Raw genomic sequence first — 144,179 nt, 5'->3', positions numbered from 1 at the left:
GATGGGTACTGGGTGATTCTCACCTATGCAGGGTGTCACGGATTCTGGACCAGGCCCTCATTGTAAAGCCACGGGGTGGTCTTCTGCCAATGTGGTAAATACCCTGGCCTCATACTGGAGGCAGAGCTCTACCAGGGACTCCGTCTCCCCTAGGGAGTAATTCGGTTCCCTTCTTTCCACCATCACACCCACTCACTCACACAGGCTCTCACTCACACACTCTCTCTCACACACTCAACTTGGTGGCCACACACTCATCCTAGCACACCCTTCCTCACTGCATGATTTTTCACTCCCACAATCACTCACACTATCTCTCCTGTCTGTCACCCTTACACTGTCTCTCACTTTCTCTCACATTGCCACTCACAGAATCGCTCTCCAATCACTCAATCCCACTCAATAATCAATATATCTAACCTATCCACCACCAAACTCCTACCAATCTCCTAACTCTTCTCACAATGCCTACTGCACCCACAAGGGTCGCACTTCCACATGGAGGTTTATATATGGGCATGCAGGACGTTGTTGGGGACTGTGACATCACTAGGACATGTGCCAGGAGAACTAATGGATAGGCAGAAATATACAACTAGCGGGTCGTACAACAGATGGTTGCGAAAATACTTGGACGTCCTGTGGGGACGAACATAAATTTGGTCGGCAACTTAGTCACTTTTGTATGCCGCTTGTGGACGTGTTTGTGTCGGACATCTTTCCTGCCAATAATCGAATGACTTGGACATCTTTCGATTATCGGCACGTTCAGTAGGACGTCTTACGCCGTCAACGCACAGATCTTCTATACGGCCTATTGATTATGCCCCTCCAAAGATATAAAAATATGAATATATTTTCACAATAATGCATCCAAAGTCTGCGGACGTTTTAATCGCGTTGTGAATTATGTGAGCTCCAGATCCGATTCCTATCAATGTTCTTCCGAGAGATAAATTTAGTTTTGCATAAACATTGTTGACGCCTCATCTTTTCAATCTGCCAAAATTGCAGTTAGTATTATCTCCAGAAAATGCCATGGTTTTTGAAGTCAAATTATTTTCTGTCAATACTTTCATTAGATAATTGACAATAACGTCTGATGTTTCGCCTGGTTGGTCTTGAAATTCTAAAAGTTTGACTTGTGTGCCTTCGTATGATAAAAAGAAGCGAACTAAAACAGGGAATATTTTCGTGGACCCGTGGTTTGAAGCATCAGTTAATATAGTAACACAGTTGCATTCACTGAGGCATGATGGACCACTGGTCTGACCCATCAGTGGCAATTCTTATGTTCTTATTGGCGCTAACACATTTACAACAATAGCTTCTGTTTTCATACGAGCACATCTAAATTTCTGTTCAAAACATGTTTGAATTAACTTAGAAGCACAATCGTTTGAGCGAAAACTGTGGTTCTCTTGCACCGTATGATAAGCCCAGGCACCTTCTATCGCAGCAACTTCCAGATCTTTCAAAGTTAGTGAATCCCTTTTCTTAAAAAAATTAAACATCGAAGAACTCGAAGCGACAGCAATATCGGAATTTTTATGGTTTTCTGATCTTAAATGTTGCTCAATATTGCTGAAACTCAAAAAAAAAAAAAATCAGCAAAAATATGGGGAGAGAGGAGGACACAAATACATGGGAAGAGGTGTCCTCCTCTCTCCCCATATTTTTGCTGATTTTTTTTTAGTTTCATTTTTATCTGCGGCAAGCGTTTTGGTTTTCTGCTCAATATCGCTGCCACCTCCATGGGCTACACTAAATTCTGTACGACACTTTTCACATCCGACGTCCGATGGAGTACTTCCTTGCTGCTTTATAAACAGGTACTTAGTTTGTAAGTTAACATTAAAAGTGCACTTGCGTTTAGGCATTCTTAAAAAGAAGGGTGATCCAAACTGTATATGAAAGAACAGTTTGTTCAGCTCTTATACTGACAACTGACTCGGAACAAACTGATGCAAAGTTCTAAACACTTTTTTAACAAGACCTCAAACACCCAAGACACTACTAGAATAGAACTTCTTGCCCTTACTGGGGTGAAGTGTTTATCATTGGGCTTGTTTCTAAATTAATTTTTCTCTACAGCCTGCTATTTATCTGTCTGGTGAGTTTAAAAAAAATCTAATAAAAAGAGAGCACTTATCTTTTAGCCCGACGGCTACCCAACCGTGTCACGGCTAAGTTTCTTCAAAAACAACTCAGCCCTAAACCAAACATGAACTGCATTAATAATTAGAGAATGACACGGTGACAAAATTCATCACCGTTCCCGTCCCCGCGGATAACTGTGGGAAATAGTCCCATGTCATTTTCTAGTGTCTATTTCAACCGCAGTCCTTCTACACCAGCATTCTTCAAAGCAAAGCTTGCGGGTCAATGTTGTGGCCATTCATACTCTGATTCTTATGTGAGCCAAGGATAATGAAGCCATTGTGACATCACTGATGTGATTGGCTCTTAGGCACTGGTGGAATGAGGCATTATGACATCACAATATCTGCTCTGGATACCAGAGACTGTCATTCTGTAGTGTCTGTTTCAACCTCAGTCCTTCTACACCAGCATTCTTCAAAGCAAAGCTTGTGGGTCAGTGGTTGTGGCCATTCATACTCTGATTCTTATGTGAGCCAAGGATAATGAAGCCATTGTGACATCACTGATGTGATTGGCACTTAGGCACTGGTGGAATGAGGCATTATGACATCACAATATCTGCTCTGGATACCAGAGACTGTTATTCTGTAGTGTCTATTTCAACCTCAGTCCTTCTACACCAGCATTCTTCAAAGCAAAGCTTGCGGGTCAGTGGTTATGGCCATTCATACTCTGATTTTTCCCTCTCTCCTTAAAGAATGACATGAAGATGGTTTCCCGCAGTTATCCGCGGGGACGGGAACGGTGATGAATTTTGTCACCGTGTCATTCTCTATTAATAATTACATTAGTGAAATCCCAACAAAACACACTGCATTGTATAAATCTTGGCCAGAAGTAATTTCTCAAGACTTCCCTCGCCTGAAGCCTCAGATCCTCCTGCCCCCCTCCCCCAAACAAGAACTTACAGTGATCCCCAGCAGAAACCCCTCTGCGCAAGTCCTCCACCGTAACACCACCACCTGTTCCTTTTACCTTCCCCCATTACTTAATGCCAAAAGCTTCCCCAACCTTCCTGTTCTCCTAACCAGCCTGTCCCTATGCTCTCACCGCTGGTGTGTTGTGACTTTCAGCTGTTGACGAGTGCTGCGGAGCAGAAGAGCATGGCTGCATTGCCCTGAAGCAGGTTCATGATCCCGCGGGATACAGCTGCACCTTGGGCCCCGCCGGCTCTTCCTTCGCACACCTGGAGTTCTGTCTAACTCTGAGCCCAGCGAGAAGCAGGCACCACCATCGCCAGTTCCATCAGGGGAGCGGAGGTACCTCTGTGTGGCCTGGTTTCCCTCGCCTCGGTAAAGTCTGGGACCACGGCTGCCGCTCTACCGACCGTCAAACAGCACCCTTTGTCCCTTTCTATTCCCTCCCTCCCTCCTTCCTATGTCCCGAGTTCGTGCTCCCTCCCCCTCACTGCCTTCCAGCATTTGTCCCCCTTTGTCCCCAGCAGCACTCCCTGCATCACTATGTCCAATATCCCTCACCCTGCATCCCCTCTGTTCCCTCTCCACCACCATATGAAAACTCATCTCAGCCTTCTCCCCCTCCCTGCCTCCAGCATTTGTCTCCAACAGCACTCCCCTGCATCACTATGTCCAGTCCCCCATCTTGCATCCCCTCTCTTCTTACTTGTGGAACTGCTCCTCTTTCCAACTCTTTCAACTGCTCCTTGCGCCTCCTGGATGGCACAGCACTCCTGGATGGCACGGCACGGCCCAAGCAGCTTCAAAACGCTACACGTGGCTGACCCACAAGCCTCTCTCTGATGTGAACTCTGACGTTGGAGAGAAAGCTTCTGGGCCAGCCACTTACAAAGGAGAGTGCAGCTCCAAGGTGCAGGGCGAGGTGGGGCAGCAAATCCAAGAGCCAGTGCAGGTACAGGAATGGAGGTGAGAGAGATTGGGGCAGGGTTGCGAATGGTGGTAATGGCAGCGAATAAAGAAAGCCGTGTCCCCAGCTTTTCCAGGGTTCTGCTGAAAACTTCTCTTCCAGGGTTCCACTGAAAACAGGACATTTTGGTGTCCCGAAGCATTACGTGGGGACAACGGGACAGGCGATGTAATAACGGATGGTCCCATTCAAAACGGGACGTATAGTCACCTTATGTATATACCCAATTCAATCTACTCTTTCCATATGATATGTTTCCCATCAATACAGATATTCCCATTACTCCCTAGAGGACAAAGAATTGATTTCCCAAAAGGAGTATCCATCTGAGAATCAATTTAAGCAAATGCCCTCTGAGTGGACTTTATAATAGGGTTTAATTTCAAACATTGTGGGAGCACATTACTGATTAGATCTTGCAACCTAAGTGGGCTAAGTAAATTTTGCTCTAATATACACCACTTTGGTAAATTATGCTGATCAGGCATTAGCCAGTACATAGCTTTCCTTAGTATGTAGGCACTATGGTATTTGTAAAGATGAGGTAAATTCAGTCCACCATATTCCTTAGTACGTTGTAAGGTTTTAAAAGCAATTCTTGGTTGGCTGTTTTTCCAGATAAATCTAATAATAATAATAACTTTATTTATATCCCATCATACCTTTCAATTCGAGACGGTGTACAATAAGAGGTGCTGATAACAGCGAGTTAACATCAGTTGGAATTGGGAAGGGTTAAGTGGGCAGTCATGTGGTTGAGCAGCATAGGGGGCGGGAGGGGGAACATGTAAGAAGAGGTAGGTGTTGAACCATTTTGGAGGTTCAGACAAATTTGTCAAATAAATGTGTTTTTAGTGATTTTCTGAATTTGTGGTATGTTAGTGAATTCAGGATTAGGTCGCTTAGGGTGTTGTTCCATATCCCTGCTTGGAAGGCAAGAGTCCTGTTGAGGAATCTTTTGAATCGGCATCCTTTAGGGGAGGGGAATGTAAACAGGAGTGTTCTGCGTGGGAAGCGGAGTTTGTCCTGTAGGATGAAGTGTTTCAGGAGGTAGGTGGGAGCGGTGCCGAGCAGATTCTTGTAGCAGAGGCAGCCGAATTTGAAGAATATTCTGGCCTCGATGGGCAGCCAGTGAAGTTTCTTGTAATATGGGGTGATGTGTTCAGATTTTTTCAGGCCAAAGATTAGTCGAACAGCCGTGATCTGTTTGTCCAAATCTTTATATATTGTTGGTGAGAAATAAATAGGGATCATATTTGGATAATACAGAATTGTTGGCACTATGGTCATTCGCACAGTATCAATACGTCTCCACCAGGATAACTGTTTAGGCGAGAGTTTTCTTATCAGTTTTTTTACTGTAGTTCGCATTTTATGTTCATTAGCTTTAATTGTTTCATCCAAGATGGAGAGTACTTGTATTCCCAAATATCTGAAGCCATTTGGCTTCCACTTAAAAGGAAATTCATTAAATAGGTCTTGATTACTTAACACATTAACTGGCATTAGTTCTAATTTTGACCCATTTATTTTGTAGCCAGAGAATTTACCAAAATCATCAATAACCTCTAGCAATGTGGGAATAGTCTGTGAGATAGAGAAGCACATCATCAGCGTACGCATTTGTAGTTTATATATTTCAGAACCATAAGGGATTCCTTTAATTTTTTGGTTCTTGTCTTATTGCCAATAATAGTGGTTCATGAGCCAGGTCAAAAAGCAACGGTGATAAGGGACAACCTTGCCTGGTACCCCAATGTAGTGTAAAGCAGGGGTGTCCAATGTCGGTCCTCGAGGGCCGCAATCCAGTCGGGTTTTCAGGATTTCCCCAATGAATATGCATGAGATCTATTAGCATTCAATGAAAGCAGTGCATGCAAATAGACCTCATGTATATTCATTGGGGAAATCCTGAAAACCCGACTGGACTGCGGCCCTCGAGGACCGACATTGGACACCCCTGGTGTAAAGCATGATGACAAACAGTTGTTAACATATAATCTAGCACCAGGCAACATATATAGCACCTTTACCATTTTGCAAAAATGATCGCCCAATCTAAACCATGCTAACACTTCCATTGTATATGACCATTCAACTCTGTCAAACGCCTTCTTGGCATCGATAGCAAGAAAGCGGGTGACTTTTAAGGACTTAGCAATTTGAAGCATCTGAAAACACAGCCTGGCAATGTTTGCAGAGTGTCATTTTGCAATGAAACCTGTCTGCTCTGATGCAATCAATTTCAGCAATACATTTGATAATCTACGTGCCAAAATTTTAGCAATGTTGTTTAACGAAATTGGCCTATAATTGCTTACATCAATCGGGTCCATGTCTGGCTTTGGAATCACAATCCATTAGAGTTTCTCTCGTGGTACTCTGGAATAAGCCCTGATCTAATCCATGACTATATACACACTGCAAATGTGTTAGTATAAGGCTTTGAAACTTTTATTACAGTAATTCTTTATTAATAAATATCACGCAAAAAAAAAAAAAGAAGCGCGTTCAAATAATCCAGAATACTGCCGTCAAACTCATTCATAACGGTAAAAAATATGATCATGTCACTCCCTTTCTGATTAAATCTCACTGGCTCCTAATTAACCATCGTATTATTTTTAAAATTTTACTCTTAGTATTTAAAACCCTTTCCACTAATGAACCTCAATTCATTAATAAATTACTTATCCCTTATAGTACGTCGCGTTCTCTCCGGTCCACTAATCAAAAGCTCATAGTAGTCCCCTCTCTGAAAGTTATTGGAACTCGACGACATGATATGTTTTCAGTGATGGCTCCGCAACTTTGGAACACTTTGGGCTCCTTTTATCAAGGCACGCTACGGGGGTTAGCGCATCGGACATTTCATCACGCGCTAACCCCCGTGGCAGCCTAAAATCCTAACGCCTCATCACTGGAGGCGTTAGGTACTAGCACGGCAGGCGGTTTAACGTACAGTATTCCACGTGTTAATCTGCTACCACGCCTTTGTAAAAGGACCCCTTTGCCTCAGCATGTAAGAGAGGCAAATGATTTGAGTCGTTTTAAAAGTAACTTAAAGAGTTTCCTTTTTAAAGATACTTTTAATGTTTAAATTTATGTTCAAATTTTGCATTAGTTTCCTTCCAGGTTTTCACTTTTCCCTTCCTAATGTTCTTTCCATTTATGATTCTCCTCTGTACTTTAAAGCATTGAATTGTAGTTCTGTCCCTTTTTACCTTGTGTATTGATTAGTCTGTAAATCTGTTGGTTTAACCCAGGGATAGGGAACTCCGGTCCTCGAGAGCCGTATTCCAGTCGGGTTTTCAGGATTTCCCCAATGAATATGCATTGAAAGCAGTGCATGCAAATAGATCTCATGCATATTCATTGGGGAAATCCTGAAAACCCGACTGGAATATGGCTCTCAAGGACCGGAGGTTCCCTACCCCTGGTTTAACCCATTATTTTAAATGGTATGTCTAAATGTATGCTTATATTTTATATCTCGCTTAGTAAAACTAAAAAAGCGATTCATCAAACTAAAATAAACTTGAAACTATAAAATTCAACCGCATATCCATCAAACCCAAGCATTTTGCCTGATTTTAATGAACTAATAGCCTTACTTATATCCTACTCTGATATAGGAGAGTTTAATATTTCCAAATTGTTCTCCATAAGTTTAGGGCCTTACATGCTTCATTTTCATTTACACTCTCAGAAGAGTACAACTTTTCATAAAATTCCATAAATTGTTTTGAAATATCAACATTTTCTGTAACTATCGGACCTTTCCCATTCCTGATAGCAGTAATATGTTTCCTGTTTCTTTTATCTTTTAAAAATGCTGTCAATAATTTACCAGCTTTGTTTGAATGCTAATAATAACTTGCCTGACTTACAAAAAGATCGCTTCTGGCTCAGGAACTTAACAACTTCTGATATTGGTATTTAACCTTCAATAGTTGCTGCAAAATTTCTGTGTCCCATTTATTAATAAGGATTGCTCAAGGGTGTTCATTTTAGTCTCTAATTGTTCTAGTTCTAGTTTTCTGATTTTTATTCGAAATAGCAACAAATCTCATTATCTCTCTTCTTTAAAAGCAGCTTTAAAAGCATCCCAGAGAATTGTTGGAGAAACCTGAGATATATTATTAAATTTGAAATATTCAGCAATAGCTTTAACCATATCCTCTAAAAATTTGGGATCTTGTAACAATGTATTATTAAACCTCCATAGAGGTCTCTATTTCCATTTTAAATCTCCTAGAATGGTTAGGGAAATACCTGCATGATCTGAGATTTCTATAGTTTCTATATTCAATTTTATCACATTAGGAACCATATCTTTAGAGACCAAGAAATAGTCAATATGCGAAAAGGATTTATGTACAAGCGAGTAAAAAGTATATTCTTTCCCTTGAGTATTAAGTATTCTCTAAATATCTACCAGATCTCTATTATTAATTAGATCTTGAATATATTTATGGGACCCAGAAATTCTAGTTTATGGTTGTCTGTCCAAAACTGGATCAATCTCCTGGTTAAAATCTCCTACCATAATCGTAGGAAGAGATCCATATGTAATTATACAAGTTTGTAAATTCTGGAAAAAAAAGTCTTATTTGGGTTAACTGGAGCATAAACATTCACCAAGGATAGTGAATTTTCTTCAGTCTTAATATCCAGGTGAAGCCATCTGTTCTCCAGGTCTCTTATCTGTTTTTCTATAGTGATATTTAGCCCTTTTTTGACTAAAATTGCCAAACCACCTTTCTTTTTTTGAGCAGGTACATAATAACATTCTTTAATCCAACCACCTATCAGTTTTTATGATTCTTTCCAATTCAAATGAGTTTCTTGTAAAAATAAGATACTATATTAGCTTTAGTTCTGGCAAGATATTATTAAAAAATTGTTTTTTCTTTTAACATGATGATTCAATCCATTCACATTTAGTGAATAACAAATTATCTCATCCATAAGATTTGAACAGTAAAAGACGTCTGCCATAAAACCTTTCATACCACACTCCCATTCATTCCTTTTCAACCTATAGTCATTCACAATCCAATGCACATCTAATTTTTCACTCTCTGCAAAACCCATCCCTCCCTTCCCATGTCTCCTTCTATAAATATACCCGCACACACAACTCTCACTCAAACCTTTAGTATTAGAATTAGAACTATGTGTACCGAAGTATTTAAAAATATTAGCCACCATACATTATATAACATATAGCAACTGAGTTAGCACACCACCAGATTATCAAAGTCCTCCAGTTCTTTTTTTTTTTTTTAAATAAATCTTCAAACATTAATCAGAACTGAACTAGAAACATTTCTCACTAGACAGATAGGAAAGGTGATTTGAAATTTGCAGTAACCATGCACATTTCAATGAAAAACATAAATCCATTATCCAAGTTAGTAACAGAGAATATCAGAAGCCTCAGGTCAACTCTCCTCTTCACAATCCAGCACTTTATACCAAGGATCCTTCTGTTATTGGAGTCTTTAATTATTAATATTAATATTGATCCGTAGTAAACATCAGTTTTGTTTACTTACAACCTAGAATATTAACTTCTGTCTTTCGAGCATGCATTCCTCCATCAATATTCATGGGGGTTAGGGACAGAGCTGGCCTGCGAATATTGAAAATTCAAGAATAACCTTTGGACCAGCTCTGACCCACCCCCACCTTCCCCCCGGCATCCCAGACCTTACCTGGTGGCCTAGCAGTCTTTTGGGGCAGGAGCAATCTTCCTATGCTCCTACCCTGTGCAGATCACTCATACAAAATGGCTGCCATGAGTTCCCGTAGTCTCTCGAAACTACGACGGGAATTCACAGTAGCCATTTTGTATAAGTTATCTGCACGGGGCAAGAGCTTAGGAAGATCGCTCCTGCCCCCCGAGACCACCAGGTAATATCCAGGGAGGTCCGGGAGGTGGGGGTGATTCTGGTTTTAGGAAATCGGGAATAATCAAAATCACGAGTCCTAAAACCGCGAATTGGGAGGGGGAAGTGTATAACCTTGAAGAAAAAGAATGTGACGTATTATTGTCACGTGAGTCTTTCCTTCCTCGCTGTCACAAAGCTTTCCACGCATGCTATGGTTCTAAGTATGTTTTAATTCTAAAGCAAAGCAGTTAAACTGAACTACCATCCTTGTAATAGCTGCTTTCATTCAACACAGTCTCAGCAATCACTTTCAATTAACACAGTCTCAGCAGCTGCTAACAATTGACCCAGTCACAGCAGTTGCTATTAATAAACACAGTCTTAGTAGTCACATAAAGGTGTATTCTCTCACCATTTTGGTTATTAATGAACTCACTCAATTTGATCTGTTCTATGTATTACTTCTTTCCCTGCCATGCTGGAATTTTCTGCATTATATTGTAAATGCTTTCTGTCTTTATCTGTTTTTAAGTCCATTATTATAATTTGTATTTGATCTTTATCCCATTTATTACTTCACCTAGTTGTGAACCACCTAGAACTTTTTCGGTATGGCGGTATATAAAAATAAAATTATTATTATAATTTTATCAAATTTATGTGTGCGCTTATTATACATTACTTTCATAACCACTGGAAAGAAAAGCCCGTCTTGAGCTCCAAGAGATTTCAGCTGGGGCCTTAGCTCAAGGAATTGCTTACAGCACTGATTTTGCTGGAATTCTGTGCGCCTTTTCTATTTCAAACAGAAGTTTGAATTTAATTTGCAATACTTTTGGCACAAGATTTTCGATGAACTGTATAACATCCACACCTTCAGCCCCTTCTGGTACTCCTAACAGGCGAAGATTGTTTTGACAACGATTTCCAAGGTCCTCTAATTCTTTCTGAAAAGCTTTAATTTGTGTTTTTTTTTGTTTGTTTTTTTTGCTGGTTCCAACTGACAGCAGAATCTTCTAATAAGGAGGTACATCTCACAACTTCAGTTGTTCTAACAGCACAGCTATTTAGTTATACAGATATATTTGATACTTCTTGCTGCGTTGTTACAATAGTTGTCTTATCATATCCTTTATAGCAGTGAGCTCTTTCATTACCGGCTCCATCACATCTTGTAGTTCTCTAGGTGGTATTTTCAACTCCCTCTCCCTCCAATATTTGCTCTCTTTCTCTCTCCATCAATATTTGTCTCTTGACTAAGACCCTGGATCTGCTACTTCTGCAACAAAGGAAGTTTTGGGCCTGTGAGGCCCTGCCATGCTCTCTTCCTTGGTACCAGGAGGTCCGTAACAAAGAACATGTTAGCAAGGGTAGAGCACTGAGGGCATGTATTGGCTCATAAGCTTCACACTCACTTCCTCCATCATTACTTGTTCAGCTGCTCTTTCAGCTCATCTCAGAATCAGGGAAGTTCTAGGTAGAGAAGCACATTAGCCTTTCTGAGGTGGTGCAATAGGTAAGAATTGCTGCTCTGACTCCTCCTGCTGACTGAAGGACTGTGCACAGAGATTAACAGATGGACCTCTGCAGACAGTGCATACTCTGGTTCCCTGTACTTTCTGCCAGCAGTTAACATCACAGCATATCCGAAAGGGCCCCTTCTAGATATATATGGACCCTAGAACATGCCTAGTTTGCCTGTGCCTTGATCCAGCCCTGCAAAAGGCTCCTATCCATAAGTTCCCCTTCTCCTCAGGCTAGCTCTGTCACTATACCACTGATTCTAATGAAACTAGGATCCTAAATTTTAAAAAAATGTGGTCCCTAATAAATTTTCCAAAGAGGTCAATTTAGGATCAAAGCTCCAAAGTCCTTGTCTTCTATTGTATGATTTATTATGCATGGTGTTTTTTTTGTGTGTGTGTGTGAACCACTCCAAATTTTATGGCGTGTAAAATAAAATTGTTTTAAACAAATAGTTGTAGCTCAACATGTGTTACATTCTGGTACAGTACATACTTTCTTGTCCCCCAAGAGGGTTGACGATCTAACCCCCTCTTCTACTAAACCGCACTAGCGGTTTTAGCATGGGGAGCTGCGCTAAATGGCTCGCGCTGCTTCCAACGCTCATAGAATTCTTATGAGCATCGGATCAGCGCGGGTCATTCAGCGTGGCTCCCGGTGCTAAAAAAAATGCTAGCACGGTTTAGTAGAAGAGGCCCTAAGTTTCTACTTAAAGCAGTAGAGAGTTAAGTAACTTGCCTAAGATCATAAAAAGCTACAGTAGTATTTGAACCAAGATTCCCCGGTTCTCTCCCCACTGCTCTGATCATTAAACTACTCCTCCACTCCTACATTGAAACAGCTAAACCTTTTTGAAAATCCATCTAAATGAGTTCTACTTCCTTGGTGCCAAGATGAGGTTGGGCTATTTTCTAGTTCCTCATATCTTAATTTACTTATAATCATACTGGCTCCCCCTGCTGTTCTTTTCTGATATTGCCAGCACAGCTTCTCTAACTTCTCCCTTTTTCCTGTGATATGGAACTCATATTACATTACATTACATTAGGGCAGGGGTAGGCAATTCCGGTCCTCGAGAGCCGGAGCCAGGTCAGGTTTTCAGGATATCCACAATGAATATGTATGAGATGGATTTGGATGCAATGCCTCCTTGAGATGCAAATCTATCTCATGCGTCCAGCACTGGTCTCCGTACATGAAGGAGGACACGGTACTACTCGAAAGGGTCCAGAGAAGAGCAACTAAGATGGTTAAGGGGCTGGAGGAGTTGCTGTACAGCGAAAGATTAGAGAAACTGAGCCTCTTTTCCCTCGAACAGAGAAGATTGAGAGGGGACATGATCGAAACATTCAAGGTACTGAAAGGAATAGATTTGGTAGATAAGGACAGGTTATTCACCCTCTCCAAGATAGGGAGAACGAGAGGGCACTCTTTAAAATTAAAAAGGGATAGATTCCATACGAACATAAGGAAGTTCTTCTTCACCCAGAGAGTGGTAGAGAACTGGAACACTCTTCCGGAGTCTGTCATAGGGGAGAACACCTTCCAGGGATTCAAGACAAGTTCCTGCTGAACCAGAACGTATGCAGGTAGGGCTAGTCTCAGTTAGGGCGCTAGTCTTTGACCAGAGGGCCACCGCGGGAGCGGACTGCTGGGCACGATGGACTATCAGTCTGACCCAGCAGCGGCAATTCTTATGAAAACTTGACCTGGCTCCAGCTCTCGAGGACTGGAATTGCCTATCCCTGCATTAGGGATTTCTATTCCTCCATTACCTTGCAGCATATTAATATCAAAAGCACTCAGTTTTATTTAAAGACACCTCCTACCAAAAATGTCATATGAAAAAAAATGTACGACAACCTACTAGCCACCAGAGCAGGAAAGCTGGACAGACAACTCACAAATCTGCTATCCTTGACCACAGACTATAAAACCTTCAAAAAAGAAACAAAAACTCTACTCTTCAAAAAATACATTAAACCTCTATGACAGAGCCAGACCCGACACTATCTACGTAGCAAATTAAAAAAATATTCAAATCACTCATTAGGCATTTATTAGTATCTTGACAATTCTCATGTAGTCCACCGAATGTATTTCATAGCATCATAACAATTCTTATGTAATCCGCCTTGAACCGTAAGGTAACGGCAGAATATAAATCACTAATGTAATGTATATTATAGCCAGCTACATTTAAGCAAAATTTTCACCAGGCAGGTGAAACCTTTATTCAGTTGCATATATTCCCTTGTATGGCAATATGAGCCCATTGGTACGTCCCAGGATGAATCAAGTGGAGCAGAGTGCAGCCATTTTGCAAATGACTGTGCTGGAGGCAGGAGTGAATGGGTATTGCTACTGTAAACTACAGAGCTGGAGGGTCTAGGAGGGGTAAAGTGGTGGTGGGGTTCTTTCAGTGGACTAGATCCTTAAGGTTTTTATGTGGATTATTTTACTTTCATGTGGATTGTATACATTGACTTGAAACTTTCAATAAAGTCCATTTCAGGAACATTGTCGCTCCACAGAGTTTTTTTGGGTTCTTACTAAACTACCAGGGATTTTTTTTTTGAAATGGGTAGGTGGAGGGAAGTGGAGCCGTTAGATTACTAGAGATTTTTTTTTTAAGTAGGGAGGAAGGGGGTGGGCCACTAGCTTACCAGGGAAGTTTGCAATATCAGGGTCAGGGAGGTCAGGTCCGGAGGGGAGGCACTGCAGAAAGCTGGAGGATCTACCATTAGTCAAAAGAAGATGTTGGCATCCATTTTGAAAGGGATGCCATTTTGGGATTGGAGCCAACACTTCAGCTTACAGCTGGATGAAAGGGATGAGAAAAAAAAGATTTTTAGCTAAGTCACATTTTTTTCTGAACTTTTTTTTTTTAAAATTTAAACAAATCAAAGGACAACTTAAGTTTGCTAAAAAAAAATATACAAAAATGCAAATGAAAAGAAAACAAACTTGTAGAATATAACTAATTACTTTCACAAGGCCTCACACCCCCAAGGCACTACTCTTACTGGGGTGGTGCACCCCCTGTGGAAACTGCACAGTGAAATAGTTGGGTAACCGTCGGGCAGAAGTGCTCTTCCTGTACACTTTATTACACACAGTCATTTATAGCACGGCCTGAAACTGAAAATTAATATTAGTCATGTACATGCCTTAAAGACCAATGAAGAATGCACCACCCCAGCAACGGCACGAAAAGTAATGAGATATATGCTACAAGTTTGTTTTCTTTTCTTTTGCATTTTTATTGCCAGAAGTTACAATATAATAGCATCACGGAGGATGATTTGTCATGGTGGCATTTGGTCTTCACTGCATGATTTTTAGTATGTGCAGAGGAGTGCGATATTCACAGCTGCTCCAGATGAAACAGAACCAAAAGTCAAACTGAGGAAGAACGCCTAACTCACCAACAGTGCTGCGATCTTGTCGATTAATTTAGGATGCTTAAGTTGCTGGAGACATGACTCAATGATACACTAGATAGACTGTAATTCCTGTCAGACAATTCAGATATAATTCGTAGATAGAAGAACCATAATTAGGAGAAGTGGCAGAGGATGTGATGAACCCTGTAGCAAACAGGGACCTTGTGGGCCAAATGGTTAATGATAGGGTTACCAGATTTTGTAGTGCTAAAATTTGGACAAGTGGCTCCACCCCCACCCCCACTCCATTCTGGCCAAGTTGCACCCCGGCCCTGCACCCACCCCTCTTCTCCTCAAGCTCGGAGGCCACGAACTTGAAAACTCAAGACGAGCTGCTGCATTTTAAAAATCCATCCAGACAGTCCTCTAAAAAGATGACATGTCTGGGTACATTTTTTTTCCCCTTCCCTTATTTTCCGTGCAATTCCTAGTGTAATTTATTTAAAAAATGTATATACCATATGCAACTATTGTTTTCCTTTTAAATGTAATAGTTTGTCTTGTATTGTTTTATTCCCTTATTTTATACTTATTGTAAACCACTTAGATTTTAACATTTTTGTTTTATATTTGCGATATCCGCTATAATACCCTTAGCGTGCATGCGCACTTCAATCTTGTGGCACCGTGTCCCCGCATGCGCAGTAGAACACTGCCTGTGGCAGTTCCCATCGTAATCCCTCAAGACAGTTTCCAAGCTCCACCCCGCGCAGATGACGCGTAGTAGGCCACTGTTGTGCTCTGTGCTAGAGAGGATGGAGGAAGCGGGGCTCAACAACAAAGCACTGCCCGTGGAGCCAAGCAGAAAGCGAGTGCCCACCACACAGAGTCACATACTTGGCTCATTCTCCCCCCCTCATCCTCTTCACACTGGTGTCCTGGGCTCCCTCTTCTCCGTCACCCGCCCACAGCAGCTGTGTTGTGTGAGGTGGTTTCCCAATCTGAAAAAAATAGCCGGCGCCGAGATCTTCCAGAGCTGTTTCCGATTACAAGCTAAACTTCCCTTCCCCAAACTTTCATTTGTTTGGGGAAGGGAAATATTTTGCTTTAATTTAGGTGAAGTGTGTGTGCTGGGGGGGGGGAGGGATCAGTGAACGATCTTACATTACTTTAGGTAAAGGGGGGGTTGGGAAGGGAACAATCTTGCTTCCATTTGGGGAGAGAGATGTGATTTGTTGGGGGCAGGAAACGATCTTGGTTTTCTTTGGGGGGAGGGGTATGATTGTTTGCGATCAGGGAGCAATCTTGCTTTACTTTGGCAGGGAAGGATGTGAATATTTTGCTTAAATTTGGGTGAAGTGTGTGCTGGGAGAGCAGTACTCCTGAAGGAACTGACAGGGGGGAGGTAAAAGGGAGAAGAGACAGAAAGAAAGACTGACAGACAGCCAGGGAGAGAGACAGAAAGACAGGGGGGCAGGGAGAGAGACAGATAGACAGTAAGACAGGGGGCCAGGGAAGAGACAGACAGAAAGAAAGAAAGAAAGACACACAGACAAGGGGACAGAGACAAAGAAAAAGGGAGCCAGGGAGAGAGAAAGACAGACAGATTAAAAAGAAAGAAAGAAACGCCTCAGTGACACATTGTGCTAAAAGTCTACACATCGATTCTAGCACCTGTTAATGTAACGGGCTTGAACTTGAACATCCGGTAACCCATAGGTAACGACATTGCTGAAGTCCTCCCTTATCAATATAAAAAGTGAATAGTGACTTGTGATTGAATTCCATTTCTGAATGCGATATTTTAGTGTAGTCGACAGCCCTAAGTAGCTAGACAAACGTAGCCCTTGCTGCCGCCCATGCCTCATGGCAGGCCCAGGCCAACTCTTTGGGTTGGTGGGGGGGGAGGGGAGGGGGGTCACCCATCTAATACCACGGCTCACAAAAAGATGAAATGGGGTCAAAACACAGGTGGTTACAGTCCCTCAACGACTCATAATCACACTCGAGCTTAGGCAGATGTTGAGGCCGGAGAATTCTGGTAGGTCGGAGGATGGGCAACATCGAGGTTTCACTATCCCTACCCAAATTCTGGAACTTTATCGCAGTAATCACAAAACAGTCTCCAACCTATTTACCGGGCACGCGGCCTGAAAGGCATCAACATATATTTTTTTAAATGAAGGAAAACTCTAGGAGAGGGCATACGATGAAGTGATAGGCTCAGGAGTAATCTAAGGAAATACTTCTTTACAGAAAGGGGAGTAGATGCGTGGAATAGGCTCCTGGTGGAGAGAAACACACTATCTGAATTCAAAATAGCATGGGACAGGTGTGTGGGATCTGTTAGGGAGAGGAGACGGTGGATGTCGTTAGTAAGCAGACTGGAGGGCCATTTGGCCTTTATCTGCCGTTATGTTTTGTTTCTAAATTCCACTGCTGCACAAGCTCATGAGACATTTGGGGATTTACCCGAGAACTAATCCAAAGATAATGTACAAATACAATATCATAGAACCCATGGAGAGCGTACAGAAGTTATGCAATATGAAGAAAGATCTGTCATTTATCTTTAGTGGGAAGTAGAGAATGACACGGGGACAAATTTTTCCCTGTTGCCGCAGGACCTCAATTTCCCCGTCTCTGCGAGTTTTGTGGCTGTCCCTACTCCATGCCTGTAAGGTCTGCTTTACCCGAACAAGCCTCAAACACTTAAGTGTTTGAGGCTTGTGCAGATGACAGAGCTTGCAGAAATGGGGCAGGGACAAGAAAAGAACTTGCCGGGTCGGGCAAATGAGTTCCTGCGGGGACGGGGAAAAATTTGTCCCCGTGTCATTCTCTAATGGGAAGAATTGTCCATCTTGCCTTGACCTATATTATGAATATACTCTTGTAACCCGTTCTAGGCTCCTTTGGGAGGACGCGCTACATCTATATATATAAAATCGGATGTATGTATGTATGTGCCGCGATCACGCAAAAACGGCTTGACCAATTTGAACGAAACTTGGTATGCAGATCCCTCACTACCTGGGGTGATATGTTCTGGGTCTCGCGGCCCAGCTGCACACGTGGGCGGAGCTACAAACAGATAATCGGATTTCACCCATTCATGTCAATGGAAAAAATGTAAAAACTGCCTCCGCAAAACCGGCTTGCCCGATTTGAACGAAACTTGGTATGCAGATCCCTCACGACCTGGGGTGATATGTTCTGGGGGTATCGCGGCCAACCTGCACACCTGGGCGGAGCTACAAACATAACTTCAGATTTCACCCATTCAAGTCAATGGGAAAAATGTAAAAAGCTGTGGGACCGATTTGAACTAAACTTGGTATGCAGATCCCTCACTACCTGGGGTGATATGTTCTGGGGGTCTCTTCACCCAAGAATTTATATGTTCTTGCTCCTGGAGGTGAAACTAAAAATGTTGTTTATAATCACGTTTTGCGTTAGTTGTATTGTATTCATTTTGTCAAATATTTCACATTATAATTTGAATATTGTACTTTTTATAAAGCTGTAAAAAAATAATTTCATTCACCATTATAGAGTATCTTTATTTGAATCCATTTACAGTGTTATTGCTATAATTAAATACCCGTGCAACGCCGGGGCATCAGCTAGTAAATGAATAAATTGACTGTTAAAGTTGATTCTGGTGCCTGATATGGATAACACATTATCTTTTTTGAAGTACCATTTGGTGTTTTATATGGAGGAACAAAAGTGCACACATATCCCTTTTTAAATTAACATTGGATGGGGGGTGGGAAGGGGGGAGAGAGACTGAAGGTACCAGATGTATATCTTTACAATGTAGCTGCCCTGGTGCACCTTATGATTGGATGGTACAGTGGAGTTCCCCGTGCCTTCTTATTAATCTCATACATATGAAACCTTATTGTGGCTCACCCATCCATGTTACAGTTTGGCTTGGAGGTGGCGGCATAAAGGTCAGGGGAGGGTAGCAGAGGTGTCCCCTTTCTTAAGGCTGGTGGTTGCAACTTCCCCTTGGGTAGAGGTGTGTCTTTGTTCAGAGTGGGTGCGAGGGGCTGCAGAAGATTGGGCCAACTGTTTAACTGGGTGGGGTGAGGTGTCTCAGTTTCCCTCTTTAGGAGAGGCCCAAGCAAAATGGAAGATAGCTAATAACTATAGGTTACCTTATTCACAGGTTAGACAGTATTGGCACACACTACAGCATCAGCACAGGGTTGATCAGCCATTGGGGTGGTTAATTATTTGCAAAAGGTTCCACCATAAGAATTGCTGCTGCTGGGTCAGACCTGTGATCCATCGTGCCCAGCAGTCCACTCACGTGGCGGTCCTCTGGTCAAAGACCAGCACCCTGAGACTAGCCCTACCTGCGTACGTTCTAGTTCAGCAGGAACTTGTCTAACTTAGTCTTGAATACCTGGAGGGTGTTTTCCCCTACGACAGACTCTGGAAGAGCGTTCCAATTCTCCATCACTCTCTTGGTGAAGAACTTCCTTACGCTTGTAAAGGAATCTATCCCCTTTCAACTTTAGAGAGTGCCTCTCGTTCTCCCTACCTTGGAGAGGGTGAACAACCTGTCTTTATCTATTAAGTCTATTCCCTTCAGTACCTTGAATGTTTCGATCATGTCCCCTCTCAATCTCCTCTATTCGAGGGAGAAGGGGCCCAGATTCTCTAATCTTTCGCTGTATGGCAACTCCTCCAGCCCCTTAACCATCTTAGTTGCTCTTCTCTGGACCCTTCTGAATAGTACCGTGTCCTTCTTCATGTATGGCGACCAGTGCTGGACGCAGTATTCCAGGTGAGGGCGCACCATGGCCCGGTACAGTGGCATGATAACCCTCTCCGATCTGTTCGTGATTCCCTTCTTTATCATTCCTAGCATTTTGTTTGCCCTTTTCACCGCCGCACATTACGTGGACAGCTTCATCAACTTGTCAATCAGAACTCCCAAGTCTCTTTCCTGGGAGGTCTCTCCAAGTACTGCCCCGGACATCCTGTATTCGTGCATGTGAATTTTGTTACCTACATGCATCACTTTACACTTATCCACGTTGAACCTCATCTGCCATGTTGATGGCCATTCCTCAAGCCTCATTATGTCACGTTGCAGATCTTCGCAATCCCCCTGCATCTTCACTACTCTGAATAACTTCATATCATCCGCAAATTTAATCACCTCATTCATCGTACCAATGTCCAGATCGTTTATAAAGATGTTGAAGAGCACGGGTCCAATTACCGAGCCCTGCAGCACCCCACTGGCGACGCTCTTCCAGTCCGAGTATTGTCCATTTACCCCCACTTGCTATTTCCTATGCTCCAGCCAGTTTTTAATCCACATGAGTATTTCACCCTTGATTCCATGGCTCGCAATTTTCCGAAGTAGTCGTTCATGTGGAACCTTGTCAAACGCCTTCTGAAAATCCAGATATACAATGTCGACCGGATCGCCCTTGTCTATCTGTCTGTTTACTCCCTCAAAGAAGTGCTGCAAGTTCGTCAAACATGATCTGCCTTTGCTAAAACCGTGCTGACTGGTCCTCATCAGCCCGTGTCCGTCAAGGTGATCAATGATGCGGTCCTTTATCAGCGACTAACATCTTTCCCGGTACCAAGGTCAGACTCGCCAAACTTGGAAGAAAATGATCCATATAGAAGAGCAAATCCATTCTCATGCAGGTAATAGAGGAGAACAAGCTATGTGTGGGAGAGGAGCACCAGGGCATGCTAAGAGTTCTTCTGGCCTCTGGGAGGGCAGATTCGAACTGGTGTAGTCAGGGACAGTGATACCCCATCTATGTGACCGATTATAGCAAAGACAGACTTTCCTCTTCACCTACTACAGTGGTTCTAAACCCTGTCCTGGAGGACCACCAGCAGGTGAGGTTGTTGGAATAGCCCTAATGAATATGTACGAGATAGATTTGCATCGAATGGGAGTTTCAGGCATGCAGTCTGCCCCCTGCATATTCATTAGGGCTATCCTGAAACCCTGACTGGCTGGTGGTCCTTCAGGACAGGCTTGGGAACCACTGACTTACAACACTCACAATTCTAGTGTCAAAAACTGGTACCAGCAAGGCCTTACACTTTCCACATCTGGTGCCTGGCCAGCCGCTCCAGTTCCCCCACTCTTCCCTATTACTTATATGGAAAACACGTTCCACTTTCTTCAGTATTTAATAGGTGCGATTTCTTCTCAGAATACCACAGCCTCTGACCATCCAACACTGAAACATCAAGGCCCTTTATCTTAGACCCCTGTTTGCAATTTACATGTGAAAGCATTTAATGTACTTCCCAAAACATTTAAAACCCAATGTCAAGAAAATTGGGATTTACATATGTAAACCTGAACTAGGTAAAAATAGCAAGGGGGTGTGGTTTGGGCATTACAAAAGACTACAATAAGTCCAAAAGAGAGAATACATATCTGATTAGAGATCAAAAACTAGATATAGATACTTCAAGCTACATGCACGGTTTGTAAAAGTAATAATTTGGACTGTCCTTGACAGGAAGGATTAAGGGAAGTCTCCCAGTGTCCCTCCCTCCCCCCTTTTAGCTGATAGTACAGAAAGATTACAGCCTCTATACTTAATTAGGAGATATTTAGATGTCATCTAGATTTCTAAAATGGGAGACATACCGTATACATTGAAGCTCTTACACAGCTGTTCTGAAATACCAACTTGTAAAATGTTAATATTTGTCAAATAATTGCTCCTGGCCTGTGTTTTGGAATAAGCTCTGAACTGATAAATCCTTTTCTAAAATACTACTGGAATTAGATACATCTAAACATGGACATCTCGATTCCAGTTTCTGCACTTTATCTTAAATGGGGCTGTAAAATGTAGCTGTGCTAAAAGACCAGGCTCAGGGCCTAGTGCTTGGTGAATCCAGTGACGCTTCCCACTGTTTACTTCCTTATTTCCCATCAGTATACTGGTCTCCATGAATCTGTGTAACAAAACTGAATGAATGACATGTTAAATTACTACTTTGAGTTAACTTTCCAGTTAGGCTCAGAAAAGGTGTTACTTTTCTTCAAAAGGCAGAGAAAACGCAGTAGGCCACCAGTGATGAAGACAAAGTTTATTCCAAACCAAGAAGCTGACTCGGCCTATGTTTGGACAAAATAGGGTTACATCCACTAACTAAAGTGTAGAGGTATTAGAGCAGGTGTTCTAAAATCTGTCCTGGAGGACCCCCAGACTGTCAGGTTTTCAAGATAACCCTAAATATATGCATAAAGCAAATTTACATACAAGAGGTGACAGGCATGCAAATCTGCCTCATGCATATTCATTAGGGATATCTTAAAAACGTGACTGGCTGGGTGTCCTCTAGGCCAGGTTTAAGAACCAATGGTACAAATCGTACAAAAGCAAACAAAACAAACAACCCCCCCCCCCCCCCCCCCCCAAAGCACACCCCAACAGTATACTTATGGCTTACTGCCCTTTCTCTGTGTCTGGCTATGCCTGTGCTGGTATTTCTCTGTTTTGTTACTTTTACACCTTTCTTCAATATAGCCCCTAGCACCCAACAGCCAGTAGAGACAAAATCGCTAAGACTCATTCTCACCACACTGGCAGTTACCACCGTGACACAGGAAAGCAGGCAGATTACTGCTATTGAAGAATTATACCTGAAACTATGACAGCAGAGCTTGTGTGATAATGGATTAAACTAGCACATTAGGGCTATTTGACATACTCCTCTCTAAACCCCTTGCTGAACGTGACAGAAAGCGGATTGATTGGCTTCATGCCATCATTACATACTGTTCACCCATCAGGCCTACTCAGCCTTCTCTCTAGGATTAGTTTATCAGCTTCTTGGGCACATTAGGGCAATTTGACATATTCCTCTCTAAACCCCTTGCTGAACGTGACAGAAAGCGGATTGATTGGCTACATGCCATCATTTCAACTGTTCACCCATCAGGCCTACTCAGCCGTCTCTCTAGGATTAGTTTATCAGCTTCTTGGGCTCAATTCAGTGGGAAAAGCAAAACTAGACATCATAACATCGTTTTTCTAGATGCATAACCATAAGTTCAATACCGTTTACAAAAATTACAGAATAAAAGAAAAATACACATTTTGAAAAGAGGTAAGTCTTCGATTGTTTTCTGAAGTGTTCATAAGATGGAATCAATAATGGTCGGAAATCCTCGTCATAGAAAAAGCTGCTTGGTGTGAAAGCGTATTGTCATATTTCCTGCTTTTACACCCCTTGATAGAAGGGAATATGAAAAGGGCATGTGATCTTCTACTGTTCTTTTGGGGATGCTACTAGAAATCTGTCAAATAAATAGAGGGGGCAACTTTTGTAACAGACAACCCAATTTAAAGAATGCCCTCAGCTCCCCAGTGCCCTGGAGGCTTTGTTTAGATTCATAAAGTAGTCGGGGACATGCAGAAATCCCAAGGTGACTGCATCGTGCAGGCATTTTAACTACAGCCATGCTGTTCCACCTGCATCGATTTCCGAGGAGTGGGTGGCTGCATCGACCCGACCTGTACAATTAAATGCACTCCCTAAATGACACAAAGTACAAACCAATCTTACTTTATTGAAAAATATTAAAATAAATTACAGTATTTACAAATGACTACCAAATATTTACATACAGTGTGATTCCAGTGACAGAGTCACAAAGAATATACATACAGACCACGGGACCTCTACCCCAGGCCTTGGAGTGACAGGTTCATTGCCCCTAGGCATTTGACTTGTAAGACTCGTAGTACAGAACATACATTGACCAAGAATTAACACATCCAGATAAAAAGTGATAATGCTAGAACATTTGAATTTTCACACAGAGAAGAGTTTCCAGCACCTTTCACACCCTCTAAAAGTTAGAAATCCACAACACACTGCCTTACTGTAACTCTTGCGTGTGAATGCAGAAATTTTGTACCGCTTTTCCATGTGCAAAACTGCAGGCCACATCTGTCAACACTTAGGAGTTACACCATTCCTTCCTCCCTCCCTCAAACCGATAAATTTAAGATCAATAGGGTCTGTAAAAGAAAATTTAGAGGAATACATTCTCCCACCTCCACGCTTTTTCGGAGTGACCCGCAGCGAGCCAGCGGCATGCCACAAGCTAAGATATACCTCAGTGTATCAGGTGAAGGCTACAGACTGTTTTTGTTTGCATTAAGAGAATGACACAGGGGACACGTTTTCCCGTCCCCGCAAGCTCCGTCCTCATCTGCACAAGCGTCAAACACTTTAAAATTATGTGTTTGAGGCTTGTGCGGTTAAGGCTGAGCTTACAAGAATGGCGCAGGGACGGCGAAATTGGAGTTCCATGTCACGCCTTAGTTTGAATGCTATATAAATAGATAAATACAGAGTTCTACCTGAAAAAAATTCAACCTTGGAATCAAAGCAGAGTTTATTCTCCTCTTCTCATCCCCCACTCATGAAATTGTACACTTGGGGACAGAATAACTCAGCTTTACAGCTCCTCTTTGGCTGCTTCACTCTGTACCCAAAGACGCTCACTGGCAATGTCCCATTTCTCAGGCATTTCACAGCACCTTGAAATGTCATTACAGTACTGTGGTTTGGATTAAAAGACTAAAGACAAAAAAAAAAAAGGACCAGATTTCTCTCTGCTGCGTTAAGTTTCGATGACTTCAAGGGAGGGGACCTGAAGGAGGATGGGAGACTGGCACTTTTAGGTGGAACAACTGCCTGACCAACTAAACTAAGCTACACAGAGCCATAAAAAACACACAGCAGCAGTACGTCAGCCAAAGACCAGTCCTTAAAGATTATTATCTAGTCTAGTGCTCTGCTCAACAGGGGTGGTTGTGTGGGAGGGACGGGAAACGGGTTTGAGTCATGAAATGGCATATGAACGATAACACAAGAAAGCCCACGCTGGGATGCCATGGCTTAAGCTACAAGAGAGAGTCAATTGAGGTCCTCAGGCAGAACGGTTTGGGAAGCTCATTGCCCAGCTAATGACACAGCATCATCCTATGAGGATAAATTCACATCCCTGGAATCGGTATTCTTCCCAGGGTTCTTATTAATATGTTGTCAGATCTTGCATGTTTTCTTTCCACATGGTTATGAAAGGGAGCAGCACAAATACTCGGATAGTGTGAAAACCAATAGTAGTTAACAGCACACTTTCACAAAAATGGAAAATAATAAATGGTATAACAGTAAGACTGCAGCACAAACCAACAGACCAGTCCTAAGTGGAGGAAAAGCCTCAGACAGGCGCCCGCCCACCTCCACAATGGTGGAATAGCGGTGTTCGAGCGATCACGTCACTGGCTAAAAACCTCCTATTACAGATGGTCCAGGCAATATGCTACTTATAATTGCTTTGAAAAATGATACGGAAAATAGAAGAAAAACGAAAGGAAGATAAGTTGTTTTTCTTCTATTTTCCACATCATTTTTCAAAGCAATTATAAATAGCATATTGCCTGGACCATCTGTAATAGGAGGTTTTTAGCCAGTGACGTGATCGCTCGAACACCGCTATTCCACCATTGTGGAGGTGGGCGGGCGCCTGTCTGAGGCTTTTCCTCCACTTAGGACTGGTCTGTTGGTTTGTGCTGCAGTCTTACTGTTATACCATTTATTATTTTCCATTTTTGTGAAAGTGTGTTGTTAACTGTGAAAGGGAGCAGACCATTATTTGCATGTCTGGGAAGGCAACCCTCTCCAAACAAGTAGCTTGGAGTATTAATACCAGAGGTTGCCTGCTCTCAAGACAAAATGTACCATATTCTGTTCATCTTAACACAGTGCAGACTCTGATCTTTTAGTGAGGTATTGACTTTTGACAGATTCATTTGAATAGGGTTACCAGATTTTACACTAGTAAAATCCGGACTCCTATCTCCGCCCATTTCCACCCATCCTTGCCCTGTTACGCCCTAGCCCCGCTCCCAATCCCACCGCCTGCTGGCTGCTCTCGGGCAGAAGGGCATCCGTGCGTGCGACGCGATGACATCACACGAACGCGTGCGGTCAATTCATTGCGTCCGCGCATACCCTCTTGCCAGACGCCGATTTAGAGGAAGCTTTTCAAAACCCAAAGTGCTGGGTTTTGAACAGCCGTCCGGGGAAATCACATACCCTGGACAAATATTGTTCAGATATAGAATCAAATTATACTGAGAGTCTAACACAAGTGGACATTTTCCATTATAACTGCAACTTCCTTTCAGTTCAGACTATCCCTGCCGTGTCCCTGAATACTGTTTTCCTCGTACAAAGCAGACATAACTCATGTTAACCCTGTGTCACCATCTTTCACAAGCAGCCCAAGACAAATCCTCAGCACTGCGGCCTAGTGCCAAAACTCAAAAGCTGTGAAAACACAAGACCTCACTGCCTCCGTGACCCTCCATTCAACGCATGACCTCCAGCAAGCTACCTTATCCTCACCCTAAGTCATGTCAGATGGAAGATGCCCTGCTAAACTGATAGCATATATAATGAGAATTTTTAAAAAATGATTAAAAAGGTGAACGCTTAGCCAAAATTATTTAAACAGTTATTTCAGTGTTTTTCTTGGCCCTCGCGGAAGACTTTAGACACACTATATGGAGTGGTTTAATATTTGTAAAAGCACCAGTCTGCCTGTTTATGCCTTTGTGCGAAGTTGATTATGGACGTAATATACAGTACACACCTATTTAAAAAAACATTCAGATATCTGCCAAAACCTTCAGTGTGGAAGACAGCTTCAGGAATCTGGAGTCATAAAACAGCAGATACAGGTTACAAAAACAGTCAAGTTATAGCCCACCAAAACTTTACAGTTTTAGTCTCATGGGATTTTAAGTCACTAAACGTCCCCATCAAATTCTAACAGCCAGCAGGAAGACTAACCGAACGGTTACCAAGTCAATGCAAACCTCTAAAAACATTGTGTCGATACGAGTCCTCGTCCTGCATGCACAGGAGATCGTGCGACCGTAGCTGCATGTTTGAGCAGCATGCCGAGTTAATTCCTTCCACCCTCCTTCCCTACCTGCTCGTTGTGTCATAGAAATAAGGATGAAGATTAAGCAACGGGTTAGGAGTGAAGAAAAATTGCTCCTTCCCCGCTAGACCCACCAGGGTTCAAAGGTATGTTATAGAGGGGTGGTTAACAATTGGCAGGGACAGGACGCAGTAAGATTGCTTCCGTCTCAGCTCACCGCTGGACCACCAGAGCTTAAGGGAGGCCTGCAGTGGGTATCGGAGGCTGGGTGCAGAGCTGAGCAGGAAGGGAAGGGGGGGAAGGAAGGAAAGAAGAAAGGAAAAAGGCTGGACACAAGGCAGGGCAATGGAATATAACCCTTCTCCCTCCCCCCCGGTTTATATTCAAATAAACCTTTTCCCCATTTTTTAGGGGGGAGCGGAAGATTACTTCAGTTTATAATTGGGTCTGTTTATATTTGAGTATATAAGTTATACCTAAGTGGTTAAGTTGTGCCCAGTAAAAATACTGGTGGTTTTTACATGTGTTTGAATTAGCTCCGCTAAACATTTTGGTGTTAACAACAAGAGCAGCCAAACTATACCGCCCATAAACATGACATCTGTCCCTTCTTGTACTGGGATCAGACCATTGCCGCAAAGTGCGCTAATTCTGAGCAAGTGTACATGTACATGTGTGTGAACGAGGCTGTTCTGCACGGGTGCCTGTAATATGTGGCATGGCAGGTAAATGCAAAGACTGGGGTAACCTGCAGGTCTATAAGCGTAAAAGGGTTTTCACCCCAAATCTGTCATAGAACAATTGCTCTCCAGACAGTATTTGGGGTGCTTAAAAAAAGGGGGCACCCCATGTACAGAACGAAGATCCCATCATTAGAGATTGACACGGCGACAAATATTCCCCATCCCCACAGGAAGTCAATTTCACCGTCCCCACGCATTTTGTCCCTGTCCCATTCCTGGAACCGCACAAGCCTCAAACACTTATGATTTTAAAGTGTTTGAGGCTTGTGCATGATGAGGACCGAGCAGGGACAGGAAAAGAACTCGCAGGGACGGGACAACGAGTTCCCATGGGGGAACAGAGAAAAATTTGTCCCCCATGTCATTCTCTATTCAGCATTTCTTTTGGAATATCTGTGAATGTCCTAACAAGAATCATCCAAGTGTGGCCAAAAGGTTATTGTCTTGAACTAGGGAATACCGAATTCAGCAGCAAACCAAGGCACATGTCTTGAGCTTAACAGCAGATGGTCCTCGACACCTGCCACAGCGCACCATCAGCCCGCTGGGATACAGCAAAACAAAAATGGAATATACTGTTGCACTAACCCCATGGAGGAGCCCGTGCTCGCCACTGTCCTTCAAATAGACCCCCGACATCACAAATAGCTCACCCCAGTATCAGTCTAGGTTGGTTCAGCCCTTCTTACCAGAGAGAAAATATATATTTTGAAGGTTTAACATTTTATATCCAACTGTTTTCTACAATTGGCTGAGGTACAGTAGAAAGCCCCCAAGACCCAGTAAGATCAAAGCAACAACAACAACAACAACAACCCCCCCCAAAAAAAAAAAAAAAAAAAAAAAAACACCACACAAAAAAATCCAAGTACTTTTAAGGCTGACAAATCAGCTAGGTAAAACCATACAGATATGCCACAGATGTGAAGTCTTGATTTTTGTTTCTCAGACAAGTAAACATGCAGAATTCTGCAATTTGCCTATATGCCATCCTATACAGCACTCCCCCAAAATTCAAAGGGGTTCCATTGCAGGAACCCCCCGCAAATTTCAAAAAAACCCACATTCTCGCATGTCAAAAGGCAGGGGAGGCAGGAGGGGGCAGCTGGAGTGCTGGTGGTTAAAGAAAATCACTCGCGGTCTGCTCCGACCGCCTCTTCCTGTAGTAAAGTCGGGCTACACACAGCTCCTGATTGGTGCAGCCCGACTTTACTACAGGAAGAGGCGGTCGGAGCAGACCGCAAATTCGCGGAGGAACACTGTACATCACTTAAAATGTTGCAAAATCAAAGTTCCGTTATACGCTTAAAAAATTAGCTAAACTTTTTTGAAATTCAATCTTTGGACAGGGATGGGCACCCACTGTTCTCAAGGGCCATTCGGGTTTTCTAGATTTCTGCAACGAATATGCACGAGATGGAAGAAAGACATGCAAATCAATCTCATGCATAATCTTGAAAACCTGACTGGGTTGTGGCTCTTGAGGTTTCCCACGCCTGATCTATGACAAACTATGTTTTAGGTTGTATAGGTTCCCATTCAGTTGGATAAAATATATACTTCTCCTAACTGCTTTTTATTTAAAAAAAAAAAAATTCACGTTACATTTCTCCCTCGTTATTCGCGGGGGATACGGGCAGAGCCGGACCGCGAATGGCAAAAAACCGCAAATATCCGGCTCTGACCCACCCCCGCCTCCCTTCCGCCTTCCCCTGGCATCCCGGCCTTACCTAATGGTCTAGCTGGTTTTCGGGGCAGGAGCAATCTTCCTACGCTCCTGCCCCGTGCAGATAGCCATTAAGAAATGGCTGTGGGGAGTTCCCATAGTCTCTCGAGAGACTACAGGAACTCCTCACAGCCATTTCCTAATGGCTATCTGCACGGGGCAGGAGCGTAAGAAGATCGCTCCTGCCCCGAAAACCAGCTAGACCACCAGGTAAGGCCGGGATGCCGGGGGGAAGACAAAAATATGGGGGGGGGTTTCCCCTCCTCTCCCCCCCCCCCCAAAAAAAAAATCACGATTATGTGAAATTGCGAATAGGGAAACCACGAATGGGGAGAGGGGAAGTGTATCTTGCGAGGGTGAACTCTGTACCAAGAAGGAAACAGCTGAAATCTCTGAACTGGGAAGAGAATGGACACAGAACCAACCTACACACTCTGCACTATGGACTTGTTCTATATAGGATGCCTACAAAAGGCACAGCTAGGTGCCCCTAATCACGGTCGCCTAACTGGGATCCACATGCAACTTTAATTGGTGCAGTAATTGACCATGTCCGTTTTCAGCCAATCCAAAAAAAAACCAAAAACCAACAACCCAAAAATAATTAAGAGTTTGGCACAGAACTCTTAAGGACACCTACAATGCCTAGTTGAGGCACCCTCTGGCCTACCTGAAAAGTGTACGTGGTTCACTTAAGTGCGAGTTAGGCCTCAGTAAATTAGGCCAAGTAAAACAAGGCATAATATGCCAGCGCCTACCTCCAGGACACCTAAAAATGCCTAGGCGCTGCTAGGTGGGATTCTATAAACGACGCCTAGCAATTGATTTACAACCACCCCGAGTGGTGCCTACAATGTCGACGCTGTTTATAGAATCTGGCCCCATGTGCTGACTTCGAAAAGGCAGCTTTGCGATGCCACATAATCAGAATGTGAAACGCATTGACTGGCGACCGATTAGGATTTGTATTTCTTTCAACTCTTGTACAAAAAACTCCTCCAGATCATGCATTTGCTACACGTATGGAGAAGTCAAGCCTTTGTGGCCTTTTTCAAGTATTTTATCCGAGAAAGATTGTCTTTGTGTTTAAAAACATGCATCATGTGTAAATTACTCGATTCTATGATTTGTTCATCAAAAACAGATAGTTGCCCTATTCCCCATCTTTCTTAGCAAACTTAGATTCCCATCATTCAGGGGTTCCCAAACCCGTCCCGGAATAACCACAACCAGTCAGGTTTTTAAGACATCTATGATGGATCTGGTATGCAAATTTCTCTCGTGCAAATTCATTGCAGATATCCTGAAAGTCTGACTGGCTGGGGTTCCCCCAGGACAAGTTTGGGATTCACTGCCCGAGTTAACTTTTTGCCCACACCCAACAGACATATTCAAAAAGAAAGCCACCTTTCTTGGAAAAGTGAATTTCAAAGTGAAACAAGGATAGGCAGTCGATGGCTATTCCCAAACCCACTTCTACGATCGTTTGAACACGATTACCCAATTCTCCCATCAAAAAGACTAAATATGGCTAAGTCCAGTGTAAGAACAGTTTCATCCTCGTGAATTTCAGGTCTTAAAAAGTGGCACCTTATAACTTACTAAAATCAGGAAGAACCCACAGTGTGTCTTCTGTTTGTGTAAACAGTCCAGTCCCTATTTAAAGCACTTTTGCTACTGGCATCAGGTACCAACCGCAAACCTGCTTTTGATTTAAAGATTCATTACTGGCTAAAGCACAACTTTGGAACGGACAATTAAATCAGGCCAAAATTCTTCTGCATAAGAGAATGGGCTGAGTCAAGACAGCAGCAATATTTAAGTACAGTGGCATTCAGTCACTATCTAGATACAGTGAGCATTTCAGGGGACCACACAAAATATGAGGGGCCTCTGAAAAGATCTCAGCCCAACCAACAAAATTGGGGCAATCTCCATTGAGGGCTATACACTTAGTCCAGCGATTTTCCCCTTTATTCCCCCATATTTTTTCGATAGTACAAAAAAGTGTGTGGTGGGGGGGGGAAACCGTTCCCAAACCTGTCCTGGGGGACCCCCAGCCAGTCAGGTTTTCAAGATATCCCTAATGAATATGCATGAGAGAGATTTTATCATGTCTGTCTTTAATCTGACTGCCAGATAAAAATTGTTAAGTTGTTATATTTAATTATGTAAGTTTTCTTTTTACCCTAATAGTTGTTTGCCCACTAACTTGTGGCTTTTTAAGTTGTTCATCGCTTAGAAAGTTTGTATAAGCGATTCATCAAATGATAATAAAACTTGACTGGCTGGGGGTCCCCCAGGACAGGTTTGGGAACCATTGTGCTAGACTAACGGCCTCTTTCACAAAGCCGCGCGGCAACAGCCCCGAAGCGCTTTAAATCTCTATGGGCTTTGGGGCCGCTAGCGTGGCTTTGTAAAAAAGAGGCCGTAAATGTATAGCCCTCAATGGAGACTGCCCCAACTTTGTATGTGGGACTATGAACTTTTCAGCAGCCCCTTGTAGCAGTCCTTAAAACAAATAACCTTTACACTTAAGCTTCGGCTCACATATTCAGTCATACTTTTAACATGGATAGCTCCGTTGAATACTGGGTGTAAAGATAAAGTGAATAAAATAATTCATCCATTATCTGTATACAGAGGCCAGGTTTTTAAGCACTGTCCCCTGGTATTTTTGCATGATCTGAATATAATCTAAAATTATGGTCTTTATACTGTCTCAGTCACAGAACACATAACAGCATTAACCCTTCTTTCTAGGCTGCAGTTCCCAAGCTGCCACCTACAAAATCTTTCACGTGTCAGTGTTTGCATTGTTCACATTGTTATACTCATTCACGAGCTGTTCATATGGCACAGAAAGTTCCATTTCATTGCTGGAAAACGAGGATTCATCTGTAGAAGTGAACTTGTCCATGTCTGGAGACATGCTGGCTTCCCCTGCGTTCTCCTCATTGGAGGATTTGGATTTCTCCTCATCTTCTAAAAAGTCGCCTTCCTCATTGACAAAACTGATGTTATTCTCAAAGATCAAAGGCTTGTTGTCGCTGGAATCCCAAATTTCCCCTTCTTCCTCACTGATACGGTCCAGCTGGTTTATAAATATAGTTTCTTTGCTGTTAAGGGACCTTGCGTCATTTTGTTTTGTGGAGCCACTGGAGAATTTAACCTCCTCATAATTGAATCCATTGTTCTTGGTGTACATCACCAAGAGTTCCTTGTTTCTCTTGTCTAAATTTGGTTTTGTAGGCCCTATGTCCCCATTGTTCATTCTCTCACCTCTTGTCTTTATGCCTTTCTTGCCTATCTGCTTTATGAGATCATTGTAGGTCTCCTCTTTCTTGGATAAGAATCTGAAGATGTTCACATCTTTGGAAGTGCCCACTTGAAGGGCTTCGGCCTTTTTGGAGCGTGGGTCCAAGTCAAAGGATTCCTTCCTCCTTTTCCTTCGTTTTTTGATTGCTTTGTGGACTTCAACGAACATGCTTACTTTCCAGTTGACAAAGAGGGAAAGCCAGGCAAGGCCTAAGTAGATCCAGATCTCCACAAAGTATCTGTAAAGCACATTATATTCAATGTCTGGGTTCACACCTATAAAAAGAGAAATAAAAGTGAATTAAGCTACTTCGAACAATCTAGGATATAAATGCAGATACTCAAAAGACCAACTGAACTGGTGAAAGGAGGGGAAGAGCTAGGAGGATGGGAGAAGAATCCAGTTGCATAAGAATTTCTCTTAAAATTTGAAGAAATCAGGATGGCTGAACAAAACTAAACCCGCAATTGCAACCCTGAAGTTTGGCTGGCCAAGGTGAACTGTTACTGCTTGCATTCTGTAATTCAGTACCATCACCAAACTTTCTCCCTTCCCCCTCACCCCCAGAATTCAATCTGCTAAACCTCACCCAATTAGCTGCTTCATTGATATCTTCGCAGGCCCAGTCCAAGGGATTTGATCTCCTAGACAAGCTCTCAGCCTTGTGCCCAACCGGGTCTTTCACCCTCTTAAAATCTGCATAAGTGGACTCAAATCATGGATTACCTTATCACCTAACCCAGATCTATAGAATCTTTACAGGACAGACATCGCACTTTTAAATACTAGAAGTCATTTTCTATGTACATACATACATACATACATAAAGGCAATTTCCAAAAGTCATTTACTGACATAAATGGTTATTTATCGAGGTAAATGAGTGATTTGAAGAGTGCCCACTCTCCATGCAGGCCAAAAGTGAACACCCGTAGCTCTATCAGCTTTGTGACAAGACAGAATCTGTTTTGCTTTGATGCCCCTCAGAAGCTGCTGCCTTAGGTAAGTGCCGAGTTTGCTTCATGTAAGCCTGCCCTACAGCCTTTTCCCATATGAACACTAGTAACAAAGCTTCAGGTTTATGGAGGAACTTCTGGTGCTTCTTCCATCAGAATTACTCACCTGGTAACGGCTGAACACAAAATTTGCACAACTTATAGTATGTTTGTTGAATTCCTGCCTCAAGACTGATAACCAGCCAGTGACTCTGGTAGTGAGCGCTGCTTACTGCCATGTGATTGACCAAGGTTAGATCTTCCACACCCCAATCGGATGGGGATGCATCTGGAGGCAGCATTCATAGTACCATCTTCCCCCAGAAGGGGTCACTGCTTAAGGGCAATAGCTCATGCCTATGATTGTAAGGGTCCAGGAGTCATCCCAGGAGAGGGTCTTTAACTCAGTAGGTACATGAAGGGGGCTGTAAGGTTTAAGAAAATCCCTAGATACTTGTAAACGAGGGTTCATACTGCTAGGTCATCATTTTAAAAAGGGAATTGTTTTTAAAAAATGTTCTTATCAAGCAATATTCTTCTGGAATAGTTTGCCATTAGCTGTTAAAACATTTTTTCTACATTTCTTTCTGCAAAAGATTGGGGAAAACCCCGCCCCGCCCCAACCCTACCTACCTACCTCCTTGACTATGTTACCTAGGATAGGACTTGCGTAGCATGTATTTTGGTTGAATTGCTATTTGGTTTTTTCAGGGATTAAGTGGGTTACGAATGCCAGATTAGAGTAGATCTCAGTCCTTGGCCTATCAAGCTGGAAGCTGCCAGGACCCAAAAACAGGGTTGACGATCTAACACTAGATCCACTCAGTTCGTTGACCCAAGATGATAAAGCCGTATGTTAAGTGAAGATCAAATTGTATGCTAAACTTGATTCTATGTATATTAATCTAAGATGATCAAAATGTACTGTACACATGTCCATTTATAACCCGTTTGTCTATGTTTGGGACAGACTTAATTTTTCCTTTTGGTGGGAAACTTTGGGCTCCTTTTATCAAGCTGCGCTAGTGGGATTAGTGCGCGTGACGTTTCATCACGTGCTAACCCCCGCGCTGGCCAAAAAACTATACCGCCCGCTCAAGGCAGGCATTAGCAGCTTGATAAAAGGAGCCCTTTATGTTATAAATATTTAAAAAATATTGTGTCATAATAAACTATTTAAATTAACATGGGGTCCACTGACAAATTTTGTTAACTCTGATTAGTTGGATCATGCCTTTATTTCCTATTTGATTTGCACATCCAGGGAAGGTGGGAGGGATGGGGGGTGGGTAATATATTTTGTTGCATTCATTGATCGATTGTAAGTGCTGTCTATGACGTTTATTGTATGTACATATTTAATGCACTGTTCTCAAACTGAAAATTAATATTTATTTAAAAAAAATAAATAATCTTGTAGCCCATTCTGAGCTTGTTAGGGAAGACAGGATATAAAATGAACCAAATAAATAAACGGCAGGCTAAACATCTTGTCCATGGCCAGAACCTCAAGGTTAGAATTTAGCTTCCCGTACACCGAACACTAGGGGGCTCCACCACCCTGCTGTACCCTCAGATGTCATACCAATCACCTACCACTGCTGCCAAAGAACATAAAATATACAATTAGTACTAACCAGCAACGTAATCTCCAAATCCTATGGTGGTGATGGTGATAAATGAAAAATAGAGGCCTTCAATGTAGTCCCACTGCTCAATCTTCATGAAGATGAAAGGAGGGATGACCAGGTGCACTAGCACTCCCCAGAGGATGAAAATGGCCGTGCAGGCGATCTGAGCTTTCCTCTGTTGGTTTGGCATAAAGAGGGAGAGACATGAGGTGGTCAGTGATATTTTCCTTCTTTTGCTCTAAAGTAGGGGTGTCAAAGTCCCTCCTCGAGGGCCGCAATCCAGTCGGGTTTTCAGGATTTCCCCCAATGAATATGCATGAGATCTATTAGCATACAATGAAAGCAGTGCATGCAAATAGATCTCATGCATATTCATTGGGGAAATCCTGAAAACCTGACTGGATTGCGGCCCTTGAGGAGGGACTTTGACACCCCTGCTCTAAAGGGACTAACTTTCAAACGAAATGCAACAATGCAAACCAAGGAAATTAAAGTTATCCAAATGGCAAACACCACAAGAAAAAAGAATGCGTCTTAATGAGACTTTTTTTCCCCCCATTGTATACTTTTCTATTACAATAGATCAATGGATAACATCACAAGATGTTAAAAACAAAGAGAAAACACCAAATTTTTTTATTATCTTAGGCTTCCATGGCTGGCATCATGCTTGTTGCAGTTTTCCGGGTCTTGCCATGTCTGGTTAGGTAGTGGTGTCCTCAAACCCAATTTGGTGGACCTTGAGGTAATAAAGTCCATTGGCCACCAATTTCATTTTAGTGGGAAAATTTCTTGGATTTTCAAATTTGTGACCAACGGACTTTCCCACCAAAATTCAAATTGGTAACCAATGGACTTTCCAGCCTCATTCACCTCAAGCCCCAACCAATTGGGTTCGAGGACCTACTACCATGTTTCCCCGAAAATAAGACACTATCATTAATTTGGGACCCAAAAAAGGCTCTAGGTCTTATTTTTGGGGATGTCTTCATGTAATGATCATCTCTCCCTTCCTCTCCTCCACCCCAATTCTTCCTATTTCCTTTCTCTCCCCCACATGTGCATTTTTCCCTCCCCTCTCACCAACCCTTGTGCAGTATCTCCCTCCCTCCCTTCCCCCTGTGCAGCACAACCCTTGCAGCTTCTATCCTTCCGTTCCTCCCATCCCCCCATGTACCATCTTTCTATCCCTCCATCACCGCTGCCCTGCACCCCCCACCCCAACTGACCAACTCTCCCTCCCACCTGAGCCGTGAGACAGAAATACCTTATAACAGCGTCGGCAGCAATCTACACAGGCTGCTTCACGGCCTTCTATCTCCTGGGTGTTCCTCTGCCGCGTTGCTGTTGACATCATCAGTGATGCGGCAGAGGAACGCCCAGGAGATAGAAGGCCATGAAGCAGCCTTTGTAGATTGCTGCTGATGCTGTTATAAGGTATTCCTGTCTCGCGGTTCAGATGGGAGGGAGAGATGGATTGGGGAGGGGGGTGCGTGGTGGGCAGGTGGGGGGGAAGCGCTTCTGCTGCCGGCAACTAAGACTTATTTTCGGAGTAGGTCTTATTTTCGGGGAAACACGGTATATATAAAGACAAATTGCAGACCTTGCAGCATACCCTGAAGAAAGCCACAGCATATGATGACTGAAACATGGGTTCTACCTGATCAGATGGGGTGAGATCCACGAAACTGCAATAAGCATAAATTTTTGGTAGCCTTTCTAGTCATACATGGATTGATAAAATATTTTCTATAGCAAATAATTTACATAGTTTGAGTCTTCTGTAAAAATTTTGAGTCTTCTGTAAAAATTTTGGGTATTCAGGTAGATAACCAGCGTTCTATGGAATCCCAGGTTAACGAGCAATTCATGTATAAAAATTTATACTGGGTGCAGACTCTTGTACTGTTCAGGTTGGATTATTGTAATTGTGTATATATGAGCTGCTCTACATTTTTGCTGAAGAAACTGCAGATTGTACAAAATTGTAAAGTTAGACTTACCTAGCAAAAAAAGTGATCATGTGATGCCTATCTAGTTTACTATTTAACAAGATTCTGGTTCCCAGGTGTCTCTCCTCACAAACAAACAAAAAAAACCCCAACTCCTTGAAGTATGTGCCATTTCTCTAAATGAATTGCAAACTGTTGGGTGCATCCAAGATTTACTTATTTAAGAATAAAAAGGGAACCACTACATTCTCTGGAACTGGTATCACAAATCCCAGGAGCTAGAGACAAAAATCAAAATATCTCATGCCAAGGATACAAGAGCTTTTGAGATCTTGGGAGGTCAGTACCTCAACTTTTCATCTCTAGAAATGAGGGCTTGCCTAGCACACCTAGAGGTTGGAGCCAACCAACTGGTTCAACATTTGTGTGTAGGAGGATCCAGCACATACTTTGGGCCAATCAATGATGATAAAGGAAGTCTCAGCTACTACATGGCAATGATGGCCAAGGGTATGCTTTGCTAGGCTCCAGTCTCTAAGCCTTTTAATTCCAACTTTGGCATTCCACAAGGTTCCATATTGTCCCCCTAATGTTCAAATTTGCATGTATTTGTTTCAAGCAGACCTGGGGACTAGCATCTTCCTATCTTCTACCACATTTCGTACTACACAACCCCACAAGGTCATCTTTGCATACCCAAAGATCATTGGCTGTAAATACAAATCCTTTTTGGACAGATCGTTCATGTTCCAAGCAAGCAAACAGCAGTCCTGGCTGGGTAACTACATCAATGGAGCCAGGCTGACCTATGGCGCCTTTTGGAAAGAAATTAAAACCGTACTGTTTGACCGATTCATCTCCTAATCAGAAGCCACACTAAATATATATTTTCCTTCCGTCTTCTCCTTGTGAAATATGATGTACCATCACCATTTGCTTTCTGTAATTCGCCGACTGTCCAGCCCTCTTCGATGTGAACCGCCTAGAAGTCATCTGACTATGGCGGTATAGAAGAAAAAAGTTATTATATTATCAATATTTATCTGTCCCCTCTTCTAACCCTCAGTCAATCGATCGGATTCACTGCCTATGTTTATGCCAACGATCTTCAACTTCTTCACACCGTTGATCCCACTAATCAAAATTTTAATCACTACCACCAATCTTAAATTGGCTAAAATTCTAGTAATATACTTCAAGTGAATATTATTTGCAAAAAATCAAAATTCTCTTTTATTCCTGGTCTCATTCCATTTGACTCCTATAGACAGTAGCTACTAAATTCAACTTATAACGACTTATGGGTTTTCTTGAACCAGTAAAAACTGTTCTAATTGTAAAGGATCCCAGAAGATGTAATCTTTGTTCTGATACTTTAATAAAACCTTTGCAAGGGAATTTTAAATAGAAAGATGCTTCGATTGCCAAGACACAAGGTTTTAATGTTAGAAACGCCTTTCTTTTAAACTGTGTTGTCTTAGCAACATCCGGAAAAACCAAAACATTGTCCCCACAGAATTTTTTATTTTTATGTTGAAAGTAGGTTTTCAAAATCAGTGTTATGTTTTTTATTATGTTTGTAAATTTTTCGGTTTAAATTAAGTAATCTCCCTAAATATGGGCTTGATGGTTGTTTTTAGTATTACTACAATAGTAGTTTATTTCCTTTCTTTTCTTTGTTTATAAATTCCATTCTTGTACTTTTGTGTAATGTATAATTTTGAAAATTACAATAAAAAAAAAATTGACTAAAATTCACGATTGGCTAAACGCAAATATGCTTTCTTTAAGCATTTCTAAAACAAGTATCGTTCTTTTTCCATGGAAAGATGGCTTAGAGTTAAATCGCACCAGTTTCCATCGATAACGTCCCTCTCGAATCAACTTCAACAACCAAAATATTAAGTGTCCTTATTGATAATAAACTTTTATTCCATCCCCAAATCAGTGCTCTGGTCAAAAACTGTTTCTACAAACTTAGGATGATCAGATCTTTGGTCCCCCTCCTTGACGTAAATTCTCTTAATGTTTTAATTCATTCCCTCATAATATCTAAAATTGATTATTGTAACTCATTAGATAAAGGGTTGTGTCAAAAAGATATAAAACGCCTTCAACTCATACAAAATACAGCTATTAACATTATTTCGGGCCCCAAAAAATTTGATCACGTCGCCCCTTTGTTACAAAAAGATCGTTGACTGCCTATTTCACACCGGATCACCTATAAAATTGCTCTTTTAACCTTTAAAACTATACAGACTGATACCCTTGCATTCATAGATAGATTACTGATTCCTTATGACCCTCCCAGAACTTTAAGATCAGCCTCTCAACAGTGCCTTAATGTCCCATCCTGAAAAATAATTGGCACTCGTCGTACCCTCATTTTCTCAGTCACTGCCCCATTAATCTGGAACTCTCCCTCTATATCTCAGAGCCAAACAAAACTTGCAGAAATTTAAAAGTAGCCTAAAATGCTCGCTCTTTAAAGACGCCTATAATTGATTTCTTACATATTCTCTTAATTTGTCTCTTCCCTATTGTATTTTCCTTTTATGTATTCTTTTGTAATAAATTGTAGTTCTTCCCTTTTCTCCTAATGTTTTCATGTCATAAGTATGTTTGTTTTGTTGGTCTACGTTTAATTATTTTATATGTTCGCCTCCTATCTATTTTAAATTACTATGTACAACGCTTTGTACCACTGGAGTAGCGTTTAATCAAAATTCAAAATAAAACTATGAAACTACTAGTTACAGGAATAACTGCTACATGATTGGGTTAAGTTGGAGGGGGGGAAGGAGCAAATTAAAGGAGGAGGAGATCAACACTGCAAAATTCAGGCTTATGGCACCAGGAACCCAGCTGGACTAGACTCTGAACAGGACTGCCCCAATGAGAAAGCCACTGACAAAGCTTAGAAACCTGTATTTCTGTTGTAGCAAATAGATAGCACAGGGGTAGGGAACTCCGGTCCTCGAGAGCCATAGTCCAGTCAGGTTTTCAGGATTTCCTCAATGAACATAGATTGAAAGCAGTGCATGCAAATAGATCTCATGCATATTCATTGGGGAAATCCTGAAAACCCGACTGGACTATGGCTCTCAAGGACCGGAGTTCCCTACCCCTGAGATAGCACATTAGAAATGAATTTCAGACAGCAAAGAAGGGAAAAGCCAAGAGAACAGCTGATTGTGTTGTAAAAGCGTCAGCTAATGACTTACCAAGCTCACGCCTCTCTTTGTCAGGAACTGGCCCAGCCTCTTCGCCCGCCCACCGAAGAACTTTCCCAGAGCGCTGATCCAAGTCAGACACAGGGGCACCCCGAAGAGCCCATAGAACACACAGAACACACGGCCAGGGGCTGTCTTTGGAGCAACATTTCCATAACCTGGGATAGGGATGGAGAGAGAGAGAGGTCAGAGGAGTACAGCAGACAAGCCCTTCCCCAAATATTTCCCAAGGTCTAGAAACAAGGGTTGAAGGGTGGGGAATGATGATCACAAGCACTTGTGGTAAGCATTATATGCTAACGGCTTACAAGCAGCAATCTTCAACTTTTGGTTTAGTCTCATGGCACACCGGCAAGGCACACCATCAGTTTAAAGCAGTGGTTCCCAACCCTGTCCTGGAGGACCACTAGGCCAGTCGGGTTTTTGGGATAGCTCTAATGAATATGCATGGAGCAGATTTGCATGCCCGTCACCTCCATTATATGCAAATCTCTCTCATGCATATTCATCAGGGCTATCCCAAAAACCTGACTGGCCTGGTGATCCTCCAGGACAGGGTTGGGAACCACTGATTTAAAGGATATATATTTAAACATGAGTGACTGACCCACAGAGAGTGGTAGGCACAGCTCTGGCTACCTTGTTGGGCAGACTGGATGGACCATGTGGGTCTTTCTGCTGTCATTTACTGGATCAGGGGTGTCCAACCTTTTGGCTTCCCTGGGCCGCATTGGCCAAAAAAAAATTTTCTGGGGCCGCACAAATGCTGCAGCAAGACAGGGTTCATAGACAAAATCACGCGAGACAACGGCACGCCAACAACTGAGCGCAAGGTTGACGGCGCGCCGAAGAAAAGCACTATTTTAAAGGGTTCCAACGGAGGGTGTTGGTGGGGAACCCCCCTATTTTACTTAACAGACATCGCGCTGGCGTTATGGGGGGTTTGGGGGGTTGTAACCCCCCTCATTATACTTGAAACCGAACTTTTTGCCTGTTTTTTAGGGAAAAAGTTCAGTTTTAAGTATAAAACCCCCAAACCCCCCACAACGCCAGCGCAATGTCTGTTAAGTAAAGTGGGGGGGTTCCCCCCCACACCCTCCGTCGGAGCCCTTTAAAATAGTCCTTTTCTTCGGCGCGCCATCAACCTTGCGCTCAGTTGTTTGCGCTCAGTTGTCAGCGTGCCGTTGTCTCGCACGATTTAGTCCCGTCACCGCAAGACAGAGGAGGGAGCCAGCAAGACGGTAAACACCCGGGGGCAGCAGAGGAAAACACTGCATCGCCCTCGACCGGGGCCGCACAAAATACTTCACGGGGCCGCAGGTTGGACACCCTGCTTAAGATTGTGTTTTAAATTTTAATTATTGAACTTTAATCATTGTGTTATCTTTATAGCTGAATATTTTTATTGAAGATAAGATAATTAAAATGAGCCACAAACGTGCATTCAAAAAAATATTCCGATTCTCATGTCATCTGAGATGAATCAAAATTAAACTCTCCACTATTGAACACATTGTGAACTCCAAAACCTGAAAAAAATTCCGACAAATATGTCATACAACAGCACTGCTAATTCCTAAGATTCAGTCAGCAAGAACCCAACATATGAATAGCCAGCACTTCAAATATTACACTGGGCCCACACACCCCAATACGAGCTACCATACTTCCTGTCTCATACGACACAGACAGATCCTCACCAAACAGAAAACAGGATTACAAATTAGAAAGCTATAAAGACAAAAAAGTTGAACTGGGAACCAAGCCAAATTAGGCATGCACCACAACACGGGAGACACGTATTGCAGTACTCCCCCAGATATTGGTGGTGGTTCCATTCCAGGAACCCCAACGAATTTCAAAAATGCCTGTCAAAAGACAGAGGAGGCAGGAGAGGGCGGCTGGAGTGCCGGCGGGTGAAGAAAATCACTACATCTTTACAATTTGTACATATATTATTCTCCTCCTATTCTCATCTTCTTGGATAACCCCTTATTCCCAGTTCTCTCCTTCTATCCCTCATTTTCTTCCCCCCTCCACCCAATCACCCTCTCTTGTAGCCCAACATATTTTTATCAGTTTTCAAGTTTATTTGGGATTTGATAAAAATCACTTTTTCATGGATTTGGGGGGGGAATCGCCGACATACTTTCAACAAGAGGGAAATAGAGGGAGTAACTACAAATTAGTATAGGAAAGAAAACAATGGTGGAAGGGATGTTTGGAGAGGGGCACCTGGCACGGGAGTGGGCCTTCAGTGGCAGGAGGGAGTGGGTATCCCTCCTGCCTTTTTTTGGAGGGGGATGTTTGGAGGGCATCTGGTACAGGAGTGAGCCTTCGGTGGAGGGAGCATCCCTTCTGCCATTTTGTTGCCATGGGGGGAGGAAGTCACCATGGTAGGAGGGAGTGGGCATCCCTTCTGCCATTTTTTCTCGCATGGGGGAAGTGGGTTCAGCCTGGCAGGAGAAGTGGCCATTCCTCCCGTCGTTTTTGCTGGCGCGGGGGAGGGTTTTCTTCTTCCTTTTTTTCTAATGGGGCAGATATTGTGCATGTGTAATATGCACAGCATCTGTGCCCATTAAAAAAAAAAAGAAAAGAAAAGGTTAAGACAGCTTTTTTTTTTGATTGCTAAAAGTGATCACTTTTTTAGTGCATTGGGAAGCCACGTTAGAGCATCAATCACTCTTCTAGTTTACATGGCATTTTAATATTAATCAGCTTATTTGCATGGTCAGATCGGGGAATGAGCGAACGTGCAGAAAACCAAGTGGTGAGATAGTTTTCTGCATCGGGCCGGCAAATGCGCTCATCACTAAAGCTGTTAAAAACAGGTTTAGCGACGATCGCTGGCTTTAGTACATCTGGGCCCTGATCTGCTCCTGCTCCGCATACAACAAAAGTTTCGTCAGAAGGGGGCAAGGCACAGCACAAGAGATGCTCTCCCATGTGGCGGCAAGCAGTGGCTGTGAATTACTGGGTATTGCCAGGGAACCTCCTTGAAAGTTGCAGTTTAAGGTGGATCAGGGCTGGGGGGAGGGGCGTGAGGAGAGCGGAAGAAATGCAATTTGCTAGGATTCCACTGGATATAAGATTGCAATATGACACAAAGGGGAAAACACTCAAATGCTGGGATTTTCCCCTCTGTCTACATTAGTATGTGTGTGGGGAGTGTGTGGCGCAGTGGTTAAAGCTACAGCCTCAGCACCCTGAGGTTGTGGGTTCAAACCCACGCTGCTCCTTGTGACCCTGGGCAAGTCACTTAATCCCCCCATTGCCCCAGGTCCATTAGATAGATTGTGAGCCCATCAGGACAGACAGGGAAAAATGCTTGAGTACCTGAATAAATTCACATAAACCATTCTGAACTCTCTTGGGAGAACGGTATAGAAAATTGAATGAATAAACAGTGTGAAAACCAGAGCTGATATTGTGATGTCATAATGCCTCAGAGGCAACCTCCTCAGTGATGTCACAATGGCTCAATTGTCCTGTACTTGGCTTACTTTTACTATATTATGATTTCTAGAGTGGTGCAGTGGTTAAAGCTACAGCCTCAGCACCCTGAGGTTGTGGGTTCAAACCCACGCTGCTCCTTGTGACCTTGGGCAAGTCACTTAATCCCCCCCATCACCCCAGGTCCATTAGATAGATTGTGAGCCTGCAAGGACAGACAGAGAAAAATGCTTTGAGTACCTGAATAAATTCATGTAAACCGTTCTGAGCTCCCCAGGGAGAACGGTATAGTCAAGTTAATAAATAAATAAATAAAATCTAGCATGCGGCTGCTGCTTGGTTATGCCACTGAAGCCCTCTCTTCCAAGAGTGGGTCAAGAGGAAAACTTGTCATAACATGTTAATCACTTACCTATTGTGGTAATGACAGTTGCCGCAAAGATGACAGCATTCGACCAATTCCAGCTGTTGAAGCTTTGATTGCCAGTGATCGTAACCCCTTGCCCGGCAGCGTCCGACACCACCTGGAGGAAAACCAGATCAAGAAGAGGTGATTGGCCTGGGATTGCCCAACATCTATAAACAGGGGCCACTTAGGCCTCAGGCCAACCCTCTTGTAGAGAGCCAGAGCTAAGATTCAGTTTAATAATAATAACAATAACAGCTTATATACCGCAGTACCGTGAAGTTCTATGTGGTTTACAAAAGATTAAGCAAAGGTACAAACTGATTGACTTTAAGAGGGGTGGAAGAAAGAGAATTAATAGGACAGGAAATCCACTGTTGAGGAGAAAGTGATCAATAGGACAAGTTAATCGCTATTGAGGGGAGAGAGATGAGTGGATCAGTTGTCTAAATGCTTTAGGAACAGGTGTGTTTCTAGACGTTTCCTAAATTCCTCATAAGTAGTGGGCGAAAGCAATTGTTCTAGGTCTTTACCCCGTGATGCTGCTTGGTGTGAGAAAAGGTGTTCATGGTGTTTTTTCAGTTTGCAACCTCTCACTGGGGGGGAAACGAAGTTGGAATGTGAGCTTCTCTTGTGTCTACTGGCTGAGAAGGAGAAAAGGTCAGTAATGTATTTAGGGGCAAGTCCGTGTAGTGCTTTAAAGCAGAAACAGGTGAGTTTAACAGCCGCAGGCCCCAGCTTAGGAGTGGCCTACTGAAGTCAGAAATGAACTTGCAATGGAGTTCAAAAAGATTAAGATCATCCATTTGGGAGCCAACAGAGTAAGCTACCGTGGGTCTGTGCACGGTACTGTAGGTCTGTGCATGATGCAGAAAGGGTTTTGGCATTGCAATTTAACTTGTACAGTAAATAACCTCAAATATATAAAAATGCACAATAAACGTGGCTATATGCTAATCTGTAGCAATGCAGAGAAGGTTCAAGCCTGTGGACTGATGTCTACCATATGAAAAGTCTGATAGGTCAGAGGTGGCATAAAAGGTTAGAAAGCCCCTCCGACAGCCATTTTTCAAGATGGTGATATTACTGCATCAATCCTGTTTCTTAAAAAAAAAAAAAAAAAAAAGGTAACACACAGAAAGGGATCAAAATACACAGAAAAGTCGACGACGCCCACAAAAGAGTGTACACGCCAACAGAACTGGGACAGATTCTTTTATTCACTAAAAAGACCCGATACAGCCAGTGTTTCGGCTCTTGGCTGCGTCAGGGGACTTTTAAGATGTCTGTCATACAAATTCTTTACAAAAGTAGTCCTGCTGTTAGTTTAGACCAGGGGTCTTCAAAGTCCCTCCTTGAGAGCCGCAATCCAGTCGGGTTTTCAGGATTTCCCCAATGAATATGCATTGAAAGCAGTGCAAGCACATAGATCTCATGCATATTCATTGGGGAAATCCTGAAAACCCGACTGGATTGCGGCCCTCAAGGAGGGACTTTGAGATCCCTGATCTACACCCTCCCAGCCATTGAAGCCCTCCCCAGCCCATCCTCCAAACGGCCATATACAGACACAGGCTGTGCAAGTCTGCCCAGTACCGGCCTTAGTTCTTCAATATTTACTATTATTTTCTGATTCTAGATCTAGACATGGGCAACTCCAGTCCTCAAGGGCCGGAATCCAGTCGAGTTTTCACGATTTCCCCAATGACTATGCATTGAAAGCAGTACATGCACATAGATCTCATGCATATTCATTGGGGAAATCCTGAAAACCCGACTGGATTCCGGCCCTCAAGGAGGGACTTTGAAGACCCTCTGGTTTAGACTGTTTACCATGTTCTGCACTCAACAAACACGGCATCTTAAGAGACCCTCTGATGCAGGCCAAGAGCCCAAACACTGTTAACACTATTAACGTATAGGCTCACCCTAAACATGGAAAGATTTCCCCCTACAAGCACCAGAAAAAAACTTTAAACGAAAGGTAAAATCAACACCAATCAATTCTGGGGAAAAATGTCAAACAAGTTTCAAGTTTCTTTATTTTTGATATACCATCTATCAAAACAAGTGTCTAGACGGTGTACAATATAAAAAGATTGTGTGGGACAATTAAAATAGGTAAATAAAAGTAATATTTATCAAATATTAAAAATACTAGACGAATTCGGATTAACGTACATAAAACGGAAGGAAAGTAGGGGAGGGAAAGGTTGTTTTAAAATACATCGAAGTAAAATTAATAAAAAAGGACAGTAAATGGGGAATGGCAAAAACATTAGGAGGGGAATCATTTCAAAAGAAGTATTAGACGTTTCAAAGCTTCACATGAATCAAGGAATTAAGAGGCTGAAGCTAATACTAAAGAATAAAGGCATCTTTAAAAAGGAAGGTTTTAAGTTTGGCTTTAAATTTTTCAAGCGAGTTCTCTAATCTAACGTCTAATGGGAGGGCATTCCACAGAGAGGGGGGGGGGCGGTACCTGAAAAGATGGATTTGCGAGTAGTATCGTAAAATAATTCCTGTATTGATGGTATGGAGAGTAAATTTTGATTATTTGATCGGAGGGTCCTGGATGATGAATAAGGGATCAAGAGTTTATCTATGAACACCGGTTGGTTAGAGTTTTTTGTTTTAAAAAGTGAGAAGGAGTATTTTATAGGAGAGATGAGTAATAGGTAGCCAATGTGCTTTGCGGAGGAGAGGGGGTGACATGGTCAAATTTTTTTACATGATAGATTAATTTAACAGCAGTGTTTTGCAATAGTTGTAGACGATGGATTTCTTTCTGGGTTATACCTTGATAAAGGACATTACAGTAATCTATAGTTGAAATTACTAGGGAGTGAATCAGGATATTAACTGAGGAGGGATCAAGAAAAGAACAGATCAGCCTAAGCTTATGAAAACATTTCTGCATAACTGCACTAACTTGTTGATGAAAGGTGAGGCCCTTGTCTAAAATGACTCCGAGAAGTTTAACTTTACTATCTGCTTGAATTGGAGAGGAGTCGATACAGATGGGTAGACATAAATGTTCATCTGGAGAGGGCGAGAAAAGGACACTAGTAATTTTAAGAATGTTCAGTGAAAGTTTATTATGCCGAAGCCAGAGGTTGATTTTATTGAGTTTTTGATTAATTTCAGTTATTTTATCAGGGGATGTAGGATTTAAGGGGTGAAGTAGTTGGATATCATCGGCATATGTAAATACGGTGAAACCTATAGATTGAGCCAGAGTGAGTAGTGGTGCCAGAAATATATTAAAAAGAAGGAGAGAAAGAATAGAGCCTTGAGGGACTCCATAGTTTTGGTAAATAGTGGAAGAGATAGTCACTGAAACTGACTTTATAGTTTCGGTCCTGAAAGTAAGAAGAGAACCATTGCAAAACTGTACCAGAAATATTGATAAGTTCTAGTCGTGTAAGAAGTAGGGAATGATCAATTGTGTCAAAAGCAGAAGTGAGGTCTAAAGAAATTAGAACAGAGGATTTACGGTGGTCTTTAAAATAATGAATTGAGGTAGTTAGTCCGATAAGCAAACACTAGACGCAATCTCAACTAACCCCAGTACATTGCTGGAAAACTGGACCACCACAATAGAACAAACAATTCTTTAGTCCCAATACACAACTGCAATTCGAGGACTACCAAATCCTCGCCCTAGTTTTCTGAAATCTTAAAAACAAGCTTGCAGAAGACAATGGCAAAAAAACTAATCTTCATGAACATAAATCTGCCTGAAGAAATGTGATCAATAAATTCAAATTCAACATTGTTGAAGCCAGAAAAATCCCATTACACTCATGAAATTGAAAACAATACATTTGATATTTTTAAAAAAACTATTTTGCATAATGTGCTCTATGACATCTCCAGAACTAGATTTGTCGGAAATTCACTCACAGCCCAATGCCCAGATAGTCAGAGGCAAAAGAAATGCTATCACCATTAGCATCCCAGTATACCTCACTGGTCCAGGGCCAACTGATCCATACTATGGAGACCAAATTTCGAGTACCTTCATACCTTTAACTAGCACACTCTTGAAAAAACTATCAACTCACAGAAGTGTCCTTGACAACCGCCCTAATCACTTACTAGCAGATGCCCCCGCCAACATCATTGCCTCGCTGACCAAACTACTCCCATCATGGCCAACTACCATCCCAGATTGGCCACATTGCTCTCACCCAAATTCCCAGGACCCAAAATGCAGATCTCTCAAATCCTCCAACTACAGACATCCCTTTACTGAGCAAACTCCTACAAACAACTCTCAACATATATTGAGAAAACACTCCCGTCTACATCTTACTCAGTACAGGTTTCACTCAATGCATATCACAGAACTCCTTTTAATAACCTTAACCACCAAAACCAAGGAATCCTTAAACAAGGGACATCAAGCGATTCTATTTACAAGTCGATATATCTGTTTGACCACAACATCTTACCAACCAAACTCAATGAAATAGGCTTTGTGGACACCGTCCTAAACTGGTTTAAAGACTTCCTACAAAATAGGCAGTATCTCATCCACAAAGACAAAGTACTCTCACAATGCTGGCAAACTTTCTGTGGCGTCCCACAAGGGCCCCATCTTTTCATGAGCTCACTGGGCGACACTAAATTTCAACAATGAATGCCTGCTCTCAGGCAGACGACATCCTCCTTATTCCGATCAGAGAATCTAACAATGCTTCTCAGAGAATATCAAATGGCACAGACAAACTAAACTACACTCCTGGGTTCTTACAAGCTCAATACAGCAAAAACTAAAATCCTATGGTTTTGCCACACATCTCATACAATCCCTACAACAGGAATCACACTTGATATCAATAAAACCTCTATGTACTTGGCATTATACTAGACTCAACCTTCTCATTTGAACCTCAAGTCTCTAACCTATGGGGAAAAAAATCTTTCTATACTGTAGTATGAGACTAAAACTAATCAGGCCTTTCTACCACGACCACCACTTTACAATACTGACTCAAATGCTTGTCTTTTCTCAATTAAGACTACTGCAACTCTACTGCAGGAATCAACATTCTTCTGCGTAAACTACAGATGATACAAAAAACTGCAGTTAGACATTTTCAAACTGAAAAAATTCAACTCCATCTCACCTTACTCCAAAAACACACATTGGCTACCCACTGCCACCCGTATTACCTTCAAACTATTGTGTATTATGTACCAAATCAATGCAAACTCAGCAGAACCACTTATAAATATCTTCAACAATTCCCAGTCTTCATCAACCAAAAAACAAATATTTTTGACTCTTCTCCTCACCTCAAGGGATTAAATATAAGTGCATATTCAACTCAATATTCACTTATCTTGGCATCAAAACTTGGAACAGCCTTCCAATCAACATCAAGACAGAACCATACTACCGAAGATTCTGGGGGGGGAAAAATTTAGACAGGAAAACTCTTCTCTTTGAAAACAAACTCTTTGATGACTTATCACCAAAGTACCGCACCAAAATCCCTCATTTCTATGTACTATTTACCATCCCCTGCTAAAAATGGAACCTCAACTTTATCCCCCAGTTCTCCTAATTCCTATATTTTCTTCCTATATTTGTTGTCTCAATTGTAACTCTTGAACAAATGCAAATCTCTAAAATTGTAAGTCACCTTGAACCTTTCCAGCCAAAGCATGACTTGGAGATCTCCGATTAGATTAATTAGATTTTAACATGGCACTAGTTTGCATGCTTACTGATTACGGCAACACAGTGATAAGTTTTTGTGGGAACCTTACATTCAAAACTGTGTAAGCCACTAATACGCAGCTTGAGATGGCCTGGTCTTGGCTCCCAAAAGAATCTTCCTACAACACCTTTTATGCAATAGCCATATAAACTCAACAGGACTGTTATTGCACGGCACTGTCAGATAGAGAATGATAGAGACAAATTTGTTTCCATCCCTGCAGGAACTCAAATTTCTCCGCCCCTGCGAGTTGCTGTCCCTGTCCCAATCCTGTAAGCTCTGCCTTAACCGCACAAGCCTTGAACACTTACGATTTTAAAGCGTTTTGAGGCTTACGCAGACGAGGACAGCGCTTGCAGAATGGGGCAGGGACAGGAAAAGAACTCGCAGGGATGGGACAGGAAAATGAGTTTCCATGGGGCCGGAATTTGTCCCTGTGTCATGCTCTACTGTAGGACACTACCAATTTGGAAAACCTTTTGACTTTTGCATTTAAAGGGTAATCAGCTAAAATTCACAGGTACGTACAGTGAGGGAAGGAGTTAACTATCCAATATCCCATGTTTGTCAAACTTGTGCCTCTTAAGGCAGTAATTCTCCAAAAAAAACTGATTCACGGAGCCCCTAGGCCACACATTTCTTCAGGTCCTCTTCACCCTCCTCCCTTCCGGTGGTACCAATAATGTGGAGTCCTACCTTTGCTGAAAGGATGTCCAAGCCCTGACAGCCCTAACAGCTGAATCGGTCCGCAGCCATGCTACAGCTACTGAAGCCGGCATACACGCTCAGGTCAACATGAACTGAGCTTGCACAGGAGAGCCAGCATCAGCAGCTGAAGCTTACGCCAACTTCCTCAGGCCTTCAGCTGGTGGGGTTTGATCATAGTTTTGAATTGGGTCTTAAAATATCCTGCAGATCCCCTGTGGCGCACACTTTGGGAACCACTGCTCTTAAAGACCAACTCAATCAGCTTGCTAAGTCAAAAGCACAGCTGCCATATGGAAGGTCCCCTCCACTGCAAGCCCCGAGATGGGTCTTCAGCTCCAACCCACCTGGTAACAGAGGTTGATGTTCATGTTTCTAATGTGAAACCCTCCCCAGCCCCCAAATGCTTTTCTGGACTATCTAGTTGTCATTGTATATTCCATGACTGCAGGGTTCTTAAAAAAAAAAAAAAAAAAGGGGGGTTCCTAGTGTACATTCATTCCTGGCCCAGTACCGTCACTAAGACTACTACTACTATTAATTATTTCTATAACGCTACCCGACGTACACAGCACTGTACAGTCAAAGTTAAAAAAAAAAAAAGTCCCTGCTCAAAAGAGCTTACAATCTAAACAGGCAAGACAAACAAGATGTTATGGATACAGTTAATCCAATGGTCTCAAACTCAAACCCTTTGCAGGGCCAGATTTTGGATTTGTAGGTACTTGGAGGGCCTCAGAAAAAATAGTTAATGTCTTATTAAAGAAATGACAATTTTGCATGAGGTAAAACTCTTTATGGTTTATAAATCTTTCCTTTTGGCTAAGTCTTAATAATAATATTGTAATTTGTAGCTAAAGAGACATATGATCAAGAAACTGTTTTTATTTTACTTTTGTGATCATAATAAACATACCGAGGGCCTCAAAATAGGACCTGGCGGGCCACGAGTTTGAGACTGGTCTAAATACATGAGTATGTTGGAAGGGTGGGAGATTCCTAGCCATTATTACTAGTGAAGGCTCATGGTACAAACACACCAGCCCTTGTTCTGATTGAGATGAAGTTCAAACACAGAAGGAAACTGTGCAGTCAAAAGTCCCGAGTAGCTAAATCAGTGGTGCCCAATAGGTCGATCACGATCGACCAGTAGATCGCCAAGGCAAAGTGAGTCGATCGCGGAGCCCATCCCGGGCACCGTGATACTCACTTTGCCTTGACGATCTACCGGGCCGATCAGCCTTCCTCTCCCCGACGTCAATTCTGCCGTCAGAGAGGAAGTTTGGGCCAGCCAATAATCGCTGCCTGGCTGGGCCGGAACTTCCTCTACGATGGCAGAATTGACGTCGGGGAGAGAAATGCTGTTCGGCCCGAAGAAGGGAAGTAGGGAGAGCTTGGGGCGGCGGCGGTGGCTTTGATGCCTGTTACCCGATGGTGGCGGCAGCTTGGGGGCCTGTTCCCCGAGGGTGGCAGCAGTGGCTTGGTGGAGGGCAGGGAGAAAGAAAGAAAGGGGGCAGGAAGGGAGACAGAAAGAAAGAAGGGAAACAGAAAAAAAGAAAGGGGGCATGAAGAGAGAAAAAAAGAAAGGGAGGCAGGGAGAAAGGAAGAAAAAGTTGGGGGAGGGAATGAGGTCTGGAGGAGAGGAAGCATACAGGCTGAAAGAAGGGAAGAAAGATTGGATGCACAGTCAGAAGAAGAAAGTGCAACCAGAGACTCATGCAATCACCTGACAACATAGGTAGGAAAAGTGATTTTAGTTTCAATTTAGTGATCAAAATGTGTCTGAATTTATATCTGCTGTCTATATTTTGCACTATGGTTCCCTTCTACTAAACCACAATAGCGTTTTTTTAGCGCAGGGAGTCTGAGCGTTGCGAGCAGCTGGGCATTCAGCGCAGCTCCCTGCGCTAAAAACTGCTATTGTGGTTTAGTAAAAAGGGAGGGGGGTATATTTGTCCATTTTTGTATGGTTATTACTGAGGTGACAATGCATAGAGTCATCTGCCTTGACCTCTTTGAAAAAACCCCCAGAATAGGAATGATAATTAACATTTTCTCAGCGTAGTGTGCTTTGTGTTTTTTTTTAATTTTATTGTTGGTAGTTCATTTTGACTTGGTCATTTTAAAAATAGCTCACAAGCCCAAAAAGTGTGGGCACCCCTGAGCTAAATGCTTTGCTCGTGGTCAAAACAGCAAGTCCCTCTCATTGCCAATCTAGAGCAACATGTAAAACAAGGTTTTTCCCCTAAAAATGAGCTTCATCTGCAATTGTCATTAGAAGCAGTAGGAACACAAACAGGACCCCACGACCTTGGACAGCAGGGGAAGGACAAATTCTATAAGACATATCTAAAAAAAAAAAAAAATTTAATAAAAATGCATGTTTGTTTAGAAAGTATAGTACTAGATTTCAATGTGTTCAATTGGCAGCTTGGCTAAGGCTATGTCTGTCACCAGATTAGCTTCAGGCACAATAAAAAGTTCAATTTGCCCAGGATAAGGCAGCAGAACAGCAAACATGCACAGAACACGCACACACTGGCCTCACGTTTTCTCCAAGCAAGCTGCGTTACTGTGATAGACTCAGGTCATCAATATCTCGATGGGCTCCAACAGTCCTGTAGCCACCTCTGGCTTTAAGAGCATAAGAATTGCTGCTGCTGGGTCAGACCAGTGGTCCATCGTGCCCAGCAGTCCACTCACACGGCGGCCCTCTGGTCAAAGACCAGCACCCTAACCGAGACTAGCCCTACCTGCTCCCATTCTTGTTCAGCAGAAACTTGTCTAACTTTGTCTTGAATCCCTGGAGGGTGTTTTCCCCTATAACAGACTCCGGAAGAGCGTTCCAGTTTTCTACCACTGTCTGGGTGAAGAAGAACTTCCTTACGTTTGTATAGAATCGATCCCCTTTTAACTGTAGAGAGTGCCCTCTTGTTCTCCCTACCTTGAAGAGGGTGAACAATCTGTCCTTATCTACCAAGTCTATTCCCTTCAGTATCTTGAACGTTTCGATCATGTCCCCTCTCAATCTCCTCTGTTCGAGGGAGAAGAGGCCCAGTTTCTCTAATCTTTCGCTGTACGGCAGCTCCTCCAATCCCTTAACCATCTTAGTCGCTCTTCTCTGGACAGTATAGAGAAGCTATTTTCAACCTTTCATCTCGCAACACATTTACAAGGTGCAAAAGCTGTCAAGGCACACCACTGGAATCTAATCCATATCCAACCATGAGCTTGATGCACTAAAAATGGTCGTTAAGACCATAAGGGACGCTGTGGGCCGATTTCTAAACCATGCTCGATGCTCAAATGGCTGCCCATGTGGAGGGCAGTCGTAATTCCATCTGATCACTCGCTTAGAAATCGGCTCTCACACATGTGCAGAGCTGGTTTGGGGAAGCCCGAACAGCTGAGTGGCAGGAGAAGCCCCAAAATAGCCTCCTGCCACTCAATTGTTAGGGTTTTTTCCTTTAATGGCACAGATGTGTGTGTGTTACACACGCACAATATCTGACCCCATTTTAAAAAAAACCCATAAAACAGAAGGTGAACCCCCCCCTCTCTGGAACCAAAATAGAGGAATAGAGGCAAGAGGGATGCCCACTCCCTCCTGCCGCCATTAACCCCACCCCCACCAAACTGACCTCCCTGCCAGGACCCCTTCGAACTGACCCCTCCCCTTTTCCTTCCACACTTTACCAAAAATCAACAGGAGGAATGCCCACTCCGTCCTGCAACCAGATGCCCTCCCCCCGAACCTCCCCTGTACCTCTAAATTACGACGACAGCCGGAGGGATGCCCAGTCCCTACTGCTCATGAGGCCGCCACTCCAAAATAGTGGGCCTTCCCCTTCCCTGTGTATCCTGGGATGCACAGGGAAGGGCCTAAGACCCCGATTGGCTCACATGCATAAGGCCCCTCCCAGGAGGGCAGGAGAGAGTAGGAATCCCTCCTGCCAATTTTTGGTAAAGTGGGGAAGGGAAGGGGAGATAGTTTGTGGCAGGATGGAGTGGGCATTCCACCTGCAGATTTTTACTGAAGTACGGGGGAGGGGTGTGGTTCAGCGGCAGTAGGAGGGAATGGGCATCCCTTCTATCTCTACTTTTGTTCTGGGGGGGGGGGGGGTCAACACACACACACACACAGTGCCCATAGGAAAAAAAAATTTAAAAAATGATGTCAGACTTGTTGGTAACACAGTTAACTAGACATGTCTGTTTTTTTGGGTCAGTATAACTGATTCAATTATGGCATGCAATGTTAGGCCATCAATCGGGATGGTTGATTTTAATATTAAATGACCTCATTTTAATAGTAATGAGGTCGTTTGCATGCCAGAATCGGAGAATGTACGACCACACGGGAAACCACACGGTGAGCCGTTTTCAACATCGGGTCAGCAAATTTCATCGGTTGCAAAACCAGTCAAACTGATTTAGCGAAACCAGTCAAACTGATTTAGCGACTTTCGGTACATGATCGGAGTGTTTGGTGCATCCGGCCCCCATCCCCGCAAAGATCCATTCCATCCCCACAAGTAATCTCCAGCCTCACCCGTACCTGTAACCTTCAGAAATAGTTATTTCATTTAATAATGCTATTGCAATACATTAGAGCACCAATATACCTGCTACTGGGAAAATATGGACTGAAAGAGTCCTACACCAATGCCACAGACGCAAAACGACTTGCCCAGTAAGCAGAGATAGCGGACTCTGCATGTCTTGCAACACCAGAGAAATAAAGACATGCATGTCCTCCTGTATAGTGCAAAATCAAGCTTACAGATATGAAATTCTCAAAATTGACAATTCAATCACTATAAACTGAAAATAAAGTTGTTTTTTATACTCTTGTCTGGAGATTATTTTTATCTTCTTGTTCCCAGTCTCTGGCTCCGTTTCCCCTTGTCTGTCAGCTTAGCTCTTTTAAGACCTAGTAGCACATCTGCTATTTTTTTTGCTCCTTCATTTCCCGTCTTACTTCCTTCGCACAGATCTTTCACTTTCAGCTTTCTTCCATTTTCTATCTCCTTCTCAAACCTCATTTTCCTTCTTTTATTCTTCTATCCGTGTGCAGCATTCCTCTCACTCTCTCCCCTCTTCCATCCATGTGCATCCCCCCACTTCCCTTTGCTATCCATTTGCAGCATTTTCCTCTCTCTCCCCTTCCCAAAGGTCCAGTCCCTCTCTACAAGTGGAGCACCCCTCTGCTTTCCAAGTCCAGCCAACACAATCTAGCATCTCTTGCTGCCTTCCCATCCTGTAGGTCCGAATCATTGCCTCTTCCTTCTTCTAACCCCCCACCCTCAAATGTGCTTGCAGCTTACATTGTAGTAGAGCCATCCAGTACCGAGTCACACAGACACGCCAAGGCATTACCCTCTGCTGCATCCCAGAATCCAGAAGTTATATCAGAGAGCTGGACACGGCAGAGGGGGAAGGCCCTGGCATGCCTATTTGACTCGCTGCTGGGTGGCTCAAACGTCTAAGCTGCAAATGTGGTAGGTGGGTGGACAGGGGAGTTAAAAAGGAAGCAGCAGCGATCCTGTACCTGCAGGCGAAGTTGCAGTGAGGAATGTCGAATTGTGGGGTGGCTGCAGTGCACCCTGGATTCAACGGCATATCTGGGGAGCAGATGCAGCACACCAGTTCAAAAACCCTGGCATAGGCGTGTTTTTTTTTTTTCTTAGAAAAATATGAGTGTTCAATACAGCAAAATCAAGATTAGCCGAGTCTCTATAGTCCACTGATAATCTTATCCACACCAATGCAGTCGTGTGTTTACACTGGCCAGTCTGCAGGATCCATTCTTTAGATAAGCCAAAAGGAATACCCATGACATTATATCCATAGTTCAATATCTATCCAACATGGCTGTCCCGGTGGGACCTAGTGGGTCTCAACAGGAAGAGCGTCATCTGGACAGTCCTCTAAAAGAGGTCATGTCCGAGTTTTCCTGGATGTAATGTAATGTAATGTAATTTATTTCTTATATACCGCTAAATCCGTTAAGTTCGAAGCGGTTTACAGAGAAATATACATTAAAGGATACAATAAAAATAAGATAAATAAAGAATAGATACTTTGAAATTCCCTTACTGTCCCGAAGGCTCACAATCTAATTAAAGTACCTAAGAACAAACAAATTAGCATCTGGTATCCTAGTCAAAAGGGGACATATTAACATACCTACTATACACAATACACCTTGAACCAATCAAATGGCATAAGCTAAATCCCAATAAAAGTAACGGACTTCAAGAAGTATCGGATTTACATATGCAGAGTGGGTACGACAGATCTCTCTGTAGTGTTGAGCCCAATTCCCATGAAATGTTTTTGCACTTAAGGGACAGCAGAGGGCGATAATCACCGTCAAATACAGTACATCCCTGTATTCAATATTTGATTGGAATAAAATAAGAACTTAAGAATTGCCGTACTGGGACAGAATGAAGGTCCATCAAGCCCAGTATCCTTTTTCCAACAATGGCCAACCCAGGTCCCAAGTACCTGGCAGGAACTCAAAGAGCAGCAACATTCCAGAGTGTGATGTCATAATGCCTCATTCCACCAATGCCTAAGAGCCAACCTCAGCAGTGATGTCACAATGGCTTGATTGTCCTATACTTGGATCACATAAGATCATCAGAATTGCTTTACTGGGACAGAGCGCAGGTCCGTCAAGCCCAGTATCCTGTCTCCAATAGTGGCCAACCCAGGTCACAAGTACCTAGCTAGATCCCAAGTAGCAAAACATAATCTATGCTGTTTATCCTAGAAATAAGCAGTGGATTCCCCCAAGCCATCTCAATAATGACCTATAGACTTCGCTTTTAGGAAGCTATCCAAGCCTTTTTTAAACACTGCTAAGCTAACTGATTTCACTAGATTTTCCGGCAACAAATTCCATGACCCCTAGTCCTAATATTTTTGGAAAGAGTTCTATTTTACTAATGTTATCTCACTTATGAAACCTGGTAAAAAAAAGGTAGCGGTGGGCAGGAAGTCTGGATAAATTAAATAGCACTCCTTATTCATCAGAATGCAGTAGTAGAGAGCTCTAGAGCAGAGACAGCTCAGCGGAAAGCACGCTGGTAAACAGTAAATCAAAGTCTGACTAGTTATAACATGATTATAGTATAAACATGACACTCTGCAACATACTCAGGCATTATCTAATCTCAGAAACCCAATTAACTTGTACTAGGTACACAATCAATCTCCAATGTCCCAGAGACGCCTCAATCTGCTAAAACCCTAGGCAGCCTCTGTTATGAACTGCTCCGGGTGTCATCAAGGCAATATTTATTTTGCTACCTTTTTCTAGGCAAGTACTTATTGCAGCTGCTATAGGATAAAACATTTATTCTATACAGGCCCAGAGTGACTTCTGTACGGTTTTGTATTAAGGGGAGGGGGGAGGAAGAGGAAATAAGTCAACCTCACAAAGGTAAGACCACAAGAATGCAAGCAGTGAAATGAAAGTCAGAAGCTTTCCAGGCAAATAGCAAAATATATTCCAAATATGTGGCAACAGCCTGAGGACCATATGTAGTAAGGACTCGACACGGCTGTGTTTCAGCAAAGCAGCCTGCATCCGGAGTCAAAAGACCTTCTCTGAATAATTGTAAGAAGGTGGCACAAGGGAATAATTCGAAACAGGGTTAAAGGTTAAGGGTAGTGGATTTCATATTGTGCCCTTCTGTGGGGGACAAAGCAGTTTACATATATTCTATATGCAGGTACTTTTTTTTTCTGTGCCTAGTGGGCTCACAACCCAAGTTCTGTACCTGGGGCAATGAAGGGTTAAGTATTGAACCCAGTTCCCCAGGTTCTCAGCCCACTGCATTAACCATTCTGAGTTTCTGGAGATACGCAGTTAGGGGACTATTTTCTTTACAGGTCTCTGGGCCACAGTCAAGGGATTCCAAAACACAAAAGCATGAGTTTATCCAAAGCCATTCTGAAGTACAATTTCAATGCTCTAGCTTTTAGGTTTCCGTACTGTGCCCACTTAGCATCTCTTTGTAGGAAGAGACCTCTACAGCAGTGCTGCTCAGCCCTCTCGAGGAAGCATACCAGGCCAGTTGGGTTGCCGGGATTTCCTCAATGAATATGTATGAGATAGCTTTGCATGCTTAGGACACCCCTTGGAGGTAAATCTCTCAGGCATATTTATTGGTTGGATAGGTGTGCCTCCAGGAATAGCCTTGGGATATGACTCGTACTTAAGAACATGGTCGTGGCTTCATTTGATTTCACTGAGCTGCATTTCCAGTGGCAAAGAATTCTACACGTCTCCTGTAGCAGATTCAGGAATGATGCATGGCCACATTAAGAACAGTGTGCGATTGTGCATGCTGTATCTTAGAGGGAACACTGGCAGGGACAGTTGGCCCTTTCGTCAGCTGAGAGCAGAGGTAAGGCAGCACGAATCTACAGGTTCTGAGTTACATACAAATCCGACTTAAGAACAGCTTTAAAAACGCCACTCCTTCATAACCTGGGGACTGCCTGTACTGCCTTCTGTGATTACAATCAAAGTAGTTTACACATATTATATACTGGTATTTAATTTGTACCCGAGGCAACAAGAGAACATTAGAATAGCCTTACTGGGTCAGACAAATGGTCCATCAACCCAGTAGCCCGTTCTCAAGGTGGCCAATCCAGGTTCCTAGTACCTGGCCAAAACCCAAGGAGTAGCAACATTCCATGCTAGCAATACAGGGCAAGTAGTGGCTTCCCCCATATCTTAATAACAGACTATGGACTTTTCCTCCAGGAACTTGTCCAAACCTTTCTTAAAACCAGCTACGCTATCTGCTCTTACCACATCCTCTGGCAACGCGTTCTAGAGCTTAACTATTCTCCGAGTGAAAAAAATGTCCTCCTATTGGTTTTAAAAGTATTTCCCTGTAACTTCATCGAGTGTCCCCCTAGTCTTTGTAATTTTTGACGGAGTGAAAAATCGATCCACTTGTACCCGTTCTACGCCACTCAGGATTTCGTAGACTTCAATCCTATCTCCCCTCGGCCGTCTCTTTTCCAAGCTGAAGAGCCCTAACCGTTTTAGTCTTTCCTGTTAAGTGACTTGTCCAAAGTCACAGAGAGCTGCCGTGGAAACTGAATCCAACCATGAGATACCCCCCCCCCCCCAAAACAGTGCAGCCATGGCATGTACTACTACAGTACATGGCACATGCTCTGTGTAATAACTACAGTATTTACATAAGCTATTTAGACTCCCTAAGCATGTGCAGCGAACCATAACAGTACAGATGTGTGCCAATGCCACTGTGTCAGTTGCCCCTTGTGCCGTATCTGATGTGCAGGCAAAGGAGCTGTGTGCCAACGCAGATTAACTTGCAAAATATGCACACTTCAAGTTTCAATATTAGCTTACGGCATCAGTAATACTCTGATGGTACTGCATTAAAAGCTGCACACTTCAGGGTTTCGGAAAGGGGGCAGCACTTTCTGAAAATTTGGGATCCGTATATTCGGTAGTTGCATCCCTAGGGTCGCAGTCTCCTTCTGAATGATTTGGGAGAGGTGTGAGGAGGAAAGGGGTATTTTGGGGATGGGGAGGAGCTTGTGGTGATTTGTGGGGGTACTGTGGGATAGTGAGTGCTGGTGTCGGGGTGGGTTTGGTTATCATTTGCAGTTTTGATGGGTGGTTCATAGGATGAGAGTTGTTTTTGGTTTGTTTGAAGGACGGTTCTTGGGCCTGTTTTTACAGAGTGTGGGAATTATCAGAGTACAGATTCACAGTTTGCTTTGGTCACGGTGGTAATGAGGGCCCAGGGCTAATCCTTCCAGTTTGACAGACGGGGGAGGGAAGATCTGGGGATTTTGTTAGTGTTGTCATCTATGTATATGTTTTTGTTTTGTGAAATTTCAATGAAAACTATAATAATTTTATAAAGATCTGGGGGCCATTGGAACGATATTGTAATGAGTAAACATCATTTTCCTTGGATGAATATATGTACACATAGGGGGGGTGGGGGGAGTTTTTCTGGAAATTTCACTAAATTATATGTTTATTATGATATAATTGATTATAATATTTGAAAGAAGGTGGGTGGGACGGGATATAATTTTTATGTTTTTAGAGTTATGAGAATTACAAGTGTTATTGTTGTTACTAATGATATATTCCTGTACGCTTGCTGAAAGTTTTCAAAATGAATAAAGAATAAAAAAAAAAAAAAAAAAAGAAAACGTTTCAATGCTAAAAGCTGTACACTTCTCCCTCCGTATTCGCTGTGATAGGGTATTAACAGACCTGCAAATACAGAAAAACCACAAATAAATTTTTCATACGTTATTCACTGTTTTTTATTAAAAACCACCGTGAATAATATGGTGGGAGACCTGGCCTGTTCCTGAGGAGGCAAAAATACAGTGAAGAAAGTGCTGGGAATCAGCGATTTTCTCTAAGCAAGGCGACGCAATTTGAAAGTGGGGGGGAGGAGCCAGGAAGCTAAAAAAACGCGAATAATCGAAACCACGAATACGGAGGGAGAAGTGTATATGGTTCTAATGCTGCCTTTTCTGGATCAGACCCTCAGTTTTATGCGCAACATTATGGGGAAAAGGAAAAGGGCCCCCTCCCCCCTGTCTTTAGTTTAACACATTCAAAGTCGAGCCACTTAAGTCCTTCAAAGCTTCTCCCGGCCTTAGAGCCCCACCCCATGGAGTTTTGTGCACAGGGGCTTCTATTGTGAGCCTGATACTGAGCACCGTGTTAATAATAGGCAAATTTATATGTGCAGAAATCCTGCAGCAAGTGGGGGTGGGAATGCTAGATGCATGCACCTTTTTTTTCCCCCCTGCGCCAAATTATGAGTCTCGCAAAAACAGTTTGCGCTTTAAACTTTGAAAGGCTCAAATTTATGAGTAGAATAGACGCCGGCGCATGCGACTGTTGCTTCCCACGGGACAAATTTTTCCCCGTCCCTGCAGGAACTCAAATTTCACTGTGCTGTCCCCATTCCTGTAAGCTCTGCATTAACCGCACAAGCCTCGAACACTTATGATTTTAAAGTGTTTGAGGCTTGTGCAGATGAGAATGGAGCTTAGGCATTGGTGGAATGAGGCATTATGACATCACAATCTGAGCTCTAGAATGTTGCTACTTAGGATTTCAAGTGTTTGAGGCTTGTGCAGATGAGGACGGAGCTTAGGCATTGGTGGAATGAGGCATTATGACATCACAATCTGAGCTCTAGAATGTTGGGACTTAGGATTTCAAAGGGTTTGAGGCTTGTGCAGATGAGGACGGAGCTTAGGCATTGGTGGAATGAGGCATTATGACATCACAATCTGAGCTCTAGAATGTTGGGACATTAGGATTTCAAAGGGTTTTTGAGTCTTGTGCAGATGAGGACGGAGCTTAGGCATTGGTGGAATGAGGCATTATGACATCACAATCTGAGCTCTAGAATGTTGGGACTTAGGATTTCAAAGGGTTTGAGGCTTGTGCAGATGAGGACGGAGCTTAGGCATTGGTGGAATGAGGCATTTGACATCACAATCTGAGCTCTAGAATGTTGGGACTTAGGATTTCAAAGGGTTTGAGGCTTGTGCAGGATGAGGACGGGAGCTTAGGCATTGGTGGAATGAGGCATTATGACATCACAATCTGAGCTCTAGAATGTTGGGGGACTTAGGATTTCAAAGGGTTTGAGGCTTGTGCAGATGAGGACGGAGCTTAGGCATTGGTGGAATGAGGCATTATGACATCACAATCTGAGCTCTAGAATGTTGGGACTTAGGATTTCAAAGGGTTTGAGGCTTGTGCAGATGAGGACGGAGCTTAGGCATTGGTGGAATGAGGCATTATGACATCACAATCTGAGCTCTAGAATGTTGGGACTTAGGATTTCAAAGGGTTTGAGTCTTGTGCAGATGAGGACGGAGCTTAGGCATTGGTGGAATGAGGCATTATGACATCACAATCTGAGCTCTAGAATGTTGGGACTTAGGATTTCAAAGGGTTTGAGGCTTGTGCAGATGAGGACGGAGCTTAGGCATTGGTGGAATGAGGCATTTTGACATCACAATCTGAGCTCTAGAATGTTGGGACTTAGGATTTCAAAGGGTTTGAGGCTTGTGCAGATGAGGACGGAGCTTAGGCATTGGTGGAATGAGGCATTTTGACATCACAATCTGAGCTCTAGAATGTTGGGACTTAGGATTTCAAAGGGTTTGAGGCTTGTGCAGATGAGGACGGAGCTTGCAGGAATGGGGCATGAACAGGAAAAGAACTTACCAGGATTGGATAGGAAAATTAGTTCCCGTGGGGACGGGGAAAAAAATGTATCCCTGTGTTCTCTATTGCTTACCAACCATACTTAAGAAAAAAACAACAAAAAAAAAAACAACAACAAAACAAAACACAACTTGCAGTTTCCTTCTGCTTGCAAAACAAGACAAAGCCAGCACTTCATTGGGAAAGATTGACAAGACCGATGTCCAAATCCAGGCTGAAAGCCCACTTTCTTGAAGCTGCATTTAAGTCCTAACTCTAACCCACTTTTAAAGCACCCATATTTGTCTGTCATTCCTTCTGTAGTCCCCTACCCTTATCTAGCTCATCATTCCCTACCTGAACACCCTATATAGTGTTAAATGGTCTAGCCCCAAAATACATTACAGACCTCTTCTCATTCCCAACCAAGACATGAAAGAAAAACACACATGAAATTTGTCTCCCCACCGGCTAGAGGGTGCAAATATAAGAGACACCATCAACAACGGCTACCGTATCAAGCAGCCATATGGGGTAAAGACCTAGAAAAACTAATTGCGCACACAAACAACTATGAAGAATTCAGGAAACACCTAAAAACTTACCTATTCTTGAAATACCTAGGTAATGAACCGGAACATCCGCCCCCCTCGTAACATCATCACATACCTGAACTTATAAACTGTTAACCTCAACCCCTAATCACTAACCATGAACACTCTATTCAATTTACGGAATATTTCTACTTCTGTGTAAGCAGCCTGGCACTTCCTGGCCTGCAGCACACAAACTGTCGTAAACATTATTAATGTTATCAGATGTACACTGCTATACTCTTTAATTCGTTGTATGTACAGTTTCTCTTTATTGTATTTACAGTTTCTCGTATTGTAAACCGCCTAGAAGTCGCAAGATTGCTGGCGGTATATAAGAATAAAGTTATTATTATTATTATTATTATATAGATTCACCCTTCTGTCCCGTTTGGTCTGTCATAAATTAGACTGTAAGCTCTTTCGGAGCAGTGGCTCTCTCGTGTTTAAATGCACAGCGCTGTGTGCCTGGGAGTGCTATGGAAGTAGTAGTAGGCCTGTATGCACTAATACGCCAGGCTCCAACCCTGGCGGTATTTAAATCCAGGCGCAAAGTCCACTTTTTTCAGAGCTGCCTTTAGGTTTAGAATGATTTGCTTTTCGCACTACAGTTCTCAAAGAAAGCCGATTTGATGTCTATGTATTATCTGTACAATAAGTCTTGTTTTTATTGTTGAAAATATCAACATAAAAACATAATAGCCTTACTGGGTCAGACCCATGGTCCATCTGGCCCAGCAGCCCATCCTTACGGTGGCCAATCTAGGTCACTAGTACCTGGCAAAACCCAAAAAGTAGCAACATTCCTTGCTACCGATCCAGGGCAAGCAGCAGCTTCCCCCCATGTCTGTCTCAATAACAGACTATGGACTTTTCCTCCAGGAACTTGTCCAAACCTTTCTTAAAACCAGCTGCTACGCTATCCGCTCTTACCACATCCTCTGGCAACGCTTGCCAGAGCCTAACTATTCTCTGAGTGAAAAAATATGTCCTCCTATTGGTTTTAAAAGTATTTCCCTGTGTCCCCTAGTCTTTGTCATTTTTGTGACTAATTTTGTAACTCGTAAGGAACTATAGGATGTAGCAAGTAAGACATTTTTAAATAAACACTTGATGATTGTAATACACTAAATCTGTTCTCATTCCCTCTGTATCTCCCACCCTTACTAGCCTCTTCTTCCCTTGTTTGTCCCTTCATGAGCACCATATATTGCTCTGCCCTACGTCCTGTGTCTGTCACAACTTAAGATTGTAAGCTCTTTCAAGCAGGGACAGTCTCTTGCGCATTTAAAACGTACAGTGCTGTGTGAATCTAATAGCAGTAGACATGAAATCCTCTGCACAAATCCTGCCACCTAGCCCCTAACCTGATAAAGTTTCTGTCAACAATGCGACATACTCTCAGCCTTGCACAGAATCTACTTAATTAGGCTTATAGGCTCATGTGGGAGGATACCGCACTGGTTAAATTAACATGTATGCCAACATCGGCACGTATTATTCACTCCGTATGGCTGGGCGTGGACAAACCGCGGTATCTTTCTGCATCGGCCCCTCTTACGGGGGGGGCGAGGCTTACGTATCCTCACATTGGGATGCAATTGTCCGTGTAGCGTGCAACGTCACTTGCGACACCCGGACGCAATTGTCCGCGTAGCGTGCAACGTCACTTGCGACACCCGGACGCAATTGTCCGCGTAGCGTGCAACGTCACTTGCGACACCCGGACGCAATTGTCCGCGTAGCGTGCAACGTCACTTGCGACACCCGGACGCAATTGTCCGCGTAGCGTGCAACGTCACTTGCGACACCCGGACGCAATTTGTCCGCGTACCGTGCAACGTCACTTGCGACACCCGGACGCAATTGTCCGCGTAGCGTGCAACGTCACTTGCGACACCCGGACGCAATTGTCCGCGTAGCGTGCAACGTCACTTGCGACACCCGGACGCAATTGTCCGCAGTAGCGTGCAAACGTCACTTGCGACACCCGGACGCAATTGTCCGCGTAGCGTGCAACGTCACTTGCGACACCCGGACGCAATTGTCCGCGTAGCGTGCAACGTCACTTGCGACACCCGGACGACACAATCGAGTGGCAGGCAGATGGGCTCCCCTATCAAAATAGCCACATCAAAGACTTTAAAAAACCCCCAAAAAACAGTTTAGATCATTTCAGCAAACATGAGTCGACAAGAAAATTAGTATGTGGGAGAAAGGGGGGTCATGCTGACTCTGCATTTCTCAATCACTGTACTATGCGCAAGGTCAAAGAATGCAGTTCAACACAAGATCACTCGTGCAAGGAATTTAATCGTGTGCGACATGCACTTTAACCCGCTGTGTTCTACCTCCCCGGCAAGTGAGACTTTGCCTTGGGAAAGCGCTCCAAAGGCTCCTTTTTATTATTTTATTTAGAAGATAGTTGGCAAGAATCGCACTCCTTTACGAAGCAGCAAGGTCAGGAGATGAAAGCTCCCCGTGCTCAAGTCTGCAATTTACATGACGTGCTTAAAAGGGAAAGCTGAGGCTTGGCGGCAGCCCCGAATTTGGGTTTGGAGAAAGTTAAAGCAAAGCTTGTAAACCACTGAACTTTAGAAGCGCCGAAAGAACTGTGTAAGTGTGTGTGTGGAGGGGGGGGGGAAGGTGAGAAGGCCAACAAGACATCTTTGTACACGTCAATTTGCAGTGGGAGTAGGAAAATTCCATCAAAGGGCTGGGAAACCCAGCTTTGCCAAGTTTAAAGCTCAATATTTTCTGGGTTCAAGTGCTAGAATCAACTACAGTTGCCAAATGGCTACCTTTTTTTTGGTTGAGGGGGGGAGGAGGAGGAGGAGGACGGAAGGGAGCAAGGCTAGGACAAGCTATTTCAGGCCTGGTTTCACCCTGCTACCCACAAGGACTTGGAATTCAAAAACTACAAGTCCACATATACAACAAGGTAAAACCAGGGGGTCGTGGGGTGAGAAGATATGGAACAACTGAAGCCAGTTATCTCGAATCTACTTTCTGCTTGCCAATATCACTTATGGTGGTACAATGTTGGTTGAATGAGGCACTATGACATCACAATCTGAGCTCTAGAATGTTGCTACTTGTGGTTCTAAAGGGTTTGAGGCTTGTGCAGATGAGGACGGAGCTTAGGCATTGGTGGAATGAGGCACTATGACATCACAATCTGAGCTCTAGAGCTAGTCCTGAGATTTCAGGTGTGCCGCGGTACACTGGGAGTAGAGGCGCCGACACCAGCTGACTGCCTACAGATGTGCCACTCAATGGGTGCCAGCATCTCTCCTTCTCTATGGCCCTCTTCCCTTCTGGCACCCCCCACTGGTGTCTCGGGGCCCGCCTGGAGGGCCTTCACACACACACACAAGCGGACATCGACACGATGATGCCACGCGTGTGCGCGATGTCATCACGGCGATATCCGCGCACTTCCAGGTGCCTTGAGGCATGGCCACTACCTTTCGTGCGCCGCAACTCGAGAAAGTTTGCGGGACACTGCTCTAGACCGACGCTCTCACCAGCACACCGATGCAAGCAGGTTATGCGACAACCCACTTGTTCGCTTTCATTTATAGGAACGGCAAATGGTAAATTTAAAAAGGGCTGCCGGTATTTCACTCTCTCTATCCAGGCCCAGAAACTGAGCCCACTAGACTGGCCAATCCAAAATCACTTTTAAAGATGACAGCCGTTATGGGAAAAGGGGAGGGGAGGGTGTTACACTACTGGAAAACCAAGGGGTAGATATTTAGCTGGTGGTGGTCAGCATTTTTTTGGCCATCACCATCATTATCCCCAGATATCCAAAGCCAAGCCATGTCCAGGCACCAGCACTGTGCACATGTGGCCAGCTAACACTTAAATGGTTCAGTGCAATATTCAGCACTTGGAAATCACAGCAGACAGAACCACCTAAATCCAGTTCAATTTCTGTGGTTACCTTACACCGTTAGGCCCTGAATACCGGCACTTAACCACACAAGTGCTGACTCTCCTCCCAGTCCATCCACAAATGAGCCGGTTTTAGCTCAGGCACTAAACCACAGATGGTTCGGTGGCAGAAACCCTAACACGGCGTGGTCCCACCACAGTCCTCAGTGCAGTCACCAAGAAAGAGGCTCTCAAGTGGCGAGATAGGGCCTACTTGAGTTGGAGCAGCTACACCATTCACATATGCAATGAAGGGCTCTCTGGGACCCATGCCCAACACCAGTGTCAGCTTCCCCTCCCCCCCCCCCCCGGATAACCATCATCCATTTGGTCTAAATAAGCAAATGTGCACACTTGTTACCCTGAAAACTAGACCTGTTCACAAAGCCTGACCTAACCAATCCTCTTTGAGAAACTATTTAGAAAACCCAAGCGTCATACTAACTCTGATAATAAAGATGACTGACTGCAGTATTTAGTTCATGCCTTTCCAGTGGTAGTTTATATAAGCTAGCTTATCTACTATATATGGATGTACGAGGGACGTTCAATAAATTTATCTACTTACCTCAGTAGGAAAGAGTTTAAAAAAAAAATAAATAAAATTTTGTTTTTCAAAATAGTCTGATAACTCCACTATTTCTGCAATGACTAACCCCTTTGAAAAGAATTCTTTTGTTTGACCTTCAAACCAGGATTGTCACAGCTTCCTGGATGTCGCTTGATAAACCGCCGTCCATGGAGAGATTTCTTCAAAACTCAGAACAGGCACTAATCCGAGGAGTCAGGTCAAGACTGTGGGGTGGATGGTTCGGCTGCTGAAACTCACGTGCAATTGTTACGACATGTGCACCGGTGCATTGCCATGAAGACGCAGCACGTCTTCTGTGAGCTTCCCTTGTCTTTTCTCCTTGATGGGACTCCTGCAAAGTGATCATTATGTTGGGTTGTCTTGTTTGTCAAACTCCCAGAAGCAAAAGTCCTTCATCGTTCCAGAAGACATGACTGCTTGCAGATTTTTCTGGTCTTGAACACTTTTGGAGGGGATGACTTGTGCTTCCACTGCGTTGACTCCATGTTGGACTCTGAATCTCTATGATGGATGAAAAAAATTTCACGGTCACCAAGGAGCATCTCCAAGTTCTCTCGACAGCACTGAGGCCTCGTGGCCTTCTGAAATGGCATCAGCATTCTTGGAACCCATCTTGCACTAAACCTTGGACATGCCCAGCTTTTCGTGAATTATTTTCAAAATTGAACCTGCCAAGATGCCCATGTCTTCAGCTTAACCTTAATTTGTCTGGCTGACAAAAGGAAACCCTTGACTTTCTTGCACATTTCTGTGGAAGTTGCTTCCACAGGCCTTCCAGTGTGAGGGACATCTCCAATGGACTTTACTCCACTTAAACTGCTTACTTCAAAATTTTACTTTGTAGAATGATGGGGCAAAATGAATGCTTGGCTAGGCCTAATTATTCCATATGCTCCATCCTATTATTTCTTTAGAAAACTGGTGAAGACCTATTTGTTTGACAAATTTGTTACTTGGCATCTCTCTGTACACCATAGTTTGTATTTCCCGAGATTGAGAGCGAGACCAGAAGGCTTTGAGCATGCGCAAATGCTCAAAGCCAGTACAGCCCAGCCCAGCCCAGAAGAAGGAGGATCTCCGACGCACTGCCCAGCCGCGCCAGAAGAGGATCGATCTTCGGGCACCGGCACTGGTGCCAAGTCGGGTAAAGGGTGTCATTGACTGCTCGGGGGGGGGGGGGGAATGTAGGATCGCGGTGGATGGGGAGCAACGCGAGCTGGGGGGGGATGCCGGATCGCCAGGGGGGGGGGTTGGAACAGCGTCGGATTCCTCAAGGGGGGGGGGGAATGGAGCAGTGCCGGTAGCCTCGGGAGGTGGGGGGGAGGAGGTGGAACCAATCAAAGCAGTTTCCCTTACTTCCTATGGGGAAACTTGCTTTGATATACGAGCAATTTGGTTTACGAGCATGCTTCTGGAAAGAAAGAATTATGCTCGTAAACCAAGGTTCCACTGTCCTTGTATCTTCACCGATTGTTCAATTCTCTTTTTTTGTGAACCGCCTAGAGCTGTGTGGTGTGGCGGGATACAAGAATAAAGTTATTATTTATTATGATAAACTGCAGTCATGCGTTCTATGGATCTCCTTTGGCTTCTTCCCGTCTTTTGTGAGAAACGTTATCACCGAACGGTACTCCAAATCTTACTTGATTTGCACATCCCGTCTCTTGGAATGTTAAGACTCGCACTGAGCCACTGTCGCAAACGTGCGCAGATGTTTCAACACGCTTGCTACTTTCTTTCATACTTGGGTAGATAACTTATTGAAAGCCTCTCGGATTTGTTTATCCCTAGAGGACTTACAATTTATATTTGCACTGGAAGGTTAAGTGCCTTTGGCCAAGGCCCAAAAGGACTGTCAGGAGGATCTGAACTGTATCTGTGGCTTCTCCTCCACTCGAGTCGAACATGACTGAACATTAGCTAAGCCAATCGGGTTGTCTGACCCCCCCCAAAAGACCAGAACAAACCTAGAACATTACAGTTGCTAATTCTCGTAGCGCTCAAACTGCCCCCCACAACCTCTCTCTCCTTTGTTTAACCCTTTCACTTAAAGATGATTTCAAACACTTCATATTATTCTGTACCAAGTTACAACCACGTAGAAAGTACTTGATCTACATTTGATTGCAAATTATGCGGCAGCAGCTTTGGAAAAGGGCAGGGGGAAAGGGGGAGGGTCTTGTATAGTGCCTTTGTGTCTTACCCATTCAAAGCGGTTTACATATATACAGGTACTTATTTTGGACCTGGGGCACTGGAGGATTAAGTGACTTGCCCAGGGTCACAAGGAGCAGCGCAGGGATCGAACCCACGACCTCAGGGTGTTGAGGCAGCACCTCTACCACTAAGAACACAACTCTCTATTCAAGTTTTATTAAAATTTTATATACCACATTTATATTTCAAGGTGGTTATACATTTTAAAATAGGGTAAAAACAAATGCAATTTAATACAACTTTAACAAAATAAAACATACACGATTAGACAAAACAATAACATGCGCGACTGGACAAACGGGTACGAGTGGAAAAAAAGGGGAGAACTACAATGATTAAAGGAAAGTAAGATAAAGGTATAAATGAAAGGGTGGGGTTAAAAACAAGTAAGTCCAATAGAAGCGGACTCATAAAATATTGATTAAAAAAAAATCCTTAAAAAGGGCATTTACACTTTGAAAGGCATCTTTGAAAAGGAATGTCTTAAGAAAAAGATTTAAATTTCTCAAGACTGGTTATCTCTCTTAAGAGCATTTGGTGCCGAATTCCAGAGGGTTGGGGCAACGACTGAAAAAAGATAGTGTTTCTTCTAGTGTTAATATGGTTCAAGGTTGGGACGGCTAATACATTATGCTCCGAGGATCGAAGAAAACGCGATGTAGCTACGGTATCAAAAATTTATTAATGAATTCTGGCTGTCCAGTGTTTCTTGTTTTAAAAGTCAATAATAAAGAGTTTTAAAAATGACACGGTGATGGATGGGAAGCCAATGGGCTTTTATCAGGAGGGGAGTTACGCGGTCTAATTTTTTGGCCTTGTAGATGACTTTTACTGCTGTGTTCTGGATTATTTGTAGACGTTTTAACTCTTTTTGGCAATACCATGGTATAAGGCATTGCCATAATCCAGACAAGAAATAACTAAGACGGAAAAAAAGAGTGAAAAATCGCTTCAGATTCATTGCCCAAACCTTAGCATCACACCTCCTCTTAGGTCCTGCACACACCTTGTACCACTATTAACAGATATAAAACCGCTGATATTATAGGTAGGGACAGCCAAGCTGCCAGCTACAGACTGAACTTTATTTCAAAGCTGTCAAGTTTCTCTTTACCGTTGGCATCAACAGTTGGAGTTATGCAAACGTGAACCAATTCCAACTCCAGCTTCAACCCATTAAAACCACAAAATACGCTTGGACTATACACTGATGTTTTTAACCTGTAAACTGTCTTTGACTATATATTATGCGAGTTCCAACTTGTAACCTGTTCCGAGCTCGTTGGGGGGAGAATGGGAGAGAAAATGAATTAATTAAATAAATAAATACGGTCGAGAAAGAGAAACTCTCCCCCCGTCTATCTAAATCAAATCTTTGTGCTGGATCTGAAGTACTAGGAAATAATGGAAAATATTTGCCAGTACTTTAGATCCAAAACAAAAAATGTAAAGTCTAATATTAGAAGCAGTTTAGAGTCCGAGTTGAATAGTAGAAAAATACCGACTCCATAACATAACAACATAAAACTCACTTGTATATAGCAAGTACCATTAAGTTCTATGCGGTTCACAAAGATTAGTAATACAAATGAACAAACATCCAATATCTAACTTCCAAAAGATTCCCTAAAAAGATACGTTTTGAAGCCCTGGTTGCAAAAATATCCAGCTCAGCCACTCTTAAGACTAGCCTCACAGCCGCTCTTAAAACTATCCTCACAGCCGCTCTTAAAACTATCCTCACAGCCGCTCTTAAACTATCCTCACAGCCGCTCTTAAACTATCCTCACAGCCGCTCTTAAAACTAACCTCACAGCCGCTCTTAAAACTAACCTCACAGCCGCTCTTAAACTAACCTCACAGCCGCTCTTAAAACTATCCTCACAGCCGCTCTTAAACTAACCTCACAGCCGCTCTTAAACTAACCTCACAGACGCTCTTAAGACTAGCCCAACATGTTTTAATGCCGGTACTGCATCTGCAAAATTTAGAAAAAAAGAAAAAGGTTTTTTTTTCCAGTGAGCCCAAGCATCTTGCCCAAGTTGGACAGCTTAGATCTTCAACCTATCGATCACTGCTGCAAAACAGAGGGTGACAACTCGATAACTTTGCTTCTGACAGATGTCACCGAGTGAGGGCACACATTAGTGAGATCCTGTGGCTGTCCTTTGAATCATCTATAACTGGTGCCTGGGTCCAGCATGTGAAGGGCCGTCTTCCCTGCTTAGGCTCTGGCTATCTCTAAGGCTTCCTTTATTTGAATGTATTAATCAATCACTTTTATGAAGAGATTCACCAAAGACAGTGGAGGAGTAGCCTAGTGGCTAGTGCTGTGGCCCGAGAACCTGGGGAACTCGATTCAATTCCCACTCCAGCTCTTTATGACTCTGGCCAAGTCACTTAACCTTCTTCCATTGTCCCAGGTATCAAATAAGCACCTGTATATAATATGTACACTGTGCAACAGAGGTTTTAGGAGCATGAATTGTAGTTGGTGTTCTATAGTGGTGTTTTTTATTTTTTTTGGAGGGGGGGGGTCGCTGAATTCAAAACTGACCTTAATTTTTTGGCATAACCCTCTGATTTTTGGCAAAAGAGCATTATAATGCAAAAATTAACATTTTCGCTATATTTTCTAATGTTTGGAGTAAATGTTATAATAATGTCTGAAATATTAAAACTAAAAATTCATTTTCTCCACTCGCATCTGAGTCTAGAAAATAACATTTAGAGGAACTGTTAAAATCGGCGCAATGTGTTACATTATGACCTCTCATGCTATAAATATTTACGAATTGCTCAAACTACACATAAGAGAAAACTGAGGCTATTTTCATACACGGGAGATCAAATTCAATAACAGTAAACCTCATTAACTTCTTGCCCCAGGAAAAAAAAGTTAATTTGTTGCAGCGTTATAAGCGCAGAAAGGCCCTATCCATACACTATGCTTTAATGCTCCTTGGAACACAGTTTTAAGTAACTGGGGTTAAGTGCCATTCCTTACTAAAAGATGCCAAATTCCTGAAACTCCTTCCCCCCTAGTGAACCCCTCTTATCTTCATAAAAGAGAGTGAACACATGGCTCCTTATCTTTTTGCAGGCAGTGCTGACAGTGTCAAAAGTGCATCATCTGAAAGTCAACGGCGCAGAGCAGCCCGGGTCAATAAACTCCGATTAACAGCTATTTAACTCCGATACAGTCCTTCCAGACAGACGAGAGATAAGAAAACGCCTATCACGGCTTTGAAATCAAGAGCACCCCCCCCCCACAAGCCCACACCAATACCTTGCCCTGTGTGAAGGCTACAAACTCGGTATTAATTTGGCCAACTGCCAGGAGCCGAGTCAACAGCCCTGGGGCTTGCCCAACCATTGAGCGTTACTAGGCAGTTGCCTAGGGTAGCAAGTCCCAAGTACGTTGGCCAGTTATAAGATTATTCCACTTGAGTTACATTAAATGATTGGGGAAATAGACAATGAGATAAAGGCTGGAAATTTAGCTTTTTTTTTTTTTTTTTTTGGGGGGGGGGGGGTAAGGCCTATTGGTTAAGCCAGCATTCAACAGTCACAACTCCCACACCAGAGGGTTGCACAACCCTAAATGAGAACCAGAAACTGAGGTCTTCCCTCAGCACAATTAATTTATTTATTGACATATTCAATTTTCCATATTGTTCTCCCAGGGCAGCTCAGAACAGTTTTACATGAATTTATTGAGGTACACAAGCATTTTTTCCTGTCCGTCCCGGCGGGCTCACAATCTACGTAATGTACCTGGGGCAATGGGGGGGATTAAGTGACTTGTCCAGAGTCACAAGGAGCAGGATGGGTGGCGAGGCCGTAGCTTTAGCCACTGCCCCACTCTAGAAATCAAAATGTAGTAAAAGTGAGCTAAGTCTAGGACAATCGAGCCATTGCCACATCAGTGATGAGGTTGGCTCTTATTGGTGGAGTGAGGCATTATGACATCACCGTAGCAGCTCTGGTTATCAGAGGCAGGATCTTTTCACACTATTATTAATCGTTTTCTATACTGTTATCCAAAGGGAGCTCAGAATGGGGCTCACAATCTATCTAATGTACCTGAGTCAATGGGGGGATTAAGTGACTTGCCAAGGGTCGCAACAGTGGTGGTTTGAACGCTGTAGCTTTAACCACTGCACCACACATTACCTGGCAGTCCAGGTCTCTAGCCTACATCGCCAGGGCTGTCCCTGCGTCTAAGATCATGGCTGTTAACGCCACACACGCACACGGGATGTCATAACATCAGCACACCACTGCCACAGATCTTTTTCCAGCTAATATTTTACACAATCCCTCTTTTTTTCCATTTGGCGACCTCTCCAAAGAATGTTTTAAAATTATCTCGTCTTCAGACTTCATAATCAAAGCAGCGGGTTTCCCTAGTCAGATGCTGGAAAAAGCTGAAAGAAGTTACGCAAGAGCTTCAGTATCGTCCAACTCTGGTGCCAGGGTGTTGCAATCTCATTTCAGTGAAACAGAGTCTGTGATCAGGCCAGGCATTAAATTGTTACTGAAGTCAGATGATCAGCTTTTCAAAATTATCTCTATATGGGGGAACCCCCCCCCCCAAAAAAAGCTCCAATTCTACAATTTAGAAAGGGAGTTCCCCGTCCACGCAATGCACGCCGGCGACGAAAAGGGCGAGCAGAACACTAGGAATGATCAAGAAGGGGATCACGAACAGATTGGAGAAGGTTATCATGCCGCTGTACCGGGCCATGGTGCGCCCTCACCTGGAATACTGCGTCCAGCACTGGTCGCCGTACATGAAGAAGGACACGGTACTACTCAAAAGGGTCCAGAGAAGAGCGACTAAAATGGTAAAGGGGCTGGAGGAGTTGCCGTAGAGTGAGAGATTGGAGAAACTGGGCTTCTTCTCCCTTGAAAAGAGGAGACAGAGAGGACTTGATTGAAACGTTCAAAATACTGAAGGGAATAGACTTAGTAGATAAAGTTAGGTTGTTCACCCTCTCCAAGGTAGAGAGAACGAGAGGGCACTCTCTAAAGTTAAAAGGGGATAGATTTCGTACAAATGTAAGGAAGTTCTTCTTCACCCAGAGAGTGGTAGAAAACTGGAACGCTCTTCCGGAGGCTGTTATAGGGGAAAACACCCTCCAGGGATTCAAGACAAAGTTAGACAAGTTCCTGCTGAACCAGAATGGTCGCAGGTGAGGCTAGACTCAGTTAGAGCACTGGTCCTTGAACTAGGGGCCGCTGCGGGAGTGGACTGCTGGGCCCGATGGACCACTGGTCTGACCGAGCAGTGACAATTCTTATGTTCTTACGCTTTTCTGAGGTTGCAAATCAAAAGCGATTTACATATTACATACTTGAACTTATTTTGCAGCTGGAGCAATGGAGGACTGAGTGACTTGCCCAGAGTCTCAAGGAGCTGCAGTGAGAATGAAATTCAGTACAGTTCTTCTCAGGCTGTTGAACCAACCATTATTCTACTCCCCCTTCTCCAGATTTCAATCTGCCACACACAACAACGTAGCTAAACGCAGGACACCTCAGGGGAAGGATGTGGTGCAGTGGTTAGAAGTTATGGGTTAGAAACCACACTGCTCCTTGTGACCCTGGGCAACTCACCTAATCCCCCCACTGACTCAGGCACATTAAAAATCGGTAGCATGGAATATTGCTACTCCTTGGGTTTTGGCCTAGTACTAGTGACCTGGATTGGCTTGATGGACCATTGGTCTGACCCAGTAACAACATAAGAATTGCGCTGCTGGGTCAGACCAGTGGTCCATCGTGCCCAGCAGTCCGCTCACACGGCAGCCCTTAGGTCAAAGAACTTTTCTAACTTTGTCTTTAATCCCTGGAGGGCGTTTTCGCCTACAACAGCCTCCGGAAGAGCGTTCCAGTTTTCTACCACTCTCTGGGTGAAGAAGAACTTTCTTACGTTCGTACGGAATCTATCCCCTTTTAACTTTAGAGAGTGCCCTCTCGTTTTCTCTACCTTGGAGAGTGTGAACAGTGTCTTTATCTACTAAGTCTATTCCCTTCAGAATCTTGAATGTTTTGATCATGTCCCCTCTCAGTCTCCTCTTTTCAAGGGAGAAGAGGCCCAGTTTCTCTAATCTCTCGCTATACGGCAACTCCTTCAGCCCCTTAACCATTTTAGTCGCTCTTCTCTGGAGGGCGTTTTCGCCTATAACAGCCTCCGGAAGAGCGTTCCAGTTTTCTACCACTCTCTGGGTGAAGAAGAACTTTCTTACGTTCGTACGGAATCTATCCCCTTTTAACTTTAGAGAGTGCCCTCTCGTTTTCTCTACCTTGGAGAGTGTGAACAATGTCCTTATCTACTAAGTCTATTCCCTTCATTATCTTGAATGTTTCGATCATGTCCCCTCTCAGTCTCCTCTTTTCAAGGGAGAAGAGGCCCAGTTTCTCTAATCTCTCGCTATACGGCAACTCCTTCAGCCCCTTAACCATTTTAGTCGCTCTTCTCTGGACCCTTTCGAGTAATACCGTGTCCTTCTTCATGTACGGCGACCAGTGCTGGATGTAGTATTCCAGGTGGGGGCGTACCATGGCCCGGTACAACGGCATGATAACCTTCTCCGATCTGTTCGTGATCTCCTTCTTAATCATTCCTAACATTCTGTTCACCCTTTTTGCCACCGCCATGCATTGCGCGGATGGCTTCCTTGACTTGTCGACCAGTACTCTCAAGTCTCTTTCCTGGGGGGGTCTCTCCAAGTACTGCGCCGGACATCATATATTCGTGTGTAAGATTTATGTTACAGACATGCATCACCTTACACTTATCCACGTTAAACCTCATTTGCCATGTCGCAGCCCATTTCGAGTGCGTTTATGTCCCGTTGCAGGTCTTCGCAATCCTCCTGCGTCTTCACTACTCTGAATATCTTCGTATCGTCTGCAAATTTAATCATCTCGTCGTCTTACCAATTTCCAGGTCGTTTATAAATAGGTCGAAGAGCACAGACCCAAGCACTAAATCCTGCGGCACACCACTCGTGATGCTTTTCCAGTCCGAGTATTGTCCATTTACCCCCACTAGGTATTTACCCCCATTAGGTATTTATGACATACAGGGAAAAATGCTTGAGTATCTGAATAAATTCATGTAAACCATTCTGAGTTCCCTTGGAAGAACGGTATAGAAAATTGAATAAATAAACAGTGTGAAAAGTTTCAGCCTCCAATAACCAGAGCTGGTATTGTGATGTCATAATGCCTCATTCCACCAATGCCTAAGAGCCAACCTCATCAGTGATGTCACAATGCATTGATTGTCCTATACTTGGCTCACTGTTACTACATTTTGATTTCTAGTGTGGCGCAGTGGTTAAAGCTACAGCCTCAGCACCCTGGGATTGTGGGTTCAAACCACCACTGCAAGTCACTTAATCCCCCCACTGCCCCAGGTACATAGATTGTGAGCCTCCTGGGACAGACAGGGAAAATGCTTGAATAAAGTCATATAGACCGTTCTTTGCGCCCCTTGGGAAAACAGTATAGAAAAATGAATAAATAGTGCAACATGGCCTTGGCATTAGCCCTCCCTGTACCCAGTGGAATAGTAAGGGGGGTGCAGTCTCGGCAGGGGTGCTGGCACCCCCCTCCTCTCCACCCTCCCTTGCAAACCCCCCTGCTGCGCGCATGCGCCCCCTTCTCTCATACCTCTTTAATTTTCCCTGTGCAAGCAGCATTACAAACTTTCTGTCCGCGCCGGTGTGAGGCGCCTCTCCGACGTCACTTCCGGCCTCCGTGCCGATACGACGCAGGCAGCAAGTTCGTGAGGTTGTTCACTCTGGGAAAATTAAAGATATGGGGGGAAAGGAGGCCCCCACTCACCCTCGCTATGCCACTGCCCGCACCTCACAGCCCTAACTGCCCAACCACTGGCAAAGAGACTAGACACCCTTCGCCACTTCGAAAGGAGATAACTTCAGGTGACCTTTTTGAAAATTAGGCATGGGCCGCTGTAAAAACCAAATGCTAGCCTAGGTCCGCAGTTGCATGACAAACTTTAGGTATGCGCGCTCACGCCAGCGCTCACTCTAACTGTAACAATTAGGCGCGTAACTGAAAGTAGTATATGACCTATGCAAGCAATTGCCAGATACACCCAAATTGTAAATAGACAACAAACATGGTTTGAAATATGTTTCTATGCAAATGCCAGAAGTCTAAGAAACAAGATGGGAGAGTTAGATAACTGGCATCTCTGAAACCTGGCGGAAGGAAGATAACCAATGGGACACTATCATACCGGGGTACAAACTATGTTGCCACAATAGGGTGGATCAAATTGGTGGAGGCCTAGCGTTTTAAGGAGAGCCTTGAATCAAATGAATTGAAAGTTCTAGAACAGTGGTTCCCAACCCTGTCCTGGAGGACCACCAGGCCAGCCGGGTTTTCAGGATAGCTCTACTGAATATACATGAGAGAGATCAGCATATAATGGAGATGCCAGGCATGCAAACCTGCTCCATGCATATTCATTAGGACTATCCTGAAAACCCGACTGGCCTGATGGTCCTCCAGGACAGGGTTGGGAACCACTGGTCTAGAGGAGCAACATAAAATCTGTTTTACTAGTTTGGATCTAGCAAGGGACTTGGGTTGGCCACTGTTGGAACCAGGATACTGGGTTGATGGACCTTCAGTCTGTCCCAATACAGCAATTCTGATGTTATGTGATCCAAATTTAGGACAATCAAGCCATTGTGACATCACTGCTGAGGTTGGCTCTTAGGCATTGGTGGACTGAGGCATTATGACGTCACAATCTCAGCTCTGGAATGTTGCTACTCTTTGGGTTCTGTCAGGTACTTGGGACCTGGGTTGGCACTGTTGGAACCAGGATACTGGACTTGATGGAGCTACAGTCTGTCCCAGTACAGTAACTCTTATGTTCTTGCGTGAGCCAAGTATTGGACAGTCAAGCCATTGTGACATCACTGATGAGTTTGGCTCTTAGGCATTGGTGGACTGAGGCATTATGACATCACAATCTCAGCTTTGGAATGTTGCTACTCTTTGGGTTTCTGCCAGGCACTTGGGACCTGGGTTGGCCACTGCTGGAAACAGGATACTGGGTTTGATGGTCCTTAATTTTGACCCAGTGCAACTCTTATGTTTTTTATCCCCCCAGTTCCAAATTCCAGACCAGTTGCATGGTCTGGAATTTGTACACTCAATTTATAAAATACCAGACTAGGGACTCAAACTTAAAAACTTAATTACTGCCAATTAAGGAAATTAACACCTCTTAGCTAAGTTATGTGCCTGGCTCTATTCTATAACCTGTGTGCAACTTTGCAACTAGTGTGCAAAGTTGGGTGTGTGACTTAGGCAAATGGGCGACTTGGCCGACAAGAGGAAATGCAGCTTCTCACACAGGCTCAACTCTTGCTCCTGTCGAAACAGCCAGCACTGTATTCAGCAGATCCTGTTCCGCCCCCCCCCCCCCAACTGTAACTGACATAGCCAAGGCTGGGAGCTCATACCACTATTTTAAGTACGTGGCCCTCAAGTTTTTTGTTCTTCAACTCACTGCTGCCTCCTTAGACATTTTGCAAGGGCCATATACTTAAAATACTGGGATGAGCTCCCAGCCTCAGCCATGTCAGTCACAGTTGATGTAGGATGGGGGGGGGGAGGGGGAATACAGTGTCCGCTGGGCATGGTGCTGGCAGAGGAGTGGTAGAATTTGAATGCGTGTTCAGGGATCAAGTTTTCATTGCCAGCTCTGGTCGTCTGATCATTTCCGACAGGTTTCTTTGGGGTTTTTTTTGTCCCCCCCAAGATGATTTTAACATAAAAATGTCAGTGTTCACATGCAGGAGGACCACCCGAGGGTACATCTGTGTAATCACATCATCATAGATCCCCCTGTGTGGTCTAGACTAGACTAAGAGTGGATCATTTTTAAAACGGCTCTAAGCTCTACCTGGCAAGAATCGACGAAAAGCGCAGACCCGGCTCTCATTTTTCACTTTCCCTTGTGCTGGCACAAGCCTCAAAGAGGATCCCCGCCAGCCCACTTCTGAAGGAAAAAAGAATGAAACTTCTTGCCACAACAAGGACTTTGCCCCTACTCAGATTCCTCAAAACCTGACAATCATGTTAAAAAAACACAAACCCCAATACAACATATGATGAAAAACAGGGGCATATGTTCAAACTAAAAAAAAAGCCAGAGAGCAGTATAAAAGAACCCCATGGAGAATGGCACACATACAGGAAAGAAGAGGGAGTTACCAGACCCAAAGGCAAGGGAATCTGATAATATTTCATTGGGTCAGAGATCGTCACACATCAGTGCCCATTGCATCTAGGAGCAGCCCTGATTGGAGCATGGTGGCCTAAACCGCTCAGTACGGTGTATTCCTCATCTTGAGGTTTCCAAATGACTTCCACAGCCTTCTAGTAACTTAGTAAATAATGGCAGATAACGAGACCTGTGTGGCCCATCCAGTCTGCCCAGCAGTCTTACACTCATCTAGTAATTATTCATTTTAGTTCCTCTATATATTCTACCTCCCCCCCCATAAGCAAATCCTATATGCGGATGATATTAATGTGATATACAATACACATACTGGCTCCTGAACCATCTTGCCATACAGGACACAGACCACAGAAGTCTGTCCGGCATCAACCACATTGCCCCAGTGCCTGAGTTGCCATCAAAGCCAACTCCAGCCCACGCCAATCTGTCTTGTCATATACTGGACAGATTGTGGAAGTCTGTACGGCATCGGCTTTGCTTCCCCACTGCTGGGGCTGCATTTAAGTATCACTTCTATGCATCATGAACAAATGGAAGATTAAGTTTATATCTTCGATAATCTTTCTGTTAGTCCCTGTAGGATTCCATATGCAAGGTGTTCAATCCCAACCCGCAATCCGGGAGTTGCAGAAATCCACAAACCTTTCTGAGCACATGCTCCACCCCCTTAGCCTGAGAGCTAACAAACATATCCTGTTAAGTCCCAAAGCCAAGCAACATACCTTGACAAATCCATGACAAGGGGGGGTACGGGGGATAATCCCCATCAACAAAAGTAATTCATGAACCGGTTTACTCTACAAAATATTAACAAGCGATAAACAGGCACAAAGGCAACTCAGAAAAACATTGAGCAATGTACAACTAACTTGCTGTGTGCAACGAGCACCCCAAGAAAGGCCTTCGGTATTGCGTATACTCACAGAAAACGCTCTACAGGATCTGTCAACTGGCTGGAAAGCGTTCAAGCCTGTAAAGAGAATCAAGGCAGAAAGAAGCAGGCTATTCCAAACAACTAAGTGTACACAGAGAGGGCAGGTCGTATGGAATCCTACTGGGACTAACAGAGAGAAGATTATCTTCTATTCTGTCACGTTCCTTCCGGATTCCATCTGCTAGGTGACATACCAAAGCAATGGTAACCTCTAGGGAGGGACAGAAGAGCCTGCCCTCAACACCGGGGTCCCAAAAGTGGCAGCAGAATAAGCTGCTACATCCACTTGGCAAAACTGGGTAAAAGTGTGGAGAGAGGACAAGGTAGCCGCCCCGCAAAGTTCAGACATCACCCTCGACGCAGCCACACTACCAGACAAGTGGGTGTCAGGTGAAATCGGCGGCTGTTTGCCATGGGCGATGGAAGTCGCAGAAATAGCCATTCGAATCCATAGTGATCGAATCCTTGGCTGCCGGCCAACTGTGGCGAGGCGCAGCAGTCAGGACAAACAGGCGATCAGACAGCCGGGGAGCATTAGTCCTCTCCAAACAGCAGCGCCAAGACTTTCCCGACAGCCAACTTGTGCAATCTCCGAGCCTGCAGAAGGAAATGCAGAGAAAAACTTCCTGGTTGACAAGAAAGGCAGAAACCACCTTCGGTAAAAAGGAAGGAAAGTACAGTACGGAGAAACTCCAGCGTTCAGAATACTTAAGGACTCTCTGCACAAAATAGCCCTGAAGCTCCGATATACGCCGTGCCGAGACAATGGCGACCAGAAAGACAGTCTTGACTGTCAGATTCAGAAGAGAATTAGCCAGTGGCACTAGTTTTCACAAAAGGATATAAATAAGGGCAATTATCACCAAACTTACCTCTTAGTATGCTGGATGTGAACAGCATACGTTAAGTACCTTATGGTTACTGATATTTTTATAATCAATCTTTCACAGATCCTCAGCGAGGCCACCACCCACTCAGTGTGCACTCATAGTGGGTGGCTTTATGCCTCAAATCGTCACTGCATCATTCTCTTATTTAATACTTTTGTTTAATATTACAGTAGTACCTTGGATTACGAGCATAATCCGTTCCAGGAGCATGCTCGTAATCCAAAATGCTCGTTTATCAAAGCGAGTTTCCCCATAGGAAATAATGGAAACTCGCTTTGATGCGTCCCCCCCCCCCGAGAACCGGCATGGCTCCCCTCGAAGGCCCCCCCCCCCCGCGATCCGGCACCCCTCTGCCTCGAACCAGCACACCCCCCTGCCACGATCCGACCCCCCCGACACGATCCGCCCCCCCCCCAACACAATTGGGCACCCCCCCGCCGCTTCTTACCGTCATCTGGGAATTGTAGAAGATCGGACTCCTCGTCTGCTGGGCCTTGAGCATCTGAGCATGCTCAAGGCCCAGCAAATGAGGGCCGATCTTCAAGAGTGCCCAGATGAGGGGAAGAAGCGGCGGGGGGGTGCCCAATTGTGTCGGGGGGGGGGTCGGATTGTGGTGGGGGGTGCCGGTTCGAGGCAGGGGTGTGCCGGATCGCAAGGGGGGGGGAGTGCTCGTAAATCGAGCCATGCTCGGTTTCCAAGGCACCGATTTTGCAAATGTTTTGCTCGTCTTGCAAAACACTCGCAAACCGGTGCACTCGTAAACAGAGGTTTAGATAAGTACCACAAGTACTTTTGCTATCATAAATATGTACTAGAAGTACTTAGCTGTATGGTCTCGATTCAAAACAGGGGAGATACACAGACATGTTTCGCTCATACATTTTAAAAGGTTTTTTCCAAGGCTACCACTCCCTATTATTCAGCGAGAACACTGTGGTCTGTTGGAATGGCGTCAAACATAATAGGGAGTGGTAACCTTGGAAAAAAAAATCTATTAAAATGTATGGGTGAAACAAGTCAATGTATCGCCCCCCCCTTCCCCTCCCCCCCCCCCCCCCGTTTTGAATTGAGACCATACAGCTAAGTTTCAAGTTTATTTCATTTCTTTGATTACTTCGCATAGTCCAAATCCAATGCGATTTACATAAGTTCAAAAATTGAATAAAATTTAAAACCGACAAACATAACATTCAATAGTAATACATTAATACCGTACATGTAAGGAGGGAAGCGGTTGACAGCAATTGACATAAATTCAATTCTAAAAAAATAAAAGTAAAAATAAAACCAGGGGAGGGTCAAGACACATAAGGTTGGGGGGAACAGGTACCCGCTTAATTCTATTAGATCGTCTTCCTATTATAGGTTAGAACATATCTATTGGAAAGCATCCTTGAAAAGCCAGTTCTTTAGGAGACTTTTAAACTTGCTCCGTGCTTTTTCTTCTCTTATATTAAATGGAAGTGAATTCCAGATTTGAGGGGCTGTGGCCGAAAAAATCATATCTCTCCTAGAATATATAACTTAAGGAAGGCACTACTAGCAGAGCTTTATCTTCAGGTCTTAAGGATTTTATGGGGGAGTATGGTATTAGATATCTTTCTAAAAATATGGGAGCTTTATTTATTAGTATTTTATGTGTGAGTACAGCTATTTTATAAATGAGTCTGTGGTTTACTGGTAACCAGTGTTTTTCCTTTAGAAGCGGTGTAACATGATCAAATTTTTTCTTTTTCGTAATTATTTTTATTGCAGTGTTTTGAAGAATTTGTATTCTGCGTATTTCTTTTAAAGCAGACCCTTTGTATAGTACATATTTATTATAGCAAAAGTACTTGTAGTACATATCTAAACAGTATTAAACAAAAATATTAAATAAGAGAATGATGCAGTGACGATTTGAGGCATAAAGCCACCCACTATGAGTGCACACTGAGTGGGTGGTGGCCTTGCTGAGGATCTGTGAAAGATTGATTATAAAATATCAGTAACATAACCTAAGAGGTAGATTCAGAAGAGAAGCATCCTTCAGTGGTTCGAATGGGGCCTTCCAAGGCCCTGCAGAATGATGTGATTTATTTTAATAATTTATGAATCGCTTAAATCTAAGCGATGTACGAAACATTTATATCCACAATTTCAAGCATTATAAAATGCAGTAAACAAATAAGTCAAACTTCCCCCCCCCCCCAAATTTCCTTAATACTGAATTTTTTAAATCTAAAACAAATAACCAGAGTATATACCACAATAGTATATAGTCTAATATAGGATGAGATTTTGGGGCCAAAAATGGGGGTCATCAAATGATAGGGTAGGCCGGACAGGAGAGATGACTCTTTTCTCCCGTCCCGGCCGACTAACTTTTTTAACCCCCCCCCCCCCCCCCGCCGTAAGCCTACCTACCATTTTAAATCCCTGGTGGTCCAGCGGTGTACGGGACAGGAGCGATCTTTCTGCGCCCTGCCCTGTGTGAGTCTCTCCATCCCCATTCCCTTTTCACAGCCTGCGGCGCACACAACAGGACCGAGCTTGTCCTGCTTGGCCCCGCGCTGCTCTCTGAATGGCCGCCGCCAGTTCTCATCCCGCTTTAGAACACTTTAATCCTCCACTACCCCAGGTACATTAGATAAAACTGTGAGCCCGCCGAGACCGATAGGTACTCAAGCATTTTCCCTATCTGTCTCAGGGGGCTCACAGTCTTATCTAATGTACCTGGGGCAGTGGAGGGTGTGAACCTAAAACCTCAGGGTGCTGAGGCTATAGTTCTAACTACTCTGCCACACTCTCCAAAAGAATATCAAGTGAGTCAAGTATAGAACAATGAAGCTATTGTGACATCACTGCTGAGGTTGGCTCTTAGGCATTGGTGGAATGAGGCATTATGACATCACAATCTCAGCTCTGTAGCTTGTAGCTTTACAACCACACTCAGGTGGTTTACTTACTGGTACTTCAAGCATTTTCCCTTTCTGTCCTGATAGACTCAACCTAATGTACCTGGGGCAGTGGAGGATTAACATAGTAACATAGTAGATGACGGCAGATAAAGACCCGAATGGTCCATTCAGTCTGCCCAACCTGATTCAATTTAAATTTTTTTTCTTCTTAGCTATTTCTGGGCAAGAATCCAAAGCTTTACCCGGTACTGTGCTTGGGTTCCAACTGCCAAAATCTCTGTTAAGACTTACTCCAGCCCATCTACACCCTCCCAGCCATTGAAGCCCTCCCCAGCCCAGATTAAGTGACTTGCCCAGGGTCACAAGGAGCAGCGTGGGATTTGAACCCACAACCTCAGGGTGCTGAGGCTGTAGCTGTTCTAACCACTACGTCACACACAAGATCTGCATGCAACGCTTTCCTTGGAATACAAAATCATACACGTTCATCGTGGCCATCCCGACTGGGTGTGGGCAGAGGACCGAGCTGAGAAGCTCTTCTCTGCAGCCCGTATGAGAAGTTTAAGTAGGACTATATTCAAGATCCCACATCAGGTAACAGATCTCATCCCAGTAGCTCCTGGGAACTGGTGCGGAAAGAAGCAAAGTCAGCAGCTCCTCCAACCCTCCGTGGATCCCAGTATCATTAATTCGATAAACCCTGAACATTACTTCAAGCTGATGCACTTCTGGTTAATAAGTTATAATTTATCCTTGAGAACATTCGCTGTACCGATAAAGGCTTTGATTGCGATTCTTTTTCGTTAAACCTCACCTTCCTTAGTTAAAGGCTCAAATCCAAAAAGGTACACAACTTCAAAAACACCAGGGAAAACTCAAGGGGCTTTTGAAAATGTGTTCCTTCCTGTTTGGCTGCAGTCTGGAATGCTGACGGCCCGAGCTCTGAATGCCGCTCAGCTTCCACATGTGCAAACTAGCATCATCCAACTGGCTTATCTCACCACGTCAAATGTCTATGTGTATATCCCAATGCCAGTCATATTTTAAGCGAGGAGAGCTCCCTGTGGAAAGAGAATCAAGGCTCCATACTTAGGAGTCTCACTATATGAGGGGGGTGCCGGAAAGTTCTTAGCTCAAGAAGGGAATGATGTGGAGCCATGAAACTTACAAGTTATTCCACATATTCACCTCTAAGTTCTCAACACACACTTGGTACATGTCTGAAGTTTCTGCAATCCTTCCCAAAATTACTCCGATGGTCTGGCTCTGATGCCGCAATCGCCTCTGAATCACTCTTTTTAAGCTACAGGTGTAAAATAACGCTCAGAATTTGGAAGATGGTTGGGCTGAGAACGTTTCAGCACCCCCCGCGTAGCGACGCTTCCCAAACCTTTTACTACAGACGCCAATCTATTGGCTTTCAGGAGAAATGGGGGGACATTCAAGAAACGGCACCTATATTTATGGGCCAGCGTCTTTAAGTTAATTAACAAATGCTGTTTAAAAAGGCAAAAAAAAACCCCAAAACCCCAGCATTCACTGGCACCTAAATAATACATGCCAGAATCACGCATACGTAGGCTCTTTAGGCCGCCTAATGCCACTACGGGCGTGGCTAACGCCAGAAGCGACGTTAGGCGGCCTAAGGCACCTACTTAGGCACGATTCACAGAAAAAAAAGTCAGGCCTGAAATGTAGGCCCGGAAAACCCTGGCCTACATTTCCGTCACACATCTTCCGCTGAGGCGCAATTCTCTATAGGGCACTGTCACATTTATTGACATGCGATCGGTGGCCGCTTTTTAGAGAATCCAAGCCACAATGAACACGATGAGATATTTACATACCATGGAACATACTCATGAGATCTGCATGGGCTATTCATCCCAGGGATCCTGCAACCAGTCAGGCTTTCAGGACGGCTACAACAGTGCAGGAAGCCCTGTACAATATCAGGGTTCTTGGCGCAGTCAAATCGGGATTTTAGGATATCCACGGTGACTTTGCACGCACTGCCTTCTTACATAAAAGTCTCATGCACATTCACGTCGGATATCCTGAAAACTCAACTGTCTGGGTGTGCCCCGAGGCCTGCGATGAAAACCCCTGCACACAAAACACAGATCCACCGAGGAAAACCTGCACGACCCTCTTACGGCTCCTGCAGTCAGTGTCAAAACAAGGGCGAGCAAAGATTTTGCAGTTAGCTTGCACTAGAGAATGACACAAGGGACAAAATTTTCCACCGTCCCCACGGGAACTCATTTCCTGACCCTGACCCATTCCTGGAAGCTCCGTCCTCATCTGCACAAGACTCAAACATTTAGAAAAATCATAAGTGTTAAAGGCCTGTGTGGTTAAGGCTGAGGTTACAGGAATGGAACAGGGACATTTGAATTTCTGTGAGGACAAGGAAAAATGTGTCCCCCGTGTCATTCTCTAGCTTGCACCTTTTTCAGTAGTAGGATCAAGGAAAGTTATATTTGGGGGACAGCAAGTATATCCCTGTCCCCAAAGGGCTTACGATTCCTCCACCCCACAAAATCTGGTCTCATTCTTCTAATGTTTTAGACATTTAATTTGGCCCCAGACTGGCAAAACCTTCAACCATTACAGTATTTCCAATATCCACTGGGATGGAAAGAGTGTGAATTCTATTATATGTGTGTTCATTAAAAAATAAATATACAGTAAAACCTTGGCTTGCAAGTGTTTTGCAAGACAAGCAAAACATTTTATTAAATTTTAACTTGATATACAAGCAACTTCTTGCAATAGAAGTACCGTATTTGCCGGCGTATAAGACGACCCCCCAACTTTTACAGTTAAAATATAGAGTTTGTTATATACTCGCCGTATAAGACTACCCCTTCTTCCGATTCGCGACCCCCCCCCCCCAAGCCGGCAAAAACAGCTTTGCACCGCAGGCCCAGCCGCCCAAGACGAGTCGGAGGCCCCTACCCGCCGCATCCTGCACGTGGGCAGACTCAGCACAAACGCTGCTGATGGCCCCAATCGACACGCTGACCTCCCCGCGCACGCTGACCATCTTCTCTCTGCCTGCACTTTCCCCGCGGCCCTCTTCGGCGACTCAGCAGGGGCAGCGATCAAGACAGGCTGCAAACGTCGGGACCTTCCCTCTCTGAGTCCCGCCTATTTTGTTTCAACTTCCTGTTTCCGCATAGGCGAGACTCACAGAGGGAATGACCGCCTGTCTTGATCGCCCGAGGCTGGGAGGAACAGAAGATTTCTGCAAACACCATCGGGGCAGAAATTTTAACGGGTCCATCTCGCCGGTCCTGTGCGGACCGGCAGGAATTTTCTGCGGACCGGCACCGGTTGAAGAACTGTGATGTAAACAGTACCCGGCATATAAGACGACCCCCAACTTTGGGGAGGATTTTAAGGTACTGAAAAGTCGTCTTATACGCTGGCAAATACGGTACATATAGTATACACACATCACAACTGAGCCGATGGTTCTTCTCTCTCCGACGCTGCGGGAGTGTAGTGACTTTTTCTAAACGAGCGAGGTCTCGCAATACGAGTACGTATAGTATTTTGTATTAAAGTTTTTGGGTTGTGGAACGAATCGTCTGAGTTTCCATCATTTCTTATGGGGGACATTCGCTTTGATATACGAGCGCTTTGGATTACAAACATGCTTCTGGAACTAATTATGCTCGCAAACCAAGGTTTGACTGTATTTATCTTTCAAAGCTCACACACATACGTAGGCCTTCTACTGTAACATTTAAACCATATGCATCAAAATTCAAATGACTGCAAAAACTCTAAGTCTCGTAATATGATGGGCCCCAGAGACATTCAAGTACAAGTCCATCAAGAGGAACTGCATGTTGTCCCTGCCAGTATTGTGGCAGAGGGTTCTCTCGGCCCCGTGGTCGGTGATCTCAGGCTACAGCTTGCCTGTCTTCCAGTATCACTCACCCACAATTATAGGTTTTTTTTGGCCGGCAGTGCTCAAGCCTCAGCTTCCAGGAACCGGACGCAGCTTCCACCTGACTCGCAACCACAGTGAGCGATGGCCAACACAGCAATTCAGAAGCTGCCCAAAAGCAAATGCCGGCAGCTGTTGGTATCTTAAAACCCAAAACGATAAATTCCATTTAACGCCAAAGCTAAGAGCGATCCCAGCACGCAAGAGGCATCTCATCTGCATAAGCACACAACAAAAGCTGTGCTGAGAAAGACCCGGCCCACCGAGCCCAGCATCCCATCTGACTATGGCCAGTCTAGGTCATTTAGCTACTAGTAGATTCCGAGAGGCAGATTTCTCAGCTCGTTTCAAGCCACGGCGTTTCTCAAACCTGGCTAAATTTGATGGATTTTTTTCCCCTCCAGAATGTTAGTTGTTTTCAAGTTTCTTTATTTTTGATATACCCATTTATCATACAGGTATCTGAACGTCATGGCCTCTGGCACACACCACAGGGACTCGAGCAAGCCCATGTGTTCCTTGCTTGGTGGCTTCCAGGTTGCAGTAGGGAGAGAGGGGTGCCAGCAGCTGAAGGTGGAAGGAGCAGAGACTAAGGGCCTATTTTACTACACAGAGGGTTAGTTTTTAAAGAGACAGGACATGTCACCTCCTGCCCTTAACAGCACTGATCAGCTGTACAATTAGTATCAAAGGAAAGCAATTCTGGTATCCCCCTGATCCTGGAGGGTCTTTACTATCTGCCTGCATCCGAGTGATTGATCCAAGATCATAAGGAGCCACAGCGGGGATTTGAATCCAGACTGTCCCCAAGCCTCAGCCCACTGTGTTAACCATTTGGTGACTCCTCCATAACTGAGCATCTGTAAAGATAAGTAGAGGATTTTATGACGAATAAGGACGAGTTCTGTCTTATTTTCCAGTCGCACCCACCCATTCCCCTGAAAACAAGGCATGACACTTGCTTTGGGGGCTCCAAGTATTCTTTCAACCCTGCTGCAAGGCTGCCCTTGAAGTCACCTTGAATTTTCATGCCTGCCCGAGCATCCTTCCTCTGCCTCCCAAGCCCAGCCGACGCTCTTCCCTGCCACCAGATGAGTGAACACAGAGCAGAATTAAAAAGCATAGGCAAACTAGCTGTGTGCCTAGTGTCCAGGAGCAGAATGGGGGGGGCGATTCAATCGCTGCCACTTTGTTGCGGGACGTTTCATCACCACCACACTGAATCATCCCATTTCACAGATTGGCTGAACACTCAATGGCAGGACGCAAGGGGGGGGGGCACCATCTTTTGCAGGATCCCAGGCTCCGATCCTGGCTGGGGAACAGTGAAATTTAAGATTTGATTTGGGGGGGGGGGTAGAATTGTCCCGCAAATGAGGCATTAATCAGCCTAATCTATGCTGGGGTGTAGGACGAGTCATCACAGCCGATTCAGCACTAAAACAACCCTACTGAATTGTCCTAGATCTGTCTAGGAGGGGCTCTCTTAGCTGTGCTAATTTAGCAGGTTTTAAGAAAGACATGGTAGAAGGTAAGAGTGGAAGAGGATGGGCATCATCACTACCCAGAGAACTTTCTATTCTCTCCACCCACTTGTGCTCCAGTCAGCTGGATGAGTTAGGAAGTGCACCTTCTTACCTGCAGCTGCTTCCTTTGCTATGGGGATCCTCACTTATAGGGTGGGCAGAGAAAGCGGGCAAGAGCGTTCAGGCTGCTCGCCAGATATAACTTACAGCTCCTTCCATGCTTCACCTCAGTGCAGTAGCCCGGATGATGTTCAGCAAAACTATCCGTGTAGCGCAGGGATAGGAGGAAATATTCACCGCGGCAGTTATCTGGACAGTGCCTGTGTGGCCTGTGAGCCAAGCTAGAGATAAAAAAAAAGGTTTAGACAGCCAACATGCTATGCTGGCTAGCTGCCGGAATGTGGTCACTAACCTCAATAGCGATTCCAGGTTGGCTATAAATTAGAGAATGACACGGGGACAAATTTTCCCTGTCCCCGCGGAACTCATTTTCCCGTCCCGACAAGTTCTTTTGGTATTATGTCAAAAGCGCGCCGGGACAAAGGCGCAAGCAGACAACTGAGCGCAGCACGGAGGCGCGCGCCAAAGAAAAAGACTGTTTTTAGGGGCTACGACGGGGGGAATCCCCCCAACTTTACACAGATCGCGCCGTATTGTGGGGGGTTTGGGGGGTTGTAACCCCCCACATTTTACTGAAAACTTAACTTTTTCCCTGTTTTTAGGGAAAAAGTTATGTTTTCACTAAAATGTGGGGGGTTACAACCCCCCAAACCCCCCACCGCGATCTGTATTAAGTAAAGTGGGGGGGGAGCTCCCCAACAAAACCCCCCATCGCAGCCCCTAAAAACAGTCTTTTTCTTCGGCGCGCGCCTCCATCTTGCACTCAGTTGTCGGCGCGCACCTTTGTCTTCCGCGTTACTGTCTATGAACCGTTCTTTTTCCTGTCCCTGCCCCATCCCTGCAAGCTCCGTCTTCATCTGCACAAGCCTTTAACACTTTAAAATCACAAGTGTTTGAGGCTTGTGTGGTTAAGGCAGAGCTTACGGGAATGGGGCAGGGACAGAGAAAACTCGCAGGAAAGAGGAAAATTGTATCCCCGTGTCATTCTCTATGCTAAATATCTGTGTTCACAATCACAGAAACTGGTGTTTTTTCCTAAATTATAAGCCTTTTTATCATTAAGCTCAGCAGTTTTTCCCTGCTCCTCTGTTCTTCTGGGACTGGGTCTGGCATCACAAACCATTTCTTTGTCTCCAGTTTCCCCAAGGAATTTTTCCTGCCAATTCATCCCAGCTTTCACCTTGGTGCAGTCCAGTCACTTAAAGTGACCCGTTTCCGGACAAAAGGCCGCACCCCAGGTTTCCTAAAACTCTAAAAGACAGGTCTAAGTATCACCACTGTATGATGACAAGAGTCCCAACCGATCCAAGGAACAAAAGCCAGATCCCGCCACATGATACGCACGTCACCGTCATCCTGCATTTATATTTAAAAACTGAAATTGAGGGCCGAGGACTGAAGGATCCTGGTATATCACCCTGATGAGGGAAGAGGAGGTTTTGGGGGGGGCGAGGGTTAAAAACCCAAATACATGTGAGTGAATAAAGGCTTGTATGGAACCTGGGACTGGAAAGTCCTAGATTAAAAACATTAGCACATGCTGCTAAACCTTAAAAGGTCTCTGCCACAGAGCTCAACCACGTGTTCAGAAGCCTGTGGCCTAGCAGACAAAAATAAATAAATCAAACACAAGAGGCAGGAGCTACAGCTCTTGTGGGAAAGGTCTGCCGAGTTCCACATGAATTTGAGGACATGTTTTAACTTGTAGAACTTATACCCAAGTTTACCGCTGAAGTCAAAAGGAAGCACTTTACACTTGTCTCAGGCACATCCAGATCAGAGGCATAAATATCCGTCGTGGAACACAACCACCACAGCATGCGACAAACACGCAAATTGTGCTCCGGACTACGTGATCAGCAGAGCCTTCTATGGAGATTAGGGTGGCAAACCGCCATCTTAAGAGCAATTTGTTGCACAACCAAACCAGGCTTCTGTGCAGTGAAGAGATCAAGGGCCTGCCAGGCACCAGCTGCACAAGTCCATCAAGAGGAACTGCATGTTGTCCCTGCCAGTATTGTGGCAGAGGGTTCTCTCGGCCCTGTGGTCGGTGATCTCAGGCTACAGCTTGCCTGTCTTCCAGTATCACTCACCCACAATTATAGGGTTTTTTGGCCGGCAGTGCTCAAGCCTCAGCTTCCAGGAACCGGACGCAGCTTCCACCCGACTCGCAACCACAGTGAGCGATGGCCAACACAGCAATTCAGAAGCTGCCCAAAAGCAAAGATCAACGTGCTTCGCCTGGCTAAGGATAAGGGCTGGGATGTCAGAGGAAATAGAACTCCGATGAGCCAGGGACTTTTCTTTGCGACTCTGTACAGCGCTGCGTACGTCTGGTAGCGTTATAAATTAATTAGTAGTAACATAGTCAATAACGGCAGATAAAGACCTGAGTGGTCCATCCAGTCTGCCCACCAGTCATACCCATCTTTGATACGCCTGGAAAACAGACTTCAAAGTCCACCTGGCATTGTCCTAGGCTCCAAACGCTTAAGTTGCCATCCAAACTCTCTCCAACCTATCCAGCCATCCCGCCCGCAGAATATGTTCCATGTTTCAAGTTAGTGGAGTTCCCATTGATGCCCTCCCCAACCCATCCCACACCAAATCACCACACATGGGACACAGACCGCGCAAGTCTGTCCAGCACCGGCCCTAGCTCCTTAATTTACATCCTTCGTTTTCTAAATTAGACATCCTTTACGTTTATCCCACGCTTTTTTGAATTCCATCACCGTTTTCCTCTCCACCACTTCACTCGGGAAATAGTAGCCAGGAAGTTATTTGACGACATCTTACCACACAAAAGGCTTCTCTGCCCTTTTTTTACTGCAGTATCCAGCTGAACAGATGCCAATCTAAAAAAACCAAAAAAACCTCAACCGCACATCTAGAAAGTAACTGAAGCTTGAGGGGCCATGGACAAAGAAATCATGAATAAAATCCACAGCCACAGGCCTAGTCACCCTAGTATGCGATACTTCAAAACGGCCAGCCCTAAATGAAATCACACCGACTCCACTATGAGCCTTCTCCATCATATTGCTTCTATCTTCACCTTCTCCGTTAACATCCCATATCTTATTACGCATCGACATTTCTGTAGATGGCCAGGGTCTCCACCTTAATATGGAGAAAAACTTAACTGTCCACTCAAAGTCCTTTAGTAAGTGGAGTGTTAAATCCGATTCATCATCTACATTTAAAAAAACAAACAAACCCCACATGCCTTTGTCGAAAACTGCAAGCAAGTAAATCTCAGAATGAAGCTGAAAGAGAATCAATGTACCTAAGAACAATGCTGGGAAGATGTCTACGATCAGTGTCCTGAAAATGCCAAAAAGATCAGAATCAAGCTTATGTATTATATCACATTTATTGATGGTTTCAGTCATGAATTGCTAGTGAGTGACTATTGGGAAGACTGGAGGGCTCATTCAAGTCTTTAGTTGCTGTCATTTACTGCGTTACAGGAACACAAGTACGGTACAACGATGGGGTGGGGGTGGGATTTGGTGGTCCTGGAAGGGGGGGGGGGGAAGAGGTATTGATGGAAAGTAGGCCGCTAGCTCCCAAACATGATTCAGCAGCAGCCAGTCAAATGTCTCCATAACCACAAGCAGCTTAAAAAAAGTAGATAGAATCACTTCTCCCCTTCCTAAAAAAAAGGCGCTACAGTACAACTTTCAATTCCACAAGAATTTTTTAGTCAAAAGAAAGAAGCAGAAACTCTAGATTTGTTTATGTTTATTTAAAAAAAAAAAAAAAAAAAAAATCTTTATATACCGCATCCCAGCCAATAAAGGATCCAAGCGGTTTACAATATATATTTCACAGCAATTAAGAAAAAAAAACTCCATTCAAGAAAAGGAAAGAATTAAATGAAAAAGGTGTTTGTTTTTTTCTAAAATTCATAAAATTATAATAAAAATTAACAAATTAATACAAACTTAAAAAATTCTCTTAACAAGACAAAACAAACAAAATGAGTTAACTACATAAATACAGATTGCAGTCCCAAATTCATTTCTTCAATTTGGAAAGGCCAATTGGAAAAAATATGCCTTTAGATGTCTTAAAATTTGTATACGATGCTTCTCTTAGTTGTATAGGCAAATTATTCCATAGCCATTGAAGTAAATAAAAAAAGCAGTCTTTAGTTGAGGCCAGATGGGCCTTCAAGATATGGGGAACGACTACCCTATTATCATTCAAAGATCATAACAACTGCCTTAGGGCATAAAATAACACCCAAGTTAGACAGATATGATGGTTGTAACCGAAATAATGCTCGAGGTGCCAACATCAGGACCTTAAATTTGATCCTAAATTCCATTGTTAACCAATGGAATTTCAGATACAAAGGTGTCACATGATCGAATATATGCATGGCCTAAGCATTTTGCGCTGCTTGTAAGCGCTTCGACTGCCCTGACCCTATACCTGCATATACTAAATTACCATAACCTAACTTAGATAATACAAAAGCATGAATCAAGGTACGCAATGACTTCTCTACAGAGACGTCTATTTTTTCCCCACTCACGAACCTACAGTAAAATAGGCATCCAATCTTGTCTGACAAGGCCCTAGTACAGGATGCATTACAAAACCTCCGCATTCGCGGGGGATGCGGGCAGAACATAGCCGTGAATAACTTTTTGCGTGTTATTCGCGGGCTTTCGGTAAAATAGACCTGAAAAAGATAATAAACCGTGAATAACCCGACCTGAGATTTGCTCCGTGTAATGCCGGGAGCAGCGATTTCCAGTGTGAAACGCTGGGTCCAGTGACGAAAATTAGGGGGCGGAGTCAGCAGTCAAAAAATCGCGAATAAGTGAATCCGCAGATACGGAAACCGCAGGGAGAAGTGTATAACTTTTCCTTTCTTTCCACGATAGGGATCCTCTGGGTTTTTGGTCCATGTGTTTTTGAATTTGTCACTGCTTCGACCCCACCATTTCTGTGGAAGAGCATGCCGGGCAACTGCCGTCCTCTCCGTGAAAATATCCCCCTCCCCCCCCCCATATCCTCTGTTATAACCTCTCTCTGTTTTAGAAAACGTGGTTTCATTCCTTCCTGGTTTTCAACAGTTTTTAAATGTCTGTATCGTATCACTTTGGAATAAACTGCTCAGATCTTGGAATAAACTGCTCAGAAACTTGTTTGAAAAGAATTAAGGGGCCATTTTACAAATACGTGCCGCAAAACGGGCTTCGTGCATCCTATCCCTCGCGTTGTCAAGTCTATTTCTAGCATCCATAAATTTACTTGCTTATCTAATTTCTTTAAACTGTATTTTTTAAAAAAATTTTGCAAACCGCATAGAACTTCACGGCCCTGCGGTATAGAAACTGATTATTATTATTATTATTATATTAAATTTGCAGGTCGTGTGCAGTTGTTGCAGTGAACAAATGACAATTACATGAGAACACTTAGGCCCAAATTCTGTAACCGACGCTTAAGGTTAGGCACCTATTATGGAGCCACCCATCTAGATCAGTGGTTCCCAAACCTGTCCTGGAGGACCACCAGGCCAATCGGGTTTTTAGGCTAGCCCTAATGAATATGCATGGAACAGATTTGCATGCCTATCACTTCCATTATATGTAAATCTCTCTCATGCATATTAATTAGGGCTAGCCTGAAAACCCGATTGGCCTGGAGGTCCTCCAGGACAGGGTTGGGAACCACTGATCTAGATAGGGGCCTATCAAGAAAGAGCGATTCTGTAACAAGGCGCCCCTAAAAATTTAGGCGGCCTTCAAAAAAAAAAATAGACTATACATGTTAGGCGTGGGCGTGGCTTCGTGTCAGGCGCCTTGTTACAGAATCGCTGCTCTTAAGGGTGCTTAAGCGCTTGCCTGGGCGCCTTAACTTTTAGGGGTCCTTTTACAAAGGCGCTGTAGCGGTTTAACACGGGGAATACCGTGCGTTAAACCGCCTGCCGCGCTCCACTGACGAGGCGTTAGGATTTTAGGCTGCGATGAAATGTCCCGCCGCGCTAACCCCCGTAGCGCGCCTTAATAAAAGGAGCCCTTAGTTGTTCCTAGAGCTGGCCTATTTATTGGGCGCCTCCAAAACAGGTGCGCTGAACGGTGCCTAACTTTTGGGCGCTTCTTACATAATTTGCCCTTTACCGCCTTCTATTTAGGAGACATCAAGAGCTCCCGCATTAATGTGGGCACACCACCTGAACAGCATTTCCAAGCCCATTCTCAGTCCCCGACATGCACCTCCCAAAATATATGTACCATACAGTGTACGCAAAAGGGAAAAAAAAAAAAAAAAAAAAAAGTTACTGCAAGACACTTTAGGGCAGGGGGTCTCAAAGTCCCTCCTTGAGGGCCGCAATCCAGTCGGGTTTTCAGGATTTACCCCCAAAATATGCATGAGATCTATGTGCATGCCCTGCTTTCAATGCATATTCATTGGGGAAATCCTGAAAACTCGACTGGATTCCGGCCCTTGAGGGCTGGAGTTGCCCATGTCTGATCTAGAATCAGAAAATAGTAAATATTGAAGAACTAAGGCCGGTACTAGGCAGACTTGCACAGTCTGTGTCTGTATATGGCCGTTTGGAGGATGGGCTGGGGAGGGCTTCAGTGGCTGGGAGGGTGTAGATCAGGGATCTCAAAGTCCCTCCTTGAGGGCCGCAATCCAGTCGGGTTTTCAGGATTTCCCCAATGAATGTGCATGACATCTATGTGCATGCACTGCTTTCAATGCATATTCATTGGGGAAATCCTGAAAACCCGACTGGATTGTGGCCCTCAAGGAGGGACTTTGAATACCTGCTTTAGGGCCTATAAGGCGGCTTTGGGGGGGGGGAGGGGTCAGGAGACCTTTTACTAAAAGTGCACCAAGTCTCCAGTAGCTTTCAAATTCTGGCCTTGTAAGTTCTCTACCTATCTTCTCATAGAATGCTCAAAACACACACCAAAAAAAAAGCAAAAGCATGGATGTCTAAGCAAAGCATCTGACCTGCATTACCAGAGAAACAGGATATTGCATACAACATACTCTGTTTGCTCGAGGAAGTCAGTCAGTAGATATAATTAGCAATTAATCAGCACATTATATGCACTGGCCATCACGCCAATCAAAAGCCGGAGAACAGGTACCGTCAGCCACTGAAAAATCGATGCTTCTTCCATTCAGTCACGAGCAGCCTTTTGGCACCGGGACAGAAGAGTGAAAGGACCAAAATTACTGGCTGTTATGACTAAAGCTCCAGAGAGAAAACTCTGTTTAGAGTTTAACCAAAGAGGTTAAACAAATGTTTGGTGTCAAGCGCAAAAAAACCCCACTCAGACGAGGAATCTGACTGTGTTTGTGGCAGTTAGCAGAGGCTGGCTTTTCGCTTACTATCATGCCAAGCCTTTCACAGTCCACATACAGTGTAGCTGGCGAGCCCGGTGCTCTTGTCCATGAGGCAGAATTGAAGGAGAGAGTTTTAACTTTTTACAGAAAGGGTGTTAAGGACAAACCCTCCAGCTCCTAAACGCGGGCACAACATTATCCGACCAAACGGAAAAGATCCCAAACTGAAAAATTCAAATCAATGTGGCCACCTGTTGAAACTAGAGGAAGGGATTGGCAGATGGAATAAAATTATGTCCAGAAGTCGGCCCCAGAAAAATGATTACATTTAGTGCTAAAAGCAGCTTGAGATGATGTCAATGGGGAGGACATTATTCAGATGACAAGGCCCGAATTCGTGATCTGGAAGCTCTAACAATGGAAACCAGACTTGGGATATTTTAGCCATTATGGAGACATGGCTCCATAGTCAGGAGAGATCCAGATTATAGAATGACACAGTGGCAGTTACCTGCGGGTAACCTGCTGAAATGGTGGTGGTGGTGGGGGGGGGGGGGGTAAGTGCTCACTGCGGGCACAGGGACAAGGCCATCTGCCGCCCTGTGGAGCGGTGAATGGCCCTGACCCTGCAGTTAAGGGAGGGAAGGTACGCGGTCACCGATCGCGCAGGGCCCCCTCCCTATCTCTGGCCAAATCTATTTCCCTCCTTCCCCCTTACCTTTGCGGCGCTTTTAGAAAAGAAACGGAAGCCGGCGAAGCCTCCCTGTGCTGCCCTGCATGTGTGTGACGGAAGCTTCTTCTCCGACACAACTCCAGGATAGGGCTGGGGGGCCACTGATCTAGACCAGCGATCCTCAAACCTGTCCTGGAAAAACCCCAAACCAGCTGGGTTTTCAGGATATCCCTAATAAAAAAAAATGGATCTCCCATTGGTAGCTTATTGGATAACCCAAAAACATAAGTGAATGATTTAAGATTTATAGTATCGATTACAATTAATTTAGAACGTGGAGGGAATGTTCCAGACATTCTATTAAGTAAAGAACAAAAGCTGATTTATTCCTGGGGTACTGTAGAACCTTACGGCTTAAATAAAGTAGAATGGTATTCATTATAATTAGTGACAGCTGGTAACAATGATTATAAGCGGGTAGAGACTGAGTGTTTTCATGAAGCTTTCAGGTCCGGTTTGGCCTTTGCAGAGAGAGATCCTGGTTTGGAATGATCCCAACGGTGTGAGGCTCACATATATTGTCTAATGAAAATTTTATTGACATTAATGTTATGTACGATTCATAATCATGAATGAGAAAATGTTATGTTTAAATTAGGTCAGTGAAGTGTATGAATTGTATATTATAGAACACAGAATTTAATTGAATCTGGGAACTTATGGCCCCTGATGACGCCAACGGGTGAAACACAGACTTGTGTTGGGCACAGCGGTTCCACCGGGGAGAGAAATGAAGCAAGGAGTATGAAGTAAAAATCCAGCGGATCAACAAACCGAGAAAAAGGAGAAGGCTGGCAAAGTAGTTGAAGATTTTGAAGTTCAGCATTATGGACAATGATAACAGTTTGATATGAACTTTTAGCGGATGGCAGGAGTTTAGATATATTTATTAGATAATAGTTATGCGATAAATTAGTTGTGAAATAGTGGTTTAAATGAAATTTGTGGTGGCTTTTGGGAAATGATGGGCTCCTTTTTAAGAAGCTGCTTTAGCGGCTTTACGCACGCACATTTTTAGCGCGGGCTAACCCCTGCGCTAGCCGAAAAACTACCGCCTGATCAAGAGGAGGCGGTAGCCGGCAAATTAGCGCGCCTAAAGCGGCTTCGTAAAAGGAGCCCTATATGTAAGCAATACATTTTAAATGGTGTAAGATTGATTATATGAATAGTAATTGAAATATAGTTCTCTATGGTGCATTAAATAATGAAATATGCAAGAGATTTGCATATACTGGAAGTGACAAGTATGCAAATCTGTCTCATCTTGCCAAACTAAAGATCTGAGCAGTTTATCTATTGTTTTTATGTTTAAATCTATTTTATTAAGCAACAGTAAGTATAACAGCAAAAATAACCATAGAATACAGTTTCATCAAACACCCGCGGAGGACTGGACTCTTATGTCCTCCCCGGACCCACCATACCCCCACCCCCCAACAAAGAAAACCCTACCCCCACCCACCCCTCCCCATCCCCCCACACGTACAGAAAACTCGCAAGCAGGGAACAGCAGAGACATCTAGAAGCACAGTTTCAGAGGCGGAGTCTATTCAAGACCCGGCTACGACTCTCAGGAGGCAAAATGTTCAAATATGGAGTCCAAGTGTGAACAAAGTCTCTGCTCCGGCGTCGGGAAGAACGAGCCAAACGGGCCTCCCAACCCATAAGTTCATGGAGGCGATTCCTCCAATACCAGAATGAAGGTGGTTCAGAAGACAGCCAGCAACACAAGATACATTTCTTCCCCAAAATAAAACATTTACTAAGAAATAATTTTTCATAAGAATTGTACATATTCTGCCTTTATTATGTTCTATCTCCTTCATTTAAATTCTCTCCAAAATTCTATCTTCCAACGGTTCTCCCTTTTACATCTATTCCTTTTTTCTCCTCTCTTCCATTACCAAAGTACTATTCAGATTAATACTGTCTAGTTAAAATGTTTAACATTAATCTTCTTCTTTATTTTTCACTTCTTTATCAACTTTCAGGTGCTTTAGTTAGATTGTGAGCCTTCGGGACAGTAAGGGAATTTATTAAGCACCTTTCTAACTTCTTACTTTCAATTTAAATGTATATTTTCTTAAAACCGCTTAGAACCTAACGGATATAGCGGTATACAAGAAATAAATTACATTACATTACATTACATTTATTCCAAAGTGATACGATACAGACATTTAAAAGTTGTTGAAAATCAGGAAGGAATGAAACCACATTTTCTAAAACACAGAGAGGTTATAACAGAGCATATAGGGGGGAGAGGGGGGATATTTTCATGGAGAGGACGGCAGTTGCCCGGCATGCTCTTCCACAGAAATGGTGGGGGTCGAAGTAGTGACAAATTCAAAAAGACATGGACCAAAAACACAGAGGATCCCTATCACGGAAAGAAGGGAAAAGATATACACTTCTCCCTCCGTATCCGCGGTTTCCGTATCTGCGGATTCACTTATTCGTGATTTTTTTTTTGGCGGCTGACTCCGCCCCCTAATTTTCGTCACTGGACCCGGCGTTTCACGTTGGAAATCGCTGCTCCTGGCGTTATACGGAGCGAATCGCAGGGCGGGTTCTTCACGGTTTATTATCTTTTTCAGGTCTATTTTACCGAAAACCCGCGAACATGCAAAAAGTTATTCGCGGTTTTTCAGTATTCACGGCTATGTTCCGCCTGCATCCCCCGCGAATACGGAGGAAGAAGTGTATGTATTTCTTTGAAAAAAAAAAAAGTAGGACGAGCACACTTCCACTCATTTTTAAACTTAATAAAAACAAAACAAAAAAACTCATACTTTTAAAAGAATTATAAATGTCAGCTACAACACCGAAGCCCAAATGTCAGCTACAACACCGAAGATAGAGGGGGCGGGGGGGAGACTCGCATGGAGATGCAAGTATGACTGGCCCCCTTTCCAGACAGAGTGGATGAACCATACTGGTCATTTTTATCCGTCATCATTTACATATATTACTGTGTTAAAGCCCCTCAAAAAATCAAAGGAGCAAAGGGGGAGGCAAGATTTTTTAATACAAGTGTTTGGTCAGGTTAAATTTTGTCCCATTTATAGAAAAGCCAAGCAAGTAAAGCCTCCGCCGTCAGAGAGAACACCCCACTAGAAACATAGAAAGATGACGGCAGAAAAGGGCTACAGCCCATCAAGTCTGCCCACTCCAGTGTCATATTGCTGTACTGGGAAAGATCGACATGTAAATTGCACGCAGAGGCGAGAGAAGACAAGGCGGATAACCACATTGCATTATCTGGGGCCGGTATTAGTACAGGCCAAGGAGTGCTTGGAGGCAGTTCAATATCCCAGGGGAAGGAAGGCAGTGCCAGGCAAGGAGAAGGAGAGACGTGTACAGCTCCAGCTCCTAGCTATAGTCCGAATGTGGATCTTGGGTTGTCGGAGCTGAGCCAAGATACACCACCTGCTACAGAAGAGCAAATCTGCAGCAAGCAGAGGCAGGAGCAAGACACCTGGAAGTTCAGTGCTCAGTGCCGAGCCAGCTGTCCCAAGGGGCGAGTAATGCTCGGCACACGAAGCTCTGCTTGTCATTAGAATGCATGGGATCAGAGTTCCAATTCCACCATGGCTGGATGCCCGTGTCTTCAGCCAATAGAAGCTAACTCGCTCAATTTCTATATATCATTTAGATAAGGACAGGGTAGCCAATCACTAGAAACGTGCCAGAGGTGGTGCTCTCTCTCTCCGCTGCACAAACGGGATCTGCAAACTTTGGAAGGAAAAAAAAAAAAAAAAAAGGGAGAGAAGGCAGGGCCCACCTTAAGCCAGCTTGACGCAGATCTCGCCAGTTCTGAGCACACGCTGTGCTGCAGCAGGATGCTAACGAGGTTAGACGAATGGGCTGGGTTTTGCAGAAAAGCAACATCTGCTATAGGGCGGACACGCCAGATAAAGCTCAGAAAGATAAGTGCGATCCAAACAAGCTCAGGGAACGGTTGAGAGTTTGCCAACTAAGATTTAAAGCAGAAACATTAAAATAGACAGAGTTATACATAAGTATACATACATCCAAAGGAGCGATACATAATATGGAGGCAGGGCTGTGGAGTCGGAGGAAATTTCGGGTACCTGGAGTCGGAGTCAGAGGTACAAAAAACTGAGGAGTCGGAGTCGGAACATTTATCTACCGACTCCATTTTTGAACTTGGCATACCAATCACGAGCGATTCTTTCAGCTATAGCACCCACTATATACACAGCACAAATGTTTCTAGCAGCTTCTGCGGCCTTAGAACCTTGATTAAAAGCAAAAAGAAGGTGGTGTCGAAAATGCTCATTTCTCTCAACTTGACATTCCATTTTAACGATCTGAAAATTAACCAGTGCTGTGGAGTCGGAGTCGAGGAGTTGGGAGGAAATTTCGGGTACTGGAGTTGGAGTCAGAGTCTGAAGTACAAAAAACTGAGGAGTCGGAGTTGGAACATTTATCTACCGACTCCACAGCCCTGTATGGAGTGGTGGGTCTTATGATCTTAGGGTTGGCAACTGCACACAATGCTGAATTATTAAGGGGAGGGGGAGTCTGCAGAGGCTGCTCTTAAGAATATAAGAATTGCCATACTGGAACAGAACGAAGGTCCATTAAGCCCAGTATCCTGTTCCCAACCCCAGCACAACATAAGGCCATTACACAAGTTTCTACAAATTTTGGATTGACGTTGCCCCTCGGCAAAGCTGAATTTTCAGAGTGCAAAGATTTTTTTTTTTTTTTGGGTGGTAAACAATCACCCTTTCCTTGACATACTCAGGAATTGTACTGTACAAAAATTGAGGACAAATCATTATGGCCAGGGCTGTGGAGTCGGAGTCGAGGAGTCGGAGGAAATTTCGGGTACCTGGAGTCGGAGTCGGAGTCAGAAGTACAAAAAAACTGAGGAGTCGGAGTCGGAACATTTATCTACCGACTCCATTTTTGAACTTGGCATACCAATCACGAGCGATTCTTTCAGCTATAGCACCCACTATATACACAGCACAAATGTTGCGAGCAGCTTCTGCGGCCTTAGAACCTTGATTAAAAGCAAAAAGAAGGTGATGTCGAAAATGCTCATTTCTCTCAACTTGACATTCCATTTTAACGATCTGAAAATTAACCAGTGCTGTGGAGTCGGAGTCGAGGAGTTGGGAGGAAATTTCGGGTACTGGAGTTGGAGTCAGAGTCTGAAGTACAAAAAACTGAGGAGTCTGAGTCGGAACATTTATCTACCGACTCCACAGCCCTGTATGGAGTGGTGGGTCTTATGATCTTAGGGTTGGCAACTGCACACAATGCTGAATTATTAAGGGGAGGGGGAGTCTGCAGAGGCTGCTCTTAAGAATATAAGAATTGCCATACTGGAACAGAACGAAGGTCCATTAAGCCCAGTATCCTGTTCCCAACCCAGGTAACAAGTACAAGGCAGAAACCCAAAGAATAGCAACATTCCAGAGCTGAGATTGTGATGTCATAATGTCTCGTTCCACCTATGCCTAAGAGCCAACCTCATCAGTGATGTCACAATGGCTGGTCTTGACCAGTCCCTTTTTTTCAGATCGCTAAAAGCGATCGTGCGTCAGGGGAGCCATGTTAAGAGCATCAGTCGCTCTAGTAGTTTACATGGCATTTGAATATTAATGATCACAGAATGAGCGAACGAGCAGAAAGCCACGCGGTAAGCCGTTTTCTGCATCGGGTCAGCAAATGCGATCGTCGCTAAACCAGTCAAAACTGGTTTAGAGACAATCATGAGACAACTGCTGAATTTAGAGCATCTAGCTAGGAGTCGTTAAAATTAATGAATGTCATTGCAGCAGAGGTCTGGGTGCATTTTATCTTTATCCCCTTCAAATCCTACCCCGAGGGGTTTTTTTTGTTTTAACTTTTGCAGGCAGGTATATGTACTTTAGATGTGTTATCAAATGGGAAAATGCTGGATTTTTCAACTGGAACAATCATTCGGTATTGCAAAATCTCAAGCATATAAGTGGTTGCATTTGAAGCAGGTCATTCAGAAGGGGTTCCCCGAGTGGCATAATTTAACTAATCAGTATAGCTTGCCGGGCCTATGCTTCCAGACAGATTTGCTAGGGCATCAGGCAGCCAAGTGGTATAAATTCATATCTGACTATATGAATAAAAAACCAAAAACAAGCTTGAGAGACATTTGGAGCATTGAGATTAAGCAGCAGATTTTTGCTACTCCATGGCCACGGAGTAGCAGAAATCTGTGGCCACGGAGTAGCAGAAATCTGTGGCCACGGAGTAGCAGAAATCTGCTGCTTAATCTCAATGCTCCAAATGTCTCTCAAGCTTGTTTTGGGGTTTGTTTTTTTTCATATAGTCAGATATGAATTTATACCTAGCAAATCTGTCTGGAAGCATAGGCCCGGCAAGCTATACTGATTAGTTAAATTATGCCACTCGGGGAACCCCTTCTGAATGGCCTGCTTCTACTGCAACCATTTATATGCTTGAGATTTTGCGATACCGAATGATTGTTCTAATTGAAAAATCCAGCATTTTCCCATTTGATAACACATCTAAACCACTGTTGGAGAACAAGATGTACAGCGTCAGCCCTGTTCGTTTACAAAAGTTGGACTGTTCCAAGTCTAATAGATGCTGGCACTGTCATCTTGATGTAGGACCACTGGATCATTTATTATTCTATTGTCCTTTGATACTCAATTTTTGGAGATCTATATGGGGGCAAATCAATTGATATTGGAATCCTCAATTCCATTGACCTATGAGATAATAATATGTGGGACATCATTACAGACTGAACCTTCATTAGATAAACGTAATAGAGTAGGCTTTTTTTGATTATGACTGGGGTAGCCATACAAATAATCACTAAAAACTGGAAAAATTGGGACAGACTCCATTTTACCTTTTGGCAGGAATTTTTATGCTTATATTATAAATTTGAGAAAATTAATTCGGAACATCGTGCCATAATAAGCAGTTTAATTGACTAATTTTATTTATTCTGATTAAATTGAATTATACCTTTATTTTCCCTTTTAGATTGCATATCCAGGATGGGTGGGAGGGAGGGAGGGGGGTTATATACTTAACAAATGTTGTCTGGGATTTTAATTTCATGTATAATTTACTGCTTTTCTTTTTGTTCTCAAACTAGGGTGGGAGGGAGGGAGGGGATAATTATCTTATATTAATATCTGATTGTAAGTGCTATCTCAGATGATAATTGTATACATATATTTTGTAAGCACTGTTCTAGATTTGAAAATAAAGTTTTAAAAAAAAAACCCCACACACCACAACTTTTGCTCGATTCTTTCTGCTGTCTGGAGAGCCTCCGCGCATGCCATCACGTTGACGTCCGCGCACTGCCAGGTGCCCGCGAGCCGCAGCCGCCAGTTTACTGTGCCGCGGCTTGCAAAGTTTGCAAGACACTGGTCTACAATAAGATGATCCAGGGCCGATGCAGGGAAAGGGAAGACTTGGAAGCACCATTGACTAGGCTTCAAAACCTTTGCCAGGCCACATTTTGGATTTGTAGGTACTTGGAGGGCTGCGGAAAAAATAGTTAATGTCTAAGAAATGACAACTTTGCATGAGGTAAAACACCTTATAGTTTATAAATCTTTCCTTAATTGTTTCTGATTATTTCGGCTATACACGGTTGAAAGCTGTGCAACATGCAGTAAGTGAAGTTTAATTTTTTCACTTTCTACGTGTTGCTAATTAATCTAATCTAAACCTTAAGTTTATATACCGCATCATCTCCACGAATATGCTTTCAGCTGTGTATAGCTGAAATTATCAAAAGCAAAGATTTATGAACTTTAAAGAGTTTTTTTCCCTCATGCAAAATTGTGATTTAGATTCTAAAGTACCAACTGCAAGACACAAGATTTTGGTGTAGTCCTCTAGGCTTTTTTTTTTTTTTAAATAGAGAAGAGAATTAATATGGGTCATTCCATGTCAAGTGGACCAATACTGAAAACCGCCCACGCTCAAACCCCTTGAAGTCCAACCAAATTTTACAGGGGTGTTGTCCAGGGTCTCAAATGAAACTCTGCAAAATTTTTTGGATCTATCTCAATTTGGTCAGGAGCTAGGGGTGGTTGAACAAAAGCAATCGATCCACTCCCATGCGACCTAAAACGCCAACTTTGCTTAAGCACTGCGGCAGAAGGAAACTACCTAGGAGTTTGAAATTTTGCAGTTTGGTACAACACCTTAGGGCAAGTTTCTGTGCCAAGCTTGAAATCTTTTACATTACATTAGTGACTTCTATTCCGCCTGTACCTTGCAGTTCTAAGCAGATTACAGTGTAAGATAGCTGGACATTTCCAGGAAGTTACAATTTTCAGTATAAGATAGCTGGACATTGCCAAGAAGTTGCTATTTAGGGGATGATTACACAGTAGATGCAGGGGACGCTTATATAGTGGATGCAAAGGAATTACAGAGTAAGGGTGTTGAATAGAAGGGAAGAAGAGGTATAGGGTTGGTTTCGTGATAGGGTCAGAGGGGGGGATACAAGTAGAAGGGGGAGGTTAGCTGGTGCTTCCATTTCTACAGGTCAAAGTAGGCAAAAAAGTTCAAACAAATATTTTGGGCAAAGTTTGGCTCCATACTGCTGCTGGTAGGTAAGTCAGCAGACGGTACAACTTTACCAGCAGACATGTACCATGAGGTACTTCCAAGATTTGCAATATGACCTTTTACAGTCAAGTGAAACTGAAGATATGACCATCCCAAAAATATGGCTTTATGCATTTATGCAAATTTTCAGATTCAAATATCTCTAATACCAAGGATCACCGGTTGTAAATACAAGTCCATTTTGGAAAGGTCTTTCATGTTTCAAGCCAAGTAAACAGCAGCCTTGGTTGGGTTAACTACATCAACGGAGCCAGGCTGACTTACGGAGCCTTTTGAAAAGAAATTAAAACTGTACTATTTGGCAGATTTATCTCCTAAACCAGAAGCCACACTAAATTTATATTTTCCTGTCCTCCATTTCTTGTGTAATGTGTTGTACTTTCTCTATTTGCATTTTGTAATTCACCGATTGTCCAGTGTGAACCGCCTAGAAGTCATCTGACTATGGTGGTATAGAAGAATAAAGTTATTATTATAATGTGTAGTATTTTTTTTATATCATTTGAAACATCATTTTTTTTTGCTACAGAAGCTATCCCGTTTCATCTTGGACCCGACCTTTCTTTGGTGAGAATTAAAGCGTCAAAAGATAAGCATTAGTTATATATGCGCACGAATGTTTTAATATTGAAAAGATACACAATAAAGGCAAAAAAGTCTGAGGATTCAATGAGTGTAAAATGCTAACCAGTCACCCCTAAAGTAATAAATAAATGAGATAAGAATAAAAAGATTTAGAATAAGGGGCAATCTCAGTGTGAAGGTTCAGCGACAGGAGTGAAACTCCAGCGCTTACACTCAAGAGACAGGTGATTCACGCCTGCCTGCACACCGACTCATCTCAACGTTCCTGATGAAGGGGTATTATTCTCCCGAAACCGGGCTTGGTTGAACCTGATATTGCGTCTTGTCACCTGCATTTTCCAGGCTTATTCAAGCTAAGTCGGCTGTGGCCTTTTTTCTTTCTTGGGGAGTAGGCTGGGGAGGATTCTTTGAGTGCTTTTTGCTATTTTTTCACTCTCTGTGTCACTTATACTTTACTTGATTGTGGTTTAGCACTGATTTGTATTTAGATTTTGCACACGTGAGGCAATCCATGATGGTGTGCGGGCAGACGTGAACCGCCTCTGTCTCTTGAGTGTAAGCGCTGGAGTAGTAGTAGTAGCACATATTACAGGAGCATTTCTAGCTGGTCACTTGTATACAAGCTTTGTACATGTGTGAATGAAGAGAGGCACACGGCAGTCAGGAGTCACAAAGGTATTCGGGTTCAGGGGGACCAGGCCCCCCACTAAGTCGAGGAGTGATAGCAAGTGAAACACAGCAGAAAGAGATGCAAAATAGTAACAGAACCCAGTGGCGGCCGACTCCCATCAGCCAAAGGAAGTGCTCCCATCAGCTGAAGCCAATCACATTATAGCCGTTGTGCGGGGAAATTTGAGTGCACCCTCTACATCAGGGGTCTTAAAGTCCCTCCTTAAGGGCCGCAATCCAGTTGGGTTTTCAGGATTTCCCCAATGAATATGCATGAGATCTATGTGCATGCACTGCTTTCAATGCATATTCATTGGGGAAATCCTGAAAACCCGACTGGGTTGTGGCCCTCAAGGAGGGACTTTGAGATCCCTGCTCTACATACAACATCCCCTATGGGCATAGACACATTTCTGTACTATCAATACAGATTCCCCCCTCCTCCAAATATAGCCCTTCCCCCAACAGCATTCTAAGTGTGTCCAAATTTCATCCCAAATGCAAATACCCCATGAGTCACACATAAACACTCCCTTCTCCTAAACCAGGGGTAGGCAATTCCAGTCCTCGAGAGCCGGAGCCAGGTCAGGTTTTCAGGATATCCTCAATGAATATGTACGAGATAGATTTGCATGCACTGCTTCCTTGAGATGCAAATCTATCTCATGCATATTTATTGTGGATATCCTGAAAACCTGACCTGGCTCTGGCTCTTAAGGACCGGAATTGCCTGTCCTAGACCAGCGTCTCTCAAACCTTTTTAGCTCCAACACACTAAACGGAGCAAATGTTTTTCACAGTACATAATAATTGAAATGATAAAATTGTAAAACCAGCAAAAAATTTAATTTGAGAGTTATTTAAAGTTCTTTAAGACAGTGTTTTTCAACCGCTGTTCCGCGGCACACTAGTGTGCCGCGAGATGTTGCCTGGTGTGCCGTACGGTCAGGGCCGCCATCAGGGCAGTACCACCAGTCTAGGGAGAGGGGCGGTCCGCCCCACGTGGACAGGAGAGAGCTGGACGGGGGACCCGCGGAGTTCAATACATCTCGAGCCGCGAGGCTCGTCTTCTGTTCCTGCCTGCCCTGCAGCTAACATATAGCCGATCGCAAGCGTTCCCCGATGTCAGCGCTGACGTCGGAGGGAGGGCTTAAGCAAAGCCTGCCCTCCGACGTCAGCGCTGACGTCGGAGAATACTTCCGTTCGGCTATTTGTGTGCGGCAGGGCAGACAGGAAGCAGAAGACAAGCCTCGCGGCTTGAGCTTCGTTTTGCTGAGAAAGTTGCAAAGATGGGCTGGGAGGCAAACACGGAACACAAAAGGGGGGAGGGAGCGCGTTTTGGACACAAGGCATGAACTTGGGAGAGAGGAAGGGAGGGAAAGAGATGCTGAGGTGGGGGAGGGAATGGGTTTTTGGACACAGAAGGCATGGACTTGGGAGAGAGGAAGGGAGGGAAAGAGATGCTGAGGTGGGGGAGGGAATGCGTTTTTGGACACAGAAGAAATGGACTTGGGAGAGAGGAAGGGAGGGAAAGAGATGCTGAGGTGGGGGAGGGAATGCGTTTTTGGACACAGAAGGCATGGACTTGGGAGAGAGGAAGGGAGGGAAAGAGATGCTGAGGTGGGGGAGGGAATGCGTTTTTGGACACAGAAGAAATGGACTTGGGAGAGAGGAAGGGAGGGAGAGAGGAAGGGAGGGAAAGAGATGCTGAGGTGGGGGAGGGAATGCGTTTTTGGACACAGAAGAAATGGACTTGGGAGAGAGGAAGGGAGGGAGAGAGGAAGGGAGGGAAAGAGATGCTGAGGTGGGGGAGGGAATGCGTTTTTGGACACAGAAGAAATGGACTTGGGAGAGAGGAAGGGAGGGAATGAGTGTTTGGACACAGAAGGCATGGACTTTGGAGAGAGGAAGGGAGGGAAAGAGATGGTTGTGTACATGGGGAATAGAAGAAAGGAGAATTTTTGGTCATAGGGAGGGAGTGAGGTACAGATAGTGGCATACCAGGGTGGGGGGGGGGCGGTCTGCCCCACCCCGGGTTTACGTCCCAAGGGGGTGCACAGCTGGCCACCCTCCAGTGTTGTCCCTAGGCCGGCAAACTGCGGCTCTTTAGCCACTTGAGTGCCACCGCCGCCAACGGTGTTGTTGGCGGTGGCAGCATTATAAAATACTTTCTTTGTGTTTATTTGATTCCTATTCAAGAGAATTACTTTATATATAGTCAATATAGGCAGAGAGTTAAATTTTTTAACATTTTCTAATGGTGGTGTGCCTCGTGATTTTTTTCATGAAACAAGTGTGCCTTTGCCCAAAAAAGGTTGAAAAACACTGCTTTAAGATATGTATGAGTAATTGTACCAATGGTGAAACTAAAGTAGATAGAATAGAATTATTGATGCGATTGTTCTGCTTGTTTTCCCCCCAGTGCAAATTAACTCAAAACACGGCCCTAGTCAACAAGCAATCGCACATCTCATCGGTGTCAGGTCAAAAGCGCGCTGCGACAAAGGCGCGCCCAGACAATTGAGCACAGCGCAGAGGCGCGTGCTGCTCTAAATTACTGTTTTTAGGGCTCTGACGGGGGGGGAACCCCCCCACCTTACTTAATAGACATTGCGCCGCGTTGTGGGGGCATTGTGGGGGGTTGTAACCCCCCACATTTTACTGAAAACTTAACTTTTTCCCTGTTTTTAGGGAAAAAGTTCAGTTTACAGTAAAATGTGGAGGGTTACAACCCCCCAAACCCCCCATAACGCCGGCGCAATATCTATTAAGTAAACTGGGGGGTTCCCCAACAAAAGCCCCTTAAAACTGTAATTTTGTGCGGCGCACGCCTCCGCGCTGCGCTCAATTGTCGGCGCGCGCTTTTGTCTTTCGCGCCATTGTCTATGAACCCTTCTCATCGTCCACCACCTGCAGGCGTTCTTTTTTTCAGTTTAATTTCTGTCAGCTGAAAATTCCAAGTTTGCAAAGATAAGAAGATCCACATAGTAACAAAGCCTCGATTGCTTGTTGCTCAATAAAAATAAAAATTACTTGCCGTTAAGTTTTCAAGGACCAAATCACGTCAAAGAGCGATGCTTGCCTGGGCATTTGGATCCTTTCGCATGCATACGCTCGCAACGCTGACCGACTCGCATACGTGACATACAATTTGGGCACTTTTTGGATTTATCACCCTCTTATTTGGTATCTCTTATTTAAAATGGTCTTATTCAACAAAATGTACCAGAAATTCAGGTTATGTTCACCTTCCCTAACCCAAGGGCCTGCCGTTATAAAGACTTTCTTGGACAGGACATTGGAGTATCAGGCAGGGAAGATAAACGCCTGGATAAGTCCATTGATTGCTGAAGCCTATTTTTATTTTTCATTTAGGAACTTATGAAAAACTTATTTCATGAACAAGAATGCTGATTTTTACTATTTACAATGGTGTTTTATATTTCAATTGTTAATTTCTGTTTAATGTATTTCAATTAATGCTGTATTGACGGTTGTATGCAGCAGTGTGTTTGAAATTTGTATTTTCTGCTGACTAGTTTCAGTTTTCTCTGTTGTAAACCGCCTGGAACTGTTGGAGGGGCGAGATACAAGAAAATAAATTATTATTATCTATTCTAGTGTATACTTATGAAGGGAAATTTGACACACCACTGGGCCGTGGCACCGTTTGAGACACTGTCTTAGACTCAGTCAACTACTAACAAACCCCATAAATATATCTCTTAAAACATAATAATAATAACAGTTTATATACCACAGGACCGTGAAGTTCTATGCGGTTTACAATGATTATAAATGTTACAGATTGAGTAGAATTAACATAGTTAAAAATCTATTGATTAACAGCTCTAGAGATCAGTTATTGTGGGAGAGATTTTGTAAATCAGCTTCCTATGTACCGTATTTTCATGTAGATAACGCGCACCCGTGTAAAACGCGCACACGGGTATAGCGCGCGGGAAACCGAAATATGTAAAAAAATTTCTGTATACCGAGCACACCCGTATACCGCGCATGTTGCCCCGACTCTCCCGTCGCCGCCCGACTCTCCTTTCGCCCGCCCCGACTCTCCTCTCCCCCTTGAAGTCCTGTCCCCACCCTGAAAGCCTGATGCCCCCCCCCGACGTCCGATTCATCCCCCGCAGGACCGCTCGCACCCCCACCCCGAAGGACCGCTCGCACGCACTCCCACTCGCACCCCCACCCTGAAGGACCGCTCGCACCCCCACAGCCTCCCGACCCCCCCCATCATGTAGAAGCTCCTACCGGTGTCCTGCTGCTTCCTCTTGGCCGTCCCGGCCCTTCTGTGAGCCCTGCGCCTGCGCTGCTTCCTCTTCCAGCGGTCCCGCCCTTTCTCCGACGTCAAGAGAAAGGGCGGGACCGCCGGAAGAGGAAGCAGCAGGACACCGGTAGGAGCTTCTACATGATGGGGGGGGGGGGGGGTCGGGAGGCTGTGGGGGTGCAAGCGGTCCTTCAGGGTGGGGGTGCGTGTGCGGGTGGGAGTGCGTGCGAGCGGTCCTGCAGGGGGGTGAAATCGGACGTCGGGGGGGGGAACTATGTAAAAAAAAATTTGTATAACGCGCAAGGTTATGCACGGAATTTTAGGAATAGATAGGTGTCTCCTAAATTCCCCATAGGTATTGGCAAGCGTAAGTAATTGTTTCAGATCGTTGCCCCATAATGCTGCTTGATAAGAGAGAAGATGTTGGTGATGTCTTAAATTTACATCCTCTAACCGCAGGAGAAACAAAATTCAAGTTTGAACTTCTCTTATATCTATTGGTTGAGAAGGAGAAAAGGCCGGTTATGTATCTGGGGGCTAGGCCGAATAGTACCTTAAAGCAAAAGCAGCCAAATTTAAAACTTCACACGTGCCTCCATCGGCAGCCAATGCAGGAGTCGGTAGGAGGGAATTATATGATTGAACTTCTTCAACCCAAAGATCAGCCCGACTGCCGCATTTTGCAGTAGTTGCAATCGCCGCATATTCTTCTGGGAAAATGCCAGATAGGCGATATTGACAAAGGGGAAAAGGCCGCTGTGTCACAAGGAGTCCAACATGCTGCAGCCATATTGATCACAGGAGCTCGTAAATATGATCACACGACGCCTTCTCCTCGACGACTGCACTGGCTGCCGGTGACATTTGGAGTGCAATACAAGATTGCCATAACCAGGGCTGTGGAGTCGGTAGATAAATGTTCCGACTCCGACTCCTCGGTTTTTTGTACTTCAGACTCCGACTCCGACTCCAGGTACCCGAAATTTCCTCCGACTCCGACTCCACAGCACTGGTTAATTTTCAGATCGTTAAAATGGAATGTCAAGTTGAGAGAAATGAGCATTTTCGACACCACCTTCTTTTTGCTTTTAATCAAGGTTCTAAGGCCGCAGAAGCTGCTCGCAACATTTGTGCTGTGTATATAGTGGGTGCTATAGCTGAAAGAATCGCTCGTGATTGGTATGCCAAGTTCAAAAATGGAGTCGGTAGATAAATGTTCCGACTCCGACTCCTCAGTTTTTTGTACCTCTGACTCCGACTCCAGGTACCCGAAATTTCCTCCGACTCCGACTCCACAGCACTGGTTAATTTTCAGATCGTTAAAATGGAATGTCAAGTTGAGAGAAATGAGCATTTTCGACACCACCTTCTTTTTGCTTTTAATCAAGGTTCTAAGGCCGCAGAAGCTGCTCGCAACATTTGTGCTGTGTATATAGTGGGTGCTATAGCTGAAAGAATCGCTCGTGATTGGTATGCCAAGTTCAAAAATGGAGTCGGTAGATAAATGTTCCGACTCCGACTCCTCAGTTTTTTGTACTTCTGACTCCGACTCAGACTCCAGGTACCTGAAATTTCTTCCCGACTCCTCGACTCCGACTCCACAGTCCTGGCCATAATGATTTGTCCTCAATTTTTGTACAGTACAATTCCTGAGTATTTCAAGGAAAGGGTGATTGTTTACCACCCAAAAAAAAAAAAAAATCTTTGCACTCTGAAAATTCAGCTTTGCCGAGGGGCAACGTCAATCCAAAATTTGTAGAAACTTGTGTAATGGCCTTATGTTGTGCTGGGGTAAAGCTATGGAGTTTGCTGGTAGGACACTTAAGGAAACGTGCTGACAGAGGAACTTTCAGAAAATTACTTAAATACACAATTGTTTGTAAATGCTTTTTTTTAATAGGGTCCGACTCACTTCGATCAAAGATTTTATTGTGAATTTAAATCCTGGATGTTTGTCTTTTTGTATTCGTTTTAAGCATTATGTACATTTGATCTTATGTAAACCCCCTGGGGCTAGACCAGTGGTCTGAAACTCGCGGCCCGGTGGCCATATGCGGCCCCCCAGGTACTATTTTGAGGCCCTCGGTAAGTTTATTTTAATCACAAAACTAAAATAAACAGTTTGTTGATCATATGTCTCTTTAGCTATAAATTACAATATTATTATTAAGACTTAGTCAAAAGAAAAGATTTATAAACTATGAAGAGTTTTTACCTCATGCAAAAATGTCATTTCTGTAATAAGACATTAACTATTTTTTCCTGAGGCCCTCCAAGTACCTACAAATCCAAAACGTGGCCCTACAAAGGGTTTGAGTTGGAGACCACTGGACTAGATGGTATAGAAATTAAAAAAATTAAAAAAAAGTATATCCTGTTCTTTCCATTTCTACCAGACATCTGATAATGAGGCCTCATAAAATATCTCAGACCCAGAAGACAATTATGGTGCTGCTGTGCTGTTTGTCAAAAGAGTAATGACAGTTTCCCTGAGAAACCTGAAGCCCAAATACTGCAAGAGCAGCTGGAAAGACTTCAGAGAATGAGAGGGCAGCAAGACACTGCTGTCATCTTGGACTGTAGAGCATACAGCTGCTTTTAATACCAGAGGGAGAGTTAGTTCCTGGAATTGGCCAATGCCTGCGCCCTGTATCCTGACCAGTGGTGAATGCTGCTTAACCTCTTCAATTCGCATGAATTATAGCTATGCGAGCACACTCTTTTCTGCGCCAAGGCATGCGTGGGGGTGGCTAGACTCAAGCTGATGACAAACCCAGCTATCTAGAAAGGTGCACACTTCCAGTCCCTTGGCGCTGCGTCTCACCATATGTACTAGTTCGAGACCCAGTCAGCGAGGTTCCGTTAAGAGGAAGCAAAAACATTTTTTCTTCCACGTCTTGCCAACCACGCACAAGGAAGACTCTGAAAGTGCCCCAGTTCGTTTCTTTTGAAGCCTTTTAAGTGCAGATTAACTAGTGATGCGGTGGAAAGTTCCACTGTGGCCTCTTCATGACAGCTGAATGCAAAGATCAGATTCTCCTCCGATACCGTGCAGAGAGAATGGCCCCTTTCCTGTCTTGCTTATCTGAGCACACTACAACCCTTAAAAAAAAACAAAAAAAAACTCAACAGCTGCTCAGCAAGGGGATCTTGCATACCCTCCCCCTACCACCCCACCCAACGCAGCAAAGACTATAATCCTCACACCCATTTCTTGTTCCCCTCCTCTTCTGAATGTTGAAATATTAATAAGACAGCCACGCTGACTGCCAAAATACCACATGACTTGTTAGCATGGAGAAACCATTCTCCTCTACCCAGTGGACCCCATCCATTAGGTACGCTGAACTAAGGCTCTAGGTATATCTGTGAAGAGCATTTCTAATGACAAACAGCACAGCATCACCCGATTCAATTCACAATGGCAGAGGCGAGGAGTACAGAAGGCTCCCCATGTAAAGTGACAAACAAGGAAGGAAGGACGAACACCCAAAAGGAAGTCAAACCGCAATATGAGCCCTTCCTGAAACTTATTTCAATAGTGTCTGCCTTACACAGCTGGACTCTTCCTTGGGGTCCAATTTGGACCTCAATACATCCATAATCTTTAGCACAGCTCAGGAAGCCACATCCGACTGGATGACCTGCTGCCCACACAGAAGCCCAGCTGTTCGATTTAAGAGGGAGGGGAAAAAAAAAAAAACCCCAAAACAAACAAACCCAAACAGATAATGCCTCAAACCATTCAAGAAGGCGTGGGACAGGCATGGGGGATCTCAGAGAGAGGAAGAGATAATGAAAGGAATTTAAAAAGCAGAAATAAATGGAAAAACGTAATTAATTTATTTAGGTATTTATATACCACATATCAATGTAGTATATAAATACAATCAGGCACTCTAGCATTTTCCCTCTCTGTCCCAGTGGGGTCAAAAATCTAACGTATCTGGGGGCAATGGAGGATTGAGCGACTTGCCCAGGGTCACAAGGAGCAGCACGGGATTTGAACCCACAACCTCAGGGTGCCGAGGCTGTTGCTCTAATCACTAGGCCACTCCTTCCTTTATTCTGTACCAACTGCTTATTTGGTTTGTATATGTGAGCTACAGTGAGAGGAGAGGAAGAGCAAACAAAGCAGACACAAAGGAGACCTTGTGAAAAAGTAGCCAAGAGAACAGACCTACCTCCACTTTTAGCCTGCTTTATTCATTTCCCAAATAGTTATCCAACAAAGTAAACCCTAAAATGGCCTGTGCCATCTCTAGCAACCGCTGGCCTGCGAGACAAGCCACATGCGCACACCAAGCACTTGTGGGCTCTTCATAATTGTTTCACCTTACATTACATTAGTGATTCTTATTCCGCCATTACCTTGCGGTTCAAGGCGGATTACAGAAGAGGATTTCTGGACATGTCCAGAGCGGTTCACAGCAAGAAAAATTAATACATACGATGTAGATAAGATAACATAAAAGTAAAAACAAGCAAGTAAAATTGGAGTACACTTCTCCCTCCATATTCGCGGTTTCACATATTCGCGATTTTTCGTCGGGTGACTCCGCCCCCCCAAAATTGCATCATGATTAAAGTTCCTTTACTTTTGCTGTACTGTAAAAAAAAAGTTTTACACTCTGCTTCCATGCTTTTTCCTACAAAATCGAAATGTCAAAACTTTCACCCTGAAAATCACTGGTTCACAGCGTGCACAGTGAAAAACGCTGCTTCCCAGCATCCATAGAGTGAAATGCTGCTTCCCAGCATGCATGGAGAAAATCGCTTGCCTGCTTAAAGCTTTCTGAATCGCTGCGTGCATGCTTAAAAGCTCTTGAATCGGTGCTTGCCTTTCAACAAAACCGCAAATAACTATTGTATATGTTATTTGCGGTTTTAATAACAAAACCGCTATCTTTTACAAAAAAACGCAAATAACATATACAATAGTTATTTGCGGTTTTTCCTTATTTGCGGCCATAGCGTATCAACCGCGAATAAGGAGGGAGAAGTGTATATCAATTAAGAAACATAGATAAATTAAAACGGGAACGCTTCAGAGGTTTGAAATGTTTCATACAGTGTTAGTCAGTCTTCATGGATTTCTTGAATAGCAGGGTTTGTATTTCTTTTCTGAAAGTTTTGTAGTCTGGAGTCGCGATTAGTAGATTGGAGAGTTAGTGGTCTGGTTTTGCTGCCTGTGTGGCTAGAAGGCCATTGTACACTGCCCTTATCTACTTTCCACATGTTGAAAATGCCAAATAAAGAGTAGTATCGTGTTTCCCCGAAAATAAGACCTAGCATGATTTTTAAAGATGCTCCTAACATAAGCCCTACCCCCCAAAATAAATGATGCAGCAGAGGGAAGGCCGCGAAGCAGCCTATTCAAAGCACTGCCGCCGCCGCTGTTTTTGGAGGCCTCGGAGAGGAGGTATGTCGGTCTCATGGTGGGAGAATCGGTGGGGTTCTGCTACACAGAGGGATGGGAGGAAGGGGAAGGAAAGATGTTGCACATGGTGGGGGGGAATGGGTGAGAGGAGAAGGAAAGATGCTGCACATGGTGAGGGGGGGAAATGGGTAAGAGAGGAAGGAAAGATGCTGCACATGGTGGGGGGGGAAATGGGTGAGAGGGGAAGGAAAGATGCTGCACATGGTGAGGGGGGGAAATGGGTAAGAGAGGAAGGAAAGATGCTGCACATGGTGGGGGGGAATAAGTGAGAGGGGAAGGAAAGATGCTGCACATGGTGGGGGGGAAGGAAAGATGCTGCACATGGTGGGGGGGAGAATGGGTGAGAGGGGAAGGAAAGAAGCTGCACATGGTGGGAGGGGGGGAGAATGGGTGAGAGGGGAAGGAAAGAAGCTGCACATGGTGGGGGGAGAGAATGGGTGAGAGGGGAAGGAAAGAAGCTGCACATGGTGGAGGGGGGAGAATGGGTGAGAGGGGAAGGAAAGATGCTGCACATGGTGGGGGGGAATGGGTGAGAGGGGAAGGAAAGATGCTGCACATGGTAAGGGGGGAATGGGTGAGAGGGGAAGGAAAGATGCTGCACATGGTAAGGGGGGAATGGGTGAGAGGGGAAGGAAAGATGCTGCACATGGTGGGGGGAGAAAAGAGAGGAAGAATTGGGGTGGAGGAGAGGAAGGGAGAGATTTGATGTAAATGAAAAAAAAATAAATAAAATAAGACATCCCCCCAAAATTAGCCCTAATGTGTTTTTTGGACCCCAAATTAATACGACACTGTCTTATTTTCAGGAGAACACGGTAACTGTTCAGATTAAGTCTCCTCAGTCTGGCAAAATGACTACCTTCTGGTGAAGCCTCACAAAGGCGGTCTGCTTGATGGTAAGTGAAATGGTGCCCGAGAAGGGTGAAATGAGGGAGTTGGAAGTTGAAGTCTTTATCCCTCCTTATCTCCAAGATGATCACAAAAAGTTCTAGGAAAAACTTCCAAATATCATTTTGGATGACCGGCTGGAGATTGTGGTTAAAAGGTGGCACAATTGAACTCTGGGTAGGCAAAATGGAGAATGCTGAACAAAGTTACCCTGGAATGAAAGGCAGATACACATAGGGCAGCCCAGATTCCACTGCAAAAGTTACACTACAATACAATTTCCATTTGTATACACTTCTCCCTCCAATATTCGCAGGGGTTGAGGGGCAGCCGGCCCATGAATATGGAAAAATTGCAGAATAACCTTAGGGCTGACTCTTGACCCACCCCCGATTCCCTCATCTGTCCACTGTACGTACTTTTTAAAAACCTGGTGGTCTAGCGGTGAAGCGGGCCAGGAGCAATCTTTCTACACTCCTGCCCCGTGAAGAGCCGGGCACAAAAAATAAAAAATGGCTACAGCGAATTCCCACAAGACCATGGGAACTTATGGCAGTCATTTGTGTTCCCAGTTCTGCACAGGGCAGGAGCGTGGGAAGATCGCTCCTGCCCCGCTTCACCCTTAGACCACCAGGTTTTAAAAAGCAAGTTAAGTAGAGAGGTCCGGGAGGTGGGGGTGGGTCACCCAGACAAAAACCATGAATAACTGAAGTCGCGAGTTCTGAACCGGTGAATATGGAGGGTGGGGGGGGATGTATACCGCCAATACCTCCATGAAGTTCACAGCAGTTTACATAAATAATTATGGTGATACAAATTAAAAACTAGTGTTACAAGATTTAGGAACCAGGATGCAAGGAGGAAGACTCAGGACCAATGTTAGGAAATTCTTTTTCAAGGAGAGGGTGGTAGATGCCTGGAATACCCTCCAGAGGGAGAGGAAAAAGGTGACAGAATTCAGAAAAGCGTGGGATAAACAGAGAATCTCTAATTAGAAAACGAAGAATGCAAATTAATGAGCTACGGCCAGTACTGGACAGACTTGCACGGTCTGTGTCCCATATGTGATGATTTGGTGTAAGATTGGGCTGGGGAGGGCAGCGATGGGAACTCCACTAACTTGGAACATGAGGATGTTACTGGCCAGACTTTATGGTAGATATCCTGCAAACAGGATGGTTGGGTAGGCTAGAGAGATCTTGGATGGCAACTTCAGCATTTGGAACCCAGGACAAGACCAGGTGGACTTTACAGTACGACCCAGAAATATCAAGGAAGAGACAAGTTAATTTAATCATGTACAGTGGAACCTTGGTTTACGAGCATAATTCGTTCCAGAAGCATGCTCGTAAACCAAAATACTCGTAAATCAAAGCGAGTTCCCCCATAGGAACAAAGGAAAAAACTCGCTTGATATGTTCCCCCCCTCACCCCGAGACCAGCGGCGCTGCTTCACCCCCCCCCCCCCCCAAAGAACGGGCATTGCTCCCCCCCCCGCGCGAACCGGCACCCCACGCCTGAACAACTTCAAACTTACCCCCCATCCCCCATCTGGCACCGGCACGCAGCCCACAGGACATGTCGGTGCCGCTTGAAGGAGTTCCAGCCTCATGCAGTGCCTTGAGCATCTGCGCATGCTCAAGGCCTTCTAATTCTCCCTCTCGCTGAGATTCTCGGAGATCTCCGAGAATCTCGGCGAGAGGGAGAACTAGAAGGCCTTGAGCATGCGCAGATGCATGCTCAAGGCCCAGCAGAGACAGGAACTTCTTCAAGCAGGACACGTTCTTTGGGCTGCATGCTGGTGCCAGACGGGGGGTAAGTTTGAAGTTGTTCGGGCGGGGGGGGGGGCTGTGTGAACAAAGGGGGAGTGATGCCGGTTATCAGGCGGGTGCTTGCAAAGCGAGTCAACACCCGGTTTGCGAGACAAGACTTGCGAGAATGTTTTGCTCGTCTTGCAAAACACTCGCAAACCGGGTTACTCGCAAACCGAGGTTTGACTGTATTTGTAATGGGTATAACCAATGGGTAGACAGGATGGACCGTTCAGGTCTTTTATCTGCCGTCATTTACTAAGTAACTATGTTACCTGGCAGAAACCCAGAGAGTAGCAACATTCCAGAGCTGAGATTGTGATGTCATAATGCCTCATTCCATCAATGGCTAAGAGCCAACCACAGCAGTGATGTCACAATGGCTTGATTAGATGGCACCTAGGACAATACCAGACTTTATAGTCTACGGCCCAGAAATATCAAAGAGACAACTTAATTTAATCACGTATTTTTAATGGGTATAACTAATGGGCAGGCTGAATGGACCGTTCAGGTCTTTATATGCCGTCATTTACTATGTTAGTAATTATTAGTAACAAATTTATGAAATAGCAGTTAAAATGGCGAGTCTGCCGGGACAAATGGGAAAATATCTACGAGTACCTGATTATTATTCAAATGTATTGTAAACCACTTTGGGTTAATCTCTTCTTGAAAAGGCGGTCAATAAATAAATAAACATGGAATTTTCAGAGAGCAAATATGGGCATATATTCCCTTTGAAAATTGGTGTACCTTATGCACATATCTTCCATACACTCATGGGGATAATTTTATTACAGGACGCTTATGTAATAAATAAAAAAAAAGCACCAATTTTAAGACTATTCCTGAAGTCAACATTTGCCTATATAATATAGGCTCTCAAATCCAGCCCTAATGCATTTTCTTTTAAATAAAATATACATGTACATCCAGGGCCAGCTCACGAGGTTGTGGCACCCCAGGCTAGCTTTGCTTTTGTGCCCTCTATCTCCTCAACAATACCACCCCCTCCCCCAATGGGAATGTTTCACTCAGTTTGAAAAGTGTATATATATATATATATATATATATATATATATATATAAAAAAAAGGAAGAAAGTTTGTCCCTTTTTCCTGGTTGGATTATCCATGGCAGGGGGGGGTCAAGGTGACATGGAAAACTAGAAAGGTATGGGGGAGACAAAATATCACACTTTCCATACATTCAGCCTAAGGCTCTGATTGGCCCAGGTGCTTAAGACTGCAAAGGTGTCTCAGGCCGCTTCAGCTTCTGTGTGAAGCTCGAACTTGAAGAATATGGCCTCAAACAAAAATCAGCCTCCCACCCTGAAATCTTCTGGTTGCCAGTTGGTCCGAGACCAGACTGGACCTCTACCCCCCCAAACCGCGAAAGGGAGAGGCGATACACAGTCAGCACCCTGAAAGTCTCCTAAAAGAACCACTGCAGGTACCATAGAAACACAGAAAATGACGGCAGAAAAGGGCCACGGCCCATCTAGTCTGCCCACAATAATGGCCCACCCCCTAACTACCTCCATGAAGAGATCTCACATGCCAATCCCATCTTTTCTTAAAATCTGGCACGCTGCTGGCCAGCCTGAACTCAATCTCCTGAAACAAAAAATCAGCTTTGAGGGGGGAACGGACCCCAAGCTCCAAAAATATTAAGCAGGCAACACAGAGGGATTGGCCTGCCAGTTGCAGACCCCAAATCTGCTTTTCCCAGGCAGAGTGACCCCAGAAATACTGAAAACTCTGTCTGAACACCAAAATCCTCCAAATTTGAAGAAAAACCCAGAAAATAAAGTTTTTAAACAAAGCAGATCAGACACATACCTTACTGGAAGGAAAAACTGAAGAGGGCAGCACACGCCTTCGAGGAAGGAGGAGGAGTTGAAATCAACCGATTGATACCTTCATGCAAAGCTACCCACTTGTCCAGAAGGACATGCCTATTGCACTTGGAACGGGCCTTAGTTTGACGTCCGACATGGCAGCATATCGCTATCCCTCCTCCACTCGGCCGAGCGAATAGGCTCGCTACACCAGACATAAGCAGATCACAGATCTCCTTGCGACACTCCTCATCTTCCTCACCCTTACTACCTGACCCAAAACACAGGCCGCAATCTTCAAGAGCCCTCCACGTTCAGAGAACTATTCCTGCATCTCCCTCTTCCCTGCACGGCCAGATCCAGCTGCACCTTTCCCATCGGGCAGATTAAGGCGATCGTGCCGACTGACAGCGTTCTCTAAGGATCAGCTAAGGGGGGGGCCCCTCTAGCCTTGGCTCCAGACTCAAACTTTGACATCTTGTAGCTGCAGACAGGCTCTTACTGGACACAAAGCAGCTCTTTCATCAGGGTTATCAGGCAAGTGAGCTGGATTTAAGTCAAGGGCATTTCAGCTCCACCAGCTTAAAAATCCAGCTGACTAGCAATAGTATCCACAATCACCCAGCACCAGGCATCCTTAAGGCATAAAAAGGGAAACCAAAAATATTGATTAGACACAGATAATAATTAAAAAAACAAAAAAGGTGCTAGGTCCTTGCTCTCACCCTCCAGCCCTGGCCTCGTGAGCCTTGCAGAGAGATCAGAGGCCTCCTGAAGGAACAGCATGAAGCAGGGCTGCCTAAGTCCAGTCCTCGAGATCAGGATATCCACAAGGAACATGCATGAGAGAGATTTGCATACCAAGAAGGCAGTGCAGGCAAATTTCTCTCATGCATATTCATTGTGGATATCCTGAAAACCTGGCCTGCCAGTAGATCTTCAGGACCGGACTTGGACAGCCCTGGCATGAAGGCTATTGGGGGGGGGGGGGGGAGGGTTGGAGAGAGAGAGAAGAGGAAGCAAGCAATTATATACCATGCAAGCTGCCAGCACTATACTCTAGTGCAGTGGTTCCCAGCCCTGTCCTGGAGGACCACCAGGCCAATCAGGTTTTCAGGCTAGCCCTAATGAATGCATGGAGCAGATTTGCATGCCTTTGTCACTTCCATTATATGCAAATCTCTCCCATGCATATTCATTAGGGCTAGCCTGAAAACCCGATTGGCCTGGTGGTCCTCCAGGACAGGGTTGGGAACCACTGCTCTAGTGCATTGTCTCTCAAACTTTGCGCCGTGGCACAGAGGTTTGTGCCCTGAAGAGATTCCGGGTGTGCCACGAGAGATTCCAGAATTTTACATTATTTTTTAAAAATTCCCTTCATAAGTATACACTAGAATAGATGTGCACGTCGCGTACGCAAGAGTCTGTCAATATTACGAGCGTCTGCGCGCGCCAAGGATACAACCGTCCAGACAAGCATCAGACAAGTATTGACATTTTTAACCTCCAGCCACTATCCTCCTGTTACCGAGCTACGTTAGATCTGGGGGCCATCCCAGTTTGAACCTGCGGCAGGCTTTCCAAAAAAGCACACCCAGGCTAGATCAACACACGTGACCCGTGCACGTTTAACCCCTGCACATCCGGATCCCTTTGCGATTCTTTCTAACCGCTCTCTCTAAATGAAATCCCCAGAGTCCCTTTTCGGTCCTACAGGCTTTCACCTCCAGCGGAGACCGTCTTTCCTGTGCATGAGATGGATTAGTAGCAATATATTACTGAAGTACGACTAACCCTTTGATGACCCCCTCTTCCCCCAAAAAAGAGTCTACATACATTTTAGAACTCCCCACACACCAGTCATTTGAACTAAGACCAATGGGATGGAGAACCATCATGGCAACATTCTGTTCTCCATCACCATGAATATATATTCTGGGTCACTGATCTGGGTAATTGATCGATGGAACGGTCTTCCACGTCAGGTAGTTGAGGCCAGTACCACGCTCGACTTCAAGGGACATTGGGACCGTCTGGTGGGGTCGCTCTAGAGCAGGGGTCTCAAAGTCCAGTCGGGTTTTCAGGATTTCCCCAATGAATATGCATTGAAAGCAGTGCATTCACATAGATCTCATGCATATTCATTGGGGAAATCCTGAAAACCTGACTGGATTCTCCAGCCCTCGAGGACCGGAGTTGCCCATCCCTGACATAGACACTCTAATCCAGGGGTCTCAAAATCCCTCCTTGAGGGCCGCAATCCAGTCAAGTTTTCAGGATTTCCCCAATGAATATGCATTGAAAGCAGTGCATTCACATAGATCTCATGCATATTCATTGGGGAAATCCTGAAAACCCGACTGGATTCGGCTCTCAAGGAGGGACTTTGTGGACCCCTGTTTGAAGTGTGTCACCCAGGGGTGGGCAACTCCGGTCCTCAAGGGTCGGAATCCAGTCAGGTTTCAGGATTTCCCCAATGAATATGCATTGAAAGCAGTGCATGCACATAGATCTCATGCATATTCATTGGGGAAATCCTGAAAACCCGACTGGATTGCGACCCTCAAGGAGGGACTTTTGAGACTCCTGCTCTAGAGGAATGCTTAAAAGATGGATTCTCGAGGAGGGAGGGTTCTTGAGTGGGCAGACTTGTTGGGCCATTGGCCCTTTTCTGCCGTCATACTCTGTTTCTATGTTACCACAAGGGAGGCCCCATCTGAGCTTAGCTGCAGAGGAAACCCAGAAGAGGCGGGGGAAGGTAAGTACAGTGGCTGGCTCCTCCAAAGGAGGGCAGCGCCCTTGGGATGAGGCCGATTGGTCCTTGAAAACTACCGGCATGTAATTTTAGTTTTATTTTTTAAGCAGTTGTTATTCTAACTTGAGCAACAAATCAATCAAGGCTTTGTTACCGTTTTGAAACGTCTTATCTTTACGAACTTCGGGCTCCTTTTATAAAACTAAGCTGCGTTAGGGCTTTAAAGCGCGGAATAGCGCTCGCTACAATGCCGCGCACGCTAGACACCCAGCGCCAGGCATTGAGCTGTCATTAGTTCTAGCCGCGTAGCGCAGGTTAGCACACGCTAAAAACGCTAGCGCACCTCAGTAAAAGGAGCCCTTCGATTTTCGGCTGCGACAGAAATTAAATTTAAAAAAAAAAAAAAAAGTGATTGCTGATTAGCAATTCTATTCTAACTACTTTAGTTTCACCATCGTTACAATTACCCATACATAGCTTTAAAGAACTTTAATAAATAACTGTCAAATTTAATTTTTTTGTTGGATTTGTAAATGTGCTGCAAAAAAGCATTTGCTCCGTTTGCTGTGCCAGAGTTAAAAAAAGTCCGAGACACAGCTCTACCGCTACATAACTTTTCAAATCCTGTTTTGAGTCAAAACTAGAGAGTTGCATGGGGACAGAAATCCCACCCATCCCTGCCAGGATCCTCTCCATCCCCACCAGGATCCTCTCCGTCCCCACCCATCCCCGCCAGGATCCTCTCCGTCCCCACCTGTCCCCGCCAAGATCCTCTCCGTCCCCACCAGGATCCTCTCCGTCCCCACCCGTCCCCGCCAGGATCCTCTCCGTCCCCACCCGTCCCCGCCAGGATCCTCTCCGTCCCCACCCGTCCCCGCCAGGATCCTCTCCGTCCCCACCCGTCCCCGCCAGGATCCTCTCCGTCCCCACCCGTCCCCGCCAAGATCCTCTCCGTCCCCACCCGTCCCCGCCAGGATCCTCTCCGTCCCCACCCGTCCCCGCCAGGATCCTCTCCGTCCCCACCCGTCCCCGCCAGGATCCTCTCCGTCCCTGCCAGGATCCTCTCCGTCCCCACCCGTCCCCGCCAGGATCCTCTCCGTCCCCACCCGTCCCCGCCAGGATCCTCTCCGTCCCCACCCGTCCCCGCCAGGATCCTCTCCGTCCCTGCCAGGATCCTCTCCGTCCCCGCCCGTCCCCGCCAGGATCCTCTCCGTCCCCACCCGCCCCCGCAAGGAATTACTTCCATCCCCGCCCGTCCCCATAAAAAGCAGCAATTACTTCTGACCGTCCCCACCCGCCCCCCGCCAGGATCCTCTCCGTCCCCACCCGTCCCTGTCAGGATCCTCTCCGTCCCCACCCATCCCCGCAAGGAATTACCTCCATCCCCGCCCGTCCCCATAAAAAGCAGCAATTACTTCTGACAGGATCATCAATTCCACAGTTTCTTTTGTGTTTGCGCTGTTGTTTTCCTTGTGGAATCTCTTTGGTGGAAGCCTTTTTTTGTTTTCTGTTCAGGTAATTAACTTATAAACCCCCTCTTTTACTAAGGCTGACGTGTCCATTATATTATATGGATGAACTCTGCTTCCAAAGCCATCCATCCCCGTGGGAGTCCCATGGGTTAGGGGGGGGATTCTCACGATCCCCGTTCCTGTGCAGACCTCTAGTCAAAACAAGTCCTTTCCACAGAAGAGTCATGCTGTAAAAAGGTTTGAGGAGTTCCAATGTTGTGGAATAAAAAGGGGGTAGGGGACGAAAGGAATCCTACTTCCTGCAGTCGGAAAAATGGACCCAAATATTAAGTAGGTGTCTAAAAGGGGGATTTTGAGTGCCCAGCCGGCTTACACATCTACTCAGAATCCATTGAGATCGACAAAACACCTTGGGCAGGATGCACTAAGCTCCGACCCCACAGTACGAAATGCTGAGCACAGTAGCACGCAAATTACCGTGGAATGCCAATTATCCGGACTATCCTCGGCAAAGGGTAGTCGGATAATCAAAAATCCGGATGAGTGGGCATCAATATTAAAAATATTATTTCTTTTGTTCTTAATTGTTATTTAAAAAAAATACCGTCAGCACATCTCCCCCAAGAAAAAGCACCACCAACCCCCTTCCTGGACCCCAGAGGAAAGACCCCAGGCCTATTTTGTTTCCCTGGTGGTCTAGCGGTGCGCGCTGGAGCGGGAGCGATTCCTACTTGCTCCTGCCCATGCTCCTTCAGCGACTAAAATAGCTACCGAGACTTTCTCTGGGTCTGGGGGGTTGATGGTGTGTCTGGGGAGGGAGGGAGAATGCTCTCTCTTCTTGTAGGGGGCGCGCTGACAGTGGGGGAAAGTTTCCCGGTTTGGAGGGAGGGTTGGGCTGACGGCAGAAGCACAGAAGAAACACTAGTGGGAGAGAGAGTGATGGGGGGGGGAAGGTGGACTGAAATATTAACTATGAGCCCCTGAAGCAATCCGGAGAATTGGACATCTGATTGATCAGCGTTCTACTGTATATGCATGCTACTTGTGCACCGGTAAAAAAGAGGGGACGAACTGTGCCTGGCGCCCGCTCAGAAGAGCAATCGCTAGGCACAGCTCTGCCTCCTCCTACCTGCAGCCACCCTTCTTTTCTCTGCCCAGCCATGATCAGCTGAGCGCCAGCACAGGGGAGTGCAGCGGCCACAGGCTTTCAATTGGGGCTTCCCCTGCCAGCTCCTGCTTTGGAGCCAGCAAAGGCATTTCTGATCAGCTGCTTTTTTTTTTTTTTTTTTAATGGACACAGCTGCTCCGTGCGCACAACAGACGCACAAGAGCTGTGCCAGTTAAAAGAAGAAACCTCCATTCCTCCGAGTTCGCCCCCCCCTTCCCTACCTTCAATTCAAGACCTGCTGGACGAATGTTCACTCATTGGCGTAGAAAGGGGTGTGCGGGGGGAGGGCAGTCTCCCCGGGCGCCATGTGGATGGAGGCACCGACACCCCTCCTCCTCCTCACGTGCCCCCCTTCCCCCATATATCTAGTTGAAAAACTTGTTTACGGCAGTGAACCACGTGCTCTTCGCGACCGCGTCGGCTCTCCCGCCGAAGTCACTTCCAGGTGCCGCGCTTAGGAAGAGCCGACGGAGTCGCGAGGAGCACATCGTTGACCGCCGCGAGCAACATTAGCTACAGGGGAAGGGCATGCGCGAAGCAGGCGGGATCGGGGACGGCGCGGAGATGAGGGCGGGGGAGGGGTGCCACCGCCCGGTCTCGCTACGCCACTGCATCCGCTCCCTCCTGGCAGACCTGCCACCCACCCATGCTGGCACCAAACCCACTCCCTCCTGCTGGCAGGCCCCTTCTTCAGAACGACGGGCCTTCCCCGTGCATGGTGGGGGGCTGCTGACAGGAGGAGTGGGCATCCCTCCTGCCGATCTATAGTTTAAAGTATGGGGGGAAGGCGGTCAGGGGTCCAGTATCAGAGCCACTAGACCACCAGGCTTTGTTTTTGGGCTTGGCGGGGGGAGAAAATCAGGGCCGTTTTCTTTTCGGTGGTGGGTTTAGGCTGCTTTAACTCTTTCTGTCAGCGCCCGAGCCAGGCACGGACAGGAAAGCGAGGCTACGACAGCTCAGACCCTGCTGAAAAAAAATTTGCCAGTAGGAAAACGGGCAAAAAGTTTAGAGTATCGCCCAAAGCGCTCGCTTTTAATGCATTTTAGGGAAATTACTGGAGGCTGCTGCAAAGCACGGAAAAGAGAAAAGACCGGGCTAAGCCAATGGGCAGCTGAAATGATTCGATCTGGTCTAGCGTTGGTTGTTAAAAGGCATGGCAAGCTTAGGGCAGTATTAAAAGAGGGCAGAGGAAAGCAGAGAAAAAGGAGGATTCTGCAACCTGACATTTTTAACCTGCAGCCACTATCCTCCTGTTGCCGAGCGACGTCACATCTGGGCGCCATCCCAGTTTGAACCTGCGGCGGGCTTTCTCAAAAAGCGCACACAGGCTAGATCAACACACGTGACCTGTGCATGTTTAACCCCTGCACATCCGGATCCTTTTGTGATTCTTTCTCTCTCTAAATGAAATCCCCAGAGTCCCTTTTCTGTCCTGCAGGCTTTTACCTCCAGCGGAGACCGTCTTTCCTGTGCATGAGATGCCAGGGTGCCAACTAAAAAGGGATGGATTGGTAGCAATATATTACTGAAGTAGGACTAAGCCTTTGATGACACCCCCCCCCCACCCCAAAAAAAGGCCCCATGTGAGTTTGGCTGCAGAGGAAACCCAGAAGAGGAGGGGGGGGGGCAGGTAAGCACAGTGGCTGGCTCCTCCAAAGGAGGGCAGCGCCCTTGGGGGGGGGAGCCCTAAGCTCCTCATTTTCCCCATGGGGACAACTTTTTCTTTCCGGAAACTTAAAATCTGCTTTGGTGGCTACTAAAATGACACATCAGAGAGTACCACTCGGGTCTTTATCTGCCGTCATCTACCACGTTACCCCTCTTAAATATTTGGGCCAAGGCGCGCGCCTACTTCGCCTATGCCTTCACCCTGCACCAATTTGCACACGGGAGTTGGGACTTTTCCGTGACAAAGTTGCAACAGGGCGGAAAACGAGCCAGAGAAACGACAATCCGTTCGCCACGTGGAAACGACACAACAGAGGCGCGCGAGACGGAAGCGCTCGGGGCATTTTCGTTTCGGAAACGAAACGAACCTTTTCCAAAACTTCCGACCCAACGACAAACACACACGGCGATGGCTCGTGCGGGTTTTCGTCGCCATTTGCTCAAGTCAAGGCACAGCGAGAGACACTCAAACTCAAAGAAGAGCTTACGTTCACCCAGAACAGTTTAGCGACTGCAAGATGCTGCTTGGTAGGGTTTAAGTTCGGAGGGGTTCAGTGTGCCGTTGGCCAGGGTGGATTTTAGAATCCAACGAACTCATTTTCAGTTCTGGGGGAGGTTCAGGGCCAAAAAGCAGCAACGAAACAAAATCCGAAAGCGAAACGAAACACCCCAAAAAGGGGTTCCGAGAGCGAATCGCTTCCGATCCGAACCGTCTCCCCCTACCTGCAGGATCTCGTCCAGGTCCTTTTGGGTCAGGCAGGTGTACTGGCGCAGGATCGCCTCCTTCTTGCTCTTGAAGTTGCTGGTCGCCGCCTCCAGGTTGGGCTCCTCCAGCACCTGGAAGATCGCCGCCCCGATGGCCAGGTAGAAGATGATGGCCGAGGTCAGCAGAGGCCCCCGGTCCACCATCGTTGCCCGGCCGGTCCGCCCGCTAGGGCGGGCAGCCGCGATCGCCCCGCACAGCTGCTCGAATCCGCTGTGGGGCTGCCTCCGGGGCGCATGCGCGAGCACAGGTTGCACTTGCGGGGCAGCTTTATTGGGGAGGGAGGGAGGTGGGGGCTGGGCGGGTTCCGGCTTCTCCCCCAGTTCCCCGATCGCAGACACGTGTCGAGAGAAGCGAGGTTCCCCCCCCCCTTCTTTCTGGTATTTGTAGTGAATGGGGAAGAGGCAGAGGAGAGGGGTGGGGCCAGCAGATCCGCCCCCGGGGGGAGGGGGCAGGTGCAGACAGTCTCCAAAGTTTGCAAGCAAAATGGTTAAGGCTTCTCCCAAAGTCTCCTAGGACGGGGAGGGCCCTGTTGACCATTAATGAGGAGGGTGGATCCGGCCCTTGAGCTTGCCTCCTAGTTTTGCTGCTTTGCTGTTGGCTCCCTCTTTTTAATCTGAAGATTAACTCAGCTTTCAGAAAAAGGGGAAATTACACATTGCAGAGACGAGAAGAGGGAAAGGAAGCAAAAGTGGGGGGAAAAAAGGGGAAAACAAAGCATCCAACCCTCCGGATCTGTATAGAAGTGGCTCTCTGGAACTTTTTCTCGACCATTTCCTGTACCATAACCTCCTGTCTAGAGGTCTGCACGGGAATGGGGATCGCGGGAATCCCCCCTAACCCACGGGACTCCCACGGGGACCCCCCTCTGGCTCACGGGACTCCCATGGGGATGGAAGGCTTTGGAAGCAGGGTTCGAACATATAATATAATGGACATGTCAGCCTTAGTAAAAGAGGGGGGTTTATAAGTTAATTACCTGAACAGAAAACAAAAAAAGGGTTCCACCAAAGAGATTCCACAAGGAAAACAGCAAAAGAAAGTGTGGAATTGATGATCCGGTCAGAAGTAATTGCTGCTTTTATGGGGACGGGCAGGGATGGAGGTAATTCCTTGCGGGGACGGGTGGGGACGGAGAGGATCCTGGCGGGGACGGAGAGGATCCTGGCAGGGATGGGTGGGGACGGAGAGGATCCTGGCGGGGATGGAGAGGATCCTGGCAGGGATGGGTGGGGATGGAGAGGATCCGGGCAGGGACGGAGAGGATCCTGGCAGGGATGGGTGGGGACGGAGAGGATCCAGGCGGGGATGGGTGGGATTTCTGTCCCCCCGACTCTCTAGTCCTGTCTAAATTAGATTGTAAGGTCTTCAGAGCTGGGACTGTCTATTGTATGTTAAAATGTACGCCTTTCAGCACTATAGAAAGAATAAATAGTAGTAAACACTTTGAAAATTAACTTTACCCAACTTAGTCTTATTCTTTTCTGCTTTTTTTATTTGGTAACTTAACTATTGTAAACCGAGTCGCGCTTTCCTTGAATGATAACTCGGTATATAAAGTCAAGCATTAGATTAGTAGTTTGCTACTTCTGCTTACTAATTATAACTAGGCTTCCCATATCCACCATCAAAAGTCAGGTTTGGGGCTAGCCCGCATACATTGGACACCCCAATACACTCGATTAGCCTGATTTTATAAACCTTGCTGACTGTGGGGGCAGATTGAGGAAGTTCTGAGTTATCATCCGGCTTTACAGGATGGGTTACTGCAGAGTAAACCTGTCTTGTGAAGCTCAGACTGTTTCCTTGTTTGCTCTGACCTCTGCATGCAGTAGGCCAAAATGATGACGTGACATTCCCATCGGTGACTCACTGTGAAACCTAAGGTTTCAAAATCTCCCTTAGGGAAGACCTGAAGAGATTTACTTCATTGTTTTCACCGTAGAATTACAAGTAAGATGACATAATTGTGCCCACATTTTCAAAGGTTTGTGTTTTTTTTTTAATAGGTCAAACATTTGTAACAATAGCATTTTTAATTCTAGGAAACAGATAATTTAAACTTGATGTCTGTGGCTGTAAAAGTTTCACAAGTTTCTGAGATCAGGAAAACAGAGGATTACCATTCAGCCTGGATATCTCCACCCATGTCTTAAGGTAATGTCTCCGGAAACAGACTTTCCCTGTGGGGAGTTTCTTCTCCGTCTCTCTAAATTCAATGCAGTCATTGACCCAGACAAAACTAACTCAGCCCTAGCTTTTCAGCTTCCCAGCTCCGTTTCATTTCAACCTGGAAAGATATGAAATGACATCACTGACGCTTCCGACAGCCAGCAAAATAAGATGACAGTATCTGCATGCAGTACAAATTGTTCTACTGTTTTGGAGGTTTCTTCAGCGGTTGTAGGACTTGCTCATAAACCTACACATGAAAACTTTGATGGAATGTTTGGAATTTTCACAGATCCACTGCGGAAACGGCAGATAAAGGCCAAGTGGCCCATCCAGTCTGCCCATCCAAGCATCCCCTATCTCATCTTTTCTCTAAGATCCCACATGCCTTTCCCATGCTTTCTTGAATTCAGACTGTTATGCCTCCTGCAGCCTTACCCTGGTCCTAACAGGGCTTTAAAAGTGCTCTATGTAATTCAGTATTGTTTTCGGACCTTGCTGTTAATTATTTCCTGCCAGGACATGTGAGACAAGGATTGTAGAAAATGTAGTCGGAGAAAGTGTATAACCTGTATTTCCATTGGTCCATATTCCCTCTCAGCTAAACTTGGACTCTCTGTCTGTTATCACTTCCTGGCTATCTCTGACCTCTGCCTGATAAGGTCACTCAAGATGTCTCCATCCCTCGGCCACCTAGAGCTAATCTCAGCTCTGATTGGCCTCTTTCTAGTGCCCCCCTCCTCTTTTTTTTTTTGAAATAATGTTTATTAACAGATGCAACACAGAAAGTACAGAAATCCAACAGTACTAGGACACTAAGTCCAAATAGAGAAAATATAACTCAAACTGTAAATCGAGCAGGCAATCACAGAAAAGAAAGTCGAGCCGGACAAGCTCTGCACCCTCCAGTCGCCATCTGCGAAAAGTTTTTTATGAAGAGAGAAAAACAAAAACAACCCCCCCAATCATACCGCTGGGATGTGCCCGGGAATCATTTCTGGGTGTATCTTCAGATCCGCCACTACTATACTACGCTGGCTCGGAAATGGGGGGATGCTTGGCTCTGTGGTCCTCTGGATGCACTCTTCTTCTTGCTTCCTGCAGCCCAGAATAAACTCTCTACTTGGGGACGTATGCTACGGGCGAATCTGTCTGAGGAGGCCCTTGATGGAGTGGCCTCTGTGTGGAGGAGGGAGCTGGGGTTTCTGGGAGATCGGAGCGAGTTTCTTGCTCTGTTTGGACATCTCAGACTGTTGGGGGGCTCGTCCGACCCTCCTCTTACCTGGTGGGCTTTCTGCAGTTCCTGTGTGCCCTTGCAGTCTTTGCGGTGTCAGGTCAAAAGCGCACCGGGGCAAAGGCGCGAGCCGACAACTGAGCGCAGCACAGAGGCGCGCGCCGAAGAAAAAGACTGTTTTTAGGGGCTACGACGGGGGGGTGGGGGGGAACCCCCCCACTTTACTTAATACAGATCGCGCCACTTTGTGGGGGGTTTGGGGGGTTGTAACCCCCCACATTTTACTGAAAACTTAACTTTTTCCCTGTTTTTAGGGAAAAAGTTACGTTTTCACTAAAATGTGGGGGGTTACAATCCCCCAAACCCCCCACAATGCCGCTGCGATATTTATTAAGTAAAGTGGGGGGGCTCCCAAACAAAAACCCCCGTCGCAGCCCCTAAAAACAGTCTTTTTCTTCGGCGCGCGCCTCCATCTTACGCTCAGTTGTCGGCGCGCGCCTTTGTCTTCCGCGTTACTGTCTATGAACCGTCTTTGCTGTTACCCTCTGCTGGAGCTCACCTCTGACCACATGGTGAATGGCCGCATGGCAATTTAAGCCACCCCAATGTCTCTCTTTGATTAGAGGAGCGTCGTTTTCACCTCTCTTTCCAACAGACCTTTCGCAGGAATCATCCTGTGTCCCTCTCTGGCTCTCGGACTTTCAGTATTTGCCCCTCCTTTCCCCCCCCCATTCGTCTAACCTTATCACCTTTACATCATACTGGAATAAAGAAGCTGAATCCGGAGGGATTATTTCCATCTATCCTCTGAGAAAACTCCACAACTGTGAGTATTTATGTTATATTTACTCAATAAAGTATATCTCGGAAAAACCGGAAAAGTATCTGCGTTTGAATCTGCCTAGAGAGGTTTAACTCTGCTTAAAATATGACACTCTCTAAAGTTGAAAGGGAATCGATTCCATACAAACGTAAGGAAATTCTTCTTCACCCAGAGAGTAGTGGAAAACTGGAACGCTCTTCCGGAGGCTGTTATAGGGGAAAACACCCTCCAGGGATTCAAGACAAAGTTAAACAAGTTCCTGCTGAACCGGAACATATGCAGGTAGGGCTGGTCTCAGTTAGGGCACTGGTCTTTGACCTAGGGGCCGCCGTGAGAGCGGACTGCTGGGCAGGATGGACCTCTGGTCTGACCCAGCAGCGGAAATTCTTATGTTCTTATGGTTAAGGGGCTGGAGGAGTTGCCGTACAGTGAGAGATTAGAGAAACTGAGAAAAAGAGGAGACTGAGAGGGGACATGATCGAAGCATTCAAGATAATGAAGGGAATAGACTTAGTAGATAAGGACAGGTTGTTCACCCTCTCCAAGCTAGAGAGAACGAGAGGGCACTCTCTAAAGTTGAAAGAGGATAGATTCCGTACAAACGTAAGGAAGTTTTTCTTTAACCAGAAAGTGGTGGAAAACTGGAACGCTCTTCCGGAGGCTGTTATAGGGGAAAACACCCTCCAGGGTTTCAATACAAAGTTGGACCAGTTCATGCTAAACTGTTGAGACTGGACTCATTTGGAGCACTGGTCTTGACCTTGGGGCTGCCGCATGAGCGGACAGCTGGGCAGGATGGACCTCTGGTCTGACCCAGCAGCGGCAATTCTTATGTTCTTATGTTAAGGCGGCAAACAGACACACTGCTTTGTCCGGGTTTTGAAAAGCTTCCACGTGGGGACTGCTTCGGGAGAGCCTCTGCACCTGCGCGGATGCAACACGTGCGCGTTTGCGTAACGTTATCGCGTTGCGTTTGCACATGAGCAGATGCCCTCCTCGCGGCCCTGAGGATGAGAACTGGTTGAGAGGGGGGCGAGGCTGAGTAGAACTGGGCGGGCCTTGAGGCGGGGCTAGGGTTCCAGATTTTCTCGAGTGAAATCTGGTAACCCTATACTATCCACTTTCCAAACCTTGTGAAACACACTAAAATCTGATATAGGTAGGCTGTCACACAAATATAATCTTCAAGGTAAGTATTACAGAGAGAAACCAGGGGTCTCAAGTGCTCCCAGCCAGAAGCCCGATATATGTTACAGAGCTAATGGCCAATGTGGTGAGCTATCATCGTTCCTGTTTATTTTCTCTGTAAAATTTTTAGCTATTTTTTTGCTTTTTAACTTTTCAACTTTTTTTGTATTGTGTATGCTTTTTACTACATTTAGCATTTAACACGACTGTGTTGCTGATCTGTTACTCTTCCACTTTATGCATGAGTAACTATTAAGCAAACTTTAGCAACTTCACTTAACTTTCATATTGACGACGGATGATCTCCGTTTCGCCCCTATATTTCAAACAGGGGCTTCATCAGGAAAGAACGCCACAGGCAACACTGTTAATTTCCTGACGTTGCACAGTTACTTAAGCTGAAAGTGAAGCGACTGCTCCATAAGCTGACCCAGGAACATTAACGGATCCTATACTATCAACATGTATGTTTGTAAAAGACTGCTTTCATTGCACATACCAACAAATACATCTCCATCCCTTTTTTTTTTTTTTAAATAAATCTTTATTGATTTTCAAACTTTGACAGTGCAATACAATTAATTGAACATAAAATGCTGCATAAAACGCACTATTAATTACACAAGTAATACATAAAACATTTTCTCCCATCCTCCTCCCATTTATTAATGCAATGAGACATATGATGTGATTACAATATTATAATTAAGTAATTTAAATCTTCAAAATACATATCCCTCCCCCCACCCCCCCCACCCAATCTAAGAAAAGGAAAGATAGATGACCCTTATTGCGAGGTAACAAACGTATTCAATGGGCTCCACACTTTATTAAATGAACGACATCTCCATTCCTGTCCTTTTTTTTTTTAATTATTTATTTATAAATTTCAAATTAACAAATCAAGATAAATCTTGTACAGAAAGTGATTACATCAAAAGAATAAATGAAACCTCATAATTTTACATAGAAATCAAGTTTTTGTATAATCTCTCAAGTCCACAATTATGATCCATGATGTAAATTAAACGGAATTAAACATAGGACTGTTATTAAAGATAAGTGGTACGTGGGTAACTGAAATTCAGGCGCCTTATGTCTTGAAGCCCTCATTCTTTCCCCTTTTCCAGGCGGGACAAGGAGAGAAGGGCCGTCAACTGGTTTGGTTCAAAGAAAACATATTTCTGAGAATTATATTGAACTATGCACTTGCAAGGATGGCGAAGATAGAAAGTTCCCCCAAGAGCCAAAACTCCAGGTTTTAATAGTAGAAACTCCTTTCTACGTCTTTGTGTGTCTCTTGCCAAATCTGGGAACATCTGTATCTTAAGATCAAGAAACTTTTTTTCCTTATTTTTGAAGAATAGTCTCAAAAGCCAATTCTTACCTAGCGTAATAGCCAGGGTCACAATCAATGTAGCAGGTATTGCAACTCCATTCCTGTCCTGTCCCTCCGAGTTCTGATCCCTGACCCTGCCCCTGTTCCATCCCGGCAAATTCCATCTTCATCTGCACAAACCACAAACACTTTGATGTCATATGAGTTTGCAGTATGTGCAGATGAAGACAGCTTGCAGGGGTGGAACAGAGACAGGGAATGAATTTGTGGGGATGGAGATAGATCCCCTGGGGACAGGGACATATTTGTCCCCGTGTCATTCTCTACGATGATGTACACTCCTCCAGGTATTTTAGTGGCGGTCCAGCCTCAGCAGATCCTTTTCCAAAGTTCCACCAGAACTGAGAAGGTCCCGACCTGGACGTCTCAATTCCGATCTCTCCGTTCTGTGTTATAATGAGGCCTCCACATATGATGGAAAGCACAAAACCTGTGCTTTGGGGATCACGCAAGGGCCCTCGAGTGTTCCTGTAAGGAGCCCAAACAAACACCTGCCAGCGAATGTCCAAAACTTTGCACAGTACACAAATGAAGTGGCCAGTTGCTTTAGTGCTCTATTACCTGGGAACAAACCAGAAAGGAAGAGGAGAAATTCTGATGTCCGTTGCATGACCGATGACTCCAGTAGTTAAAACTCAATTTGGGCTGTGTTGCTACCTAGAAACCACAACAGAAGAAAATTTGTTCATTTTGACGATGTTCCAAGAAACGATGCTCCTCATGTCCTTCTCGGAAAGAAAGAAGGATTCTTTTCTCTTTTTTTTCTTATGCAGTACTTAATTGTGAAATTTTATTTTCTGGGACCTTGGCCGGGTTGAAATGCCAGTGTGGTGGGGGAGGGGGGGGAGTTTCACCCTTTGAAATCCGGAACGTGTCTGTGGAGGCAGGAATTGGGAAAAGTTTTTTTGTAAGGAGAGGGGGGGGGAAGGAGGAAAGAATGAAATCATCGCATCAGTCTAAAAAAGTTCAAGATGAGGAAACTCACAATCCCGCACCTGCAACGCTGAAATGTAGATGTGCAAATGGAATTAGGACAAAGTACAAGACAAATGGGGACAGAGTTTAGACATGTTGCCCGTGAAAGGTGTAATTGATCTAAGGTTCAAAGATTTCAGAGTAATAAACTCTTTTCTCTCTGTGTGCTCCGATTTAAACTGCTGTAAAAGTTATTACCGTAATCCTTCTTTTTTCTAAAGTGCCTTTCCATATTGCTTCTCCTCCCAAAACATGTTCTGTACCAGGGCTGTGGAGTTGGTAGATAAATGTTCCGACTCCTCAGTTTTTTGTACTTCCGACTCCGACTCCAGGTACCCGAAATTTTCTCGACTCCAACTCTGACTCCGACTCCACAGCACTGGTTAATTTTCAGATCGTTAAAATGGAATGTCAAGTTGAGAGAAATGAGCATTTTCGACACCACCTTCTTTTTGCTTTTAATCAAGGTTCTAAGGCCGCAGAAGCTGCTCGCAACATTTGTGCTGTGTATATAGTGGGTGCTATAGCTGAAAGAATCGCTCGTGATTGGTATGCCAAGTTCAAAAATGGAGTCGGTAGATAAATGTTCCGACTCCGACTCCTCAGTTTTTTGTACCTCTGACTCCGACTCCAGGTACCCGAAATTTCCTCCAACTCCGACTCTTTGACTCCGACTCTTCGACTCCGACTCTTCGACTCCGACTCCACAGCCCTGTTCTGTACACACACCCTACTACATAATACACCCCCTGCGGAAATACAGGTGAGCTATTACTGCTTTGACACTGCGAGCAAACAACTTTTTAAAGGTTTGGACAATTTCCCTGAGGAACAGTCCATAGTCTGCTTTTGAGACAGACACGGGGAAGCTACTGCTTGTCCTGGGATCGATAGCATGGAAGCTTGCTTTTTTTTTTTGAGGATTCCATATGGAATGCTGCTATTATTTCAAGTTCTAGAATCTTGCTACTCTTTGAGATTCTGTAACTTCATCGAGTGTCCCCTAGTCTTTGTCATTTTTGACAGAGCGAAAAATCGATCCACTTGATTTTCCCTCTTTTTGTACTCCCTCTTGTTTTTCCCTCTTTTTGTACTCCCTCTTGTTTTTCCCTCTTTTTGTAATCCCTCTTGATTTTCCCTCTTTTTGTACTCCCTCTTGATTTTCCCTCTTTTTGTACTCCCTCTTGTTTTTCCCTCTTTTTGTAATCCCTCTTGATTTTCCCTCTTTTTGTACTCCCTCTTGTTTTTCCCTCTTTTTGTACTCCCTCTTGATTTTCCCTCTTTTTGTACTCCCTCTTGTTTTTCCCTCTTTTTGTACTCCCTTTTGTTTTTCCCTCTTTTTGTACTCCCTCTTGATTTTCCCTCTTTTTGTACTCCCTCTTGATTTTCCCTCTTTTTGTACTCCCTCTTGTTTTTCCCTCTTTTTGTACTCCCTCTTGTTTTTCCCTCTTTTTGTACTCCCTCTTGATTTTCCCTCTTTTTGTACTCCCTCTTGATTTTCCCTCTTTTTGTACTCCCTCTTGTTTTTCCCTCTTTTTGTACTCCCTCTTGTTTTTCCCTCTTTTTGTACTCCCTCTTGATTTTCCCTCTTTTTGTACTCCCTCTTGATTTTCCCTATTTTTGTACTCCCTCTTGTTTTTCCCTCTTTTTGTACTCCCTCTTGTTTTTCCCTCTTTTTGTACTCCCTCTTGATTTTGCCTCTTTTTGTACTCCCTCTTGTTTTTCCCTCTTTTTGTACTCCCTCTTGTTTTTCCCTCTTTTTGTACTCCCTCTTGTTTTTCCCTCTTTTTGTACTCTCTCTTGAACTAAAAATTGTAACTTCTCCCCGCTATCCCCATGACTCATGTTTGTCTTACAGTTTTTATAAAGCTGTACATTGCTTAGTTAATTGAATAAGCAATTTATCAAATATTAATAAAAACTTGAAAACTTGAAACTTGTACCCGTTCTACTCCACTCAGGATTTTATAGACTTCAATCATATCTCCCGTCAGCCTTCTCTTTTCCAAGCTGAAAAGCCCTATCCTCTTTAGTCTTTCCTCATACGAGAGGAGTTCCATCCCCTTTACCATCTTGGTCGCTCTTCTTTGATCCTTTTCTAGTGCCGCTGTATCTTTATTGAGATAAGGAGACCAGAATTGAACGCAATACTCCAGATGAGGTCGCACCATGGAGCTATACATGGGCATTATTACATTCTTAGTCTTGTTAACCATCCCATTTTTAATAATTCCTAGCATCTTTGCTTTTTTTGGCCGCTGCCGTACATTGAGTGGAAGGTTTCATTGTATTGTCTATGATGACACCCAGATCCTTTTCTTGGGCGCTAATCCCCAAGGTAGACCCTAGCATCCGAAAACTGCGATTTAGGTTATTCTTCCCAATGTGCATCACTTTGCATTTGTCCACATTAAATTTCATCATTCTATGCCTATAAAGGTTCAAGGTGATTTACAATTACAACCATGGGGAGTGTACAGAATAGCCACGGTTGCAGATTTCAGTGAAGATTCTCCTCCTAAAATTCCCCCATGAATGCTGATCTTCCTCCCAATTGAGATCTGAACCTCCTGGCACCCAAACCCTGGCTTGAACATATCTGCTGGGACTCCCCAGAGCCCTTCTGCTCTCCATCCCAACCTTCCTGGGACCTCCAGTCTCTTGCACTTCAACAAGGTGTTAAGACATGTCCCTCTCTCTCCATATAGGCTTCAAGAAGTCTCAAAATAGTATCTGAAAATTAGCCACCTTATAATGTGATTGTTGGCAGTGCTTAGCACCAGGCACCGATCTCAGGATTTTCAGAGCTCTCCAAGACAACCTTTGGCCCATCTGAAGCACAGCTGAGAATGCTTCAGTTGTACTGTGGATATCCTGTGTTTCACATACTCTGGATGCTAGACCAGACTGATAGAAGTCGGAGCTGGAGCAGATCTTCTTCAATTTGGAAGTGACCAGACAGGCCCTGATTCTTTAAACAATGTCTAACTCCTAGGCGCCATTTGGTGTGGTTGTCAATCAACTGCTAGGCGTTATTTATAGAATTGTGTCTAGTGTATCTAAGCATTCTTAGGCAACAGTAGGCGTAAAATCCTTAGGTACACTCCATTTAGACCAGGGTTTTCTTGGCTTAAATGAGTGCACCTAAGTTAGATGCCTACCAGCACCTAAGTTGATGCATGCCCAAATCTAATCTACCCCTGATGCCTACTTGCCAGTAGGTGCCTTGGCATAGAAACATACATTGAAATGGTAGGTGCCTATCGGCAAATTAATTTTTTTTTAAGTTGGGTTTTTTATTAAGTTCAATGTTTAAAATGAGGGAGGACTTTCTTCCAACCAGTTGTAAAATACATTTTTGACCTATAATAAAGGAGAGGACAGAGTACAATACGGGGTTTCAAAGAAGGATTGGATAAATTCCTGATGGATGTGGAGATTGAGGGATACAGATAGCGGTATAGATAAGATTATGTAAGGGTATAGATAGAGGGATAAAGGGGATTGAAGGGTTTTAGGCAAAGGATCACCTGATGGGCCGCCGCGGGAGCGGACTGCTGGGCACGATGGACCTATGGTCTGACCCAGCGGAGGCAACTTCTTATGTTCTTATTTATGAAATAATTCCCTAATCCCTTTCTTAAAAATCCTGTCCCATTGAAGAAATAATACCATCTGGGGGGGAAAGAATCACCATTCTAGAAATAATTGATCCAAGAAAAACACAAACAGCATTCCAAAATTTCTGAATTTTGGGACATAACCAAAAAGCATGACCCAATGTATTATCCATTTTTTTTTTTTTAACATTTTAGGCATATTCTTGTCTCAACACAACCAAGATGTAAAGCCTGAACTTGAGAAAGATAAGCTCTCATAACCATTTGAAATAGACTCTCTCTATAATAAGTGCAAGCATTTTGGCATTGGAGGGCAGCATTTCATGCTCTTATGATTAAGGAAGCTAGGGCGACCTCCCCATCTTATAAAAAAAACAGAGTAGATTTTGGATGACCTGGGAACCTTATATACAGCAATTATCAGTCAGAGCACGCAGTTTTGGAGTGAACTCATTACATTTGTAATCATAAAGTGAAGCACTATTTATTAGTAATATTTGGAAATGGGATGGGGGAAGGGGGGATGGGAAGGGAGGAGGGTGTGTTGGGAGGTACTTTATCGTGTTTGTATTGTGATGATAATTGATTGTTGATTTCTTTGAATTTACATAAGAACATAAGAAGTTGCCACCACTGGGTCAGACCAGAGGTCCATCACGCCCAGCGGTCCGCTCCCGCGGCGGCCCATCAGGTCTGTGACCTGTGAAGTGGTTCCTGACCATTTCTGTAGCCTACCTCTACATCTATCTGTAACCCTCAATCCTCTCATCCTTTAGGAACCTATATAAACCTTCCTTGAAACTCTGTAGTATGCTCTGGCCTATCACAACCTCCGGAAGTGCGTTCCATGTGTCCACCACCCTTTGGGTAAAAAAGAACTTCCTCGCATTTGTTCTAAACCTGTCCCCTCTCAATTTTTCCAAGTGACCCCTTGTACTTGTGGTTCCCCACAGTCTGAAGAATCTGTCCCTGTCCACCTTCTCTATGCCCTTCAGGATTTTGAAGGTTTCTATCATGTCTCCTCTAAGTCTCCGCTTTTCCAGGGAGAACAGCCCCAGCATTTTCAGCCTGTCAGCGTATGAAAAGTTTTCCATACCTTTTATCAGTTTAGTCGCTCTTCTCTGGACCCCCTCAAGTACTGCCATGTCCTTCTTGAGGTACTGCGACCAGTACTGGACACAGTACTCCAGATGTGGGCGCACCATTGCACGATATAGCGGCATGATGACTTCCTTCGTCCTGGTCGTGATACCCTTTTTAATGATACCCAACATTCTGTTTGCTTTCTTTGAGGCTGTCGCACATTGTGCTGATGCTTTCAATGTTGTGTCCACCATGACCCCCAGGTCTCTTTCAAGGTTGCTCAACCCTAGCAGTGATCCTCCCATTTTGTAGCTGAACATCGGGTTCTTTTTCCCTACTTGCATGACCTTGAAAACTCATCTGCCACTTTTTTTGCCCACTCTTCCAGTCTCGTTAGGTCTCTTATATCTACATATCTACAATGTATTAACTGAGTTGAGATGATATTCTTTGTAAGATTTTTGTTATGTATATTTTATTTTTAAAACTCAATAAAAATTCTTGAACATTAAGTTCAATATGTTTATTGGTTATAAAGATTACAGTATAAAAGTGATTACAAAGCAGATTTATGATGATAAAGCTTTTGGTTTGATCAACGGCGACAGAAAGATACAATGAACTGATGAGACAATTTTTTATATGATGTAAGAAGTATACCTTCG

General features: G+C 44.5%; 1 protein-coding gene across 1 annotated transcript; it reads right to left on the bottom strand.

The window, feature by feature from the left end:
* Window positions 1-31,700: 31,700 nt before the first annotated feature.
* Window positions 31,701-131,373, bottom strand: KCNK5 (potassium two pore domain channel subfamily K member 5). The gene is made up of 5 exons (XM_033935477.1): window positions 130,981-131,373; window positions 44,302-44,413; window positions 40,428-40,594; window positions 35,255-35,423; window positions 31,701-32,897 (listed from the first exon to the last, which is right to left on the bottom strand). The coding sequence occupies exons 1-5, from the start codon at window positions 131,164-131,166 to the stop codon at window positions 32,101-32,103; spliced, it is 1,431 nt and encodes a 476-aa protein (XP_033791368.1). The 5' UTR covers window positions 131,167-131,373; the 3' UTR covers window positions 31,701-32,100.
* Window positions 131,374-144,179: the final 12,806 nt, after the last annotated feature.

The sequence above is a fragment of the Geotrypetes seraphini genome, chromosome 3 (assembly GCF_902459505.1).
Source record: "Geotrypetes seraphini chromosome 3, aGeoSer1.1, whole genome shotgun sequence".
Taxonomy (NCBI): Eukaryota; Metazoa; Chordata; class Amphibia; order Gymnophiona; family Dermophiidae; genus Geotrypetes; species Geotrypetes seraphini.
The sequence above is the reverse complement of the archived record's forward strand: the minus strand, read 5'-3'. Positions and strand labels throughout refer to the sequence as shown.

What these genes read in the sequence shown, in the direction of transcription:
- KCNK5 (XM_033935477.1), bottom strand. Translation starts at nt 131,166, where the DNA reads ATGGTGGACCGGGGGCCTCTGCTGACCTCGGCCATCATCTTCTACCTG. An exon ending in ACCTGGACGAGATCCTGCAG is followed by an intron (nt 44,414 to 130,980) that starts GTAGGGGGAGAC and finishes GTTTTCCTCCAG; the next exon opens with GTGGTGTCGGACGCTGCCGG. An exon ending in ATTTGGAGATTACGTTGCTG is followed by an intron (nt 32,898 to 35,254) that starts GTTAGTACTAAT and finishes CTCTTTTTATAG; the next exon opens with GTGTGAACCCAGACATTGAA.